General features: G+C 42.4%; 2 protein-coding genes across 3 annotated transcripts; both read left to right on the top strand.

Moving 5' to 3' along the window:
• Positions 1-3,443: 3,443 nt before the first annotated feature.
• man1a2 (mannosidase alpha class 1A member 2) lies at positions 3,444-106,712 on the top strand. Its single transcript, XM_023950575.1, has 14 exons — positions 3,444-3,728; positions 4,665-5,150; positions 28,475-28,736; positions 40,598-40,694; positions 57,915-58,033; positions 66,667-66,747; positions 79,876-79,970; positions 87,968-88,091; positions 88,246-88,339; positions 96,234-96,349; positions 96,762-96,981; positions 100,234-100,406; positions 104,024-104,139; positions 106,436-106,712. The coding sequence occupies exons 2-14, from the start codon at positions 4,837-4,839 to the stop codon at positions 106,569-106,571; spliced, it is 1,947 nt and encodes a 648-aa protein (XP_023806343.1). The 5' UTR covers positions 3,444-3,728; positions 4,665-4,836; the 3' UTR covers positions 106,572-106,712.
• A 9,559-nt stretch (positions 106,713-116,271) lies between these two features.
• fam46c (family with sequence similarity 46 member C) lies at positions 116,272-122,290 on the top strand. Of its 2 annotated transcripts, none has more exons than XM_023950734.1 (2): positions 116,272-116,392; positions 118,763-122,290. In XM_023950734.1, the coding sequence occupies exon 2, from the start codon at positions 118,785-118,787 to the stop codon at positions 119,934-119,936; it is 1,152 nt and encodes a 383-aa protein (XP_023806502.1). In that variant the 5' UTR covers positions 116,272-116,392; positions 118,763-118,784; the 3' UTR covers positions 119,937-122,290. The 2 variants fall into 2 exon arrangements, with proteins under 2 accessions (XP_023806502.1, XP_023806501.1); XM_023950733.1 differs by lacking the exon at positions 116,272-116,392 and adding an exon at positions 116,542-116,674.
• The last annotated feature ends 1,678 nt before the right edge of the window (positions 122,291-123,968 follow it).

Genomic DNA, 123,968 nt, shown 5'->3' with positions numbered 1-123,968 from the left:
AGCCTTACCGCTGTTATCTTGCTATAAGGATGATCAGTAGTGTCACCCTTATGACCAAAATGTTGTCAAAAAGTGAAGTGGAGTGAAGAGCTTTCCAGGAAAAATGGACAGTTTTTTTTTCTTTTTCCACAAAGCTGAACACAAAACCTTCATGCTTGGTATGTCATCAACAGGTCGCAGTGCTGAAAGAATATAACATTCAGCACCACTTGTATACTTTTTATGATATTTTAACACATATTTATTTTATCAGACTGTTTTTGAGTGTTTTCTCACCCTTGGCTGGGGTGTTTGGGTATTATACTGACACCCCTGCCAATAGGAGGACAGGGCAGACGGCGCCTTCTGGTTTCTCTGGATTATCTTTATTGATTGATTTATTTTCCACTGGTGTTTGTCTTTGTGTATTTTATTGTGGGGGTCTAATTTAATGTATCTTATTGTATTTTATTGCATTTGATTTTGTTTTTTATGTACAGCACCTTGAGCTGTCTTTGCTGTCATGAAAGGTGCTATATAAATAAAATTAATTTGAATTTGAATTAAGAAAAGAGAAGAATTACCAACTATTAGCTGGACTGAAAAACAACCGTCTGCATTCACTGCAGCTGTGATGTCAGTGATGGAGCAGTGACAGCTACCTTATTGTAAACACGTTGATGCAAAACATCCAAACCCTTTTCAGAGGTGAACTTGTGCCCCAAAAAGCAGTCCACCTTTGCCAACATGAGTCTGTCAAGGATTACAATTGCAGATCCAACATCTCTGAGGAGACTTGGACGCCAAAAGAAGGAATCCAGTCATTTCTTGCATTTTCGGTTGCTATTTATGAAAACACCAACATCACAGATATATTCACACACAACAACAACTGATGACATAGTGAGCTCTCTAGTTACTGTGCCAGACGATGTTGGTGTGAACTAGTCAGGTGATGTCAGTCTGGTCACTGATGGCGGCCCATCAAAGGTCAGGAAGAAGGAAGGTGTTGCCATATAATTCAGGCAGAAACCAGGAAAAGACTCTTGGACATTTCATTGTGTTTTGCACACTTGAATGACAGTAAATGTGTTTCTGCACAGGATTTGAATCCTGATATTGACACTAGGGTGAAGTTTAAGGAGAGAAAGGGAGGTTAAATTCTTATGTTCACAAACGTAATCAGGTTTAATTTAGTTAAACTTTTAATGGTTTGGACATTTATATTTTAGGCACAGTGTTTCGTTTTTTTCTGAAGCCCCTCTTGAGTTTTAGTATCGGGATTGCTTCAGTGTCAGATGTCAAATATTCAGTCTGTATAAAATTATGTAGACTAACTTTTTTTTTAGTGAAATTAATTTTATTTGAGATCCATTGGCCCCAAGTGATTAGGCTTCTATGTTGGTTGAGGTATTTTTTCCAACTGGGTAAAAAAACTAAAACAAAGCTGTCATTTTGCTTTTACGTTACTGGTCCGGCCCAGACGCGATCAGACGGGCTGAATGTGGCCCCCCAACCAAAATGAGTTTGACACCCCTGGCCTAGAACATCAGATGAGACTGAATGGTGTTACATACATCCACATGTGATGATTCCCTGCTAAACCAGCACGTAAGCACCCCCACCTCCTGTTGTGGGTGGGGGTGGGTGCAGTCCACCAACAGAAGGGACATGAATGACAGTCCAGAATATTTTCAATTCTTTCTTTAAAATCAGACGTTTCTCCAGTTATGATCTCATTCATTGATTCACGCAAAAACCAGATGCTCATAACAGAGGTTTCATGCTGTCCTTCTGTGACTGACAGATCACAAAAACACGCTGGGGGGGGGGGGGGGGGGTGTGAACATTTCCCTCTGGGAAGAAGAAATCACCTGCAGAATCAAACCTCGAAAGAACCACCATCTGCTGAGTCCAGCAAAGATGTAGAACCACCGGAACATTTGTGTAACCCTTGTTCTAGCCTTGGCACTTTAACATTGGGAGTTGGGTCATCTAGACCCACTAGACAGTGCTCTGAACCTTTTTTCTTCAATGATTTGTGATCTTCACTGGTGTCCATGGATTACATGAAATCTTTCCACCTTTATCATGGTAGGGGGAACATGTCAATGTGAGGGGGGGGGGGTCATAGGATAGCACAAGGGTTAAAGGTTTGAGGTGAAATTGACTTTAGAATGTGCAGTTTTTGCTTTAAAACCTGACATTAGTTGAGTTATGTGCACTGGTCTTGTGATTGTAAAACAAAGACTTCTCTTTTTAGGCTGCAAAGAGAATCTTGTTGAAATGGGGGTGCTAGTGATAACTGAAGGCCTTGTGCACTAATTGTCTGAAACGGTTTCATGAAGGCTGCTGTGTGTCTGCAGTGTACAGCATCTACAGTATGATGCAGACTCAGTTACTGATAGGAGCTTTCATTCGCTGTGTCAAGCAAAAGGCCTATTCATTACCGAAATAGCCTTAACCCTTGTGCTATCCTAGGCACTTTAACATTGGGAGTTGGGTCATCTGGACCCACTAGACAGTGCTCTGAACCTTTTTTCTTCAATGATTTGTGATCTTCACTGGTGTCCATGGATTACATGAAATCTTTCCACCTTTATCCACCTTTGTCATGGTAGGGAGAACACCTCAATGGAAGGGGGGGGGGTCATCTAAGATAGCACAAGGGTTAAGATGTTTGATTCTCTCCTCCAATCAAAGTTTTTTTTTCCACAAATGAAGCTATTTTATCTCAGAATAAAACTATTTCTTTCAAATCAAATGTAAGTTGGCATTTGGTCAGTCTAAAAGTGCTGGTCAATTCAGATTCAAAGCTCATTTAATTTACCTTTTGTGGAGGTTGTTTGCACCCTGGATGTGTTTTTTTTCCAAATAAAAACACATAAATCTGTATTAACAAAAAGTCACTGAGACAGCTGTTTCAAATGAGCATCTGTGGGGGATTATGTATAATCTGGGCCAAATCCCTAAATCGCAATGTCTTGAGATTTCTTTCTAAGAAAAACACATGCGAGCGTGATTCTCTTTGAAAGAAATCTTAATAGAGATTAATCACAATTGCTGCCCGTTTTAATGACTTTTGGGCTTAAAGATGTTCAATTTACTCTGATTGAGTTTGAAAAAATGTTTTTGAAATAACAAAAGCTTTAATGTGTTTTTTAAATCAGACATGATAACGTTTGTGTCATGTTTGATGTATTGACAAAACAAAATTGATGTGTGAAATTGAAACAATAATAACAAGTAAAAAAAGCAAAAATATTTTGCTATATACGCAAAAACCAAAGACAAAAATAAAAGATCGTTGATTTTACATGTTTGTTCAGAATTTTCTTGTCTTTTTTTATTAACTTTTTAAAAAATGAGTTTTTTTTTTTGTCTTCTATAGTTTTCAACTCGGTTAACGGGGGATTTAGTCAGACGGTCCCTAACTGGCGCGCACGCGCGCGCAGTTTTGGCTAGTTGATGCTGGAGCGCGGAGCAGCGAGTCTGTCAGTCCCGCTCTGCAGCAGCTCAGGGCGGCCGCTCATCAACATCCTCTCGGCGTTCGCGGAGCCGGAACGCGGTGCGACTCCGAGCCCACGGAGAGCGACACCGCTGCAGCCTCGCCCCCCGTGGGGGGAACACCTCCGTTGACATGAGGACATCTGCTGCAGCGAGTTGTTCCAGAGGGCGGAGCGGGAAGCCCGGGCGCTGTGGCTTTTCTCCCAGCGAGTGGTGATGCGGCAGCGGAGCGCCTCCGTCAGGTGATAACCTGCTAGCTGTTAGCATACGAACGAGCTAAAACCCCCAGTTCCCGAGAAAGCAGCAGGTTTTTCAGCCCGGTGTTTTTCTCACCGACGCCCGGCTGAAATGTCAGCTAAAACGGACGCAAACACGAGCATAGGATGTCTTTTTATTTTAAAACATCTCTCCGAAGCCCGTTTTTTTTCTTTAGCCAGCGTTAGCAGGGGAGGTTAGCCGCTCGTTAGCTAGCACTGTGGATCGGCTAATCAGCTCACGGAGGCTGGCACCGTCACGGACTGAAGTCTCCCCGCGTGACGGAAACGTCCCCGGTGACGAGGAGCAGCCCTGCAGACCGGAGTCACCCATGAACGGGCATCGAGCAGTGAGGGGGGCTGGTTCGCGTTCATCATCCGCACCTGGAGGATCCAAGTTACGGTTTACGGGGGGAGGACGCGCAGAAGTCCGTTAGTTTGAGGCCACGCGGGGTCCAGACGGACGTGACCGAGGAGGGTTTTTCCCGCTGTTTCTAACTTAATGTCATACGTAACATGAGACGGACCGCTATTTAATAATAAAAACCTAAATGTTCCACCTTGTCGGCATGCACGGAGCGCCCCCCCCCGTTTTCTCGGTCTCTTGATGATATTTTTTATTGATGTTTTTCTCATCATTTTAAGCATGAAGGACTATTTTTCCTGAGTGGAATAAACATATTGTGGATTGTTTGAACAAATTCCTGGGAGACAGACAGGTTTAGCGGTTCAGATCCCTCAGGATCAGGCTGTCTGACAGAGGTGATGAAGAGTATGTGAGGAAGAGCTGCAATGAAAAGGCTGCCAGACTGAAGAAGTTACAGCAGAGGAGACGATCGCTATAGACTGACAGACGGGACCTGTTCTATCCAACACGGGAGATTTTTCCTGCTTGTGATTTGGGATTTCTCTGTTTTCTTCCAGATTCATCATGACCTTTTCCATCACCGAGGGACCTCAGAGCTTTTTTCTATCTGGATTTACCATCACAGGGATGAGATAATAGTCAGCCTGTCGGTACATGTTGCTGCAGAAACCCTTGTGGCTCCCGTGAACTCACCCCGCCCCGAGTTAAGTTCATTTCATCGGTGGAACTATGACAACGCCGACTCTGCTGCCACTGTCGGGCCGCAGGATACCCACTCTGTCGCCGGGCGCCTCCTCCTTCCCCCACCACAGGGCCACTTTGAGGCTCTCGGAGAAGTTCATCCTTCTCCTCATACTCAGTGCCTTCATCACTTTATGCTTCGGGGCCTTCTTTTTCCTCCCGGACAACTCTAAACACAAGCGCTTTGACTTGGGCTTGGAGGACGTGCTCATCCCTCACATCGACTCGCCGAGGGAGGGGAAGCATTCTCCGGGACAAATGGTCATACACGGACAAGGACGGCACGACGAGAACAGACACCGGTAAGAGACACTCGATGTAGAGTTCATGACGGCAGGTCTGCATCACCGCTGATGTCCTCTGTACAGCGGGCTGAGCTCAGGTTGGATTGCCTTTTGGGTCTCCAAGGAGCATTTTTAGTTTTTTTATGTTCCTTTGCTGTTTCTAATCTACTGCTGCAGACTCAAATGGATTTTTCTCCCTTTGCACTTAAAGTGTCAGAAATGCAGATGGATGGCAAGTAGAGTAAGACATTACAGGTAGAGTTTTCCTTCATGTTTCAGTCCTATAACACCTTGTTTACCTGTTCAGTTGGTGTAGTTGGTTGTTAGAAATTGTGGAAGTTTACCTGTCAGAGAGATGGCTTTATGGCACACAGAGGTGTTCATGCTTTGAGTTTGTGTAAAGTTCCCACTTTTATTGCTGACTAGCTGCGTTTCCGTTCACTAGGAAAATTGCACAAATTGAGTTTGTGATAATAAATTTGCCTGATGGAATCGCAACATTTTCAGAAAAACTCGCATTTATTAAAAAAAACGATTTTGTGCTTGGAGGAGGTGATTTTTGAGACTGATCAAAAATGGACATATTTCCAAAAAACTGCAATGAAAACTTTTTATTGAACTAGAAGGAGACGCATTTCCAGAAGAAACTGCAGGTTGAAGGCTATTTTGCTGAATGAAAATGAAACTTAAAGAGGAATTAATGGAAAATAAATATATAAATAAATGATCAAAGTTGACCATAAATACAGTAATAACAGCACAAAAACAAAAAAGATATTTTTGTGAAAATCCCAGCGTCGGGTATCGAACCAGAGAGCTTCTGCACCAAGGATTCCCCATTTATTTCAATGGAGGCAAAAATCCTGGAATATCTTGAAAAGTTTAAGGATTTGAAGGACCAAAAGTCACAGCTGGAAAAAGCTGAAAGAGCTGAACATTTGAATAGTTGAATGGTTGAAATACATGAACAATTGTAGGAGTTAAGCAGCAAAAAATGGAGGAAGATACTAAAATAAAAAAGAAATAAAGAGAAACAGCAAAACGACGTAGCGATGAGCTGCTTGGTAGGAACTGGCGGCCTTGGTCGCTGCACAGCGGGCGCCACCAGAGGTCCCACATCTCATCAAATGTTGAGCGTGTCACATGGAATTGTTGGATCCACAGCTACTCTGGAAAATCACCAACCACCATTTCTCAAAATGACTTCATCCGTAGCCCCTCCCACCTGTAAGGAGATCGCCACTCTGTGGCCTGAAGAAGACGCCGACGTCTCCTTTGATTGATGCCTTTGATTGATGATGAAGAGCGCTAGCGCAGTGGCAGAAACGTGAATGTATCTGTTTTTAAACGATTGCTGACATCCATCGTTTTTGAATGACTTATCGTGTGACTTGGTTTGTGTTTATTAGCATAATAATGATTTAACGGAAACAGTGTAATTGCGAATTTTTTTGTGACATTTCTAGAATTTCAGTAGCTTTGCGTCCGTGTTTAATTGAAACACGGCTACTGTTGCGTTAAAATTCTCTGGACGTCTCTTTGACCTTTTTTCACATTTCCAACAACCTTTAGACTCTTATTCTTTCACTCTAAAGAAAATCGCCACATTTTAAGTTCTGAACGCATTTATGATCAATTATGAACTCTAAAGGTACTTTTGTCTTTGTTACCCAGGCGGATGGAGCTGATAGTTTCCCACCTGGTTCCTATGGAAACAAGCTGAGTTTTCCGCAGCGCTTTTGCATAGGAGTAGAGTTTTTGTTAAACGGATAATGGTGCAGTGTTGGATCATGTGGTGTTGTCTGATGGAGGCTGCATTTAACTCATTTTTAGACCTAATGGTGCGATCTGTAAACCCTCCCTGTTTAAAGGGGTGGTACCTCCTCGTTAGTGAATATTGACAATGATTGGGAATAAAGAGCACAAATTACAGGTGTCTGTTACCGGGAATGAAAAGACTGACAGGATCATTTTCTCTTTGGCTTAAAATAAGTGAAAACATGATGGATATTAACGCTGTTCCTGCTGATCACATCCTTCATTAGTGTCTGCGGGTCAGACGTGGTGATGAAGCTATTTCTCACACTGATGCATGTTATTCTGTTCATATTTGCATTCTCAAGCATCTATGCTGCCTACTTAAAATAATGTAATCATTGAAGTGAATCCATGTTTCTAAAGACCCAATGAAAATACTGTTCTTGGTATTTTTAACATGTTCTTGTAGCGTCTCATGATGGAGGACATGTCTAAAGAAAATAAGGATTAAAATTGCATTTCTGCGTATTTCTATATCCAAATCGTGGGGAATCAGAGCCGACAAAAGAAAGCAGTTTGAAAAAGCTTGTAGTTTCTATGAACAAACCACGATCAGCAGACCACAAGCTCTCTGCTCTGCTCCATTCTGATGCGTCCATTTGCAGACAAATAGATCATGTTCGTCTTTATTTTCCTCGTCTGGCATCCGGCTCAAAACTGATGTCGTCATTTACATTGCACCTCTAATGTTTGGGCTTTAAGCTAGCGGGAGAGAGGGTTGATGGGAAATCAGGCTTATTACTCCGCACCAGCAGGCCCGTCCACAACTCAGAGGTGAATTTCTGATGAACTCCTGCCACTCTTCAGAAACTATGTCCTAGAAAACGACACTGGTTTGGGGATTTTGGCTAAAAATGGCATAATCATAAATAAAAGTCCACTGAGAACACTTTAACAAATGATCAAAAGATGATTGGAGCGGAGCTTTAAAGGAAAGCTTTAGTTCTGTCAAAGTTAGCGGTCTACAGGAGCTTCAGCATGACTGCATAGTATATTGTTGTTAGCAGAACAATAGTTGTATTCTTGTGTTATCAGAGAGGTGTCAGTGTTTGAATCATGTTTACACCTTTTCTTTGCTCAGCAGCAGAAGACACCAAGTGTTTAAATCTTTGTAGAGCTGAAGTTGAAGCCCAAAACTTTTAATTTTTTCATTATTAAATAAACAGCTACTTCAGCATGTTTGTTCATTGGATTTTTGAAATGTGAAAAGACAAAAAACTATCTTTGTATTAGGGTTGGGCGATGTCCCCTAATTTGGCCGTTGACGATGTTTGCTGTCAACCATCGGGATGGACGATGACATCGTCGGGGGGGGGGGGTGTTACATTTTTCGTTCTTGTATAACTGCTATTCGTTATTTTGCTTTTTTCATTTTATCTCCCAACTAATGGTTAATCCGCGATGATCCAGTTTAAATTAGGGAAGTGACTTTAACAGAAAAAGTAACAAGCAAGATAGAAAAGAAGTGTAGTCGCTCCCGCACTTCACTAGTGAAGTGGACCGGCGGAGCGCGGACTTAAAGCTTTGTGTTTGATGGGAAGGGGGGGGGGGTACATGAGCGGTATGTTTGGGAGATTTAAGACTGCGATCCCTCCCGCAGCTCTAGGGGTACAAGCAACCGAACTCAGAACCGGGTCTAAACGTGTGTCTGAGCACAGCTCGGATCGTCAGCAGACACACAGCGGTTTGAGCATCAAAGCAGAAATGTCGCTCAGTCCTTAGAAAACATTCAAACAATCACGCGGATTTGTGTTTCCAGTCGTGTCCCGACTAAATAAAGGCTGTTATTCTTACACGTTTACTGAGCTGACATGTCAATATATATAGCCCCTCGGTGCTGTTATCGTTTTGTATTGAATTGTTACATTCAATAAAGTTTGGAAAAAAAGCCGCTCGGCGGAAGTTGTATCCCCTTCCGGTTTTCAAACTGCGCATGTGCGAATACTGCGCATGTGCGAATGATTTATTCCGACCGAAATTGTGACCTTAGTGAACGTTTTTATATCCTGAAAACATTTTTCTGGGCCCATCTACACGGTTGGATTCTAATCCGACCATTGATCCCATCAGGATATTTTGTACATGTAACCGCGGCTTATGGTGTCGACGCGCAACGTGGCGGGGGCGTGGCATCACGATGGTGGTCTCTCCATCGGGATGTCAGTCACCCATCACGATGGACGATGATATCGTCCATCGGCACAACCCTACTTTGTATTGGATTCAAGTTAAAAAGTGGAGAGCTGTTGATCAGACTTTCTATAAACTTGAAGTAGCATACCTGAAGTTTGGGTTTACTTTTTGAAAATGTATTTTTTTTCTATTCATATGTCTTATGCGTCCATAAGAAGGGCTGGTTGTTTTTATGTTTTCCTTTATGGCGGTGCTCTCACTCTGCATTTGTGCTGCTGTCTTAGTTAACCCTTGTGCTATCCCAGGCACGTTAACGATGGGAGTTGGGTCATCTAGACCCACTAGACAGTGCGCTGAACCTTTTTTCTTCAATGATTTGTGATCTTCACTGTTGTCCATGGATTACAGGAAATCTTTCCACCTTTGTCATGGTAGGGAGAACACGTCAATAGAAGGGGGGGTCATCTAAGACAGCACAAGGGTTAAGAGGTTGAACTCAAACGGTCTCTTGAAAATGAGGTGTGCTTAGAACAAAGAACACCTAGATCCTCCAGTTCTGACTGGATGCTGTTAAAAATCCCAGCATGCTCTGCTGTTTCATCAGCTTAAACTGAACGCTGCACAGGTGAAGCGACCGCGGTGGTGGACGGGTTTTTTTTCACTGGCGTGCAGACGGTGGAGGAGGAAAGGACAAAAGAAATTCTTAAAAAGGAGATCCAGTAAAAATGACTAAGTTGACACAAACGCTAACCTGCCATTTGGTGACTAACCCTCTTTTACTACAAAAGAGCAGAAAATTGTCAATTTTGGACCCTTCAAAATAAGTCTATTGCAATATACGTATTCTTCTAGAGAGAAAAAATTACATTGCGTTAAATTATTGTTTTATCACCCAGCAATAAAACGACTGGCAGTGAATGGCATGGATGACTGTGAACTCATGAATGCACCTCACCTTGTATGCCAACCGGTCAGTTTGCCTGCCTTTTGGCAGCTTAGACATGTTGAAAATTACATTTAGCTTTTTCTTTTAGTTGAGCTACAATAAACATTTACATACACTGGTCTTTATGTTCTTTACATCAGTTTGTTCCTCAAGTGTCTGTGTGTAACTTTATCAACTTCTGGCCTCTCATGAGGAATTTGGTCAGGACTACAGACATAAATGGCTTCAGTGTTGAGCTTTGAAAGCCCAATCGTACTGCTAACAGTTTAAGGCATCGTCTGGCAGTTTGTCTTTGGAGCAATAATGTGTGTTGGCTCCGTAACACGAGTAGGCAGTTTGACCTGACTTACCAACACAGCGCATTTCCTCTGGACAGTTGGACATGCTTGTTTTTCTGCAGTTTGCCGTGTTAATGGCATTGAAGGTGCTCTCTCTTAACGACATTCATTTGACTTTTAGCATCAGCGGCTGCTGCACAGACGTGCGTTTGAGTCCGTGCGTCAGAGCCAAGCTTGCTCGCCTGTTTGGGATTAGGAACATTTGCCAAGCAAGTCACTGAAAATTTTAATGTAGCGAAAAGTGGAAAGTGATGAAAAAGCCTAACCTTTTTGCTGGCCCTCTCTCTCTTAATGGATTTCAGTGCTGTGACCGGAAGTAACCCGCTGTTACCACTTACTGCCTTGCCAGGTATTGTTAAGGTTTTGTAGGTGCAAAGCTGAGCTTTTTTGCCGCCAGGCTACAAATCAGCAGCACAGGAAAGCAGATCACATTTAATGCATGGGGAAAGATCAAAGTCCACTGCTTTATCAGATTAGGTCTGATTTTGGTTGTCATTCCTGTTTGCCTGTCAGCTTCAGTCGTACATTGAGGCTGCTGCATGTGGGATTTTTGGAGGTAAAAATCTGTCAGAAATGAAGTTTGCTTAACACACAACCCACCATCGCCAGGACAGTGGGTAGTTACACGGCTGGCGATTAACCATTATCACTATTTCGGGCGGCCGTGGGTGCAGCGGTCGACCCATGATCATAAGATTGCAGGTTCGATTCCCGCCTTGCACGCCCATGAGTCTAAGTGTCCTTGGGCAAGACACTGAACCCCACCTTGCCTCTGGTGGTAGACGGGCGCCTGTGTTTGGCAGCGGAGCGGCCACTAGTGTGTGAATGTGTGTGTGTGACTGGGTGAACGGGTCTGTGACTGTAAAGCGCTTTGTCCTTGTAGGAAGAAAGGCGCTATATAAGTATACGCCATTTACCATGCCATTTACTATTTAATATAGTATGTTTGAATGGCTACTGTATTTATGTATTTTTACTGGATTGATGACAAATCATTATCATTTATATCTTTATCAGAGTCGATGTACCAGATAAACCACAAAGATTCAGAAAGAAAGAAATTGTATTTATCACTTTAAACAATGTCACATGCACGCAAAAGTTATTTTTGTCAACTTCCTGGTTAACTTCAGCAGTAAACAAAATATGAACATCACTGTTGTTATGGATCATTTCTCAAAGTCTCGATGACTGTAGTTCCCGTAGATCAATTCTTATTCTTATTCAATTTTATTTATATAGCCCAGATTCAAAACAACAGTCGTCTCAATGGGCTTCTTACCGGTAATTGTAAGGTAAACATACAGTCAAAAAGTATCATAAATACATAGAATTCCATAGGATAATACTAAAACTTTAACCACGGTAAACAGACTAACTAAACTGGGCATCCCTGCCCTTAGACCGTCCTTCACGGTAACGGAAAACTCCTAAAAAAACGGAATCCGGAAATCAACGATGGCAAGACCTACATAAACACATAGTCCTTCAATCTAAACTGACAACAGTGTTTCAAACAGGAAACAGAGTTTATAAATTGCCTTTTTTAATTTTTAGTGGAAAAACCAAACGCCTCCTTTAGATGAAGGTTTTGCAGCCGCGTTTGGCTATGGCTACTCCTCCTTGCTAGCAGACAGTCACATGACTTTATATGATTGATCACGTGATTTTCTTCATCATATTCATTAAATTAACTTATGCAAATTGTTGACTATATTTAGAACAAAATTGTTTTTTCAGATCAAATTTGAGTAATTTTTTTCTCACTTAGTTTCATTTTCAGAATAAAACCTTCACCAACACGCACTTTGAAGATTTATTTACTTCTGGTGACATTAGTATATACAGTTTGTTTACGTTATACACTTAAAATCAAACATTATTCTGTGATTTTAGTGATATTTAAAATGCCGGAAGTGTATTTCTTTATACTCTAAAGTTTGTGAATCGGCGATCTCTTACATCACAAATACTCGTATTCGATTTTTCTGGAACAGATTGCAGATACGATGATAATATTAAGATGAAGATACTTTATTGATCCCAGCTTGGGAGATTTGGTTATTGCAGCGACGGTGTACAGGCTCCATAACAAACAGACGCACACAAATCAAATCAAATCAAATGAGTTTATCTATGCCAAAAAGAGGATGTCCGATATCGGAGTATGTGATTACTCGTTACAGCCCCAATCCTCGTTTTAGCATGTGTCGTAGTTCAGAGCTACTGGGGTATCATTTGCATTTTTTTTATCTAAGAGGACACGCAAGCTTTTTTGGTTTTAGAAGAAAACCCAATGAGTCTCTCTCATGATGGTCTCGTAAAAGAAGTAGACATTCGGGGACTCTATATTTTTCAGAGTAATTGTAAAACCTTTGGTTGGATAGAACTGAAAAGATGTAATAGATTCTGTGGAAACAGGAAATTACCTCTGAGACTATTTGCTTCTTCACATCAAAAATGCAGTTAAGTGAAAAAAAATCTACTTCCCACATACAATTGTGGAACAATGCATGCAAGACCAAATATGCAAGATCAAAACTAATCTAGCTTGGAACTGTTTTAGTTTTGGAAATTCTGTGCGAGTTCTTATTGGAATTAGAGATCTTTTTAAATATTTCAGTGCAAGTAATTCAAGCTGTTGAGCAAAGCTCACATGGATCAGGGATTCCATTGAAATGTCCTCTAACCCCGAGCTCCAACAGCAAGCATGGAGTCACACGCCGCCGCTGCCGCAGCCGCTGCTGCTTGTTCAAATGGTACAACTGGAGTTTCAAACCGAACTCACCTTTACAGCTTAGGACTATAACACTTTTTTGGTTATTACGGTCTGTTTTAAGTCATCACGCTGTGTATGAAAACAGCATGTAAGAGTTCATCAGCCGACATCTGTCTGCTGCCTCCGTTACCAGAAATGATGGGCTCATTTTCAGAACGGAGAGTACAGCCCAGCAGCACTTACCTCTGATGACTGCATGCTCACACACTGATTACTGTGATTCACGTTTTTACTTCACAATCTGCTGCATAAGCTCCCACAGCTCATTTGTTACCTGCATGTTTCATTTTATAGCTCTATTTTTTTGTCATGATTGACATTATTTATCTCATTCATGCTCCACACTTTTTGAAGTGCAGTTTATGCAGAGGTTAAATTTTTGCAATCAAAGCTGAACGTTAAGCAAACACTTTGTCGGATACAGCCAGATTGTGTAGTTAGCTAAGTTCATTCACGAGGTCAGTTAATATCATTGAGGAACTTTTGTTTTGGAAGGACTCAAGGCATCATGGGTATTTTATTTTAAACCAGACCTGAAAGCCTTGATCAGAAAACCACGTTTGAATCATACTTTACAGTTCAGTTGAGTGTAATTCTACGTCTTTGAATCCATTAAAAGATACCATGGTTGAATGTAAACATATTTTCTTGTTTTCTCTGTGGGGCGGCCATGGTGCAGAGTGGTCAACCTCTGATCACAAGATCGCAGCTTCAGTTCCTGCCTTCCCCGCCCATGTACCGCCCATGTGTCCTTGGGCAAGACACTGAACCCCACATGGCTCCTAGTTGTTAACGGTTGGCACCATTGTTGGACATCAGCCCGTACTGTGTGTGAATGGGTTTGTGAATTTTAAGCACTTTGTGCCTTAAAGAAGGGTTAGGGCATTGTTGAGACATCTGTTATTGGTCCAAATTCTCCACCTTCACTGCTACATTAAAGTGTGGCAATGTTGTCTTCTTGTGTTAGGTATAGATTTAAAAATATCAATTTAAAATCACATAAACAGCTGGCTTTTAAAGAAGAAACTCTGTAAGAAACATTACAGGTAGCTATGATTCTTAAACCTTTGGACGAGCAGCCATGTCCAGTAGAAACGAAACGAATCACAGCGAGTCACACGAGTTAAGTGTCTGTTATTAGAAAGGAACATTTATGTTCAAAACCTCTTTGTCTTAGCCTTGTTTAATGAAAGCTTCAGGCAAATCCTGACTTCTTTTGACCCAAATAACCTGATCAGGCTTCCCCAGTGGTCCTTTTTTCTGCTTAGGAGATTGAAGTGATTATTTGTTGGCATAAGCCTGGATTGCAACCTCTCACCCTACAGAAGAAATGAAAGAAGGTAGAGTTCAGGACCCCCCCCCAGACAAATTCCTTGACTTACAGTGAACTTTTCAAGAAAATAATGCAAAACACACTAGCACAAGTATTACCCTGCTGTTCAGTTTCTCTCAATTCTCTTCTATTTATGTTGAGAATCACAATTTCATTTTTTTGCCATAGAATTTTTTGAAATAGAAACTGGAGAGAGTACATCAACGTAGTGAACCGTACCAATGGTACAGTTAGGGAAATGACTCAAAAAGGACACCACAGTATTTCACTACAAATAATTATTTCTCCACATAGGGGGCAAAATCAATTTGAACTGTTATGGTAAGGAGCTCCTATTTTGTTGACCTCAAAATTGCTACAGTGGGTTATGAAGGTGCCAGAGCCTAAGCCGGCTACTGTTGGGCAAAGGCTGAATACACCCTGATAAGTTACACCTAGAGACACTTTAGAGGAATCAATCAACCCATGAAGCATGTTTTCGGAGAGGAAAATCTTTTAAAATAATTATATTTCCAGACCTGCTAGCTCCTGCAGGTCGTACCCCCCACGATCAAATATTCATGACGTTTGCTTTAAGTGTAGAGACTAATTTGGCTGCAACCAGGCCTTGCATGTTTATATATCATGGTTTGCTTGACCTGGGGAATTAGACCCCTTTTAGGATGTCCAAGTAGCAGAGTATAGTTTTAGAGATGAATCCTCAAACATGGATGTTTCTCTGCATTTACGCATCGTTCACAACTGCATTTACGGCTGGATACAGGCCGTCTGCAGGGACACATGATCAAACCTGTTTGGGGTATGTCAGTGGTTCACACAAAATATCAAGGTCATCGATCGCTCTGTAAGTGACGAGGAAAATGTGAAAATGTTCATGCACACTTACATCACACTTAAGGGTGAGTCAGGGGGGATGTAGGTGAGACGCAGGTGTTATACGAAAAAGTTTTTCTTTTTTCAGAAATAAAAATCCGTTAAGTCCCTTTAAATCTATTTTTCAACTTTAAAAATTGCTTTGAATTTTTTTATTGACAATTTTTGTCTTCCATGAAGCCCTAAAAACTGTCCTGTTTGAAACTTCTCTGTATCACATTTTCTATCAAAGATTCATTATTTAATGACTATTTTAATCAAATAATGTAAATTAAAAAACGGCAGAACCTATCCTTTGGCCTGTTTTTGTTTTACATTCAGAAGGACTGTGTGTTTTTTGTTGTGTTCTGAAATTCAAGAATTTAGATTTTTTTTGTGACTATGGCCTGGATTTAGGCAAATAAATTAGTCTTAATTTTTTCACATGCAAGCAAGGTCTTACGAAGGCCCTAAAAAGTCTTAAATTCAACTTGAATAGACTTATAAGAACCCTATGTTAAAAGAACGAGACCAAATCTAGCTAAAAACGCTTTTGGTTATACATAAAAAAATGGAGGTTTGGACAAATTTACAGCTGGCATGGCAAAGGGAGAACAATGGCGTTCATCCTCAGGCTCGCCTGCAAAGCTTTTCACCAAACCACATCTCTTCCCTCCGAACACTGAAGCTGTGGTCCTGCAACACAAAGACTCCCTGCCACGAACGACAACCAGATCAGAGGCATCTCTCAACATCAAATAAAGCCCGGCTCTCAGCTCTTCAGGACTTGAATTTCAAATAAACCTTTCTGAAATTACTGGTGAAGAAATGAAATATCAGCAGTGACCGTTACCAAACGAGATCTGTCAATCAAGCCCCTGAGAACTGTCCACCAGAATGAGTTCTGTTTGGACAAATCTGTTTTCTTGTGTCAAGACATGGACTGGTGAGAGTTTCCTTTGTTTGTATGCTGGACACACTACTGGGAATAAGTATATAATACCACAGAATGTAAACTAATACTGTTGGCATGTTACGTAGCAATACAAAACTTCATTTAGTTATTTAACCTTTATTTATCCAGTCAAGACAGATTAAGAGAACATCTAATTTTCCACTGTGGTCTGACAAAAAAAGACCTTTGGAGAAAGAAGAGTAGAAAAAGTGATGCTACAGAACAAATCAGCATCGCTTGGATTTAAATTTTTAAGAAACCTTTACTTCATTTTTTTCATATCTAGAGTGACTAACAGTGATGTCTCTATGGAACTTTCTGGAGTATTAACATGAACAGCAGTAAAAGACGTTTTCTGTTGTTAAAGGCGGACTAACCAACTTCCTGAGGTGTGGAGGTGTTGGCAGGAATGAGGGGAAAGTGTTGCTTTATTGTTCTTGATATGTTTGGATTTGGGGATTTCCTGTTTTGTTCTGCACATGCTCTGCTACAGGAAACCTGATATAAACAGGACAGGTTGTCCTGGAGAGTCTGCTCTGGTAAAGACCATTGAACAGATCTTCATGCTGATGGGATCTGCATCAACCATGAGGTTTCTGGTCATGCATCCCATTCATAACACCAGCAATGGTTAGGCAATGCTAAAGAAACTAGCATACAGCAAAATACAGGAAGAACACAACATTTTAATCCCAGTTTGATGTCTTTCATGGTTTGTTTGCTTTGTACAGTTACTAGATGGAACCGTTCAAAAGGGAATTGATATAATTTTGGATTTTTTAAATCTTTTTTAGCAGGGGTATTCTTCAAATATCTGCAGGAATCTCATCTTTATTGTTCACTTGTATATTAAAAAATTAAGAAAAGGAATTGTTCTGTGGTCTTTGTGAGGAATTATAAATATTGTTTTAAACTAATATCCTTACCTTTGATCATTCCCAATCCTCACAGAAGAAAAAATGTGGCAAAGTTTGTGTTTCTACTAGTTATTCCTCATATTAGCTCATTGGAAATATGTTTTCAGCTTTACCTACATTTATAGGGTTTGTGTTTTATTGCCGGAGCACCAAACTGTACCTCAAAAGAGCGCTTTTCACTAGTGTGAAGAGCTTGTCGACTGGAATCAGTCATGCAATCTTACTGTCATGAATAAATCAGTTGTTGAACTTGTTGAGGCTCGAGCAGCAGACGGCGAGCTCTTCTCCGGTTTTGTGAGATTGCGTGTGCATGTGTTGCTACAGAAACATGGTATTGATCGTGTTCTGCCTTCCCCAGAGCCATGTTTCCTCCCCATGATGAAACCCCAAACTGAACACATCTTGGAAGCTGAGAAGTGGTAGAAAAAGCTGAGAATTGTAAAGCTGCAGATTTCTGGGTAAATTTTAGGTTGGATTCTAATCTGTGACCTTGACTGCATGTGGAAGTTAACACCGGCAGCAGATCGAACAATTACAAATCTAAGGCTCCCTTTTGCCTGATCACAGAAACAGAAATGAATGAAATGGAAACGCTGAGAACATTAGACACATGAGTTTACACAGGGTGATCTTTGTTTTGGGTATTTTAGGCAGGGAGTAGTTGCTGCACCGTTTAGCATCTTCTTCACGTTGGAGTAGGGTTGTGCCGATGGACGATATCATCGTCCATCGTGATGGGTGACTGACATCCCGATGGAGAGACCACCATCGTGATGCCACGCCCCCGCCACGTTGCGCGTCGACACCATAAGCCGCGGTTACATGTACAAAATATCCTGATGGGATCAATGGTCGGATTAGAATCCAACCGTGTAGATGGGCCCAGAAAAATGTTTTCAGAATATAAAAACGTTCACTAAGGTCACAATTTCGGTCGGAATAAATCATTCGCACATGCGCAGTATTCGCACATGCGCAGTTTGAAAACCGGAAGGGGATACAACTTCCGCCGAGCGGCTTTTTTTCCAAACTTTATTGAATGTAACAATTCAATACAAAACGATAACAGCGCCGAGCGGCTATATATATTGACATGTCAGCTCGGTAAAATACGAGATGATCTTCTAAACGTGCTTTTAATAATGTTACGGTTATTATGAAACACCTGTTCACTCATCATTTGAATTTTAATCCGTGTGGTCAGTGCTTTTTCTGAACGAAGCCAGGATTAGCAGTATGCTAACACGGGCTAACAACATTAGCTTTGGGTGGCGCTGCATCCTGTGAATAACATCAGCCTTTATTTAGTCGGGACACGACTGGAAACACAAATCCACGTCATTGTTTGAATGTTTTCTAAGGACTGAGCGACATTTCTGCTTTGATGCTCAAACCTCTGTCTGCTGACGATCCGAGCTGTGCTCAGACACACGTTTAGACCCGGTTCTGAGTTCGGTAGGTAGTACCCCTAGAGCTGCGGGACGGATCGCAGTCTTAAATCTCCCACACATACGGCTCATGTAACAAAGCACCCCCCCCCCCCTTCCCATCAAACACAAAGCTGTAATCCGCACTCCGCCGGTCCACTCCGCCAGTTAAGTGCGGGAGCGGACTACTTCTTTTCTATCTTGCTTGTTACTTTTTCTGTTAAAGTCACTTCCCTCAGTTTATACTGGATCATCGCGGATTAACCATTAGTTGGGAAATAAAATGAAAAAAGCAAAATAACGAATAGCAGTTATATAAGAACGAAAAATGCAAAAATACCCCCCCCCCCCCCCCCCCCCCCCCCCCGACGATGTCATCGTCCATCCCGATGGTTGACAGCAAACATCGTCAACGGCCGATTTAGGGGACATCGCCCAACCCTACGTTGGAGAAAAAGGCCCTTAATCAGAATCGGAATTCTTTATTGTCATTGTAAATGGGGATGCAGTGAAATTGCAGCAGCCTTATGATAGGAGATGGAGCTGAAAGTTGGAAGGGGAAGGGTTCCTGAACTGAACGCTGGCTTTGAGTTTTGTTGCTGTTGAAGTCTCCGTGGTGGCTAAGGATTCCACTGGGACCCACAGATCTGGGCCGTTTACATGGACATTAGGTGCTGTGTTGAGTCCTGCTGTCGCCTATCTTTCTAGAAATGGGCAAAAGGGCAGGACAAACTTATCTGTCAGTTGTTGGAACATGTCAGATAATTCCACCCTCAGTGCAGATATCAGCTCTGTGTTCATCCAAACAGGCCCTGATAAAACACTGAGTAGTTAGGAATATGAAAGATCATAAAATACTTTTTTCTTTGTGTTTATTTGATTCTATTAAAGACACTTTGATAAGAATGACAGTACCGCAAATTAGGCGTAGCTTCAGCTCTGTTTTGGAAAAGTCCCGCCCCTTTAACTGTCTCCACAGCATCTCTGCTCTACTATGAGTCTTCTCTGTTAAACGTCTTGAAACCACAACGAACACACATCCAAAAGTTTATATATGTTCTTGATGAAATCAGAGGTCAACAGTTTATTTGTGTTTCTTAACAGCCAAACATCCCAGAGTTTGGTCCAAGTCATCTTTCTGACTGAAACACTTTTCTAAGAACGTCTGGATTATTTTAGATGTTAAACTAAAGAAGTAAAAACAACATTTAAGAAACAGAATGAAGGTGAAGTGGCCAACAGACACAATTAATCTAAATTGAAACAATTTAATCATTTAAAAAGAAATAAAACATTTTTGTTAGTCTTCAAAGACTTCATCTCTGATTAAGACAAAAGAAAAACTAATAAAACTTCAACATGTTGCCTTTTTGTGTAGCTGCAGAAAACACAAATGTTTTTTTTGTGTAAAATTTATCAAACAAATTGTGATCATATTGTTCAAAAATTACAGTTTCCTTTGCACCAACATTGGAAAAAATATTAAAAGAATAAATGACAATTTAGAAAGAATATATTTGGTTTTTGTGAGGTTACATAAAATGCATGTTAATAAACTGGAGGGTAAAACTACCCGGGTAAAATGTCAAATAATTTACAAGCGCACGGGACATCTAAAGCGCCCACCACCCCTCTGACTTCTAGCAGTGGCGGTTATACTGAATAACTCCCCTGGCGAGACCCTCCCCAGGCAGGCGCCTCTCATTAGAGTCACCACTGAATTTTGTTCGTCCGTGTCAACTTGATACAAAATGTAACTGTATGATATGTAATATTCAATATCTACTTCAGAGAAGAAAAATCAGCTCATGGTTGCTGTTTTCAATCCTATAATTGACTCATTTCTACCTGTGACTGGTTAAATAAGGTTTTCTCAGCATAGAGTTGTATATAGAGTTGAAAATTCTATTGACTAATTGTAAAACCCAACACGATTGAAAGAATTAAAAATAAACTTCATACATGCAGGCACAAGTGAACCCATGTTAACTCAAAATCCCCATTTAACAGATGAAAGAAAATAATGAAAATGTTTAGGCTCTCAGAAATAATTAGTAAAGTACCGACTAATCTGAAGTTATTTCCCCCATTAGTATCTTATGGGGGCGGCAGCAGCATGCTGTATAACGTCGCATCTCATTCAACGTATAGGAACTAATGATACAATAAACCCTTAGTGTCACAGCAGACACACAGGTCATGACGTGCTAAGGGTTACCACTGATGGTAAAGCTAAAGCAAAGGTTTGAGAAGAAAATAAAAGCTAAAAAAAATGAACAATGATGTCAGTTGCAACATTCAGGCCTACTTCAGGTTTAGTCATCGACCACAAAAGAAAAGTTTTGGTCATCGCCCAAAAGCTTCAAGTTTGCTTTATGATGCAAGAGTTTTAAAATGTAAAAGAAGTTTCACTTTCCTTCCGTTCAGTTCATAAGTGATGTATCAGGAAAAATGATTTGGTTTTTTTGGTTGTTACCCGATCAAAGGATGATTATATCAGTGTGTCAGGCAGACACCTGTTGGACTGTCAGGTGTGGTGCAGACTCCAGTGAGAGATTCAATATTGGGGCAGTTAAACCAATATTGCCACCTCTATGCAGAACAGACCGCTGGACGCCCTCATCACACATTTGTCTTTCACTGATATGTTGTCTGCTTACAGGGAATAAAATCCTGTGTTTGAGGCATCATAACAAGTCTGTGCGTTCAGTTGCGCATGCGATGATGTGTAGATTTGATGTTACAAAATATGGTTCCTGTCAATTAAAGCCCGACCCGCTGAGACGGTTCATGAATATTTAGGAGGCGTTTCCAGGGCGATGTTGTGTAACTTGGAGGCTGTTTATTTTGGTCTCAGTTGGCGCAGCATCTGGTGTCATAATGGAATTATGAAATGGATGCTCGTGTGTTGTTTGACATATAATTAGGATAAATTGTCTTATGTGTCTGTCTTCAAGCTGAAGCTTTTTTTCCCCCCACTTCAGTTTTTTTTGTCCTCCATGACTCTTCTTGTCCCCCTCCCCAACAGGCACATCCATAAATGACTGCCTGGCCTTGGGTTAGCTGTCACGTGGCGTTCCGCCTGTCGCCTTTATAGTGGTTTGGCAGCAGGTCTTTGTTTTAATTAGTTTGATTGGCTGAACCTTTGATGGAAGCTGCCTGGTCTCGTTTACCGCTTTTCCTTCCCATGAGGACCCCCCCCCCCTTTTTTTTTTTTTTTTTGCAGTCTTGCTCTTCATGACTCTGTGGTTATGATGGATGAGGGTTGGGTGTCAAATGCTTGTGAAAATAAGAACTAAAATATATTTCAAATAATCCTTTTGGGAGCGCCCCCTGGAGGTCAGAAAGCTATAGCTGTTCCATCTTCCCACTTAACATTCAAGCTGCTTCTTTAACCTTTTAACATCAGAGCTTTAGCTTCAGTGTTGACGGTCTTCTGACTACCGTAACTCTTCAACCCTGAACACAATTTAAGTACCGGTAATTCCTGCGGATCCTTTCTGCCGATAAGAAAAGCCCCTTTTGTCCGTGTCAGAATCGGCTGATTCAGGCTGATGGCAGTAAATGGTTGGAGAGTTACAATCGGCCAAAGAGTTTGTGTTGTGTAGGTGTTGTCTGCGACGTCTCCGGTGTTAATTTAGTTCAATTCTGTTTTATTTATATAGCCCAAAATCATAAGTCGTCTCAATGGGCGTCGTACTGGTAATTGCGAAGTAAACATAAAATCATAAAATCAAAAGGATCGTGAATACACTTTATTACACTTTTTAGATTTGACTTTTTGACGTAGTAAATGGCTGTACCTTTGATTTAAAAATGAGATTTAGATGCATTCTGCCCTTCTGTCTTTCCTTCTTCTTTAGCCGTGACAATGTCTCTGAAGGCAGAGCTGACTAACTGGATATAGTACGGTACTTGTAGCACTCTCCTCACTGCCTTCATGATTGTTGAAGTCAAAGGCACCCCCACTGAAAACATTTGTCTGAATGCTCTCATTTTTATCAATGCGAGGTGAGGCATCGTCTTCTAAGTAGAATAGACTATTTCAATAAAATAAAATTGAACTTTATTTATAAAAAGTTCTTTTCATACATTGTGCAGCTCGAGGTGCTTGAAGAATGTAAATTTGGGGTGTAATGATTCATTGTAACGCTTTGATTCAATCAGCTGATGCAGGACTTGGTTTTCTGACCGTAAGTCTGACTTCCTCTGTTTAACGGAAACCTGGCAGCATCCAAACGACTTTTCACAACTTAACGATTCTACCCCCCCCCCCCCCCCCCCCCGGCTTTGTTTACAAACCTCGTTGCACGGGTCGTGGAGGAGGTCTCACGATATTACATCGCGAGAAGTGGAAAGTCCTGCCGGTTGAGATCCCCTCCTTCAGCTCCATTGAATGCCTTGCCTGCATGCTTCCTGGCCCCACCCAAACTGTTCTGGTAGGTCTGGGCGATATGGTCAAAAATAAAATCTCAGCTGGGCAATATGGTCAAAAATAAAATCTCAGATTTTATTTTTTTTTAATTCGATATCCGATTTCGTTTCGTTTCGATCCCTACACACCAAACCCTGATGAACTCGTCTCTTCTACAACAACCTTCTTTCTGATTCTCTCAACCATCTTGCTCCTGTCAAAAGTCGCCCTGTCTCCTTTTCTAAATCTGCTCCCTGGTTCACCCCTGAACTCTGTCACATGAAAGCCAAAGGTCGCCAGTTATATATTCAAATAAAATGGACTATTATTATTATTTAACCATAATATGCGATTGACCATACATTTCCTATTTTGGTTCATTTTTAAAGATCTGATCCACTGACCTAAAATGGATCCAGATCAACTTTATCCCAAACTTCCACTAGTGCAGGGGTCGGCAACCTTTTTTTCTCAAAGAGCCATTTGGGACCGCCCCTAATAAAAAAGAAAGCACCCGGAGCCACAACCTGTTTTGACATCATTATATATATTATGCATGTATATATTATTCAAAGGTGCTCATTACGTCGATCGCGATCGACCTTCAATGACATGAGTGTAGATCGCGGGTCAGAAAAGATTAAAAAAAAAAAAGTACTTCTTTAAAATCCACCAGCCAATCAAAATCCTCACTGAGAAGTACGGGACTTGATTGACATGTAGATTGGGCAATCGGACATCGTCTGAAGCATACGTCGCTGCAAATGCACATTATGTTCTTTAAAGGATGATACCGCAGCCGCGTGTGGGAGGAGCTACTGGTCCTGGTCTGATGGCTGCATGGAGCGATGGGTTTATCAATGCATGGTAGACACTGAGAATGTGGAGAGATCAGGTTTATTATTTTGAAGAGTTCTACTTGGTAATCATGTTTCCATGTTTGGGTTTATAAAATCATCCCAGAGAAAGTCTCTGCTTCAACTCCCGCAGGGAAAGCTGTGTCTCAATCTGACGCCCGTGTTTCCATCTCTGACAGAGTTTGAAGCCAAAGCCCCTCCTCCGCCTCTTTACCTGCTTTTCCTCTCTATCTGTTCACCTGTTCACATCCTCTGCAGCTGAGAGTTGGTTTCCCCCGCGCTCCTCAGTGTGTCCTACACAGAGAGCGCAAAATACGATAGTCGGGGGGCTCCAGCGCCGCACAACGGATGAAAGAGAAGGATGCAGGTTATAGCGGGGATAGAGCGGGTTAAGAAAATGAATGGAAGAAGGCGGGCCGTTGAAGAAATATTCAATATTGTACACATTTTATTTTTAGTCTGAACTATCTTTTATTTAGAAATATCTTTTATTTTATCAGTCCAGTACGAAAAAAAAACATCAACAAAAGCTGTGCTGGGTGGATTTTGGCTGGGTCTGGCGGTTTTCAGATGACTTTTGGGCTGGAAACCTGTGACTATCTGGCAACGCTGGCGCGAACTCTCAGTCTGTCATCAGTTTCTGCCCCGTGGTACGTGAAGTTCCCGGCAGAAGATCGGAATGTTTATTGAAGCCGCCCCGCGTGTCTCCTCCTGCTATCAGCTCTGCAGGTCTCGCCCGATAAATACGAGCTCATTACGAAGCTGTTTTTTACGTGGCTCGTGCTTCGTGCGGAGCCATCAGCGCCTTTGAAATGCCATGAAAAATGAAAAAAACTAAAATAACATTTAATTATTATAAAATACTCATTATTTTCCAAAGTCACAGGGAGCCACAACAGATGGATGAAAGAGCCACATGTGGCTCCGGAGCCATGGGTTGCCGACCCCTGCACTAGTGGGACTCAGAGAGTTTCCCAGATTCCTGGATTTCTTCAAGATAATCAATGAAATGTCAATGAAATATGTGTCACTTAAAGTAACTTGTACAAATCAGCAGCTTGTTCATTAAGACGGTTTTGCCCTTGAGGATGTTTGATCAAGTTAGAGATGCTGCTGCACTTGCTCCACATCCCTGAATTTGAATTTCTACCATGATGTTTAAAAGGGCGCGGCCGTCCCAACCCTCTTAGACACGGATAGTAAAGGTAAGAGCTACAGCGCTCTGGAGAAGATGTGCTAGATTAAGGCAGCGCTGCAGATCCCTGCCTTTAGTTACACTGAATTTAATACAGACGCCAGTCAGTGGTGATTTAAGACGTAGTCTTCAACAAATGTATAAATAATTTTACTTTAAGCAAAAATGTTTAGAAGAATGTTAGATAAACAATTTTTGTTTTATATTAGTCTGGCATTTTTACAAATTTTAACCTTTAACAGAATTATGATGGTTTTATTCTTCTTTCTCTTTCGGCTTTTCCCATCAGGGGTCGCCACAGCGAATCATCCTTTTCCACCTCACTCTATCATGAACATCTTCTACCCTAACATTAGCCAACTTCATGTCCTCTGTTAAGACATCCATATATCTCCTCTTTGGCCGTCCTGCCAGGCAGCTCCATCTCCAACATCCTTCTACTAGGGCTGCACGATATGAGGAAAACTCGCGATATGCGATATTGGTGATTAATATTGCGATAACGATATAATTTGCGGTATATAAACAAATAGCAAAACAACCAAAAACATCATTTCCATTTCACTGCAACAGTTTAAAAATGATACAACAACTGACCCTTGTCGACGTAGGAGGCAAACATCTAACATGAAAGGGCTCATCTGATTGATCAACAACGGAAACGGGTCCTTCCGATTGGTTAAATGCATAAAGGGATTTATTTCATTTGTTCAATATTTCAAGCTGCCGTGAGTTTGTTTTAGCACATTTAAGGAAACCATTTATTGCGATTTTCGCCGTCTTTTGCGGTATGCATATTGCACAGCTCGATGTCGCGATAACGATAAATTTGCGGTATATTGTGCAGGCCTACCTTCTACCAATATATCCACTATCCCTCCTCTGAACATGTCCAAACCATCTCAGTCTGGCTTCTCTGACTTTGTCGCTAACACAGGCTATGATGGTTTTATAAGAATCATATAAATTTTTTTAACTTTGTTTTTAATAAAAAAGACCTTAAACAACTCTATTCTACTTCTCACTTTATTTTTCTCTTTTTCACACATTTCCTTCCTTTGGTTTTCATTTATCAAACATGAATGCTCTTTCATGACAGAATCTACATCATAGCTGTCCCCATTCTTGCCTCATAGGCCTCTGTAAGGCCTTCTTGGAGATGAAGAACAGGAGGTGAAGCCAAGTGGTGAATTCAAATTGACTTTTGGTAAAAGTAATTGCTGGAACTAATTGCAGATGATGTTGTTGACATCCTCTGCTTTTCCATGTTGGGTGGATTTGTAATGAGAATGTTTTCACAGAGCAGCAGTTTTTATTTCCAACAAGGTTCCTTTGAATGTCCTTGAAAAGCGCAGCCAGTCATTTTAATCACTTGAGTGTGGCGATGAGCAGCTGTAAATACTGTTCAGCTAAGAGGAAAGAGAGCCCCTCAGTCTGCTGAGGTCTTAAGTTGTTCCAACCGGAGAAATCCAGATGACACATCATTGTGTAATCAGACTAGTTTTGTCGTTGTCCATTAGCGTTTTTCAGCTTAAAACTCACTGATGTTCATGTTGGACATCAGAAGCAGACCTCACCTTCATAACAGGAAGGTTTGAAAATCCCCAAGAGCATTAAAGTACTGCTTAATGCATAAATGCATCAGTGTACCACTTTTACATGCACACCAAATAGTTTATTGTGGGATTTATTTAGTTAGGTTTTTGATAATCTGTTTTCTTTTGTCTGATAATGGCACTTCCCCCATAACATTAGGTTAGATTAAAATGTTCTCCCCTAAAACTGTTATTGCATTTGAACGTTTCACCAAATAAATCTGATCGACAGAAACGCCTAGAATGACATTTTCTGATAATCACACTTTTAATGTTGATTTTTCCAGTATGAGTACTTGTAGTCATCTGACTTTGTGTGCTTGTAATGGTTTGTGTTGTTGACAGTCTTTGCTTGTTTTTGTTTACTTCTTTAGGTAAACTTAAGTTGTCCAAAAGCTAAAAATTCCTGGTGGACTTGAAAGCATTACTTTTACTGTCTATCTTTAATGTGAAATTTCTAATAAGCAGCTGTGCAGAACTGCAAGCTAGTTTACTGTATTAACAATTATTTAATGCTCACATTATATTTATACCATGGTCAGGGTGAACACTCAGTTTCAATTGGCTGCAGGGTTAAAAATAATTATAAAATTATATTGAGCATCTAAGAAAGAAGTTCCGGTCACACAGCCTGAATGTTCTGTATTACTACGCTGACCTTAATGCTCAACAGACTGTTTGGAACACAGGTTCATGCCATAACTTTTTACATGTTTGTTAATAGTGTTATTATTAGCTACTAAAAGACTTTGTTTGTTGATACACATTTAAAGTTCAGAGTTAATGGTGGCTATTGGTGATCTAGGAAACTTCTTGTGGACTTTGTTTCCTTGAAACAAACTTTTGCTTCATCATCTGGACTAAAACAGCCGGTAAGAGGGTGAAAGTTATTGCAACAAGCAGCTGATCTGATGCTAACATGGTTTTTACGCAATGTTAACTGCAGGAGGCCTGCAGCTGAATCTACATGCGTCTCTGCAGGCGAGTTCATTGTTTCCATCACCTACGACCTTTAGCATCTTTGGGGTTACCCTGTGGCACACAGATGTTCTTTTTTCTGATGATTTATCATAGAAGTTGTTGTTGAAGTGTAAGTACTTTCAGTTTGCATTATATGTTGTGCTTCTGCATTTAAACTGACTAAAATACAAAAAGTGAATCTCTTTAGAAATCTGCTGTGAATGCTTCATTATTTTAGGATCTCACCAAAGGAATCATTTTACATTCTTTGTTTGCTCTCCTACTGTTTAGTGAGAATTCTTTTCGGCGTTCATGTTCCCCTATTGTGTAATGCGATTCCTCTGAAGGGGCATTGTGTAGTGAAATCCACACTGGAAAAATGAAACAATATCTCAGCATGAAGGAAAAAAAACAAGCTTTCAAGAAGAGGAACACTCATACGGGAGGGTTTTTAAGGGTGCGTGTTAAACTACGATATAATCAAAAGTGATTTTTTTTTTTTTGTCTCTGTAGTGAAACCTTCAGCTTTTTTGATGTTCTCAGTAAATTTCATGTAGCTCTGAGAACAGGAGAAATGCAGAGTTTTGGTCTTTATCTCTCTATCCTTGAAAACCTTTGACCTTCTTGTTTTTTCCCATCAGCTTCTAAAAATGTCAGGCCTGTTTCACACAGAACACAATCATCAGAAAAACACATTTCTGTGTTTTTCTGATGATTCCAGGAGAGTTTTCCTGTTCTGAAGGGTCAAAAATGTGTCCTTACTCACAAATGTTTGTAACCACTGTGGCTCCAGCAATCTCTAAAACAGCACGTCTTCTTCCAGGGAGGAGGTAGCAAGCCTGCGAGATAAGATCCGTGCAGACCACGAGCGAGCGCTGCAGGAGGCAAAGGAGAAGCTGCGGAAGTCGCGTGAGGAGCTGCAGGCCGAGATTCAGACCGAGAAGACAAAAGTCATGGAGGACTTGAAGAAGAAGGACCCGGGGCCTAAGCCCCTGCCACCCGTCCCCATGCCTAAGGTGGTTGGTGTCAGTGACGGAGAGCCACCCGAGCCCGACGCCAAAGAGAAACGGGACAAGATCAGAGAGGTGAGGAAAACTACTCCACTACTTACCAAATGAGCCGATTATTAGGTTTTATTCATCTGTCCTGTGTCTGAAAAAAGGTCTGAATCAGAGATGCAGTTTCAGGCTACTGTGATCAAGTCAGTAGTTTGTACTTCCATTCCTAATGTTTGTAGACGATACTGCAGAAACCAAAAATCCAAAAGGGTATGGAAAAAAGAGGGATGAAGGTCTCCTGCTGCAAGACAGGAGTAGTGCTCAATAAAAGGAACCGAAAAGTTGCAGGGAGCATTTCGGAGTATTTGGGGTCAACAATCCATAGCAATAGAGGGAAAGTGTTAGCAGGTTGGACTGACTGGAGACAAACTGAACTCAAAAAGTGTCTAAGATGGTGAGTCAGCACTGTTCAGTGGCTATGAGGGAAAAGACTGAAGGTATAGAAGAGGAAGGAAGTAAACATCCTCAACAGGAGTGAAGAGGAAGGTGGGCATCAGAGGAACAGCACAGGTTAGACGTTTTAGAGATGAAGCCAGGGAAGCAGATGGAGATGTTTAGACACGTTCAGAGGAAGAACCAGGACCACTGCAGAGGTCTATAGATACAGTGAAGGACCTGAAGTTAGTGTAGGCCACTGGGCAGGTTGCAGAAGATGGAGCAAAAGTGGAGGTAGAAATTTTTTATTACATTGACGGCTGAAGGGAGCAGCTGAAAGATAAAGACAGGAGAATTTTGTACCTTTTTATTTTTCCTAAAGCTTGCATATGATGGCAAATCTAACTTATCATCTGATTCCCTAGAAAAGGGAAGAGATACTCGGGTTAGTGATGCGTTCTAATGTTTGTCAAATATCCATTACCCTCCATCAGATCTGCTCTCATGAAATCTTTAGAGGGCCATCCAAGAGAAGAGTTGCTAGTGCAATTTGTGCCTGGTGTGTGCCAGAATGAGGGTCAGTGTGTGCTTTACTGTACCATACATTTGAACGTTTCTCTGCCGTCGGTCGGTCTCAGTGCCAGCTCTCATTGAACTCAACAGCCAGCCAGACAGATCGTACACCAGCAGAATGCAGATGGGGCTATCTGGTCGCTCTCCCTGCAGACATCCATCCAGTTCCAGCGTTTTTCCCTTTATTTTTTTGCTCCACTCCTCCTTTTTCTCCCTGCAGCAAGTTGGCTTGCATACTGACTTCATATCCACTCTAATGAAACAACACTTGGTGTCAGAACACTTGCTGTGCATTGGTCCAAACCTGCATTTGTCTGTAACCCTCCTTACGGTCTCTTTATAATTGCCATTCTGGGGAGAAAGCCCCCCCCCCACTAAACATTAGGATTTAACTGCTGTATGAGCCACCTCAGCATGCACTCCTCTTTCTAGATTGTCTCTTGAATCAAAGATGAATGGTCTTCAGTCGGTTACACTGGAACTTGGCTCCTGTTTCTTGCTCAGGTTGCATGTTGGCATTTGGCTGCAGTTTCATGTTAAGTTTGGAGTTTGGTTCAGCATCTGTCTTCTTGGTAGCATTGTCCTTGTAAGCATAAAGGAACCAAGACCCTTATCTGTTGACGTCTTACTTCCCTTTACCTGCAGCTCTGCAGTATGAAGTGAATATTCATGCAGTTTTCCTGCTCACATGTTGGTAAAGTACATCAAAAATTGAGTTAGGATGTTTGCTAAGATGAATGAATCTTGTTAAAATTCAACCAACATGGAGTTCTGGAAATGGCTGTTGGCTGATCAATGTCCGTCCCTCGTTCTGAGAACAGATCCTTCACTTTTGATTGGAGCATTGATTGGATTATCCCATGTTTTCTGGAACAGCAAAGCATGTGGCGTATGCAGCCATTTCAGCCATGGATGCCCACACAAACTGCTCTTATTACCGGGTTTCCTGAACTCTAACAGTCAGGCTGCGAGCAGCTCGCACCTTTCACTTGAACACCACTAACAAGCCTGTTGGCCAATTCACAGTTTGCGGGGGTTAAAAGAAAAACTCTACGACTCTACTTACCCTTACTTACCCTTGCGTGTCAAGTGCTATGACTCACAACATGTCTGTATGTGTGATAATGTGCACTGAGCAGTTTGGCTTTGGTACTTCCTGCAGGCCACATGCGTTATTCATGACTGACGTCTGAATGCAGTCAGGAAAACCAAGGCCGACATGGCACTAATGTGCCTTAGGACAGTGGTCTCCAACCTTTTTCAGGCCACAGACCAGTTTAATGATGAACTATATTTTCACAGACCGGTCTGAACTCTGTGTTTAGTATTTCTAAGCTTCCAGTTCCTATAAAAATATGTTTTTCTAATTAAAATGCTACAAAAAATGTAGCTTAAAAAAACCTCCAAACATTAGTAAAAAAATGCTTTAGATGACAAAGTTGTTGATTTGTAGAAGTTGTTTCTAATTTGTAAATAATTCAATTAAACCAACATTAGAGTTTTTTTTCCATATAGACCATTCTAACACTGAGAACTCAACCCAGTCTCAGATTTATCCTATTTTCTTTGAAAATAACTTCTGATTAGCTCTATTTTAACATAAAGGAACATTTTCTGTGCTAAAGTTTAATCCTCATATTCAACCTTGCTGTAGGAAAATTCATAAATGACCTTTTTACAAGTTGACCCAAATCAGAAACAACTTCCACAAATCAGCAACTTCATTTGACTGAACCTTCATTCTTTGTAATGAAGATGAAGATCCCAACCGGAGGCTAACTTCAGCCAACTTTAAGGTGTGACGGATAAATAAAGCAAAATAGACACAACCGTCGCTAAACTGCTATTTACTAAATAGAACAATAAACATGACTCCACCGTGTCTGCATCTTTATTATCTGCGTGTGAAACATTCAGAAGTCAGTCGCTGCACATTAAGGCTTCTGCTACGTGAGAACAACTGTCCTAATAAATCCACATTTGGAGGAAAACTCCTGCTTTTGTCTGCAAACAGCAGCTTTACGTTTCTTTGAAGGATCTTCTTTGGTTTCCTCACTGAATCTTTTCTCCACAAAGAAACTTTCCAAATATGTTTTATTTGTTTATTATTTTTCATTAGCTTTTCAGCATTAGGTTACTAACTCAGCGGTTAAAGCAGCTGCTTAAAGTCACGCGATACGTCAAGACAGACAGATGTGGTGAACCGAATCTGGTACTTTTTTCAAAATAACACTTCCTTTAGTATCAGAAAATATACAAAATAGAAATAATTGATGTTGGCGTATGCATCATTTTTTTCTGTCTGTGGCCCGGTACCAAGTGACCCACAGACTGGTACCGGTCCACAGCCCGGGGATTGGGGACCCCCTTACAGCATGTTTGGTGCCATTCTGTACTGGGGAGGAGTGTCTGCCAAGGAAGACCAGAACAGAGCTGTTGGTTGGTTTAGCAGCATCAAACCTCAGAGCTTTTAGAGGTCGTCTCCTTTTGAGACCTGAACCGGCCAAGAAGGAATACTTCCTTTGAATTTAGCATGAATATTTGTGCACAAATTCCTCATTCTCTTAAGCACCAGTGACATACTTGTAGTCAGGATAACATATTGGCTGATGATCACCATGGTAACAAAGTCCTTGTGGTATCTTCTTGCTGTGGATTTTTGGTTATTTTGTTCCATAAAATGATCATGACTGAATTTTAACTTGAAAGGGGAAGGAACATGGGAGGAATACCAAATTTCCTAGTCCTGCCTGAGTTTCTGTAATACCTGTTCTCCAGGTGTTCTTTACATTATATCCGAACAAATAGATTGAGAGAATGCAGATTGGATTGGGTCACCACCACCGTACATGCAACACTGCTACCACTGCCGGGTCTTTCTCACAAACACTGCGGTCATGCTGACTTCCTCTAATTGGCAGGTGATTATTGGTAATTGCAGAGCATAGCTGGCCCAAAAGAAAAGAACAATTGCTTAGATCTCAGTCAGCTGTTTGAGCTCTGTGAAGCAGACTGCCAGTAATGTCCCCCATAGCTCAGCTGTGACTACAGAGAGAAAACGATTTCAGATTTGTGGCGCGCATTACGGCCGCTCTATGTATCCCCGCAGAGCCATGGATTGTGGCTGTTAAATCCAGATAAATCATTAGCCAAAGCAGTCCTCTTAAAGTGCAGTCTAAAAGGAGCAGCTTTCCGGATGCATTGGTCCATAAAGGCAAAGGTTTTCTTATGGAGACGCAGAATATCAACAGGGAGGATGATGAGCTTCCTCATGTTAAACCAAAGAAACGGGACTTCTTCAATTCATAAGTCTCTTAACCATAAGGGTAACAGTGTTTGACATAGGGCTTTGTGTTTTGAATGCTTATCAGGTCTAAGTGTGTGTGTGGGTGTGTGGGTGTGTGTGTGTTTGCGCACATATGTAGATGGCTCAGTTGCCTTCAGGGCAGTGCACAGCTTTCTTCATTAAAATGTCTCCTGACTTGTGCTTTGTCATTTGGTTGTTTTGTTCTGTGTTTTTTTATGTCAAGGTAATAGGGTTTTGTCATCTTATCAAAACAAGGTTTTGTCTACAGGTGGCATGTTTCAGCCGTGTGCTTATTCTAAAATGAAGCCCCTCTATCGTCTCAGAGTTTATCAGCAGGAGTCCAGAGCTTGATGGGTCACGTTTGGCTCTTCAGAACAGTTCAGATGTAGGTTTGGCTGTAGATACATTTTATGGAATGAGCTATAAAGCCATTGTGAATAGTTTAGACTTTCACATGAAAAAAGGTCTCTTACAAGCAGAAATCCCTAAAAAAACAGTTTATGTTATTGTTTCAAAGTGAGCAAAGGTGCATTTTTGTTCATGAAATTAGAATACCTGAAAGAAAATGATCAAATTAATTTCTGCTTGAAAAAAGTCCCAGAAAAATTACTTGAATGGAAAATTATTTTTTTCTTCCTCAAAGCTAATTTTATTTTTACAGTCGTATGTTAGCTTTTCCTTTAAAATTTCTTATACTCTTGCATTTTATGTCCTTTTTGGAAAAAAAAACACATCCTGTTTTAACTTCCATTATAAAACCAACAGATTTTTCATCTTTTGGTTTTATTGCATAAATATACATTCCTAAAGTTTTCGTCTTATTCTTTTTCTTTTTGAAAACATGGCTAATTCAGTTTTCATTATGCTACGATGCTACGATGCTACGATGCTATGATGCTACGATGCTACGATGCTACGATGCTACGATGCTACGATGCTCTGATGCTCTGATGCTACGATGCTACGATGCTCTGATGCTCTGATGCTACGATGCTATGATGCTACGATGCTATGATGCTATGCCAATGGGCTGTTCCGTGTGTCGCCTACATGTGATCACAGACCGGTTTAATGTCAGACTATATTTTCACTCAGGGAACTTTGAGACGTGGAGGATGAATGCATCAAAATTATTTATACAACATTTGAAAAAACTGTATTGTATAAATATAACAAGAGGAGCTTGCATAGAACTTTATTAGTTCGGTCTTTGTAACGTTACAGAGCTGAAAAAAGCCGCTCCTCCCTCATGAGAGTGCTGCATCTTTACTGTCAATTGCAAAAATCCAATACATGATCATATTTATGTTTTTTAAGGGCGGATGCAGAATTAAGAGAAGCCAGGATCCATCTTTTTACTTCCACATGCAGTTTTTTTCAGAAGAACCTAAGCTCTTCTGTGATGTTTGTAGATCCCAATGACGGTTTAGCAACTAAACTCTTCATTTGGCTCATCTAACATTTATTTCATTACAACTTAACCTCAAATTTAAATTGTACTTGTCACATACATATACATACATTGTATAATATGCATTGAAGTGTATTGCATAACTAGCTAACAGAGTACAGGCCTAAGAGCAGTGAGTATGATTAAAAAAGATAAAAGTTAGGAGAATGAGTATGAAAAAGACACTTCAATAAATATATAAGTTATTTAAGTTCACAAGAATGTAAAGTGTCCATGTGCTGCAAATTGCATAGAATGGTGTAGCTGAGGCAGAACAGTGGGATGGTGTTTGGGTGTCCAGGAAGACCGGTATTAGGTGTTCTGGTTGAAGGCCCAAATGGCCTCTTCCTCACCGTCTCTCTCTTCCCCTGTAAGGGACTGAACGGTTCCCCTGGCCTGAACAGAGAGAAGAGTCTGAAGACCTTCAGTATCCCATTAGCTCTGATGCAGCACCGCTTGTTGAAGGTGGTCTGCAGGAGCAATACATGATCATATTTATGTTTTTTAAGGGAGCTCGGTACAGATGGTGCACTCGGCTGATTTCACCACCCTCTGGAGACCTTTTCTGTCAGGATGCTTTCAACGGTGCAGGTGAAGAAGGCCTTTAACATCTTTGAGGGCAATTTGTAGTCCGTCAGGCATCTGAGATGGTGAAGACGCTGCTGGGCCGTCTTTCCCAGGGTGTTAGCATGACAGGACTATGTGACACCCTGTGGGATGTGAACACCTAGGTACTTGAAGCTGTTCACTCTCTCCACTGGGGTCTTATTGATTGTAAAGTTCTGGTAGTACCTCACCTGCTTTGCACTGAAGTTCACTATCAACTCCTATCAACTCCTTGGTGTTGCTGACGTTGAGAAGGAGATTGCTGACCTGGCACCATGCCTACAGGTTTTTAAGCTCCTGCAGGAAGGAGATCAGACCTACCACCACAGTATTGTATGCAAATTTCCCTTTATTGGTGGAGCTGGAAGTAGCCACACAGTCAAAGGGATAGACTAAGTACAGCAGGTTGACTTTGCTAGTGTTTCTAGGTTGCTGCTATGCTGGAAAGACCTCTGGAGAACTCACAATTCCCTTCAGAGTTGCCACCAGAGAGCTGTGGTTCACTTTCACGCACTCGGTGTAAGAAGTCTGCAAATGTTACTTTGGCCCAAACGCTCCAGTAAAGATTTCTCTGGGAATAAAGCAAAGTCCTTCCCTGCGTGGAAAAAAAATCAATCAGTCTGCATTGTGTTGCTTCTATAAATCTTTATAAATGTTCTTGAAGTAGCAGAACACATTTGTGTTTTGTAATCGTGCCAGCACTGCCCATCATGTCGAACCTAAATCAATGTCCCCATTGGAAGAAGAACAGACTTCATCAGCTAAGTGGCTGTTGCATTTCAGTGTGAATATCTCTGCCTCCTCCTCACTGTGCCGACTTCTAACATGAACTCAGCTTCTCTTCTGTAACTGTCATTACATTTATTCATGCAGAATTTCCGTGAACAATCCTTTCTGAGCATCAGTGCTGGAGAGAACACCTCTCCTGTTCAGGGAATTGGTTTTATTACATAAATATACATTCCTAAAGTCTTCGTCTTATTCTTTTTCTTGTTGAACATGGTAAATGGTAAATGGCGTATACTTATATATTGCTTTCTACCTTCTTACGAAGGCCCAAAGCGCTTTACAGTCACAGTCCCATTCACCCATGCACACACACACATTCACACACTGATGGCAACATTGTTGTTTATTCAACCAGTCTTGTTGGACAACATCAGAAGACACATTCAAACAGGCTGATGGACACATACTAAAAAGTAATTACATTAAGACTTGTAGGCCTGCCAAACGCCAAATACCTTTTTATGTCTCCTAAATAAATCGCTCCATGAATGAGTTTATTTTTCCACTTGGTGCGTTGGGGGTAATTTCTCTGACTTTTGGGGGGTATCCAGGTGTGACTTTGGGGTAAATGGGAAGGCTTGAGCTTGAGAGCAGTTTAAACTCTGTGTAGCCTCCTTTACTGTCTGCATTTCATGGGGAGTTTATTGCCATGAATGTCTTTATGAAAGGAATCAATTCAGATGTTGCACATCCAGCGTCCTCATGCATCTTGTGAAAGACGCTTTAAAGCAGAAGGTGGGCTCCATGGAAGGAGATGAGAAAGGTCAGGGCATTCATTTGCCTTCAGTCATCCTCACTGTAGAGCTCATTGGAGCGACACATGACATCGGCTTAAGCCTCCAAGAGGATTATTTCTTAAAATTGAATTGTAAAAACAATCAACAGTTGCGTATTTGGCTGTTTAAGTCTCATAAGGAAGCTGAGAAGACAAAAACTCTAATTCTTTTAGTCCTTTTCTTCAGCTCCTGTAAAGGTCACACTTTCTAAAACACGTCCAGCTTGGCTGGACATCAAAACACACTACTTTCTGGAATAATCTCAATATCTGAAATAAGCCTGCACAAAAAAATCGCAGATTTATCGTTATCACAATATCAAGCTGGCAGTATGCATATCGCAAAACATGATGAAAATCACAATAAATGGTTACTTTAAATGTGCTAAAACAATCTTATGGCGGCTTGAAGTATTTAGCCAATCAAATAAATCCCTTTATGCGTTTGACCAATCAGATGGAGCCCTTTTCTGTTAGATGTTTGCCTCTTATGTAGACGAGGGTCATTTGGAGTGTAATTTAAGTTATGTTGACTCTTGTTTAAATTAAACTGCAGTGAAATAGAAATGGTGTATTTGGTAGTTTTGCTATTGGTTCATCTACATGAGTTATATTGTTATCGCAATATTGATCACTAATATCGCATATCATGAGTTTTCCTCATATCGTGCATCCCTAATCTGAAATGTGATTTGTATGTCAGAATTAAGCACAATGCTGTGGGGGACACTTTCTATGTACCGAAAAAATACCGAAGATAGATGGATGGATAGAAAAATTAATCTCCCAAGGGAGAAATTCAGGTGTCAGGCATTAAAACACAAACACACACAATAACAATAACAATAAAATAATGGGTAATGAAATAGCAGTTCATATCAGGCAGATTTGTTAAACAGCAGTACCGAACCGAGATGTACCGAACCGAGGCCTATGAAATTCTGAATCGAACCGAATTGAGATTTTAGCGTATCGTTACTCCCCTATAAATCATCCATTTCCCCCTTTCTCATCTGAAGGGAAGCTCAGGGAGGAGACGGGTGGTCGTGATGCCCTCCAAACACTCTAGTTGATATAGCAGTGCCTTTTCTGGGTGGCTGCTTTATCCCAGTGTGTGCTTGAAGAATGTTGTGATTAATAGATATTTGGTGGTAAAAAGAATTAGGGTGACATTACACCGAATGCAAAAATCCAGATCCTGAACAGCGCTCTTTCTGTTCTTTTAGAAACAGATCAACACCAGACGTTGTTTAAGTGTTGCGTGTTTCTTTAGGACACATGTTCCTCAGACTGTCAGGATGTCAGGATGGAACTGGTGAATTGACTTGTCCAAGCCAGTCAAGCGAGTAACATCAGTATCTTGTATGTCGTGTTTATACATGGTGAAGGTTTCAATTAGTTTCTGCAGATGGTGTTTAAACGTCACACAAAAGAATGAAGTGTGCTCATCTGCATTTATTTTGAAGGGACTCCTGCGGTGTGCGAACAAAAGCTCTTAAGCTGTAGGTGGGAAGTAGCTGGATCCTCTGATCAGATGCAAAGATTTGTTTCATATTTATGTCATCTTTTTAAATAAAGTTCTTCATTTTTAACCTTTGGTAATAATATCCATTTGGGCAGAATGGAATGCGTCCATGTTTGTTTGGTATTTTGATAGCAAAAAAGTAGTTTTTTGATTCTGTGAAGGAAGTGATGCGTTTTGGCAGAAGGAGCCATCTTTATTGGTAACTTTTGAGTTGTGTTTGGTGGAATGACAGACATGCTAGCATGAATTATTCTGAAAATGTTCAGTACAGTGCAGTAACTTAACGTCTTAGGGCACTTTCACATGTCCTTAATCTTTATCTGGGTTTGGTTTAATTCCACACCGTCTGGAAACATTATGCTGTCACTGTTTTAGGGCTGTATTGACCAAAATAACCACACAACAAAAACGCACAAAGGAAAAGCAGGTTTTCGTGCTGGTCTTCTGGATATAAAAGTTTCTATACCCCCTCACTACATCTCTGTGGACTTTTCCCATCAGATATGTTTCCTTTTTCTATTCCTGTGGTGTTTTCATTGATCACTACTTTTCTCTCTTTTTTTTGTCTTTTGTTCAATAAATAATCTTTATTCAGTCCAACTGTAGTTAACCACACCAGTTGCAAAGGAATGTGGTCTCAGGCTTGGTTCACATCAGAGCTCAAGGGAGCATTTACAAGATATAGTAACAGAACAGTAGTGATGCTGCAGACCTGCGTGAATCAGCTTTTATGCAACGCATTACTTACTAACCTAAAGTGTTGCATGTGCGTTCTCAGCTTCAGAATCTGCTGGAATTACATTAATTGTGTAAACGGTTGAAGTGTTCCAGTAGTCGAAAAAAAGTAAACACTGAAGCTGAAGCTGTGGTGTTAAAGGGCTAGCCATTGTTTTCTGTCATTGAAGATAAAGGAGCTGATCTATTTTAGAGTCATGAATCAGTTTGAGGTGTTTAAGACACTTTTGACAGATAGAGAAGACGCATCACCAGATGCATCCTAATAGGGAAGCAAATACAGCCAAATATTGCTAAAAACAATGTTTGACTCTGGTGGGAATGAGGTTGAATAATGGCGCAATCAACAGGCATCTGCGATCTAGCGCCTACTTTGAAATATTTCCACACAGCCGGCATTTTAAAGTGCTTGACAACGATAAAACATCTGCAGTTTGCTGCTACTGTGGAACTAAATTGTCGCAAGGGGGTTCTCCGGCCAAAACCTTCACCACATCTGCGCTATTCGGACATTTAAAGGCTAAACGCCCGGAACAGCATGTGGAATACGAGAAAGAGACAGCTAAAAAGAAGGCTAGCGGTGTTAGCGGCACTCCCTCCGCGTCAGACGGGTTTGAAAAGATGAAAAAAACCGTAAGGAATCGATCTTTTGTGTGAAGGCATGGTCTTGTATAAATGAAACGCACTATTACTGCAATATTTTAAAAAATAAAGAAAAACTCAACATCCTCATTTCAAACTCTGTCACTATTCAGCCAAGAGTTTTAATTATTACTTGGCTTTGGACAAAAATGTTCAGCTCGGCGCATCTCTAACCGTAATCACTCTGCTCACATCACGATCACTTCTTACTTCAAGCGATCAGAGAACCGAGGCACTCGGAGAAGGAAGCAGATGAACAGAGAGCATAAGAGCTGACAGACGGGGCCGAATAGAGTAGCAATAGGCAGACACAGATTTACTCAACCACGTCCTCTTCACTGAGGCTGTCCGTGCTCCTGGAGTAAGCGCCATGCGTGGACGAGGTGAGGAGGAGGAGCTGCACCTTCCCTCTTTGCTCTGCAGCCCCCTCAGTGTCAGAAGCTGCACCTCTATTAATCCTCGTGTCTGACGGTTTCTTTTCCTGCTGTCAAGTGCAGAATAAAGTCTGTTTTTGACTTCTGAAGTTCTTCTGTTATGTCTTTCACATACCTGACATGTTTAGACGGACGTCTAGACGTCCGTCTAAACATGTCAGGTATGTGAAAAACAACACAATTGTCTCTGTTGTTCAGTTAAGTCGACTGATGTCCACAGATGAATAGAGCGGAGAAATGGGATGAAAAGGCAAAAAACACATCCTCAGTTTGGCAGTTTTATTGTAAAGGTTGGTTTTATTGATTTGATTCAAGTTCACAAGGCCTGACATGAAATCAAATTTGATTTATTTTAAGTTTTTCACTCATTTTGTCAGTCCAGCACAACAAGAACTGGTATAGAAAATATTTCTTCATATTTCTGATACTTGGCAGTTGACTCCATCTCTAAGTTATCATTTATAGTTCTCAGAAATAAAAGGCAGATCTTTTCATTTTCCTCCTCCACCATGGATGATCTCCACCAACAGTTCATTGACTGAGCTCCTGACTCTCCTTTGAGCAGGAAAACCTCAGCCTCAGCTTGGTGTTTTCTCTGAAACAAATGCACGGATCTGTGATGGATGCACTACAAGGAAGCTCGAGGGTTGAACAGCGTGTTTGTGTCTGTTTTCCAGATGATGAAGCATGCGTGGGACAGCTACAGGCAGTATGGCTGGGGTCACAACGAGCTCAAGCCCATCGCTAAGAAAGGACATTCCACAAACATCTTTGGTAAGTTGAACAGAGGTCGTTTGGTCGGTCGGTCACTCTGTCACTCATTCACTCACATTGTGCTTCACATGGCTGCACAACACAGTTTGTCCTGTTGAAACCGGGAACATCAACACAATTTTTTGTTTGTTTTTTTGGTGGAAGGGATGGCTTCACACACCCAATCCAAAAACTTGATCATATGAAGACGCAAGCTCTTGCTTTCCATTTTTTTGTGCCTTGTGAACTGAAACAGAGCTGATGACTGACATTGGACAGCTTCCATCACCTATGTAATTGTTCAAATTGGTTTGAGATATTAAGTTCGCCTAATGGAAACGAGTCAATTTTGAAGTTTTTGTGCTTGGAGGAGGCTGTTTTTGAGGCGTATCAAAATGGACATATTTCACAAAAAACTGCTATGGAAACACTTTTTACACGTGACCAACAACTCTGCACAGGTAGCCAGTTTGCATCAATTCTCTTAAGCTGCTGGGTTTCTGGAGACTGTCTGCTACTGTTGAGCGGAGAGACACCGCCTGGACGTGTCGCCAGCCCATAACAGGGCCCGTGGGCCTGGAGCGATCGCACTCGCCGCACCAATGGAGCTCGTTTGCTTGTTATGCTGGACATCCGGGCGGCTGGTTAGCCGACAGACAGAGAGCCGCTGTGGGATGGAGAGGCAGCCAGCTCGGGCCTCCTAAATCTCATATTTTTCTTATTTTCATCGAGACAATAATAAAGAGATCCTCCTAGTTTGATTCTTGTTTTTATTTTTGCCCTCTTGAACTAATGTGCGACAGAAAAAGGCTTTCGCACTGGAAGTGAAGCTACTGGGAGAGACTGGTGTGGATCACTCAGCCTGAAATGTGCAGGAGCTGTTTGAAGGAAACGCGTTTCCACTCTGGCGCCCTTAGGACACGGAAACAAAGCGGCAAAAGTTGTGAAAATCTGGGAGCCAAATGTCTTTGTGACTCCTTTAGGGTCAAATATTTATTTCACTGTTTCAAATGCAAATTAAAATGGAACTTTTTTCCATACGTTTTCCTGTTTGATATTCCTGGTGGTGTAAAGTAAGAGTTATTGGTAAGAGAATTGTATAACTTGACATAGTTTGACTTGATTTGAAATGCTTTATTTGATGGCGAAGGAAATCCTTTGATCAGATTAGACTTGGGCTGTATTCAGACTGGACACATTTGGTTTACTTAAAGTGAACCAGAGTTTTTTCCCCGATAATCTGGAACACATTTTCAGTCTGAATACACCAAAGCCGACCCTGGTCCGGTACCAGGAACCGCTCTCGGACACATCTTTTGAGGTGGTCTCGGTTCGTTTCTAATCAGACTGAGTTTCGGTTCTCCCTGAGATTCCTCAGTCTGCATATAGTCCCAGAACTACCGGACCGACACGGCCAGCGTGGCCGGTTCTCACGTGACATAAACAGTGGAGGAAGGAAGCAATGATGAGCTGTTGACAGTTTATTTGCTTATTTCAACAACGCTAAAAACATTTCTTACATGCTTTTCTGTCTTGTTATGCGGCGCGCGCTGCTGTGATGTCATCCTAAAAGCTACCTTGTAGTTCCTTCATATTATCTGTAAAGAAAATGTTATAACACCACAACGATGAGAGACAGCAACTCATTGAAATGTGATCGGATGAATGCAGTGAATAAAGATATCGTCATATTTCATGTGAAATTGCAGGATATGGGGGGGGGGTCAGTCGGGTGTAATAGTCCAGGTAGGTGTGGGCGTGGCCTCTCACTGCTTTGGGCCCCCATCTCCTGACCAGCTGTTTCCTCTCTGTGGGCTTTAACTCCATCTCTGCTTGTTTTTCTTCAGCCCCCGTCTCCTTACAGTGTCCATCAATCTCCCTGTTTTCAGTGGAACAGCACCCCCCCCCCCCCCCCCCCCCTCCTCTCTCTCTCTCTCCTGCGTCACACACTGAAGCAAAGTCCTCCCTGCTGTTGTCAATTTCTGGAGAAAGTGACACGTTTAGATCCTCCAGCGGCTGATGCACTGACCCCTCTCCAAACATCCGCTTTGATTTGGTCCTCTGTCTGGAGATGACCCTTCCATTCTTTGTGGTGACTGCAGCCACATCTGATGCACTGAAGCAGTAAGATGTGGACTTGGCAGCAGAATATACAATTATTGGTGGATTTTGCAGAGGCTGGACCTTAGCCAAACAGGAGAAGAGTTTATTGTGGTGAACGGGCCTCAAAGAAGCGGAATCAGTAGACCTTGACCTCACCATCTGAGGTTTCACAACTAGCCATGAAAGCGCCGGCCAGGTTGAAGCTTAATGCCACAGCAGCTACAAGCAGCCATGCTTTGGCAACCTTGGCCAGGTACTAAGATATAATGTGGGTTTGCTATAATATAATCTGCTATATTGAAGTTGTTTTGAGTCTTATGCGATTAAGTAATATGTAATATGCAAGTAATAATATAAAAAAGTAAAATGCAGTTCTCTATTGACAATTGCCTGGACTATGAAAATACATTTTGCCATTTTAATATAAAATTCACAATTCAATATGGCAGTTTAAAAATATATGTTAAATAAAAATAAACATTAAATAAAAAAACAAAATCAATTTTATTTTCAATTGTCTTAAGTTTTGATGTCATAATTCAAATGACAATGCATTTAAATTAGGACAAAACCAAAAGGCATAGTGTTAATTTTTTAAATACCGTCACATACCCCCCCCCTCCAGAGGTGTCTGCATGTCCCGGTGTCTCACCCACTTCACCCCACTTTACTCCTGCATGTTATTAGTGTTCGCTACAGCCATTCACTCACAGCATGTCTGACCAAAAGGAGCATGAACATGTTTTCTCTGGGCCTGATGCGTGGAGTACGTTTGGATATTTCCACCTGTGTGGCCCTTTTCCCTGCAGACCGTAACGCCAGTTATGACTGAGGCAGAAGATTTGGTGTCAGTGAGCAGAAAAAGTGGGTTAAGCATTACAGAGTTCACAAAGGCCGTATCCATTATTAATGAGGATTGTTTTCCTGCAGAATGTGGCTGCTTTCATCGATTGTTTACATAGGATTGAAGCAGTCGAAATGAAAGGCAGAGTCATAGATTTGACACATTCCACTTGTCAGGTTACTCTAAAGGGACGCCAGCGTGCACAGAGGTGGAGTGTGTGCATGAAAACACTGTTAACTGTTGTACACAAACACTCAAAATGTGGCCATTAATATCTACTAAATGTCATCTATACGGATGTCTTTTTATCCTGAATGTATTTTGCGCACGGAGCGCACCCTCGATTGCGCAATACCTGGATCATCGAGTGGCTTCAGATTATTCAGCTCATGCTAATAATGTCAGTCTTTCTTAACTATTGTAATAATGAAATGCAGGCAGTAAAACAGCTGCACTTTTTGAGATCATAAATAAACAATAGATCATTTGTTTATGAATGTATTGAGGTTTTTTGGGAGAATTTCTACTGTTGCACAAAATTAGGAAAATGCCAAATATTTTGGAGTAATCCCACTGATGAGTTCTGTGATTTAGTTCTTAATGTTTCATAAAACCTAAAAATGATATTCACAGTTAAAGGTTTTTAAAAAATCAAATCCTTCTGATCCGTTTCACAAAGACACACAGAGGACGTCACACACCAAGAAATGAACTTATTGCTAAAAATGATGCCAGGAGTCCAGCTGTAAAAAAAAAACGACAAAAGAGCAAAGAAAACAGAATGACTTGATTTATTTCTTATTATTAATATTTCCAGGCTTTGTTTGTTTTGAAGCATGTTCTTATTTGTATAATTTTCACTGAATATATTTTTATGGAGAGGAAAATATGATGCGTTATTTAAGGTTTAACTATTAGTAAAACTGAAGATGACAACAGCTTAGGTGAGGCTCTGAGTTCAGCTGTTTGATTAGCTGACTGTTCATAGCGGTTCATGCAGGTAAACCAGGACTTGAGTAAACCACATTGCTGCACAGCTACAGGAACATTGTCAACCCATTGTTTTCCTGTTTTCCTGTTTCTCTTTATTCTTGTATCTTCCGCCATTTTTTCGGCGCTTAACTCTTTCTACAGTTTTTCAGGTATTTCAACCATTCAACTATTCAAATGTTCGGCTCTTTCAGCTTTTTCCAGCTGTGCCTTTTGGTCCATCTGTGACGTTGCCACAAATAGCATGCTGAGCACTGTTTTATGTATTTTGTTATGAATCCCTGCAGGGGCAGAATACTTGCTTATGCTGCTAATGTACTTTATCTGGACAGAGCTTTATGTTTTGGGACTTTTATGAATGGACTTTGGTGAATGAGGAAAAGCAGCATGCCCCTTTAAGAAGAGGCGGATCTACGAGAGGGAGGCGGCCAATAACGCAAAGGCAGCGAGGGCAAACAGCTGATGCTTTAAAAAAAGAGAAAGACCGGGAGCGCGAAAGAGAAACACAACGGATGGGCCGTGTCTGAGAAACTGCGTCGAATGTCCCAGAGCCGCTCCGTTTTCATGCTCCACACACTGGATTATACTCCCCACTTCCTGGAGGGCGGATTATTGCGTGGAACTTCCTCATCATGAAATCTACACGTCATAGATCTGGAAAACGCCGGTGAGATCGAGCCTTTTTTGTTTTTGTTTGCAATGCATTGCTGGGACTGGGTTTACAAAGTCCATTAGTAGTTGGACTCTAGGATATGAACAGAGACTTGTGTGTATATATATAGATACATATGTAAAAATACGGTGGTGGTTGTATGTTTTGTCGGATGAACAGTACCCGGGCGTGGTGAATATATAATACACCTGAACAAACCTCAAGTGGGACCTCTGAGTTGTCATTCTTTGTTTGATGTTTATGTTGCACGCACCTGTTTTCCTTAATTTAAGCAGTTAATATTTTGAATTGCTTTATTGTACTCTTTTCCAAAATTAAGTTTGGAAAAGTTTGTTACAGAGTGGTGGCCAGTATGGGGACTGAACTGTGAGACATTTATTTAAATCGACAACCTCCAGTTGTTCTTGTTTTTTTGCTGGGTGTGTGTTGACTCATAAACATGGCAGATCTTGGAGAGTCTGATTGTGGTGAAGGCATGAGTGCAACTCCAGGGAGAGACCCAAATGCCTTTGTTACTTTTAGAGAACCCTTATCTGAGGTTTCATCACTGCTTAGTGAACTGTATATTGTCGACAAAGAGAAAATATGTGAATCTAATGATGATGACGAAGATGAAGCACAAACCAATGAAGTGTCATGTCCAAACAGTGAAGTTCTGGAAATAAAAGGTGCCATAGCAGGCCTTAAAGAACAAGTAAATGGTCTGGAAGAAGATTTTAGAGCGTCCCTAGAAAGCGCTGTTAACAGAGAACAAAGTCTCAGGGATTATGTAGACCGAAATATTGAGAATATGGAACTTCTTTTGAAGAACTCTTTAGATCGGTTGGAAAAGGGAGTAGTTGATTGTTTTAAGAGAAGGGATGAACTGTGGAAGAATGAGATTAGTCTTATAAAGCGAACCAGTACTCCAAGCAATCCATCTTTTTTCTCTTATCCTCCCCCACATAACATAGAAAACACGCATTCTGTTAATGTGTCTGGGATTCCTGCTCTTATGTCCAAACCTCCTGTGCGCCTTGACTTCCCAACATTTGGTGAATCCTGTAACACCCCGGATGTCTTAGCCTTTGTGGAGCAAGTGGAGAATTTTTTGTCTCTGAGGCCTTTAACCGACGCCGAACTTCTTGCCACTTTGTCAACTGTCCTGAAGAAATCTGCTAAGAGCTGGTGGATGGCTGAGAAAGTAAAAATCCATAATTGGTCTGAGTTTAAAAGGTCCTTCTTAACAGCTTTCCTTCCAACTGACTATCTAACTGAGGTGGAGGACCAGCTACGAGATAAAGTTCAGACACCTGACCAGTGCTTAAGAGATTTTGTGTATGATTATCGAGCATTGTGCTTAAAATGGAAGTCTGACATGTCTGAAGCAGAGCTAGTGAGACGCATAATGAATAATTGCAATCCTGCTCTTGTTAGCTGTTTAAGGGGAACTGTGACCACAGTGGAACAGTTGGTGAAGGTGGGATCAATGGTGGAGCGTGACTGGGCCTCAAAGAGAGATTACTGGACTAGAGTTAACAATCAGGCAACCCGGGATAAACCCAAGAAAAAACATACAAATAAAAGTAACTCATGCTCATTCAGTCATGATCTGGGGCCTCATTTATAAACGTTGCGTACGCACAAAAGAAGGCGTACGCCACTCTCTACGCAATAGTTGAGATTTATAAAAAGCAAACTTGACGGGAAAATGTGCGGTCCTTCACGCAAGCTCTGACCCAGGCGTACGCACAAAAACGGGTTAAATGAGAAACGGCGACACCGTCGGCAGATGGAAGAAACACGTGAAAGTGAAAATGACAATCCTGCCTCTCAGAAATAACATGAAGACTTCATAAAGAAAGCCTTACAATTAACAGCTACACCAACACCCGTTTGATCGATCAGCAGTAAAACAAACAAAAAAGATCAAACGAAAATTACAACAGAAATTCAAATGAACACATATTTGCAGAAAGAAAAGTGAAATATGTTCTGCAATATTGGCATGTTGTGCAATTCATCCTCATAAATAATATAGTTAACAGAACGAAATAATGTACAAAACTGATATTCCCGTCAATGTGTCCGTCTGGCGGAGCAGATAGGTGCGGGCGTGCGGACGGACGGACAGATGTACTAATTGTCCACTGGGGAAATTTGTCTTCATATTAAAACATTTCTTCATAAGCTATGGAATTATGGTATTCATGCATATGCCTTTAGTTAGTTTTATTTTTGAAAAAAACATTGTATGGCGTATGTCTCAAACATTCAGAAAGCAACAAGAAATTACATTTGCGCTGAACAATTTCCCATTTCCACATGGATTATTGCCGACATCTGTAATTTGTCAGATGTAATTAAATGGATGGAAATAGAATGCCCCATCACAATGCGTAATGACGCACAATGGCTGATCTTGCGCTCTTAATAGAAGATGTGGCAAATGGAAGAATTCGGAGTGAACGCATCTTTAGACAGCAACAAGACTTGCTGGCAAACGAGGACGAGTGGCTTATGAGCCGGTTCTGACTTCCTCCAGCCGTCCTGTTGGACATCTGCGGGCTTTTGGGCCCGGCGTTACAGAGGAGCACTCGGAGGAACCTCGCGTGTCACCCGGTGCATCTGGCGCTCCGGTCCCCCCGGCGCATGCATTTAGCGCTCCGGTCCCCCCCCCGATGGGGCGCTGTAGCCTCACAACCTCGGATGGTTGTGAGGCTACAGCATTTATGGCGTCTGCCACCGTTTGCCGCTCACGTGCCTTTTTGGCATTAGTAATGCCCACACTGTGCCCTCCAAACAACACTTTTCTCCTCTTTTCCACCTCACCAACAATAACTTCTACTTCACATTGAGTGAAGATACGTTTTTTTGATTTCCTCTCGGTGTTTGCCATGGTTTCGCAATCAATGAATATTCGTTTGTGGGCGTTTCACGGACTATTTATGGACAAATATGGGCGTGTCACGAAGCCGCAAAAAGCTGCGCTGCATTTAGAATCGGTTGTGATTTATTAAGGGAAAGATGCGTAGGATGTGCGTGCGCACGGTTTTATAAATCCGAATATTTCTTTGCGTACGCACGTCCTATGTTTCATCCGTACGCCACTTCTGACGCAAATCCTACGCAAAGTTTTATAAATGAGGCCCCAGGACTCTAGAGGAAGTCATCATATTGCCTTAGCTAAAGCTCAAACACCTCCCCTACTGGTGGTTCCGATTAGAACCAGAGAGCTTTCTGGGGAAGCTGTGCTGGATACCGGCAGTACGTACACTCTCATGCAGAAAGGTTTATGGCAGAGACTAGCAAGAACAGAAGACAATTTAAGCATTGACGATCCCTTAACTTTTGTTTTGGCAGATGGCCAATCTCACACAGCAGAGGGGAAAATAACGCTCCCATACACCTGGCATGGAACCACATGGACTATAGAGACTCACGTTATGGCCGATGCTGATTTGGCTTTCCCTTTGATTTTGGGACTGGACTTTCTTAACAAAACCAGAGTCAAAATTGATTTTGGTGAAAATACCTATGAGCTTTATTTCCGGGAGAAACGGTATAAACATGCATTTCTTCACAGAACTCCCGCTCGCCTGACGTGGACTCCCACCAACAAACCTGTTAATTTGTATGTGGCTATGGATCCTTCCTGGTTTCCCTCCATATTGCAGCACCCCATTAATTCTGAGGTTCATGGAGCCCTTCTAAAAGAGCATCCACCACAGATGCAAGCATTTTTACAGGCATGGCCCTCCGTCTGTGCAGGAAAGCCGGGACGGACTAATGTCATCGAACACTACATACACACCACTGATGAGATCCCAGTGCGATCCAGAGCGTATCGAGTATCCCCGATGAAGAGAGACATCATTGGGGAACACTTAAGGCAGATGCTCGAGGATGATGTTATCCGACCATCTCAGTCAGCCTGGGCTTCCCCAGTGGTGTTGGTCAAAAAACCTGACGGGTCCTACAGATTCTGCATAGATTATAGGAGACTTAATGCAAAAACTCCACTAGATGCGTACCCAATGCCCATAATACACGACATTCTGGAGTCGTTGCATGGTGCAAGATGTTTTAGCTCACTGGATCTTCAGTCTGGCTACTGGCAGGTGGCTATGAATCCATCCCATAGAGCTAAGACAGCTGTCATTAATCCAATGGGTCTCTATGAATTCAATGTTATGCCATTTGGTTTGAGGAATGCAGGGGCTACCTTCCAACGGCTCATGGAGACGGTGTTGGGAGACTTAAAGGGGCGCATTTGTTTTGTGTATATAGATGATATTATTGTATATTCTCCTAATGCAGAGCAGCATCTCAAAGATCTTCAGGCCATTTTTGCAAGGTTGAAAGCTGCTAACCTTACGCTGAATCTGAAAAAGTGCCACTTTTTGAAAGATCAGCTCAAGTTCTTGGGACATATTGTCTCAGGCAAAGGAGTGGAGGTGAACGAAGAGAAGACCTCAGCCGTGACAAACTATCCCATCCCTCAAAACCTCAAGGCCCTTCAACGGTTTTTGGGGTTGGTGGGCTGGTATCATAAATTTGTGCCACATTTTGCAGATCTGGCCGCCCCGTTAAACCGCCTGAAGAGGAAGGGAGTACAGTGGGTGTGGACAGAGGACTGCCAAAGGAGCTTTGACCTGCTGAAAAGGGCACTAAAAACATCTCCTGTGCTGGCACAGCCCGATCTGTCCTTGCCTTTCCAAATACAAACAGATGCCAGTGATCTGGGTTTAGGTGCTGTCCTTACCCAGCAATCTCCAGAAGGGGAGAAGGTGATTGCCTATGCCTCACGTCTACTCCAAGGGGCAGAACGGCATTACTCCACCTCCGAAAAGGAGTGTCTAGCCGTTGTCTGGGCTGTGGAAAAGTGGAGGCATTACCTGGAAGGTAGCAGGTTCAGAGTCTTTACCGACCATAGTGCCTTATCATGGGCGTTCAATACTTCCAAGACTTCGTCCAGGTTAACACGATGGACACTGCGTTTACAACAGTTTACCTTTGATGTTCACTACCGGAAAGGTTGCATGAATGTGGTTCCTGACGCCCTTTCGAGAGCCATCGAAGATGGTCCACCCTCTGTAGTGGCCTCTTATGTCCCAGTTGATGCAACCACCTGTTCCTTTGGCTTGCCTCTCTCGCTGACTGACATCGCACGTGCACAAACTAATGATCCCGAAGTCAGAGAGATGAGAAGCAAATCCGTTACCATCGGGCAGCAGAAGGGGCGCATAGGCTGGGAGATTCTACAGGACATCCTCTACCGGACCGTACCAACAAAGGGGGTAGGACTAAAATACCAGCTGGTGGTGCCCAAAGAGCAAATTAACAACTTTTTGCTTATTTCCACGACAATCCACTAGGGGCTCACCGCGGCCGACTTAAAACCCTGCTGCGGATCTTGGAGGTGGCTTGGTGGCCCTCAAGAAAAGATGTCTGGAGCCACATCAAATCATGCGCCATCTGTCAGCAGTACAAACCCGACAACCAGAAGCCGGCTGGATTCCTGCAAACCACCCAAGTGGAGGAGGCTGCTTACATGTTGGGTGTTGACTTTATGGGCCCGTTTCCTCGGAGCAGGAAAGGCAACAACTATCTCTTGGTCGTAGTGGATTATTACACCAAGTGGGTAGAGCTGTTTCCAATACGAGACAGTAAGACACCTCGTCTCTGTCAGATTCTACGAGATGAGATCTTTACTAGGTGGGGGGTACCGAAATATCTGTTATCAGACCATGGTCCGCAGTTTACCAGCCAACTCATTTCCGACCTCTGCCAGAAGTGGGGTGTCATACACAAGATGACCACCAGCTACCACCCGCAGACTAACTTGACAGAACGTGTGAATCGCACATTAAAAACAATGATGTCATCATATGTAGGAAGTCGACACGAGGAGTGGGATAAGTGGCTGTCGGAGTTTCGGTTCGCGATAAACAACACGCAGCATGAGAGCACTGGCCGGACTCCAGCTGAACTGGCATTGGGTCGATCTCTGAAGGGACCACTGGAGAGACTGATACACCAAAAGCCAGCACTGGATCCCCAACAGCCTCAGTATTCTCTACTTGAACGTCAACATCAGATAGCACAGGAGCTAAGGCAAAGAGTGGGAATGTTCAAACACAGACAAGCCAGATACTACAATACCCATCGGAGATATGCGCAGTTTCACGTGGGAGATCTGGTCTGGGTTAGAGCACATCCGCAGTCTAAGGCCTCTGATAAATTCTCCTCAAAGCTAGCGCCGCGATGGTCCGGTCCAGCTACCGTGACGAAAATTCTGGGTCCCGTGAATTATAGGCTGAAATGGCAGGAACCAGATAGACTTGATACAGTCCATGTGAGTAACATTAAACCCTATTTTGGGCAGTTGTCCCCTTCACCTCCGGCTGGGGGGGGGGGGGGGGGGGGGATCTGTGACGTTGCCACAAATAGCATGCTGAGCACTGTTTTATGTATTTTGTTATGAATCCCTGCAGGGGCAGAATACTTGCTTATGCTGCTAATGTACTTGATCTGGACAGAGCTTTATGTTTTGGGACTTTTATGAATGGACTTTGGTGAATGAGGAAAAGCAGCATGCCCCTTTAAGAAGAGGCGGATCTACGAGAGGGAGGCGGCCAATGACGCAAAGGCAGCGAGGGCAAACAGCTGATGCTTTAAAAAAAGAGAAAGACCGGGAGCGCGAAAGAGAAACACAACGGATGGGCCGTGTCTGAGAAACTGCGTCGAATGTCCCAGAGCCGCTCCGTTTTCATGCTCCACACACTGGATTATACTCCCCACTTCCTGGAGGGCGGATTATTGCGTGGAACTTCCTCATCATGAAATCTACACGTCATAGATCTGGAAAACGCCGGTGAGATCGAGCCTTTTTTGTTTTTGTTTGCAATGCATTGCTGGGACTGAGTTTACAAACTCCATTAGTAGTTGGACTCTAGGATATGAACAGAGACTTGTGTGTATATATATAGATACATATGTAAAAATACGGTGGTGGTTGTATGTTTTGTCGGATGAACAGTACCCGGGCGTGGTGAATATATAATACACCTGAACAAACCTCAAGTGGGACCTCTGAGTTGTCATTCTTTGTTTGATGTTTATGTTGCACGCACCTGTTTTCCTTAATTTAAGCAGTTAATATTTTGAATTGCTTTATTGTACTCTTTTCCAAAATTAAGTTTGGAAAAGTTTGTTACACTTCAAATCCTTGAACTTTTCAAGATATTCCGGGATTATATGAATTATATGTCCTGTCTGCTGTACCTGGTTGGTGGCATCATGGCTTGATACGTGAGCTGTGGTTCACAACTTCACTGGTTTGAAGTTTTCACAAAAATATATTATTTGTAATTGTGCTGTTTTCACTTTATTTATGGTCAACTTTGAACATTTTCTTCTTTTCTTTTCCCAATTGTTACCCTTTAACTTTCATTTTGGTTCAGCAATATAGCATTCAACCCTGCATTTTCTTTTGGAAATGCAGCTCCTTCTAGTTTATATTTCTTTTGAACGGATCTTAAAAGAGGAACTTGAAAAAAAGAGAAGCAACAAAACAAAAACCACTTTACACAAGTGACTAGGATCATAAGTGTCCCCAACAAACGATTCCAAAAGCGAGGCAGAGGAAATGAGAACTTAGCCTCTTCTACAGTTCAAAAATGCTTTTTAAAATGTTATATACACAATTTACATATACCGGTATATGATTTATTATAAGAAACTTTAACATGTTCTTAGATACTAGTCTGTTATTAAAACAATCTGCTACATTGTACAATAACAGACATTATAAAGCAAAAAAAATTGACAAATTCAATGATTTAAACACATTAAAGAGTCTAATAGAGTCCTATACATGTAATAGTTTTTTATATCCTTTTCAGCAGTAATAAACATTTATTGAAAACATTTTTAAGCCTCACTGGACTAGATTTTACTCTGTTTTACTTGCTCAAGATCTTTTGGGATAAGAAAATGTATTACGTGTTTATCTGTTTTCCGGAATACTCCCGTTATCCTGTTAGCATTTCAGTGATGGGAGGGAAACTTGAAAAGATGTCTCCTTCAGCTGAGCTGGCACATGTTTGTCCTGCGACCAGCTCAATCTGAGCCAGGCACAAGCGCCACTGGCAGCAGTTTGTGTTCAGTTTGCCTCCATTTAACAAGCCCTTCAGAAAAAAAAACCCCAAAACGTTAAGCTCCTTGTAGTCTCTACCCACTTTGTACTTTCCATTATAACCTTTGCAGAGAGGAAGACAGGCCATAATGATATCTGCTGGACTTCATCTGCCATCGTGATGCTGGGCTTCGCTTACATTTACTACCCCTGACTGTCCTCTGTTCATGGGTAGGACACGCTTAGCACTGACAGCCTGTTTGTGTACGTAGGTCAGGCATGGGTGACCTCTTTCTCACCATGGAGAGGAAATGGTAGAAACTCAATCAGTGAAGAGGTGGGAGATAGGATTTTATCAGTCATGACAGATCATGTTCCCTGATCTTACTGCTGTTATTCTTGTAGACATAATCTGGTCTTCTACAAAGTGTCATTTAAGGCCTGACCTACATTCTGTGTGGGGACCATTATTTTTTACTGGCTTCCTTGAAAGTTCAAGTCTGGAGCTTTGCGTGGTAAGATAGATGAGATGCAGCCAATTTAGCATTCGTCACCATTTTTAATAATGCAACACAGTTTGGTTGTCACACTGCAAAAATGCATTATTGTTAGTCCATAAAGCCGTTTTTTGGGGGCTATTTATTATGATTTATTTATACACTACAGCTGCATTTTTCTCTATTCCGGTTTGTAGTTATGAAACCGTAAACAAGAATATAACCAGTTAAAAGTTCAAACAAAGAAGAGCTCCTGAGAAATGCCTTTAAAATAGGTCAGCAGCTGTGTACTAGATTTTCTCGACCACAGTAGTTCTTCTGACTGCACTTCAAGAGTGATGGGAATTGTGTTTTTGGTGCTTCTAACATGTTCTTATGGCATTTTTCTGATGACAGAGGAAAGACAGAAAAAAAGAACATTTGAGCTTAAAATTACATTCCCGAGCATTTCTTTAAATTCCAATCAATGGGAATCAGGAACCATTTTTGTTGTACTGCTAATGTTAGGTTGGAGGTGTGAGGGTTGTATTCTAGCGGGAGGGAATGTAAAAAGATAGCTCCCAGTTTTGGGTGACAGGAAGGGGGCGGGGTTGCTCTGCACTAACGGCCCCACTCACAACTCGGTAGTGAATTTCAGCGGTTTCCAAATTATTATAAAAATGCTATTTTTCTAAATATTCCATGCTAATGACAGTCAGAACCTTTTTCTTGGTACTGACCATTAGAGTATATATATTAAATGTTATTGAACAAACATCCTAAACTATATAAAAACCTTCAAATGCACTGTTCCACATTATTACCCACAACAGAGTTACACCACATTTGTTGATTTTGCAGCATGTTAAATGGGTCTAAAAATAGACCCAAGATTTATACCTCACTTAGCTACTGTAGCTAACCCATTTACTTTAATGTTATCAAGCTCTTTTTCTTTGTTCTCCAGAAGAAACGGCATCAAATGGCTTTTGTGTTAAAGCAGCTCTGACAGTTTTGACTTTGGCATCAGGCCTGGAAACGAGCAGTCAGGCTGGAGTTCAGCCAGGGAAGTCATGTCGAGCAGGAGGCCCCATCAGAGCAGTAACCGTGTGGAGCTGGAAACACAGCAGATGTACAGGTCTGCCTGCAAACAAGTTAGGATCCAGTTATCAGCCAGCCAGACTGCTCTAATTTGGCCTGGGGGGTTGACTTGAATTTGCTTGGCCAAACTCTAAACAAGCTAAAGGGTCACAGCATCTCCAGCGTCACAGTTCTTCTCCGCTGTGTTGTATGTTTTGAGCCGGATATGACAGACTTTCCACGCTCACAAGGTTTAACGGGCTGGAGGCAATGCCAGGGGCCGCAAAAGTATCCTCTACCGATGAAAATTCACCCCCCATGAGGGAACTAGGCGCTGCCTACTTTTTGACAACAAACAAAAGTTTTATTTAGTACCTTACAGTTAATAGTTTGTGTATGATGGAATGATAAAGACGTTTGTGTTCATTAATGTCTGTGAGAGTTTGCCTGAGGAGAAGCGAGAACATTCGATAACAGGATTTAGGATAAACCTACTATACATACAATAGCAAAAGAAAGTTAAATAGAAAGTGTTGATGTGGAGACTCGGGTGTCGTTACACAATGACTAAGCTATGATCCTGAATCTATGCTAATGAGCCAGTGACACTTAATCGCTTCAATGTATTTTCACTGACTGGACAGCACTAGATCCAAATATAAAAATAGTTGGAGAATATATGCGTTTACCAGGAAGCTACTTCCATATGTATTCAATATAGAGCTGACGGCACCATTACTACTGAGTGACTTGAAGTTCTACCATCTGATTGTTTACATTTTAGAACTCTGCTGGGTTTGTGAGCCACACGTAGAATTGATCCAGACTAGGGTCAAGGACCTAACTCGAGAGCTCTACAGTGAGGGTATTGAGGGTGGGACAAACCGTCTCAACCGGGTTTGGTCTAGAGTAGACAACTATTGGCCACATGTGTGTGACTGGGTGAATGGGACTGTGACTGTAAAGCGCTTTGGGCCTTCGAAAAAGGGTAGAAAGCGCTATATAAGTATACGCCATTTACCATTTACGCCATGTAAAGGCCACCTGGTGATTTTTGTTTTTTTTTGGTTTTCTTTTCTTCCCCCAGTCAACATCCAGTCCAAAGGAGGGAGACTGTAACATCATATATGAAACAACCACACATTGTAGGTCACCATTTCAGTATTTATCATGATTGTGACACACTCTTTATGACTTTAATAGGCTTCTTTTCAAAATATAAATTTAAACATTAAAATTTGGAAACAATTTCATATAGAACTGCAGACCATGAAAGTCTGAGCAGTTATCTGTTGCTGTTTATAATAATAATAATAATAATGGATTGGATTTATCTGCGCTTTTCAAGACACCCAAAGCGCTTACATTGTGTCCATTATTCATTCACTCCTCATTCATACTTGGTGATGGTAGCTATGGTTGTAGCCACAGCTGCCCTGGGGCAGACTGACAGAGGCGTGGCTGCCATTTCGCGCCTACGGCCCCTCTGACCATCACCGGTATCATTCATACACATTCACACACCAGTGGAGCCACACTGGAGGCAAGGAGGGTGAAGTGTCTTGCCCAAGGACACAACGACATTTTGGCTGGTGGGAGTGGGGATCGAACCGCCAACCCTTCGATCATTGGACGACCCGCTCAACCACCTGAGCCACTGTCGTTTATGAATCTTTTTCAATGGCAGATCAGGGAAATTGTTGTTGGAAAGAATTAAAAAATGTCTGTTCAGCTGTATTTTATAATGCTTTATAATGATTATGAAACTGCTATTGATTACAGCACAGCAGGGATTTGTTGACATTTATTCACAACAATCATAGCAACTATTATTGATTAAGGAGTATTGTGTGTCGCATTTATTGACTAGTGTGTCCTGCGATAAGGTGCCGTCTCACAAACCCTACAGATAAGGCCGTGATTCTTTGCCTCATTGTCTGTGACAGGCCTCTGTCTCCTCTTTGGTGTCATATTTCTGCAGAGCCTGCAGCAAACCTGTGGGTGAAAGTGACAGACGGGAGGCGGGGCTTGTGTGCCGTAGAAGGGCTCCGCTCTGTCGGCAGTCGCTCCAATCTGCCAAGATTTGGCAGGCGGTTAAGGCATCATGCTTTCAGCTACGCCCGATGGACTGAAATGTGTTTGAGTAATACTTGCAGTTGATAATGATAGTTGTTGTATGGTGTTGGTCTCTTTAATTCAAGTCATTGATAAAATGAATGGTGGGCAGGTCCAGGAGCTGAATGGGTTCCAGGAGAATTTGACTTTAGTGTATCTTCTCTAATTTGAAGACAATCCGGCTTCATTTATTTTTAGATATTAAACACAAAGTCATTTTTTTTTTTGCAGACAGTTTGTTGCCATGGCTAATACATTTAAACACCCACTCCAATAAAGATGGTGGTGTTGGTGTTTTTAACGTGTTCAGAAGTCCCACCTGGAGTGGACATACATTTCAAGACAATTAAGAATCAAATTGTGTTTTCAGAGGATTTCTTGTTTTAAATCTTAGTGAATCAAGAGCAGACAAAAAACTGCCCTGAAAGATGATCTGAGACTGAGTTGAGTTCTCCGTGTTATAATGGTCTTCTATGAAAATAAAACTCTAATGTTGCTTCAATTGAATTATTTACAAATCAGAAACAACTTCTACAAATCAACAACTTTGTTGTCTGTAAAATAATCTATTAATGATTTTTTTAAACTAAATTTATTGTTGCGTTCCAATTTGAAAAAAAGGTTTTTCATAAACTTGAATCTTAAAAATATTAAACACAAACCTCCTCCCTGTTTAGACCGGTCTGTGAAAATATTGCCCGACAATAAACCCGTCTGTGGCCTGAAAAAGGTTGAAGACCACTGGAGACCTTTGTATTTCTTTTTTAGGATTATTATTATTATATTTTAACTTCTGAAATGTTAATCTACATTAATTGTGTGCTTCATTTGTCTTGCGCAGGTAGTTCTCAAATGGGAGCGACCATTGTAGACGCTTTAGACACGCTGTACATCATGGGCCTGCACGAGGAGTTCAAAGACGGCCAAGAGTGGATCGAGCAGAATCTGGACTTCAGTGTGGTGTGTACCCCTCCCCCCTTTTTGTCTAAGACCTTCTGTCCATTGGGTTCTGACACAAACATTCTTGCTCTTTATAATGGATCGCTCAACTGATCTTGCATCAATAATTGCTTGATTTTGGCAGAATATAAAGTCGGAGTGCCCACATGTGAAAGACAAACCATTTCAGCTTTTCATTAAACTTTTCTATATTTGACATCTCATCATTCTTCCAATAAAAAAATAAAAATACATGAAGAACCTTCTTTCTTCTGTCCCCCTCCCCCCTTTTCTGTTTACAGTACTGACTGTTTTTTGTCCCTCTTGTCCATCAATCCAGCCTTTTTCCTCATTTATTTCTCTGTTCCATTAACAGCTTTCTTTTTCTGTCAGTCACTCTACTTCTGTTGGTTTTTTTTAACCCTTGTGCTATCCTATGGGGTCCAGCTCAAGGGTTACAGTGCTCCTTGCATACTCTATGCCCCCATTTTCTGGTATTCACATTTTTATTCTCTTTCTCACATCTACCTTTAGTCTTTGTTTTTTTGGCATATTTTTTTCCCTCCAGACATAATTTTCTTTTATATTCTATTAATTTCTTCCTTTTGAGTGTTTCCCCTCAGCCTTAAAGACGTTATCGCTGTCCTTTTACTCAACTACTGTCTTTTTTCTGCTCTCATATCCTCCATCTTTTTTCAGCCAACTGTCTGTCTTGTTATAAAACTTTGTTCCTCTTGGTGTTCGGTTGGTTCACATATACTGATTTTTGCACCGGCCAAGCTGGCTCATCCATTCATCCTTCTACCCCGGGGAAACGTTTACTGCCTTTTCTTTGCAAAACCATCCCAACACACTTACTCAATGTGGCACTAGTGCCTTGTTAGTTTCCCTGTTGAGGGAGTTTTGGGGCAGCTTCCAGGTAGGCAGAAAAGATCTGACAGCGTGACCCTCAAAGGGCTAATTAACCTTAGCGTCCCGGTGGTTGCGCTGTTAAGACGAATAGATGGAGAAAGTGGGGAACAAAGGGCAAAGAAAAGAGCACAAAAGCTGCAGCAGAAATTGCTTTGGAGATTCCATCTCTCCACATTCTCTGTAAAGAGACAAAGAAGAAAGTAGTGCATACCTTTCATGGTATCCATGGCATCTATGGATGGGAACCATGGATACCATGGCTGTTTGGGCCATCTCATGCCATTCACAATATTACAGCAAACATGTTTCCAATTCATTCACACCAGTATATTTTTTTTTGTAAAAATCCTCATTCTAGACAACAGTTTTCAGCTTACTGTAAAAAACCTTTGGTTTCAACAAATTTAGATGAAACGTTTATTAATTATAGTGTTGGCTTCTGTAAAGCAATACCAGTTTAAATATTTTCCCAATTAATAATCACACAGCTGATGACAAGAACCTCAAAAAGTTTGATAGCACAACATGATATCTATTTTAAATAAATGTTCATTTAATTTAAAAAAATCTTTAACCCTGTAACCCCACAGCTTTAGCTTCATTGTTTACAATCATTGAATTATCATAACTCTTCCAATGATTACTCAATTAACATTATTTTAATAGATTTTGAAGCGGAGGAAAGCAGCTTTGCACCTATATACACCATTTTACCCGGTGTGGTCTTCTGCTGCTGTAGTCCATCTGCCTCCAGGTTGGACGTGTTGTTCTTTCGGAGATGCTCATCTGCAGACCTTAGTTGGAACCAGTGGTTCTTTGAGTTTCTGTTTTCTTTCCATCAGCTGGTACCAGTCTGACTGTTCTCCTCTGACCTCTGATACCAACAAGTCATTTCCACCCACAGAGCTGCTGCTCACTGGATATTTTCTCTTTTCAGACCGTTCTCTGTAAACCCTACAGATGGTTGTGGGTGAAAATCCCAGTAGACCAATTAACCTATGAAATCCTCAGACCAGCCCGTCTGGCAACAACAACTAAATAAACAAACAGTTAGATGGGTGTACCTAATAAAATAGCCAGTGTATTTTTATTTATTTATTTGTGATTAAAACTTATTTACGCCAACAAGGTAAAACTTAATTATTAGGCACATTTTAGTGCTATATTTTAAAGGAAATTTACTGAGATTTTTTTAGACCAGACAAGAAATATAGGACTGCACTAGTTTTAGTTTATTTTTTTCTAAACAAAAACAAGAAAATGTATGTATTCCCATTGTTTTTCTACAGTCTCTGTGACAAACTACAACATCTAGAAGAAAAAAATGTGTTTTAATTTGTGTCGCCTTATCAAAGTAGCAAACTAATCGCTGTCCCTAAAATATGGTTGACAACAAAAACAAAAAGCCCAAAAATAAGAGCACAGGCATTCCGAAAAAATGTAAATGAAAATTACAGAAACATGCTAAAAAGAAAATGAGAAACCAGAGTGTTTAGTGTGTTGCAGTGTACTCTCTTTTCCCTCTCAAGTAGAAAAATATATTTAAATTAAATTTTAAAATCAAATTCCCTGTAATTATTCTGCAGCATCACGGTATAAATATTTACAGTCCTCTAGCAAGACTTTAAATGCTGCCCATTTACTTAACACTACAATTTCCTGAATACCCACTGGAGAAGCTGGTGAAGTAAAGAAATCTTGAAATAACATATCTGAACACCATGAAAAAGTCCAGAATTTCAAAATGTTAGCCAAATGTAAATGAAGTGAGACTAGACAATGAGAAAACTTTGTGTTCTGGGCCTAAGTAATTCCTGAAAATCAACACCTCCACAAGACGCACTGGAGATGGATTACTAAATGGAGAGGGAGATATTTTAATAGTCGAAGAATCAGGGGATGTCATCATTTGTTACTTTCCATTCTGTCACAGTGTCACCTTCTGCTAGAAGCCCCTCCCACTGGATACTGAGGAGCAGCGGCTAAATAAATCTGATCTTTCATCATCCCCGTTATCCATGATGAGGTCGAGAAAACGTTTAACAGTAGCTCCTCCCACACGCGGCGGGAGCTGCAGGTTTACGCACTATTGGACAAACGTCAAGCAGCAACTTTGACGCTTGTCAAAATAAAGACGGTAACCGGGAATTGGACACGCGACAGTTCATTTAAATGCTGCATCGTGCACACGAGGAAATGGGAGGGCGAGTGGGCGTAATCCGCTAGTAATCCGTTGCTCCCCTAATTCATTTCAAACCTGAATGAAACTTTTGAAAATTATATTGAATTCCATTGTGATCTCTGATATTTTAGTTATTTATTGTTGGCGCATTTATCCTATGAAAATTAAATTTTAGTCTTTTGTGTAATTCAGCCTCTTTAGGTCAATAATGTTTCATTTTCTTGTTCAGAAATAATGTGCCTGTGTAAAAATAACATTTAATTTACACTCATTTTTAAGTTTAATACGTTAAAAAAAGTTTTTTACTTTTAGAAGTCACTTTGTTTTACGAATTAAAACAAAATACTCTCAGGTCTGCTCAATAAATCGCAAATTTATCGTTATCGCAATATCATGCAGTGCAATACGCATATAGTAAAAGATGACAAAAATTGCAATAAATGGTTACTTTAAATGTGCTAAAACAATCTTATGGCAGCCTTAAGTATTTAACGAATCCTATTGGTCAATCAAATAAATGGAGTTATTTGATTGACCAATTGGATGGAATCTTGTGATGTTAGATCGTCTCCTATGTAGACTAGTTTCATTTAGAGTTTATAATAATAATAATAATAATGGATTGGATTTATCTGCGCTTTTCAAGACACCCAAAGCGCTTACATTGTGTCCATTATTCATTCACTCCTCATTCATACTTGGTGACGGTAAGCTATGGTTGTAGCCACAGCTGCCCTGGGGCAGACTGACAGAGGCGTGGCTGCCATTTCGCGCCTACGGCCCCGCTGACCATCACCGGGATCATTCATGCGCATTCACACACCAGTGGAGCCACACTGGAGGCAAGGAGGGTGAAGTGTCTTGCCCAAGGACAAAACATTTTGGCTGGTGGGAGTGGGGATCGAACCGCCAACCCTTCGATCATTGGACGACCCGCTCAACCACCTGAGCCACTGTCGCCCTAGTTTAATTTAAGTTATGTTGACTCTTATTTGAATTAAACTGTTGCAGTGAAATGGAAGTGATGTTTTTGGTTGCTTTCCTATTTGTTCATGTATCGCATGTTGTCATTGCAATATCGCACTAATATCGCACAATGTGAGTTTTCCTCATATCGTGCAGCCCTACTCTCAGATCTTATAGACTCCCCTCTTGCCTCTTTAGTTGTCCTCTCAGTTGCCCTCACCACATCATACACACTAATAAATGATTTAATAGCTGCCATGTCAGGTTGAGGCAGTCAGTGAGTCATTTCTGGGCTCTCCAGTATGCTGGTGGGGCCCCGTACAGCAGTTTGCCCTCTGATGATGGATGAGCTGGCAGCAGGTCTGCTCTAACTGCAAGCATCAAAACTAATAGAGCCTGTTAACTATTGCATTAATAACCAGTGGAAAAGTGATGATTTGATCAGGTGGTACAGCAGTGATGTTGAAGCAGGTTTGTTCTGGTGGCACAGGGTCTCTTTGATTGCTTAAAATGCTTCACTTGGGCAGAAGCTGGAGTTTCTTGTTCAAACTTTCCCTTTTTTATTTGCAAATCCTATTTAGGTCAATGCTACTGTCATTTCTGATAATATTTACCCTGGCAAACTTTGACTTAAAAGTTGCTTTTATTTGACCAACAAGTCGCTTTTCAATTGGAACTGACACGGGTGTGACAATGTTACAAGAGATGTCATTGTGAGAGACACCATTGTTATCATATACCGTATTTTCCGGACTATAAGTCGCCCTTTTTTTCATAGTTTGGCAAGGGGTGCGACTTATACTCCGCAGCGACTTATATTAGAAATAAATTGAAATAAATACATTGTTAACCCTCCTGTTATGTTCATTTGTGAGGAACAGAGATGATGTTCCTGGGTCAATTTGATGTATGAGGTATGTTAAGTGTTAAGAGTATGTTAAGTGACTCAGAGAATCAGCAAACTTTTTTTTACAGTAAGATCTTGAAGGCTAACAACATAATATTGTATTTTCCAATGATTTCATAGATTCAGAAATGCAATAAAAATGACTACATTCTACAAATACAGGATGAAAACAGAGTATCAGTTGGCCAATGATGCTTCATGAAAAGAATAAATAAATAAGTTTGAGAAAAAATTACTGTGAAAGTATTAGATAAACAGTCTGCTATGATTGTGTCATATGAGGTTGTGAAAGTTAAAATGCGACTTATAGTCCAGTGCGACTTATCTGTGTTTTTTTCTACTTTATAATGCATTTTTGGGCTGGTGCGACTTATACTCCGGTGCGACTTATAGTCCGGAAAATACGGTATATATAAACGCCCGTCGGGTGGTTTCTCTTCCAAGCTCTGGTCCACTACCAGAGGCCTGGGAGCTTGAGGGTCCTGCAGTATCTTAGCTGTTCCTAGCACTGCGCTTTTCTGGACTGAGAGGTCTGAGATCTTTCCAGGTATCTGTTGTAGCCACTCCTCCAGCTTGGGGGTTACTGCCCCGAGTGCTCCAATTACCACAGGCACCACTGTCACCTTCACTTTCCAGGCTTTCTCCAGTTCTTCTCTGAGTCCCTGGTATTTCTCCAGTTTCTCATGTTCCTTCTTCCTGATGTTCCCATCGCTTGGCACTGCCACATCCACCCCACGGCTTTCCTCTGTTCTTTATCCACCACTACAATGTCTGGTTGGTTTGCCATTACCATCCTATCAGTCTGGATCTGGAAGTCCCACAGGATCTTTGCCCTCTCATTCTCTACCACCTTCAGAGGTGTTTCCCATTTTGACCTTGGGATTTCAAGTCCATATTCTGCACACATGTTCCTGTATATTATTCCAGCCACTTGATTGTGGCGCTCCATGTATGCTTTACCTGCCAGCATCTTACATCCTGCAGTTATGTGCTGGATTGTTTCAGGTGCCTCTTTGCACAGCCTACACCTTGGGTCTTGTCTGGTGTGGTAGATCTACACCTTGGGTCTTGTCTGGTGTGGTACATCTACACCTTGGGTCTTGTCTGGTGTGGTACATCTACACCTTGGGTCTTGTCTGGTGTGGTAGATCTACACCTTGGGTCTTGTCTGGTGTGGTAGATCTACACCTTGGGTCTTGTCTGGTGTGGTAGATCTACACCTTGGGTCTTGTCTGGTGTGGTAGATCTGAGCCTCTATTGCTCTGGTGCTCAGGGCTTGTTCCTGAGCGGCCAGGATGAGTGCTTCAGTGCTGTCCTGTAGGCCAGCCCTTTCTAGCCATTGCTAGGACTTCTTCATATCAGGTGGTGGCCATCCAGTGTTTGGCCCAATGCGTCAAACTAGCCAGGATAGCCTCTGGTGATAGTCAGGATGATTTAGAAGAGCTTGAAGGGTTTGGAATGCTGTAAAACTGTGCATAGTCCCACAAACCCCTTGAAATAATTCAGGACAATGCACTTTTTGCCTAAATCTATTTGAAAGTTGAGATACGTTTCTTTTACTGTGACACGTCTTGTATATTGTCATGTCTGTCATTTCAATACAAGGAGAAACTTGCTGGTTAAACACAAGTGACTTGCGAGGGGTTAGGAAACGTTTTCAAATAAACTGCTTCTGTGAGGTTCTTGTGTTTTCTGACAGATTTTTTTCCAGAGAGTTGGAAGATGGCTTTTTGCTGATGAAGCTTTCTTGTCACTGCTGGGATGAGGTGGTCTGACACGGTGAAGGCTGTCATGTGAGGCATGATCCGGGCCGCCTTTTCTTCTCAGTGATAGACACTTGACAGTGACGACTCCTGCCCTTTACGCTCGGCTCCTCGTCTTCAGAGATTTAAAGATGCTGCTGAATTCTAAGATGGAATCGCCTCCAATATTATTCTCTCGTTCTTATATTTGCAAAAAACTGTTTAGGTTTTTTAGACTGATTCGAAATGGAAATGAATCTACAAACTGTGTTTTAGCAAAAACTTTCATACCTGAATGTTTCCTGAAATAAACAAAAAAGATGTTTGGAAAAAAATCCTAATTCTCAATTGATGAGAATTCTGTCTGGTATAAATGTTTCCCTGTTTTTTAACTCTAAAATTGGGTCAATAAAAGATCACCAAAACTTCCATTACTTCTGAACAGCATGGAAATAAACTGAATCCTTGCGCGTCTTGTCTTTCATAATAACTTGCAACAACAACACAGCACCAGGTGAGGAACGAAGGAACATTATAAGCGATGCTCTTTTGTGTTTTTCGGTAAATCAACAAAATAAAGTCTGAGTTCTACAGAATAAAAGCTGAAGGGGGTCTTTTGTTTCCAGGAACCTTCAGACCCAAAAGGTCAGAATCCATGATGCTTCAAACGCCTCACATATCATTGGGGGGAGCAGTTCAAAGAGGGGCAAAAACCCTACAGTATCACTATAGTACAGCTGCAAAGACTTTGAAGTAGAAGAAATATTCAACAACACACATTTGCTTTTAGATCCATGTGAAAAACCTGAAGTACAGTTCTGATTAACATCAGTGATAAGTGAAGCTAGTTGGGTTTAAGAGACACGATCACAGATAAACTCACCTGTGGCGTGGGATAAACACGAGTTATGTGTCCTGAAAGCTTCAGTCACTTCCCTTTTTAAAAGATGGCTCCTCCATTTTTCCTCTCAGTTGCAGTCATGGACACTGTTCTCAGGTCGGAGAGGAAACCTGTTCCTATGACAGCCTGTGCGTCCCCCGGAGTTTGTTCATGTCAAACGAAGGTCACACACACTTCACAAAACAACATTGTCAGTGAGCAGGGTGACACTGGAGTCTCAGCGGTCAGCCTATGACGGCTCTGGTCCATGCGATGTATGCATGCTTCATGCTCCAAAGCAAACGCGCTGACAGATTCATCAAGTCATGATGTTTAGGTTTCCATGTCCTCTTATTTGTCAGATAGAAATGTTTTATGTGGGGTTGTTGCATAGCCACATGGTTGCTTTGTGGGCTGCCATTTTCAAACCTGTAGTTCATTTTTTGAAAGGGTTTGTAAGGAGCATTATGGTCATTTAAAGTGAAAATAATGTCAGCTTTACTATGAACTAGTAAAGTGTGTTTTTGTAATCCCGATTAGAACAGTTATTGGGGGGGGGGTCTATTTTATTGGTTTTAAATCATTGATTTTTTTTTTGCTTAAATGTCTCATGTTTCTTTTTATAATGCATCCAGTCTACAGTAACATTCTGTGTTAAGAGTCTTGTTGATGGGATTGATAATGCAGAACAGTAGTATCTGTATCACATGCAGGACGATTCACTTATGACACTTTTCACATCATTCAGTTATTCAGCAAAGGAAATTGAAAACGTAGTCTAGTGTAGTCAGCCCCTAGAGGCTGTACGGGGTATTGCATTGAGTGTTATCTTTTCTCATGCTTGTTTTCTGCATTTTTTATATTGATACAATTAGTGAATAAGCCTTAGTGAAAATTCTCAATTTTAACTTTTTTTTTAAATCAAGTAAATCTATAGAAAACTTTCTCTCTAACAATAACAGACAGCTTTTGGATTCTCTCTGCAATGTTTGTCGTGCTCATACAAGAAGTATCAGAGAGCTTGAAACAGAAGAAATGATTTGAGTTGCTGTTTTGTTTTCCCAGAATGCTGAGGTGTCTGTGTTTGAGGTCAACATTCGGTTCATTGGAGGACTCCTGGCTGCGTACTACCTCTCTGGACAGGAGGTGAGTTCTTGTCTTTGTCTGGTAGACGAGTGTTTTCACGACACGGAAATGACTTTAAGCAGAAAATATCAAAGAAGTCGGGTAGAAAATGATGTGAGCTGCGGATGTGAAGGACTCTTGGGTGGTCCTGTGTTCTGACTTGCAATAAAATAAAGGAAACGAGTATTAAAGTCAAAGTAATTCTTTTTATAATTTAGACCTGCATCTCCTAAATGTTTCTTTGTCCTTCATAGACCAGTTAGCAGACTGGTCCAGACCCTCCAGGCTGCTGTATTGTGAGGAGAAAACGGCACCACAGTCTTAGTTCAGGTCTTTGAGCTGGTCAGCACAGCTCAGGTGAAGCTTGAAGTGGCACATTTTCTCTAAACTATTTTCTAAAATCTTATTCCACAGTTTCCAGTTCCTTGGTTTGGGTTTCGCGGATCAGTTCGTTTTTAATTAACCTTCAGGCGTCTAAAGCCTGAGGGTTTTGGGGAAAGTAAAAAGGTTTTCTGTGAAATGTTCCCTCACTCCACCTCTGAAAGAATGAAAAGCACATGTTTTTGTAAAGCTCCAGCTTTTAAATGATTAAAGAGACATTCTTTTATTTCCTCAGGAAGTTTGGAGTTGTGCCTCATCAGAGAGTTATCAATGCATCTCTTTTAGGGCCTTGTTCCTGAAACAGAGACTGAGTCCATCTGCAGCAGGATACCTGACAGTGAGCGAGTTTCTCTCCAAGGCAATTGTGCATACATATGAGGCCGTTGTTACCTGTAGATAGAAGAGGAGACATTAAATGAAAGGTCACAGAGGACTAGATCACAGGTGATCTCCTGGGATCTGGTTTAACGAGCAGCACCTGAAGGTGCTTGAAAACTAGGTTCAGAAATGTATTTAAAAAAAGAAACTACTGAGATTGACAATGCACTCCACATTTTGTTCGTAGTTTCTTGAGCTCCAACTTCTCATAAAATATCAGCATAAGAGCTGTGAGCCCTGCAGGAATCCTACTGCTGCTCTGCAGTTACATAAGCATGTAGGTGTCTGCCATTAGAACTCATTCATCACTGATCTTCTACTCAAAGCACATTGTTCAATCCAAAAGTTTCTCACCAAACTGTTCAAAAGTGTGCGACTTGAGCGCATTCAAACTGGCAGGTTGATTCACACCAGGGTTCTTTGCTTCAGGGAGTTCCTTGGGTTTAGGAAAGCTCACCTGAACGCTGGCGCTCACCTGAACAGCGGGGACCTCAGGTCACTTGAGGGGGAGCTAAAGTGGGGAAGTAAGGGAGATGCCATAATGCTGCCATTTCCGTTAAAAAGAAAAGCAGCAAAAAACAAACAGCCCATTGTAAAATGTCTTTTTAAAAATATCTTCACAAAAAGACCACTGTGGCTGGAAAAGCTAAACAATAATGATTTTTCACTGAACATATGAGCTAAAAGAAAGTTATTTCAAACAAAAAATTATCTTTTCCATTTTTACATGAAGTGAAACTGAAAATCTTTTCATAGATTGAATGAATTTTAAATAATTTTATTACCCTCTAAAGGAAAAATCGACCTAATCTTTGCACGACGCATTTGGAGACAAAGGAGTTCATACAGCGGATCATTAACGTGACTAAATGAGGCCTTCAGTTTTAGCTCAGCATCTGTTAAAATCCATCAGATGACATGATTTGGGACAAAATGGGAAAACTTCACAGGGAACGTCAGAGCTGGAGAAAGGAGAACAAGCAGGCAGAAATACTGTAGAAGAAGAATGAGGAAGAGTAGGGCTGCAGATTAGGATGAAGGAGCTGGTGGAGGTGGTTAACAAAGGGCCAGTGATGGATGGTGTTTACTTTCTAGTCTTCAACTTTTTTAAACTCTCTCTTTTGGTTGTATCTCATTCTCCTAAAGTCCTTCTTACTTGTCCTTTTTGGGAAAGGTTGTTTTCTCTTGTTCTCCTCTCAGAGCTGGTTTTTAATTGACTGTTCTGCTTCTTTTTTTCTTGTTTTTTTAACATTTGTTTTAAATACATTTCTCTGCTTACTTTTTCTAGTTTGCTTCAAACCCTTTTCCTCTGAATCGTCTTTGTACTTAAACATTTTTCTTTTACATTCACCTCTTTTCTTTCACCAGACATTTTTTCATTCCTGATTTCTGTCTCATTACCGTTTGTTTAATAAAAAACTGCATTCCTACTTTTTTATTCAGTTTTTTATTTATTTTTTTACAACTTCTTGAGTCTTAATTTTAATAATCGTTTTTTCTATTATTCTGTCGTTACTTTTCTAATTGAAAAATTGCTTTTCTTTTGATGATAACTATCAGCCCAAAGGATATTTATTATAAATGCTTTTCTATAACCAGACATTCTTTCAGAAGGGAAAATTAAAAAATGTTGACAGGAATGAAATTGCATCAGATTGTGAATTGTGTCGAATGTGCTTAATCGTCGTCTCAGAACGATCCATTGACTCTATGTGAGCAATCCTAGTTACTAGAAGTGGACGACTAACAGATCCAACATTCCTGGGTAGAACCTCGGCGCTGAAATGTCCCTTAAGTTGCTGTGAAATGAAAGCACAGGCTGTTAGAACAACACCTCAGTGCTCTGCAGTTGCTGTATTGTTCCTGTGAACAGTCTACTATGCTCTTGTTTTGTTTTAATCTCTCCATAATGCATAGGGAAAGCACACGCAAAAAAACCCCCAATCATTTAATATTCATTCCTATACTTATTTATATGTTGCGTTGCCTGCAGGAGAGTTGCAGGAGCAACATGTTTACTGCTGTTCAACACAGAGTAAGGTCAAATCTGAATTCTCCCCCAACGGCTTCTCCCCACCCGTACAATCAGCCCTCCAAACGGAGACTTATGAAAAAATAGTGTCTTCAAATTCGGGCTACATGAATAGTCGCCGGTCAGCGATGAATTGTGTTTGTCCTCCGTGGCACAGCGTGACACTAATCACCCTACCAACGGAGGGATACACAGTCCTAAGTCGCATCAGCATAGTGGCTGTCCTCAAAGGGCCAGATATAACTTATACATGTGATTTTAGTAGGTTTAGGGGATGTCATCTGGACTTGGTTTTTAAAGTTAGAAGATGTTTCAGCTCTTATCCAAGAGGCTTTGTCAATTCTGAATTAGCTGGTCGAAGAGCTGGTATATATGCGCTCATGGGGGAGGAGTCAGACCTGAAACTGGATGGTATTGTCAACTTAGCCTCCATGGTTTCAGGTCGTTAAGAGTCCTTTGTCCTCAGCTGGGGGTTGGGGAGCCAGTGACTCCCTCCCCAAACTGGTCATCTCTTTCCAGAAACCATGGAGGCTAAGTTGACAAAACCATCCAGTTTCAGGTCTGACTCCTGAAGTGACAATTCCAGTTGCATAGAAAACATATGTTTGCTTGTTAGCATAGCATAAATCCTTTTACATTCGATTCTGTCGGGTTAGGTTATATGGACAGTCATAATGTATAGTTTTCCAATCCGATAGTTTAAGTCAATTTCCCCCTAGGTATAAATAAATATACACCAATTTTTATCTTAAGAAATGAAAAACTTTTATGCTCTCGCGGGCCACATATGGCCCGCGGGCCTTGAGTTTGACACATGTGCAATAAACAAAAAAGTTCGGACACCACTACAGCTCCAAATGCTCCTACGATTGCAGACGTAGGGAAAAGCCAGAGGGCTAGGGGGTAGAATTCTGATTTGCCTAAGAGTTGGAAAAAAATGTAGCCAAAAATTGTAGAATTTTTTTTTAAGATTCGTTCTTTTGGATGGTTGGTGAGGCACTGTGCCTGGGCCAAAATAACAGCAGAGCTCTTGGACAGTGTGGTGTTAGAGGCACATTCCCACAGCACTGCTCCATGAAAGTAGCAAATATCATTCAGATTATGCTTTAAGCCTTATGATGTAAGTGCTATGATTGTGAACCGAGAGGATAATGATTGGATATTTGACACAAACAGGCCTCCACATTAAGTATTCTGAGCTGTGTGTCCTCCAGGCGTCTACAGTCCATTTACATGGATCTTTCTTATTTGTATTAGAAAAATTTTTTCATATATTTCTTGCCCGCCTCATTAAAAAAAAGTGGAACCAATGAAATAGTTGTCTAAAAATCCCTTAAGCATTTTTCCCCTAACTGGTGGAAAACCAAAGATTTTACCTCAAGGAAGCTGAAAAAGGACAAGAAATTGAATGGGAACAAAGTAATAAATAGTTTGAAAAAGCAAAGGTCAGTGACGAGATGAGGAAGGAATGTAGAGAAATAAAAGAGCATCAAAGCTACAGCACAGTCACAAACAGATGGAGGGGTGAAAGGAGGCGTGGAGGCTGACAAAGAGGAAGCTTGTGCTGCTAGAGAGATGGATAATAATGGTTCAACGAAGGAGTGGGAAACAGAGGGAGAGACTTCAGGGCTGGAAGATGCATAGCGGGAAGCAGACATGGAGGGAAAGTTGTTCTTGAGGCCCTAAAAATGAAAACGCTTTGATCACAAGAAGACAAAGAGGAAAGTTAGAGATGGTTAAATAGCTGAAATGGACCCTCATTTTGCTGCAGTTCACCTTTCACAACTTTACAGATTTACAGATTTTGTGGTGCATTTTCCTATGCTTTTTTATCACTGCATTGTGTTCTGCATCTTGATTGGCTGCAGAGGTTTGTTAACCCCCCCCCCATCTGGACAGTATAGAATGAATTAAGTTCGCAAAGATGATATTTGTTTTCAATCTATAGTACTGGATTTCTTTTCCTATGAAGGTTTGAACAAGAGAGAAAATTGTAAAAAGGTTCATGTCTGTGTGGGAATAGTCTATAAAGTGAGTAGTGAGGAATTTTCCAGCCTCAAAACATCTAAAATTATTGTTAAAAAATAAACGATGACTTCTTTGGAGATTTTGTTTATTGCGAGTTATTTCTAGAAACCAACTCCTGCAATAAAAGAGAAAGCACTGTAATTGCTCTTTGCTATGTGCTGTCGTAAACCAGAGCTTCCTCCATCCAACGTGCAGTCTTCCTCGCCTTCATCCTTTCAGCATGTTCTCATTACATCCGTCAGTAGCCCACACTCCACTCTGTCAGCCTGTCGGATCTGGGATGGGCAGCTTTAAGCTGTGCTGCTGGCCTGCGCTGTGCAAAATCCAATGGCTGTCTGTTTGATCTCACTGGGAAGCATCCGACTGTTTGTCCCAGTAAGCACCCCCAACAAATCCTGGTCTTCACTGTATCCATGACTTACTGCCATGGCATCACAGCTCAGCAGGAAGACGGTCAGAGGCGGTCACTGAGGCTTTTGGCACAATCCAGATCATAGTTTCAAGCTGGCAAATGCTTTGCACATAGACCTGGCTGTATGTGTGAATTGCGCAAATTTCTTATCAGCCAACTCAATGCATTTATACATGTAGTCATGGTCCAGGTGACCTGCTGCAGTTAAAATAGAGCATCAGAATGGGGAAGAAAGGTGATTGAAGTGACTCTGAACGTAGCATGGTTGTTGGTTCCAGACGGGCTGGTCTGAGGATTTCAGCAACTGTTGATCTACTGGGATTTTCACCCACAGCCATCTCTAGGGTTTACAGAGAATGGTCCAAGAATAGAAAATATCCAGTGAGCAGCAGTTCTGTGGACGGAAATGCCTTGTTGATGTCAGAGGTCAGGGGAGAACAGTCAGACTGGTTCCATCTGATAGAAAGACAACAGGAACTCAAAGAACCACTGGTTCCAACAGGTCTGCAGAAGAGCATCTCTGAAAGAACAACACGTCCAACCTGGAGGCAGATGGACTACAGCAGCAGAAGACCACACCGGGTACCACTGCTGTCAGCTAAGAACAGAAAACTGAGGCTACAATTCACACAGACTCACCAAAACTTGACCATAGAAGATGGAAAAATGTTGTCTGGTCTGAAAAGCAACATGAAAGCATGGATCCATCCTGCCTTGTATCAACAGTTCAGGCTGGTGGTGATGTCATGACCACAGCGAACCATTTTCTGATGCCACTTCCAGCAGGATAAGGCTCCATGTCATCAAGCTGGAATCATCTCAGACTGGTTTCTAAAACAAGACAATGATTTCTCTTGAATCAAACGGCCTCCACAGTCACCAGAACCCAATAGAGAACCTTTGGGATGTGGTGGAACGGGAGACCAGCATCATGGATGTTCAGCAGACAAATCTGCAGCAACTGATGCTGTCATGTCAACATGGACCAAGCTCTCCTTGTTGAATCGATGCCACCAAGGACTGAGGCAGTTCTGAAGGCTAAAGGGGGTTCAACCCGGTACTAGCAATGTGGACCTAATAAAAGGGCCGGAGTGCGTATATCTACACCATTTATATATTCATACATTTATATTTATACATGCATATTTATACATATCCTGATAACTACATTGTGGATGTAATATGTGATTGCTTAATAATCAAAGTAGTCAACTGGTTTTATTTTTGAATTCAGGTTTAAAGTATTTCCTCTCAATAAAACCTGCAGGTTTTTATGTATAAAACTAGTTGATCTTCTTTACTGTGGTGACCTACAAAACAAGACCTGCCAAAACGTTTAAAACTAAAAGAGTCTCCTCTTCTCTTTGTAAATAATTCTTACACAAGTCAAAGGAAAACATGGAGACTGCAGGAATGCAAGTTTAATCAAAAGAAAAAGTAGAATTTGAATAGAAGAAGTTGCAAATATTGCATGGAGATGAACGGTGAAACTATGTGAGGAAATGGACTGTGCAGCAAAAACAGGTTACCTTAATGTGGGAAAGAATAGAACGGATCAACGGGACGCATTAAGGGAAATTAAACTGTTGAATTAACATTAAACTCCTGCAAACATCACAGCTCACAATAGAGTGGTAGTTTTTGATTGAAGCAAGTTCAGTTTTCAAATGACTTCTACAACTGTTGACTATATTTACGTAAAATCATATTGAAATCTGTTTTTAGTCTGTTGCTTTTGAGTGTTCCTGATATTTCTAATCTTTAAAATATTTTGAACAAGTTTGTTCCACCATCTTCCATCTAAAAATGTTTTTGTCTCAGTGACTGCCCTTGGATTTTGAGAATAGAGGAGTGGGACTGATGCAGTCTGTCCTACAGAGTAGTTGGAAAGAATCTTTGCGGGGCTTGAGTCTGATCTCTGTGGTGCCATTCCATTTGTGAAAACGTGGTCTCACGCTCCACAAACCAGACCCCTCCACAGTTTGAGCCCAGGCCATCCTGGCAAAAGCTCTGTGTCTTCCTGGGCTGCGACTGACTGTGACGAATCCCAAACCCACAAACAAAAGAACCTTTCAAAAATGTTTCCTTGTATCGGGGAAGTCTATCGTCCTGTTGGCATTCCTGTTGGAGTCTGGTGCCCACGTTGCTAGAATTAGATCTGCAGTTTTGCTGTGAAACTATTCCATCAATAATTAAAGGCATCATTGATTTTTAAAGAGTAATGAAAAAGCAGACATCAACTTTAAATTGTAAACCTAACAGAGCTCTAATTAATCTTTACTGACATTGTTGAAACATCAGCACCTTAAACGCTAAACCTGAATGACCTGGAGGTCGTTGGTGACTTTTTGAGGCATTCCTGCATAACTTCAGTGACTACTCAATGAAAAAAATGTAAGTTTGTCAGTTTTTATGAAGACATTCATTGAATTTCCTTTGTAGCTGTTGATAGATGCCAGGCCTCTGAGTGTTGAATTCAGTGAGCAAATTGATCAGCTGATGATGACTGTACAAAAGTGACACACACACTCCCCACACAAGCTCACACACTTAATTCCATCTCCCTTTTTGTGGCCCTCAGGGCACCGTCTTCCACGCTGCCACATTCAGCACATTTCACCGTCTACTCCCTAATCCTGTTAGGAGCCGCCAATTACTCGCCAAACGGTGGCCCAGTCCTCACAGCACAGACTGTGCGAGTCTGTCTGTGTACGAATTGTGTTTGCTTCGGGCTTTATGGGTAAACGATACTTTATTGCAAAAAAGTTACTAAAGGATCATGAAGCAAAAGGACGAGCAGGAAAGGAGGCCAGATAAGCCTCGAAATGTTTGTCCAAGAGACTTCTCAGTGAGGAGAGATTTTGCAGATCTGCAGTTTAAAATGCTGCCTGAGAATAAACTCCCAGCTTATTTTGAACCAGAACATCAGAGTCTGGACATTTATTTCTGTAAGAATGTGAGTGAAAATCTTTGGCTTTATGATCACTCACTAAAGAACAGTTTTTGGAAGAACTTAGAGATTTTGTGAGGAAAAAAATCTCTCTCAAAAGGATCCAACTTACTTCAAGACAGGCATAAAAACATTTTCTTTTTTAGTTTTTGAAATAGATTTCAGTATTGGCCACTGGCTTTTAAATTATTTTTAAGTAACATTGATTCTTAGCATTTGTGTTAGACTTATGAAGTTGTTTTTTTAGATTAAACATCTTACTATAGCTGACCTTATCTGAGAAGAGCTTTGAAAACCTGAAGCTTTTCTTTCCTCTCCATGTCATTTTACTGGTGAAGTATGCATTTTTTTATTTCATATTACATTTTTCAGAGTTCAGGCGGCACGGTGGAGTAGTGGTCAGCCCTCGTGCCTGGTTCAAATCCCAGCTGGGACTTGTAGTGGTTGATTTTATTCTTTTAGCTTCGTCATACATTCAAAAAGGCTGAACACTGAAGCAGCAGCCTTCCTGTAACAAGCTTCTATCTCAGAAGCACTTTTTCTACTAATCTTGGCTCCTTGCTGAAGTAAACATGATCCCGACAGGATAGATGTGTGTCGACCTGAAGGTTATTCTGCTGGTGTGATGTGGAGTTGTGTCAAAGAGGGAAATGATGGTCCCTGGGCTGGTTTTGTTGGGAGTGCAGAGATGCGGTTCATAAATCGGTTGTTATTGGCTGGATCAGAGAAACTGTCAGAGTTTATCATCTTCATGAGGAAGAATGCAAAATAAGGATGTGCTCCAGGAAACGGCCAGTCCTCCTTTGGATCTGACTTCTATTCAGTTCTATCAGAGAGCAAAATGATGAAATATTCTTGAAGTGTTCCTTTTAACTCGGGAAAGGTACTGCAGACACGGACGGGTGCCGGACTAATCGTGGAGGAGACACTTGGTCCACAGTGGCCAGATTTCTCTTTGATGAAGGCTGTGGGTGCAAAAGCTGGAACTTGAAGACAGAACAGAGAAGGACTCTCATAGGAGGGTTGAGGACAGCACTTTGATCAGTTCACAGCCAGAAAAAAACATCCTATTTAAAAGACTTTGTTACCTAATGGTTGAGAAACAGACAAAAATACTAGGCAGAAGAATCCTCATCGTCTGTGTTGGCAACCAGTAATCTACCCAGAGGCCATAGCTTAGAATCTTGTTGTTCCAAGGCTAATGTTTCAGTAAAACGTGCTTGTGAAAAGGAGCTGTTAAATAATGATCATACAGTTCAAGGCATGTTAATTGTTTTATATGCATATCTTCCCACTGTATTCCTCAACAGGGGGATGGTGTAATGTATTTAGAAATAATAGATAGATAGATAGATAGATAGATAGATAGATAGATAGATAGATGACTTTATTAATCCCACAATGGGGAAATATCATTTATCTGTGGCAGCAACACGACATTCAGAAATAATCTATATAATATAACATCAATAAAGGACATCACAAATTACATTATATTAGATAATTAAAAATATTACTAAAATTATTATGAAAAATTATTATCAAAAATGAGATTCTTATTAAATAAAGAAATAAATATTAAATAAATACAGGTGCAAAAGTGTAAAAAACATGCGGTCTGCAAAACATGTAAACTGTAAAAAAACATTACAAATTTTTCCAAAATACAGAAATAACTAATGAAGTTCACACCAAAAACAAACAACTGTTCAGGAACAAAAGACAATTTAAAATTGAAAAACAACAACTACAACAAAAGTAAATGAATCAATAGGGGGGACTAGTTTATATTGCGGAGCAATACACGAAGCGCCAAGTGGCACTGAGGTTGTGAGCACGCTTGTGTCAGGTCGATTAAAACAGTTGAAGGGTGTTGAAGTTCAAGATGACATCTTTTCGTCTCGTCCTTTCACAATACAAAGCATGAGGGTGGAGTCATCATGGTTTGGAGCTGTTTTTTGATCCATAAGTAGGAAAAGATAAATGAGGTCATGTGTGGTGAGGTTTGGGACAGAAATCTTCCACCTGTGAGACCATTGAGGATGAAATGAGGCTGGATCTTCCAGCAAGACAATGATCCCAAACACATCGTCCAGGTAACCGAGTGATTGCAAACCTACATGAAACCTTTGACCTCTGTCATTGACGACCAGGGTTACCTCACAGACCGCTGTCCTTTTCAAATGGGACAGAATCTGTGCATAAGATGATACTTCCTGACTGCCCAAGCAAATGATTCTGGAAAACTCTAAACAAAAAAAAAGAAGAGTAGTTTTTCTTTTTTCACTTTTTCTAAAACTAGTTCTAATGGATGTAACTGCTGATAAAATTATAAAGCTGAAAGGCGGTATTCATTGGAGCTGGATGTCAGTCTAACAGCTGGATGAATTGCTCAGTTCACAGAAAACATTTTTACATAGACATCCATGACAGAGAGTAGAATAGAACAGGATTTTTAACCACATCTACCTCTGATCACTAATATTGGCTTCATTACTAAACCCAGACAGCATTCCTGAGGACAGTTCTTTCATATGTGATATCTGTTGGTGTCTGTGTTCCTCAGTGGGTGTAGTTTTAGTCCTCGCCTCGCTTTCTTCAGCTTTTAATCCTCCTCAGGTTTTCCTCCTTCATCACACAGGCCTTTTAGGAGCCTGAGACAGCCTCTTCTCCTCATCTGCGTCTGTTTTAGTTCAGGTCTTTTCTCCACCGTTTGACCTCCATATCCTCCTTTCAGTGTCCCAAAAAGCTGCTTACGCATTCTGTGAACAGCAGCATGCGTTACAGCCCCCCAGTCTGTGCGACGGCAGGAATTTTCCAGAGATCAGGTCGCTTTAAACCTGCTTTGGCAGCCTCAGTCTGCTGGACTGCTTTCCTGTAGCTCTTCCCCGCCTGTCTGCGGTCCGGCTGCAGAAATCCCACCAGGCTTTGTTTGTAAGTTTAGGCCACGCAGAGCTCAACCTTTGAATAGGTGATCACCTTTAACTGGCTGTCAAAAGATAACTTATTTTCTGCGTGATTTGTCATCTTGTTCTAGTGTTATACCGCTTATGGTGCTTCCTCAGTAACGCCTTTTTCTTATCTTTTTTTCTTTTTTCTTTTCCAATTGACAGAAATGCCACCAGGTTTCTGCAGTTCCATGATAAATGATGCTGTTTGCTTACCTAATGACTCTGAATGCCCGATAGCAGCTTAATTATCGAGTTTTCTACTGAAGTCGCCCTCCTTGGCATTTTCCCGATTTGTTTTCTACTCTCAGCAGTTAGAACGGATTCTTACTCTACGTTGTTCAGTGATGTAAACTCTAGATGTACGTTTTTTCCTCTCTAATTCTCACCCACATCATGATGCTTCCCCTACTGTGCTTCCCTTATGTGGTGTAGTCGGTTCACTTGGCAGAACATGACCTGTACTCTGACATAATATGGACGTCTTCACCTACTGCGGTTCTCGTCTGGTATGGAATCAGGAAATGCGTACGCAGACATGCCTCAGTCTTTCTCTGCATGGTGGTCTGGTCTTAGTGGTTCCCCAACACAGCCTTGAAATTTCTCGATTATTCAATTAAACATTGGATTTTCAAACTGTTCGCCCTTCTCTTCAAAGGAAAGCAGCCATGAACTGAAACCAGTAGTAGAACAAATGCATTTAAAGGCAACGTTCTACACCAAAAGAGGGAAGTCAGTCAAAGCTATTAAAGGCCAAAAGACTTGAAGAAAACTTGTGTCCACAGTGTTTGACTGTGTTGAATATACCAGCGCTCATCCTGACCGGCGGTCATGTAAGAAACATGTTGAAGGTAAATACTGACACTTTCTCCTATTGTCTTACCGGGTCTGTTACCAGATTGCAGTTGAGTCTGTTGTTTCCATGGGATGAAGGTCCGTGATTCATTCCTGCTGCTTTTATCAGGCTGCTTCTGCGCTCATCAGCTGTCAAAATGCAGCTCATTTGCTTTTCGTCCCACTGCGCCTGTCAGCTGTGTTTTCAGAACAGCAGCTTTAATATTTACTGAGAGGACTTTGTTTCTGTTTGGAACGCAGTTTTTTAGGACATGTCGCATTTGAAGAAAGCTTTTATTTAAATAATCTACATATATATGATGTGATGGTTCTTCACTAAAGTCAGTCAATCTTTCTCCTTATTTGTGTTTATCCATAATTCCATCTCCATTCTATGTGGTTATTATGGGATGGATATTAAGTCAACCCTTTCTGTACAAGTCTACATTTTCCTGAATCAACTGAACATCTCTGGAACGTTTTCCTCTGAGAAACCAAAAACGAGGTCATCTTGTGAGACCAGGCAGACGCCATGGCGTGGCTTCAGCATGAGCGCCAGCGTGACCCCATCATCATCTGCTGCATCATTCAATTGTTGGCTGTGGTTAAATCAGTGAGAGCTAAAACAAAGACTGTGTTTCTTTCATCTGTGAAGGTAAAAAAAGATGCAGCTCTCATATCACAGCAGTATTTCATCAACACTGTAACCTGGTCTCCTTGCATTCCATGAACATTTGCTGCAGAGTTGCATCTCTCAGTTTTCATGGTGGGATGCAGAAAGACTCCACTTTGTCATGTCTGTACAAGAACATTGAGCTCTGAGTTTGTCAGAGCTTTCATCTGCCAGTGGAGAGGAAGACTTCCCATCATCTCTGACCAACAAACCCATTTCTCTGCATTGGTTTGTTCAAACAAACAGCTGGTCAACAGACTTTATGTTGTTCCTCCTTTTGTCAGCTGGAGCAGTCTGACCTCCAAGTTTGAGATTTCCATAAGACTCCTCCAACTTCCATGTTGCTGCTGCACAGACTGAAGGCACATTTTGTGTATTTTCTTGTACAAATGTGTCTTTAATACACTGTGACCATCACCTCCAAGCTTTTCTATCCTTTTGTTTAACCTTTATTTTGCATTAGTTATTCCAAGTTCTCCAGTTCTAAAGTTCCCATCCACCTTTTTTCTCCAGGTGTTCAAACTGAAAGCTGTCCAGCTCGCTGAGAAGCTCCTCCCTGCCTTCAACACCCCCACTGGGATCCCCTGGGCCATGGTCAACCTGAAGAGGTGAGTGACGCAGACATCCCTTTAACATTCTTTCTGACTAGTTTGAAAACGGACGGTTTTTCTGCTGCTTAGGATCCCGTATCACTTCCTTGTTCTGTGAATATATAAATTCTGTAAAAAATTCATTAGCAGCACATCCGGCACTACTGAAACTCGTAGATGCATCAATAAAATATTCTTTTAAATGTTAAACAGCTGGTTTATTAAGCATTTGAGGTCATCCTGAACAGATATTATTAGCCATTTAATGCGCCTCGTTTTCCTGTAAACTCCCTGACATAATCATGTTTGTCAGCAGAGTTCAATACTGCAGAAACAGCTGTAAAAGTCAGAGAGACCCCCCCCCCCCCCCCCCCCCCCCCCGAGATGCACATAATGGAGCACTAAAAACTGGTGGAATGTCCTCCCATTGATGGTGTTACAGAGATGATCTATTTGTAGAAAGGCTCCAGTGTTTATCACTTAAAGGGCTTTTTATCATGACGATACTTCCAGTTAATTTCCAAACCGTGGTTGCAGCTCTGAAGTGCAGTGATGTCAGATCGACCAGGCAAAGCATGAAAAGCTCCAGCGGAGCCCCGCTCCACCCACACGTGGTTTGACTGCTTTTGCCTGATTGCACCTCCTCTCAGAGCGGCGTGGGTGTTCAGACGGTGCTGCAGGAAGACAATAAGCACTGCTGTTTGTGTTATTCCCAAAGCGCATGCACTTTTAGTTCCACTCCATGGAATGGTTCTAACAGCAAACATTAAATCAAACCTTTTTTATAAAAACGCTCTGGTGCATTATGCAGCTCAAAGCGCTTTACATGTAAAAACCAAAAAAAATCACAAATTTTACAATAACCCCCTACCCCACCCCCCACTCTCCTCCGTTAACGTTTTCGGGGTATTTCAAAACAGTAGAGTCCGCTCAGGTCGTTGACCTTGCAGTGAGGCCTTCAACCAGCGGGGCACAACAGTCTGTTAGCGCTAGATTCCCCGAGCCGGCAGTGTCTGGTTTGGATCCACAGTTCCTCCAACTGTGACATCACCATGACTGCTTGGGCGTTGGGCAGAGGCCTTTAGGCCTGGGTCCAACGGACGGGGATCCGGACGGGGTGCACGGATCCCCGTCCGTCCACTCCCACCTTTTGTTATATACACATATTTGGTCAATGTTGCTGTCTGTGGCGGTGACATTTTTGATTTTGATTTAAAATGGTTTATTTAAAGCAATCAAATAAGAATAATACACAAAAACAACACAATCATCAGTTATACATTCATACAACGACGAATCAAACTGGAAGGAAGTGAACTTATATAATCCCACCCCTGTTCTACCGTAACCATTTCATTATATGATTTATCATTATCTGGTTCATAACTTTATCAGACAGAATTAAGAATCCTTAAATATCAATAAAGCACATGACAAAGATGAATTACTTATTATGTAAAAAATACACAAATATTTTAGAAATCAACATGGCAATTGCAGATCAGTTATTTAAAATATATGCAGATGATGTCATTCATTCATTCATAATTCATTCATGTCCCTTTCGGGTCACAGGGCTGCTGGAGCCTATCACACATATCACACACCCATTCACTCTCACACTCACATCTATGGACAATTTAGAGTTTCCAATTGACCTCTGAAGCATGTTTTTTGGACGGTGGGAGGAAGCCGGAGACCCTGGAGAGAACCCACGCATGAACGGGGAGAACATGCTAACTCCCCCCAGCTGGGACTTGAACCGGGGGCTAACCACTGCACCACCGTGCAGCAGATTATGTTAATTATAAAAATCATGTATGATTAAAAAATAATCAGTAAAATAGACATAACACTGTTTCAAAAGACTTCGTATAATAAATAGATCAAGTATCAAAAGTTACAAATATGTGCAAATTATGTTTCATTTGGAAAAAATCATGAATCAATCAAGAGGAGTAATATAATTAGAAATCATTCATTCTGACCATCTTCAATGATTGATTCAGCTTTTTTTAAATTATAATAAGGTAATGCTGTGAAACAGTGGAATTGGCTTTAGCAGGAAGTTCATGATTGAACGATTGGCATTAATGGAAATCTGCAGTTGTTGGTCACACTTGAGAATCATTTATTTGAATAGGGGGGACAGCGCATATTAATAAACATTTCTGTCAATATGCCAGAGTTAGCCAAAGGGCTATTTTTCATCTGCAGTCCCTGGGAAGATGTTAAAAATCACCCTAAAAGATCAAAGTAAAATTACATATTTACATAACATTACATATATATATTAAACAATGCATTCAATAAAATAAGCAGTTAACCTAAAATCAAATTAATGATAAAACAATCCAAAAACAGAAAAATGTAAGAACATACGTGCACATAAAAGACATGACAGTAATGAGGATCAGTGAGAGGAAATGTACTCAGTGTTGACAGCTCTGATTGTCAATGAGCCATTTCTTTAATTGTGTCTTGAATAAATGATATGTGTTTTGATTTCTGATACTAACAGGTGTGAAGTTCCACTCAGTAGCAGCTCTAACAGAAAAAGCGGTCTGACCAAAAGCGCTTTTTCTGAAGGGAATGATACAGTCTCCTCTGACTGCACTCCGAGTTCTGCTGTGATCTGCTGTCCGGATGTTAACAAACTGGTGAAGAGGAGGGGATGATAAGCCATGAAAGATTTTGTACATGAGACAGAGATTTGAAAATTTGACCATGTTGTCCCAACGCAGTAAACCATGTTTTTGTAATATTGGACAATGGTGACATATGTTGGGTTTTTTATCCAAGGTTTTAACAGTTTGTTTGTATAATGTTTGGGCAGGTTTTAAAGATGTATTGCAAGCCTGTGACCAGACAGGCAAACAGTAAGTGATATGAGAGAGGATCATAGAGTGCATGTACATTTTTGCTGACTGTGTGGACATCTGGTGGCGAATGTGTCTAAAATTACTGAGGTTGAATTTGATTCTGTTGCAGACTTTTTTTATGTGTGATTTGAAAGACAGCTTTGAATCCAAAATGACACCCAGATATTTATATTCTGATACAATCTGTAGCCTTTCTCCTGAAACAAAAACATCTGGTTCAGCAGTGAGATTATTATTGGACTTGGTGAAAAACATTGCAACAGTTTTAGATGTGTTTAGCTGCAAACAAGAATATTTCAACCAAGCTGTGATGTTAACCATGGCATTGGTGAGCTTCTCAGACACCTGAGAGGAATTACTGCCATGAGCATATATTACAGTGTCATCAGCATACATCTGCACAGAAACATCAGGACAACTGGATGGAAGGTCATTAATGTACAATGAAAATAGCAAAGGTCCCAAAATTGATCCTTGTGGAATACCAGTTGGCAGACTGAGAGCTGCAGATTTAAATGACTGGACTTTGACAAGTTGGGAGCGGTCAGTGAGGTAGGAGTCAATCCATTGCAGTGCATCAGAAGAAAAGTTAAAATTGCATAATTTTGACAGTAAGATTTTGTGATTAACAGTGTCAAAAGCCTTCCTGAGATCCAGGAAAACAGCACCTACAACCCCCCCTCGGTCCAGCAAAATCCTGATATTTTCAGTGAAAAAACAGGTAGCGGTCTCCGTGGAGTAATTGGCTCTAAAGCCAAACTGCATAGGATGGAGAGAATAGAGTGTGGTGTCGAGGTGGTTTATAATTTGTTTAGCTACCAGTTTTTCTGCAATTTTTGACACTGTCGGAAGAATGCTAATGGGTCTGTAGTTGGACATGGAATGAAGGTCTCCACTCTTAAAAATGGGAGAGACAATGGCTGGTTTCCAAGTGCTCGGGAATGTTTTTTGTGAGAGGGATAGATTGATAATTTTGGTAATGGGGCGTGTCAGTGATGAACAGAGGTCCTTGAGCATCACTGTGTCCAAGCCAAAAATGTCTTTACATCGGGATGGTTTGAGTAAATTGATGGTCTGTGATACATCGGATTCTGTGATGTTTGTGAAACTAAATGTCGGTTGGCTTGCGTCTATTGAAAGATTGTAGGTTTCCACAGGTGTGAAACAGCTCGCTATGTTGGCCACAGAATCAATGAAATAATGGTTAAATGCCTCTGCTATGACTTGAGCATTGTTTGTTAGTTGTCTGTTTATTTTAATTTCTAGAATGTTTTGTTCTTTAGGGCGATCACCTGTCATTTTTCTTATCTGGTTCCATATTATTTTAGAGTTTCCATGTGATTTTTCAATTATTGTGAGGAAGGAATCTGCTTTTGCTTTCCTTAATGATCTTACCACCTTATTTCTCAGTATGGCAAAAAGACCTCTGTCATGGGTTGATTTAGTTTTATTTGCTTTTTTTAAGGCTTGGTCTCGTTCTTTCATGAGTTTTATGATGTCAGAGTTCATCCATGGAACAGTGTTTTTGTATGGTTTCAGCTTGATTTTTTGTGTGAATTCAGTAATTGTTCTCTCAAGTGTTTTAAGGAATAGTTTGCCATAATTTTCAGTGTCAACTGATGGTAAAATATTGTCCCACTGAATTTGATTGGCTTCATCTACAAAGTTTTGATATTTATTTTTAGGTATTGTAATAATTTCTTTGACTCCAGCACAAGAATGGAAACGCTTTTTAGTGAGTTTTCTAGAGAGGAGAGTTAAATTATGGTCTGATAAACATGTTAAATGATTTTGCAATTCTTTCTGGTCTGTTGGTAAATATGAGATCAATTTGCGTCATGGTAGATTTAGTTATTCTTGTTGGGCCACGGATGACTTGTGTTAAATTAAACCTGTCAGTGATTTGCTTGAGTTTTTTTCTTGAGGATTTGTCCTCCCAGTCAATGTTGAAATCACCCATGATAATAATTTCTTTGTCACAGTTGCTTTCTTTTAACAACTTCTCAAAGTGTTCATAAAATCTGTTATCTGCAGATGGAGGTCTGTAGATAACAACAAGGATAAATGACATTTGTGGTGAAAGGGAGATTGTGAGCCCCAAACATTCCAACTGAACATGGTTTGACCATTGAATTTTGTGGCACTGCAATGTGCTTTTTATGTAAATCAAGACTCCACCCCCCTTTTTAGATCCCTCCCTGTCTTTTCTGTAGATGTTATAACCAGGAATATTCAGAGCTGCTGATGGGGAATTCTGATTGAGCCAGGATTCAGATAAACAGAGAAAGTCCAGGTTTGAGTCCAGTAACAGATGCTGTATTTGCTCACCTTTAGAAAGGAAGATTCTTATGTTCAGGTGTCCCCCTAGAATCCCCTTTGGTTTGGCTTTAGGGTCCCACACTGTCCGCGAATGATTGACAGTTTGAAACACCGCCCACTTCTTGTTCTTTGCGATCCCTGGGTTCAGCCGTTTTCTGTTTACATTCTGCGTCACTGTGGAGGTGTTGGAAGCGTGCTCCTTTAGCGTGGTGGTAGAAGTCTGGGGCTCCGTTGATCTTGCATACACCCCAGTCCCCGCCGAAACTCCGGGTCCAGTCGATGGTCGATGGAAGACGCCGCTCCGCCGGCTTGATCGAGGGCATCCAGCTAGGGCGCACCGCACACCCGCTCCGTCATGCGCACCCAGCGTGTACGGATCCACCACGGTACCAGCAAGGCTCCCCAGCGCCCAATCTGTAGCAACACCAGGTAGTAGGGCCGTAGTTGCGCGCTTCTCCGCGGGGCCTTCCCTCGGTGTGACGTGGCGCGGTCCCGGGCATGGATGTATGTCTCCAGATAGTGTCAAACAGATCGTGATGACAAGAGCATTAGTCCATTGTAGACGTGAAGTTGTCTTGATGTTTTTTCGTTTCTTATGGTAGATGGGTGGATAAACAAGAGTCATAGCTAGCAGATGCTTCCCATAGCCAATGCTTGGCTTGACATAGTTGTTTGTGTCTTCTTTGTCCATTCTACTGAAATGCATCTTTCCATGAATGGAAAGTTGTAGCTGAATCTTGTCGTCAGCATTTTTGAGGTCTAGATCGTCGGTAGATGGTATAAACTCAATAAGCAAGGTGTAAAGAAGGAGAGCTGTGACCACACCTGCAACACCTGCGGCCATCTTTCATTCCAGGTCTGGACTGAGAGGCTGATACTGAGAGTGTTTTCTCCATCAGATGACGCTTTCTCACAGTTCCAGGCTTTTGCAGTTTTCCTGAAGTGGACATAGTTCTGGGTTGCAGTTGTAGCACAGGAGTGCAGGAAGCTCCGTGTGGTGGAGCGTCCGCCATCTTCATTTGGCTTTTTTTTTTCCAATCAGCTGTCTGTTTTTATTGGTTTTACTGAGATGTCTCGGTTACAAGTGAGAGCTCGTTTATAAACCTTGTTCAGAATGCCATCAAGATTACCGTACTCCAAAAGCGTCTTGACAATATGTTTATTATTGGGAAACAGTAAAACATTTAAAAATGTGAATTATTTCATAACTCCTCCAGGTTGAAGGGTTTAACTTCTCTGAGTAGAAACAGTCTGATTTTGACAGAAAAACCCTGAAGTAGCCGCTGAGCCTGAGTGGAGATTTGCACCATCTAATGAGCGTTTAGTGCAGGGGTCGGCAACCTTTTTTACTCAAAGAGCCATTTGGGACCGCCCCTAATAAAAAAGAAAGCACCCGGAGCCACAACCTGTTTTGACATCATTATATATATTATGCATGTATATATTATTCAAAGGTGCTCATTACGTCGATCGCGATCGACCTTCAATGACATGAGTGTAGATCGCGGGCCAGAAAAGATAAAAAAAAATTAAAAAAAAGTACTTCTTTAAAATCCACCAGCCAATCAAAATCCTCACTGAGAAGTACGGGACTTGATTGACATGTTGATTGGCCAATCGGACATCGTCTGAAGCATACGTCGCTGCAAATGCACACTATGTTCTTTAAAGGATGATACCGCGGCCGCGTGTGGGAGGAGCTACTAGTTCTGGTCTGATCGCTGCATGGAGCGATGTGTTTGTCAATGCATGGTAGACACTGAGAATGTGGAGAGATCAGGATTATTATTTTGAAGAGTTCTACTTGGTAATCATGTTTCCATGTTTGGGTTTATAAAATCATCCCAGAGAAAGTCTCTGCTTCAACTCCCGCAGGGAAAGCTGTGTCTCAATCTGACGCCGTGTTTGCATCTCTCTGACAGAGTTTGAAGCCAAAGCCCCTCCCCCGCCTCTCTACCTGCTTTTCCTCTCTATCTGTTCACCTGTTCACATCCTCTGCAGCTGAGAGTGGTTTCCCCCGCGCTCCTCAGTGTGTCCTACACAGAGAGCGCAAAATACGATAGTCGGGTCGCTCCAGCGCCGCACAAGGATGAAAGAGCCGGACGCAGGTTATAGTGGGGATAGAGCGGGTTAAGCAAATGAATGGAAGAAGGTGGCCCGCTGAGGAAATATTCAATATTGTACACATTTTATTATTAGTCAGAACTATCTTTTATTTAGAAATATCTTTTATTTTATCAGTCCAGTACAGAAAAAAAACATCAACAAAAGCTGTGCTGGGCGGTTTTTGACTGGGTCTGGCGGTTTTCAGATGACTTTTCGGCTGGAAAACTGTGACTCTATCTGGCAACGCTGGCGCGAACTCTCAGTCTGTCATCAGCGAGTTGGTCTCTGCCCCGCGGTACGTCAAGTTCCCGGCAGAAGATCGGAATGTTTATTGAAGCCGCCCCGCGTGTCTCCTCCTGCTATCAGCTCTGCAGGTATCACCCGATAAATACGAGCTCATTACGAAGCTGGTTTTTACACGGCACTCGCTTCGTGCGGAGCCATCAGCGCCTTTGAAATGCCATGAAAAATGAAAAAAATAAAATTTAATTATTATAAAATACTCATTATTTTCCAAATTCACAGGGAGCCACAACAGATGGATGAAAGAGCCACATGTGGCTCCGGAGCCATGGGTTGCCGACCCCTGGTTTAGCCTTTTCTCCCCTTATTCCCACCGACCTGCTGTCCTGTGCGTTACAGAACGTTTCAGAGTGATCGTGTTGCATGCAGCTGAACTCCTGCGTGTCGGTCTTTCTTTCTTTGCAGCGGTGTTGGCCGGAACTGGGGCTGGGCATCAGCAGGAAGCAGCATTCTGGCTGAGTTTGGGACTCTGCACATGGAGTTTGTTCACCTGACCTACCTGACAGGAAACCCCGTCTACTACCAGAAGGTACTCAGTCTTTCTGTGATGCTTCTGAAATTGTGGGCTGCATCCCAAAGAACGTGAAAATGTCTGTTGAACAAGACTTTAAGGTTTTGAAATCTGTCATAAAAAATGTTTAGTGAAAACACTTCCATTAACTTAAAACCTGTAATTGTCTCAGGTGATGCACATCCGTAAACTGCTGGCCAAAATGGACCGGCCCAATGGCCTTTACCCCAACTACCTGAACCCTCGCACGGGCCGCTGGGGCCAGCGTAAGTACACCGCCGTTGAATCTGGCAGCTTCTGGGGACGAGCTGTTGACTTGTATGAAGTGTTAAAGGCAAAAAGGTCTGAGGTGTTTTTTTTAGTAAGTTGACTCAACACCATGACCCCTGACTATGGGTGTCCCGGTCCGGAAATCGGGATCGATCCCGTGGTTGACGACTCGATCAAAATCAGATGTTGTCTCCCGATCAGTATTGGACATAATTTATTCTTATCATCATCAGCGCTTTATATTTCAAGCTTATTATTCCAGATAAATACTCTACTCAAAGTCTGCATGCAGTGAACGGATAACCACAATTTATTGTGGCGCTAATTTGAGCAGGAAGCGCACAAAAACAGTTCAGCTAAGCTAAGCTAGCCAGATATTCACAGATTTGTACTTCCAATATCAATAACTCCTTTAAAAATCGGTTCAAACTGACAGCAAGTGTCTCTATGGGGTTTTCTCTAATGCAAACCGTGACTTACAAAGCAATGTGAACAGAAAAAAAGATGATATTTGTGCTTCCCTTTGTTTCTCTTTGTCTGCTGCCCACAGACAGACAGACGCTGAAGCGGGAGAAGACCCGATCCGCTTTTATTTCTCTTCTCAGAGCTAAGCAGAATTATGTGGTAATAAAACCCAAAATGTGACGCAGAATACCATATTCGCTAAAAGGAACCAAAACTATTAAATGACCTGAGCTAGTTATGAGTATTATATGTGCTACAAAAACAATTTAAAGGAAAGTCTTCCTTTATTTGTCAGAATTATTAATGGAGAAATGAATCACATGTGGAAAAATATGCTGAGTAGTTCTGAAGATACTACTACTAAAACACCAAACTTTCTCCTAATGACTAATTATCACCAGTTTTTACTAGGTGACCAGTATTTTCACTGGTTGATAGACATTTTTACTTGATTGTTGGATTTATTTCACAGAAGTGTTGCATTATAAAAGGAAAAATACTGGATTTGTTAATTAAATTTGTTTATTTTTTAGTTGAGTTACATCTAAAACATTGGGACTCGGTATCAGCAGAAACTCAAAATCAAATGGGCCCCAAAAACCCTGATCGGGACACCCTGACCTTTAACCGGCTAGTTTCTGTCAGAGTTCAGGTGTTCATGAGAGCTTCAGCTGGTCCTTTATTCCAACAGCAGCCACAGTGTGAAGGAAGGAGGGGGGGGAGTAAAATAGATGTTCTTTAATAAGAACAAATTTAATCAAAAAGAAAACGGGGGACGCCGTATTTCCTCCATATTGATGGCATCTGGCGCTCTGCCCAGGGAAACGAAGTGACATTGAGCTGCTCCACAGAAACGCCTGTTCTCTGGCAAACCCTGTTTTAAAGACACAAAGTGGTGGCCTCAAGTACATGCTTTCAATTAATATAAGAGAAATACTGTCAATATTTGGAATGTACTGTCGCTGGTACTTGTAGTAAAAAAGGAGTTTCAAACCTGTGACTCAGCAGTCCACTGTCCAGATGTACGGCTGTAGCATTTTTAAGTATTGATGAAAAGCTTCAATGAAAATGAAGGGAAAAAGTATTTTGATCAATTTTGTGGTTTTTTGGTGGCACTGCAGCTCTTTGGCATTCTAGATTTTTTTTTTTAATTTTATGGTTTATTTCAAGCTATCAAAGCAAGAATAATGCACAAAACAATACAATCATCAGTTATGCATTCATACAAAGACGTAGCAAACTTAGAATAATAAGAAATAAAATCAATTGCTTGGAAGGGAGAGAAAGGAAGTGAATTTATAGAATCCCACCCCCGTTCTACCATTTTATTACATCATTTATCATTATCCAGTTCATAACTTCTAGTAGACACAATTAAGAATCCTTAAGTATCAATAAATCGCATGACAACGATGAATAACTTTATTATGTAAAAATAAACATAACTCTATTTCAGAAAAAATAACAAAGCACATTCAGATCAGTTATTTAAAATATATGCAAATTATTTTAATTAGAAAAATCCTGACTATGATTAAAACTAATATTAATAGGACATATAGACAGAAAAAACTATTACAGAAATCTCCATGGCATATGCAGATCAAGTATCAAAAATACATGCAGATTATTTTTCTTTAGTCATAAATCAATTTTTGTGGCAAGTGAAGTGATTTCAATCTCACAAAGGACGAGATTTCCAGTTGAAACCTCAAACTCAGGTTACAGAGGTTCTCTTGATTAGATGACTCTTTATTTTTTCTATTTCCCAAAATGCTGCAAATGCATCATGAAGTTTTCCCCACATTAAACATATGTCAACTTCTGGAAAACATTATTTCACGGAAACTCAATACATTTCAGTTCTGAAAAATATTTATTTCATCAAATCAATATAAGTTTTTTACTTGCAACGAACCGTTTGGTTCTTTCTTTGGCGTAAAAGACAAAGCTTCTCCAAAGTTTCACTCTGTCCACTATAACTTTATCTAAGAGGCTAAGTGTTCCCTGGTGTTTGGCGGATGTCATGTTCTAAAAATAACCTGCGAGAGGAAAAATCCGGGAAGTAGAATTAGAATATTTTTAACCCAGACACATTTTCTGTTGTCCATCAGTACCACCGATGGGTTCTTATGGATCCTCCACTACATACTCTGTACACATTACTCAGACATTTTGACACTTTTCTCTCTTGTTTAAACTCTCAAAGTTCAAACCTTTGTAGAAAAATAAGTCTAGTATTGCCGAACGAAAACACAGATATGTTTGTGATCAGAGTTTTCTGAAAGCCTTCAATAGACATGGCATTTGTTGAATTTGCTGCATTAGGAGGTCATATGAACTGAAATTCAAAGCTATTCCATCTTCATAGGTCAACTTCCATTTGAACATAGAAGCTCTAATTTTGGAGCAGCTTCACATTTCTTACATCCATTGAACTCGTGAGTTTTTGGAGAGTTTCTGCTTGAATTTCTATGCAGGATGTCAGAATCGCCTCCCAGAGCTGCTGTTTGGTTGTGACTTGCCTCTTACCATCTTAGATTTTTTTACTTGAGCCACACCATCAGGGGAGGATGGGGGGCGCTCCGTCAGGGGAGGATGGGGGCCACACACCATCAGTTTATCTCCTTTCCTGCCCATAGCAGCCAATGATGCAGAGGTATTGCTTGCAGCCTCAGATGGTGCTTTGTCATGCATGGAGAGGATTTTATGGTTAACTTTTTGACACTTAAATATAATTTGCATCATAATGTGTAATACGCTGTACTTTCAGTTGACATTCTTATCATTACTTCATTATTTGAAGTGAAAATCTGTTGAGCTGCAGCTGATAACTGTTGACAAATGGACTGCAGGTGTTGACTGTTAACGTATTGAGTTGATATTTGCTCATTTTCCTACTCCCAAAGCGCCAAATCCATGATGAGTTTGTGGAGTTGCATTGAAAATTCTCACAAAAATTACCGAAATATCCGGATTATAAGCCGCTACTTTTATCACACGCTTTCAACCCTGCGGCATTTTCAATGATGCGGCTAATTTATGCTTTTTTTTCTTTTGGTCTTTTTTTTTTTAATGCATTTTTTCTAACGCGCTTGAGCAGAAAGGGTAAGAGTGAGACGGGGAATACGGTATATGTGTCGAGGAAGACGCAAGTTTAATGTCAATTCCTGCTTTGTGAATGAATTGCACGAACAGACCCTCATCATGGAAAATGCAAGAAGAAATGCAGATGACGCAGCCTTCAAGTTAAAAGCAGTGTGAAAAAATCCTCCATCACAAATGGGTTTGGAAAAGCCGGTCTGCTGCGTGACGGAGAGGACAGCGCGAGCTCAGGAGAGAATTTACCTCAGAGTGACACTGATGACAACGAAGAAGAGACAGAGTGTGGTGAAGAATGTCTGATGCTATTCCAATGCCACACTGAGGAGGAAGACTTCCATGGTTTCAGTGCACAGGAGGAAGATGAAGAAAGCTCTCAGTGACTTTTACGGTCATGTTTTTTAAACCAGTCCTGTTCCTACCATATTGCTGCAGTGTTACTGCCATGTCACGGGAACTGTTTGGAGAGAAAAGCTCAGGTATATTATTACAACTTTAAAGACTCTTTCTGTACCGTCTTTCTTCGTAAATATATCATGTGTTGAACCTTTGCTGCTATTACTTTTTTTTTTCTGACTGTGGTCTGAAAATGCAGTGAGATCCTCTCCTGGATCTTCCTTGGGTTGTTCACTTCCCCGTTTGGACCCTCGGAGCCTCCAGAGCGGGTTAATAAAGAATCATTCATCTTCCTCTGGGAGAAACCTTCTTTTATTACAGTTCTTTTTCACTCTGGATAACAAACATAAACACACATCCCCAACACACTTCCGCTGCACGCGCTCCCTCCTCTTTCTTCGACACGCGCACTGTTTCAGCACATACACATCCTCATTCTACAACACACGTTTCAATGTGGTTACATGCAGCTTATAGACAGGTGTGGCTTATGAATGTACAAAATGGTTTATCCTGTAACATGTGATGGGTGCGGCTTGTAATCAGGTGCGCTCTATAGTCCGGAAATTACGGTATTCAATCTCCTTAAGTGGGCCATTATTTAAAAACCGTATGTTATGTAGCCCTGTGATGGACCGGTGACCTGTCTAGGGGGGACTCCACCTTTGTCCAATAGTTGCTGGGATAGGCTCCAGCAACCCCATGATCCCAAAATGGATTGAACAGGTTGGATGGATGGATGGATGGATGGATGGATGGATGGATGGATGGACAGATGGATGGATGGAGGTTAATGCACATTTTGCACGTGTTTTGCATAAAAGCTGTACTTCAAAACAGCTAATCAGAACTAAAACAGTGTAAATGTAGCTTCTAGATATCTAATAAAAGGCTTTATATTTGTATCAAATATGATGAATACATGAATGTATTGTCTTAATTACAAAAATTAAACTATTTGTGAGTAAATTGTATATTTTTTGTTGTATTCTCTCAGGCAAAGTGCTATCATGTGGTCGTAGTTTATTGGTCATTTGCTGAACCTGCTCATAATATATATATATATATATATATATATATATATATATATATATATATATATATATATATATATATATATATATATATATATATATATATATATATATATATATTAATGTTATATGACAGATATACAGATATTATATTGATTTTCCAGTTAAATATGAGGGCACTGTGGATATTAAACTGTTTCTTAATGGGGTTTTGCCTGCCTTCAAACTGTTTCTGCAATGATCTGCTGTGGATCAGATAAGTCCATCTACGCAGGGTTTTCTCCTCCGTTCAGTGAGAGGAAATGAAAAGATGAAATCTATTTTCAAATTGAACGTGGTTTGTGTGTGTCGAGTAAGGACGTTGTCTAGTGAGTGCGCCATTTTTATTTATTCTATTCCACGACACTCCCTAAAGGACGTGGGAAATGGTAAATAGATTTTTAACTGCTGCTAGTGTCAAAATAGATTAAATCTGTTTTATTTGGTTAACTTTTCCATCAAACAAATGGAGCACTCCAGCCAACCCCATATGAATGGAGGGTCTCATAAATGGATGGTTTGGTGGCTCAGCATGCAGACTGGTGCTCTTGTAAGTGCACAGACTGAGCCAAATGCAGGCAAAAGTAAATGGACAGAAGATGGATGGAGAGTAAATTGATTGATGAACCAATGAGTACATTAACAGATGGAGAGTTTGCTGTCAGCCAGTGCGTCCTGACAAGTGCTGATGGATGCTTTGTGTGCGGCTGCAGCACCGTGTCTGAACTGTACCAGCCATTAGTTCCTGTGCGCCACATACATGTCACCAAAGAATGCCGCCGTCGCAATGGATGGAAACTTTGAGAAACTATTCCAACATGTATGCTCTATCAACTGAAGTGATAACGTTGGTTTAAAAGAGACCAAGCTGCCACCTCACATCCACCAAAGGACAACCAAGGCTGTAATACTTGCTCTGTTCACAAGTTAGGAGGCAGCATTTGCCTAAAGTGGGAATATTGGCTGGAGCTGCTGTATGTCCAGTCATTGATCCCGTGTACTTAAGACACTCTACTGGACTTAAGACCCAAGTGGATTTCCGGGGTGATCACACAACAAACGGGTCCTGTGTCCTTGAAGGTCAGAGAATGTGAGATGGACATGGTTTTCAGTTGATGCAGTGATCAACTGCATTCAGGAGTTCAGGAAGAGACTGTGACATGTGAAGAACAATCAGATTTTCAAGGACTGGACATTGAAGATGAGCAACAGGACTCTGACATCTGGGTCATCTGGGTCAGTGTGTTGGTCACACCATTCTGAAAGGACTACTAGATTATTATGTGAAAGAGTGATGTCTTCCCAGATCAATCCCTTCAAAAGTAGTTTGGTTTTAAATTTAGAGATAAAAATAGAAGCAGTCACCATCACCGTGCAAAAACGACAAATCTTAAAAGTATTACATAAAAATGTCAATAATTACAATAATAATAATAATAATTATGTGCAGAGTGATATGTACAGATATAAACATGTCATGTGCAAAAAGCATCATGGAGGTGGGGAAGTGTTGACAAGTTTACTCTGAATAAATACGTAAATAAGCAGATATACATAAGCATGTGTATATGTGTACATATGCATACATACACATAAGCACACATACACACATGCTTATGCATTTAGAGACATCCAGAAGACACCAGATTTAAAATAAGTCATCAAATCATCAAAAGGGAAAATGATCCTAGTTTAACATAAACTACATTTACATTGGTTTTGAAAAAAAATATTGGCTCGTGTAACGAAACAGTCTTTTATTTTTTGGTGTTTTTTTTCTTATAGAATCGTCCAAACCTCTTTGGAGCTCAGGCTGTACACGGTCATGTCTACACGGAGTGGCCCAAGCACCAGCCCCTCCTCCTCTGTTATTATCAGAAAGGGACATTTTCAGTCAAACTTTCTCCAATGTTCACATTTCCTTGGTAGAGTGCGAGTAAAGACGTTTACTTTGATGTGGCCTCTTCTGTGTAAAAGTACTAGCAGAGCACCCTAAGGCACAGTCAAGTCAGGAATTCCAGAGCACTCTTTTCCCCGAGTAATGCCTTGAAGGTTGTTTGTAAGGTGCATTGGTGTCTCTTGGTGCCCGTCTATCAGTATCCCCTCAGCTCCCTGCAGGCATTCACATACGGATGAGAATCTCCTTGATGATGAGACGCATAGCATCTGCTTCGATATCAGATGTGATTATGTAGAGTTAAAGAGATGGCTGCACCCAGGGGAGGGGAGATCCTGGTTCTGCCCTGTTATGTCAGTGATAAATAAACGTTTCATCCATAAAAAAAAGTGATAATTCATGTAGACGCGTGAGATAACAGTGAAAGATGAAGCCCAGAGCAGAACAGGCAACACATTTCCCCAAATTTTAAACCCAACCACCCATCTTCCTGTTTCCAGCCACACTTGCAGGAGCCAATTTGTGGTTGTTTTGCTGTGTTGTTACAAGTAAACACCTCAGGGTGTAAAAGACAGGTTGACACCTCAGAAATAGAAGAAGAGCAAGAAACAAAGCAGTACTTCCAGTTCCAATGACTTTACAGAAAGTTTACTGTTATTTTGAATAATGAAGCACTTGAAAGTGAGCCTCTTTATTCTCTGTGAGGTTAAGTGTGCGTTTCAACCTCTCCAAGTTGACCTGCAAATGAGAAAAACTGTGAAGCTGTTGCTGCATCATCAGATCAAATCAAGCTTCCAAAATGATGTAGATGTGCAGGAAAGAGATAGATTGATGCTTCTGAAGCAACAACGGAGACGTTGAGGCTGCAAAAGTTTAGAAATGAATAATTCCCTGGTTCTCTAGTGTGACTGTTGCTGGCGGCTCATCCTCCTCTCCTCGTCTGTGACTTGTCTGCAGATCACACTTCAGTTGGAGGGCTGGGCGACAGTTTTTACGAGTACCTGCTGAAGGCCTGGCTCATGTCTGACAAGACGGACACAGAAGCTCGCAAGACCTACGATGACGCCGTGGAGGTACAGTGCAGCAACAATAATCCCTGTAAACCTGGATGGTTGACGCCACCAAAGCTGAGGCTGACCGTCTGCTGGGTGTTGGCATCAGGACAGGCGTCCCATTGCTGTGGTGCTAATCATGCCGATGGTTAAGCTCTAGCCTGTGAAGGATGGTGATGATGATGTCTTTTGATGATTATGAGCGCCAGACTAATTTGAGCAGACGCTGCAGAGCAAAGGCTGAGAGATGAGACTGGCATCTCACTCGCTTGGAATAGCACTCAGTGTTAAAGGCCCCTTTACACTAGTTACCCTCATCATTCACCAGCTGCAGACAGACGCTGGAAACCCCCCCTTTATTTGATCGTAAAGAGTGTTTATCTCTGACTTAATAAACCGTTTTTCCCATTACTTTGACTCCCTCACCCTGTAGGCCATCGAGCGCCACCTTGTACGCAAGTCCAATGGCGGGCTGACTTTCATCGGCGAGTGGAAGAACGGCCACCTGGAGAGGAAGATGGGCCACCTGGCCTGCTTCGCCGGTGGCATGTTCGCACTCGGCGCCGACGGCTCGCCCGACGACAAGGCCGGACACTACCTGCAGCTCGGAGCGGAGATCGCACACACCTGCCATGAGTCCTACGACCGCACAGGTGAGCAGGCTGAGGGGTGGTGCCGGAAACAAAAGCTAAAAATAACAGACGCAGGGATTTATGTCTGCCGAACAGAGCCTGGAATGAAGTAGCTGATGAATCGTTGCCCGTTCTTATAATATCCGAGTATCCTTTGGCCTCCCGGTTAGGTCCCACCTGGTCCTCTCGGGGCGGCCTGGCGTGTGGGGACCCTGTTAGCTGAAGCGGTGGCCGGGCGTGCGGTGCTATGGGGTTGGTGGGCTGGAGGGGGTTACTGTGTAGCAAAGAATGTCTGTGTGTGTGTGTGAGAGTGCATGGGTGGGGACAGGCCTGGGGTCTACCTCGCCAGTACCCACTGGGGCTCACCCTCCCTTTTGTAGAGTGGGAAGGGCAGCAGGGGGGGGTTCAGGAGCGTGTTGGGTTAAGGGGCTGTAGAGGGTGGTGTAGTGTGGGGGGGAGGTAGGGGTGGAGCTGTGGTTGTGTTATGATTTTCTGGCTGCTTGGGTCAGACGCTGGGGCTGGCCTGCGGTGATGGGGCTCCGGCTGGGTGGTGGGTAGCTCCTGGGTCCTCTGGGCCCTGGCCTCGTCCTTGGCCCTCATCTCGGTGTCCAGCGCCCGGTGGCCCTAATGGCTGGCGCCTGTTACGGCGGAGCGCGCCTGTCCTGTGGCCTGGGGGGTCCTGATGCTGGATTGCCTATGCCTCCCGGTACCGGAGGGGCCCCGTAGGGGGGCCTCCTCTGCACCCGGCCGGGTGGGTGGGCGGGGCCCACTTGCTCGGGCTGCTTGGGTCCCGTTGCTGGGGACGCTCCTGGTCCGGGGGTCTCCCCCTCTCTCCTGGTCTGGCTGGGGAGGATCTGGTTCCCCTAATGATCACATGGCGTGCATGTAGCTCCACCCCCACGTGCATGTGCACACTGGCACACTGCTCCCCGTCTGCTTTATCCCTCCCCCTAACACACAATGGATTGATGGACAGATGTCATCTCAGTGTCAGAATTTCACGTTTGGATGTAATATTTGTCTTTCTGCAGATCTAGTATAAATGTTTCTCAGCTTAAAATCATAACCTATTCAAATTAGAAACTCGGCTCTTGTATCCACTCACTTTCTCCCCCTCCCTCTTTATTTATTTATTTCTTTTTCTTCTACCCCACACACACACACACACACACACTTTCCCCCTCTCCCTCCCCTTTAATAAAAAGAATATGTATATATACTTAAAACACAAAATGTAACAAATAAATAAAAAGACAAAGAAAACGCTCTTCAACATGAAACCTGATTGTTGTTTTTAGTTCATGCTTCAGCTGTGTCACCAAAGCGCCTTGTATGTTAAACCCACGTGGATCTGCTGTCAGCTCTAATCACAGATCATTTCTCATAGTCTGGCAGATGGAAGCTGCTCTTTTATCTCATCATTTTTGCATTTTTTCGGTCCCTGGAGCTTAACCATCGTTTCTTATTCAACAGAGACCGCTGAGATCAATAGATGTCAGTTCAGAAATACCAGAGTGCATCGTGCTCATGTGTGCGCCTGTTGTCAAGAAGTATAACGTCTCGGTGAGAAAAAGACCAGGTTGCTATGGCAACACACAAAAATGCAAGAAGAGGTGTAATGAAATGAACCAAGAGCAGAGTTTTCCAGGACTCGGCATCCGTCATGATAACCGTGATCCAAACTCATCTCTGGCTCATCAAAGGTTACTGGGTCACAATTTAACTCACATTCCACTCAGTTTTGATCAACTTTTCCGACTGAATTTCCCTAATTTGTAAAAAGTCCTTTCAATATCTCTCTGACTTATTGTTAAAACTGACTGAGAGAGACACAGACATATGAGGGATGGATGTGTGGACATCAGTCAGTGTCATACATGTGCAGAACACGCCCACACAGAACTGGACTGGACTGGACTTTTGCATGTGATCAGCAGACGTTAGTTTCTCTCCAAAGCCGTCATCTGTTGTGAATTTAGAGTTTCCCAGTCCTACGGAAGCCCCCGGAGCACACTTACTCAAAACAAAGCTTAGAGGGTATTTCCTAATAAATGCTGCTGGATTTGCCCCTCCTGCCCCCGTCATCACATCAGAGGGTTTACCCACCTGTACGTTATCACACCGAAACGCTAAGGTATTCTGCTTGAACCAGAACGGTCAATATTTACCAATCAACCAAGGAAGAAAAGAGGAAGCACTTTCTTTTTACCCTTCAAAATAAAAGCATACTTGAACTTTAAAGCAAAAACCTGAACTACATTTGTTTCAGATGATCCAGTATTGGCCTGTATTTCCATGCTCATTTATAAACGACTAACATGTTGTGATATACGTGGTTGACCAGCATCTCCTTTGGTCATTTCCTGAACAGTAATTCCAGTCGATGTTGTTAAGTTTTGTTATTCTTCGTTTGATTAATGACATTACCCTGCTTCTCACATAAGCAAATAAGTATATTTATATTTATCATTAGTCAAAACTTTGGCCTTTTTATTCAAACTGATGTGATTGAAATGAGACTCCGTTAAGGAGGGAACAGCTGAAACCACAGACTGCACACAAACTGCATGAGGAAACACTCTAACCCCAAACAAAAGACTCGGAGGAAACTTAATGCTCTCACAGTTTATCTGTGAAATATGCCATCAAAGATAAAAAGGCAGTAAAGTCAGTCAGCTTTTTATTGCTCACAAGCTCATTTGTAGAAGCACTGACCTGTAATCAGCAGCAACTGAACCATGGAGACAAACCAAGCAAAGGATCTTTCATTTCCAGTCTGGTTTAATTCCTCAATCCTCCCATCATGTCTCTGTCTGCTCCTTCCTCACCAGCTCTGCTTTTCCTTTAGTTCTGTCCCAATTCCTCCACTACTCACTGTAAAGTGTGTTCACCATCTCATAGTTCTGTCTGAATCTACAATTCCAAACCCAGAGTCTCTGCGAAAAACCAGTGCGCATCGATGCCCACGAGATCAGAGAATATAGACCACAATGCATCGCGTCAGAACAATTTTTGCCCAAAAATGTATTTTTTTAATAATTATCTTCAGAACTCGGTGAGTTACTAAATGGTCGTTGCCAAGCGCTCATATCGATGACGTCATAGTCACTGTTTAGAGAAAACCAAACAGTAGTGAGTGTGGTGTAAATCCCGGGCACTAGATAGTCCCGCACTCTAACGTTTTTTCAGTAGCTGGGGGTCAGGGTGGGAACAGAGCCTTTGTTTCAGTGTCCCTTCATGCATCATCACTGTCCCTCCTCTTCCTCCCTGCAGTGCTGAAGCTCGGCCCGGAGGCCTTCAAGTTCGACAGCGGCCTGGAGGCGGTGGCTGTGCGGCAGAACGAGAAGTATTACATCCTGCGGCCGGAGGTGATCGAGACGTACTGGTACATGTGGAGGTTCACCCACGATCCCAAATACAGGCAGTGGGGATGGGAGGCGGCACAGGTGAGGACCCCCCCAACCCCCGTCTTTGCTTCTTAGACGGTTCTTCCAGACCAGTTTGCTTAAAACTTCATGGAAAAAGTTAAATTCCTCCTTTTCTTCTTTCACCTGTGGCCCCCGGTTGGGACATGGGCCGCATACAAGAGCTCTCCAGCTGTTCCCATGTTTTCTCCGTGGTCTTGAAGCCGTCAGCAGAGGGCTTCCAGCTCTTTAGGCCCCCCCCTTTTTCTTTTTCCTTGGGGAATCCATGTCCGCGCCTGCCTTGTAGGGCTGGATGCAGGTTTCCTGAGGGCGTGGCCAATCCACCGCCATCGTCTTTTGAAGACGTCTTCTTCTACTGGTTGCTGCTCCATCTTCTCCCATAACTCAATCAAAGCTTTCTATAATATTTGTAAAGCAGTTTTCCAACTCGCGCTTCTCTTTTTAATAAAGAAGATGTAAACTCTTGAGCTTCGCATGAGCCGGGGAAACCGCTGAGCTCAGGATCCGGTTGTTCTTTCTAAATTGTGGGATTCGTCCTCCGTCCCCCTTTGGGTGGAAGCAGCACATTCTGTTGGATCCTGGCGTCGGTTGTCCAATCACGCCATTGAAACGTTTCATGAGAACGAAGCCGAAAGAAAAGCCTTCTATTGCCCTGCTCCCTGAAAGAGATGAGCTTCTATCGGGGAGTGGAAGTCGCTCCTTTATCAAAGTCCTCCGTGATCTGCTTTCTGCTCCTCTGTTGGAGACGTCCCCCCCTCTTTCCTTCCCCGTCTGAGCCAGAATAAATGAACGCAGGAGGAGCAGCTTTCAGGCCCATAGGAGGCAGGTGTGTTCATGGAAACGTTTGCAGAGACGGGAAAGAAACATTTGGCTCTGGAGGATTGGAACATGTTCGTTATGAGAGATTTGGATTCATACATTTTTTAGGATCATTTTTAAGATTTTTGTGAAGATGGAAAGATTTAAAGACAAATTCATACATTAGGCTTCTTTTTTGTTATTATTTTCAAATTAATATTCATTTATTATCTGCAGTTTGTGGTAATTATCTGCATGGATCCATTTGTTTTCTTAGTTCTTGCATTCTTCACCACTCAAACGCCTCCATTCCTTTAGTTCCTGGTCTTCTCACTCCTTTTATAATCAACTTTAGTGGCTTTTGTTGTCAAATATATATGTTTTATGAGGACTAGTTTAATGTTTGTGTCACCTTCCGGTGCAGAGTGTGACCGAAAACTTTATTTTACCAGCAGAGACTTCAAAAGCAGCTCTAAACCCCCTCCTGAACCAAAATTCACATGATCTTTTAGAAGACCATGACCCCCTCCCCTGGGCCAGCTTAGCTTAATGATTGAATTTTGGTCAGGCCCTACAAAGGCCTACCAAACCCAGAGTTCAGGAATACATACTAACATAAAGCCCCCAACATGATAAAGGAGTTGAACATGTGTGCACGTCGTGTGTCATCAGGAGACTCACTGGGATGTTTTAATAGTTGAAGGTGTTCCCCCCACCCAACCTGCAGTAGCTCGGTCCCTGTGTGTGGAGTTTCCGACACACTTTGTAATTCTGTTAACACAAATGTCCGCTCTTTCATGAAACTCCACTGAGGGCCGTGTTCGTCGTTGTCTGACATTTTTCTGGACGACAGTTGACGGCCTTGTCTGGACGCTCCTCTGTGCGTCTCTTTGGGTTTAGCGCACTCACCTGTCTGCCCGCACTGAGGAATGGAACGCTGCTTCTTTCCGGCGTGCGGGTGAAGCCGATGTTGCTGTCATGCCGGACGCCATGGCCGCTTCTCCCCCCTCACTGCCACGGACTGTTTACCTGGATGATTTATTTAGCACAGATGGCGGCGCAGAGCGTGACTGTTTCCCAAACGTCCCTTCGACGGGACGTCAGAGCGTCGTTGTGTGGAAGCTGCAGCGCTCTGACACAGTGCTGTGTGCTTCCAGCTTGTTGTGCGCTATTGTGTACATATTGTGTAGCTGCAGCTGTGGGTCGCTGCGGTGTGGATTTTCACGTCGGGTGCGGCAGCGCATGAATAATGGGAATCATGGTCCAGACTCTTCATGGAGTAAATCTGCTGACAAGCGGGAGGTCACCTGAGGACGTGATGGAGGGAAAAGATGGAGGGGGGGGTGTACCTGTGTGTGTGTGTGGGGGGGGGGGGGGGGGGCACATGTGGGAAACCTCAAGGACAAAGATAATTCTTTCCTTACATGTTCTGGCTGTGAAGTGGATGAGCGAGGCGCCGCCTCTGTTTGTATGCAGGCGCCGTTTTACGGCAACATGAAGGTCGATTAAAGTTCCAGGAGATATTTTTCTGCTCGCTCTGGTTCCACACAACGGCCCTCTGCTGGCGTTTGAATTCTCTGCAGATCCCATCATCCCGTCCCTAAGACCTCTTCTACCTTTTTACTCTGGGCTGGTGTCAATCCTGTGATGCCACATATGGAGGAACCCAGCCAATCATCTGCAACCCGACCTGATTTCTGAATAAATCAGTGGACAAACACGCTCCACATGCATAAATACAATTCAGCATGAGGCAATGCCAGATCATAGCAACCCAGCATCTGTGAAAATTGTCAACAACCTGTTTTATGTTGATTAAATCTGGCCTGTCTGGACGTTTACTCATGTGTGAAATATCCATCAGGGGTTATGGTTGAAGAGGCAGTTATATGCAGTTCAGAAAGACGAAAAGCAGCATCAAAGGTTCATTTGCGTCGGACGCTTTCTTCCTTAAAGTGCGTTAATTCTGATAATGGACACTTTATCGGCCACTAACCCGCTTATACCATGGTCACTAACAAAAGAAATAAACATTTAGTTGGTTTTTAGTTTCTGAGATACTGTCTGAATACTACATGGGTAAAAAAATGAAACAAAATTCGTTCCCACGAAATAATAATTCATGAGATAAGTTATTCCTAAACACTGATGTGAGCAATACTTGGATTTACAGCAGAGACCTTCACACTTCTGTCTGTTTATCTCATGACAATGAATGGAACACACGAAGGACGTTTAGAGATGGATTTATTGATTTTTAAAGCTCTACAGAAGCATCTGTAATCAAGTCTCCACGTCTGGGTTTATTCACGTCCCGGTACGCTCGCCGTCTGGCCGCAGAAGCCGCTACTTCCGTGTCTCTGTGACCCACATTCAATCAGGAGGGGGAAAATAAAAGCAAGAATCAAACTAGGGGATCCATTTATTATTGTCTTGATGAAAATAAGAAAAATATCAGAAGATTTAGGAGGTCTGAGCTCGCTGCTTCCCCGCACCGCAGCGGCATTACGGATGTGTCTTTTATCGACAGACCCGTTAACGGTCACTTTACATCCGGAGGCTACATGCCACATATCCCATCATGCATCTCGACCAATCAACGTGTCCCTGTAACTGAGGTGCTTTCAAATACAACGGGATAAATGACTATTATTATTTCGTGGGATCTATATATATATATATATATGGGTCACGGGCTCCGTAGAATACAATCCGTTCCTGTAATTGAAGAACTGAACCAGATTTTCTGACGTTTGTTTACCGCTCGTCCTGCTCTCTCTCTCTCCGTTTTGCCGCCACCGTCCTCACCTATGTGTCCTTTTTGTCCTCCACCCCTCCAGGCCATTGATAAGTACTGCCGGGTGAGTGGGGGCTTCTCAGGAGTGAAGGACGTGTACTCGTCCAACCCGACCTACGATGACGTCCAGCAGAGCTTCTTCCTGGCCGAGACTCTCAAGTAAGTCTTCATCTGAGGAGCAGATTTGCTGCTAAAGCCCAACGTTGGTGGTCCTCAGCATCAGAAACCGACTGCAGTCGAGTCCGATCCATCTTTTCATGAAAGACCCACTCTGGTGTTTTTGGGGTTACGTCGCTGGGAATCAGGAGCCGATGACAAAATGCTGTTTAAGTAGAGCTTCTGGTTGTTACGTTACCACCTCCAAGCTCCGCCCCTTTCGGATGCCTCCTCCTGCAGTCAAACAGATCCATGAACGTCTTTGATTTCCTCGTTTGAGCTGGAATCTGGATCTAAACTCTACAGCTGGATATCACCAGGTGGGGGGGCTGTAAGCTAGCGGGGGAGCGTAGGAAAGGGATGATGGGAAATGAGTCTTACGGTCCCGCCCACAACTCAGAGGTGAATTTCATTTTTCTGTCATGTATTTGTTTTCAAAATTTGAACAATTTAAGCATAAAAGCCAAAAGCAAAACGATAGTCACCCCCCCCCCCCCTTCCACCGCACCCTTCAACCAAGTAAGACAAAATAAATAAATAAAAAGCTACACAGGCAGTCATACCAACAAAAACGTAGACTTTAGTTTTCCTCCTTGAGAAAAGCCCAAAAAATAAAATAAAATAATTCCTCAGGTGTTTCAGTCCATTGACCAGTTTGTTAATGAGCAAGGCATTAAAGAAGACTGCTTTCAATTCAAGTTTTGTCCCTTTAAAGGTAGACCCTTTAAATCGGCAGGCGAGAGGTGAATTTGTGATGAAGTCCTGCTGCTGTTTTGTGTTGTCACGGTGTGCAGCTGCCGTCTGCTGCAGTTGGCCTCTGAGAGCAGACGGCTTCCTGATCAGCGGCTGCAGCTCATCCATTAGAGGACGGTGGGCGCCATGCAGCCGGGTTACTGTGAAGGGCAGCTGTCATGTCTGCGTGCTGCCTCATCTTCATCACCGTCTTGGCTGGGTGGAGGAAGGCGTCTGCCACATGGCTCTCTGAGGCCCTCTGCTGGCCGCCTCTCATTTACCACTTCAGATGGGTGGAACACCAGCAGAATCCGTCTTAGCCGCCCTCCTCCTCCGTGTGGAAGGCGTTTCCGTCTCACGTTGACGCCCTGCAGCTGCTGCCTGAAGCTGCCGTTTTAGACTTCTGATCGCTCCTCGTGTTTTGATGCTGAGGCTCGGGATTCCCTCCTTTCCACAGGAGTCAGCCATGTTTGTAGGCAGCTTGTTCTAGAAATGAGCAGCAGAGAAGTTTCAGGGTTTTTCATCAAATGTCCAAATGCTGTAGAATTCATCCATAAATTTCAGCTTCTCTTTAAATTAAAAACATTTTCCACATTTACTTTTTACTATTTTTTATTCTCCTGACAAACAAATCTTGACCGTTTGGATTTTCTCCGTTGCCTTTAGAGGCTGTAGCTCTGGGTCATCTCCAAAAAGCCTTTTTCCTGACGCCACGCTGTTCTCTAGTAAAGACCTGAACTGTCTTAAGGCCCGTACACACCGGGACGAATATTCGCCAGCGTTTTTCGCCACGTCTTTTGTGTTCACACCCAGGCGATTTTCGCTGACGATTAGCTGAGCGAACATGCAATTTTATTCCCTGACATTAGATGGCGCTTAATGTAAAACAGAAATACTCCTGTACACAAGGTGGCGCTGCGCAACTTTACGCTTCTTAAAGTCGCTTTTCACTCAGAAGAAGAGAGCAAGTATTTAGGCGCTTGTCAGAATAATACAAAGAAAACATGAATATTTCAAGCACCAGTTGCTCCAACTGCTGCTTGGTTCAGGGGTATTTTAGAATGTCCGTCATTATTTCTTCGCGGCAGTGTAGACGCTACTTGACGTCTATCTTCTTCGCTGGTATGTGTGCTCAGCAAGGCAGTTTTGTGTTTGAGCGCCCCCAAGTTGTGTTTTACTGTAACTTCAGAAGCTCCAGACACGTGTGCAATAGCGCCGTTCTCATTGGTTGAATTTGCGTCGGCAAAAAAAACCGAACCCGAGGCGTTTTTTTTTTTTGACGCGTGGCGTTTTTTCGCGTCGGTGTGCACACTCTCATTGGTGCCCTTTGTTTAGTCACGAGGTGTTAAACGTCGGCGAATATCGCCGGCGAAATTCGTCCCGGTGTGAACGGGCCTTTAAGGTGAACAGGCTGAACGGGTCATGTGACCTGTTCACACTAGACAAGCAGGGAGGGGCTTCTTCTTCTACTGTTAACTCCTGATGCTGCTGCCTTTTTTCAGAGTAATGGAGCTCTGATACTAGAATCTCTTCATTGACATGTCTGCCCCCCCCCCTCCCTCTGCAGGTATCTCTACCTGTTGTTTTCCAGTGACGACCTGCTGCCTCTGGAGAGCTGGGTGTTTAACACAGAAGCCCACCCCCTCCCTGTCCTCCACCTGGGAAACATCACCCTGCCTGGCAGTGAGCCTGCTCAGCGGTAGATAGACCCCCCCCCCTCCCCCCAGACTTTCTGCCGCATCACAAGACAAAGACACCCCCCCCCTCCACCAACACCAGAGACACCTTCACTGAGACTCCTCTGCGTTTGGACACGAGCCGGGGAGACGAGAGAATGGACTCTGACCCCCCCCCCCCCCCCCCCCCCCCCCCCCCCCCCCCCGGTTCTGTGACAATCTGTGAATTCTTTCAGAAGGACGCCCCCCCCCCGAAGGATGGAACCCTTCAGACTCTTGGGGAGTGGGGGCTTCATTTCCTCCCAGCAGAGATATAAAGGACTTCACAGGGTGTGTCGGTGGGAAACCTTAGGTAACGGAGACAAACCCCTCCCCTTTTTCCCTTGGACCCCCCCCCCAAAGACTTCACCCGTCAGACAGCCTAAGGCAGAGATGTGGACCACAGATGATGATGATGATGGTGGGACTGCCAGAACTTTCTGCTGCTATTCAGAAGCTGCTTTACTTTGTAAGGTTTTCTGACCCCCACCCCTCCACCCCACCCCCTCCTCTCAGAGAGATCTTCACATCATTTTCATGTCAGCTTCTGTTGATGTTCTTGTTACAACTGCCCCCCCCCCCTCCATGTTTGTGCACTTTGTATGGGAAGGCGGGGCCAAAGCACTGACAGGTGAATAAATGAGACGCCGCGTCTCCGTCCTCCTTGTGTTCAGCACCGCAGGACTTTCTCTTTCTGCTTTGATCTATTTCAGGGAGGGGGGGTTATTTACAATTACATTCGTCTCCCCACCTTCATCTGGTTGTGTTCTCATCCTCTCAGCATCTAGCTGAGGTCTGAGACGATCATTTCCAGGTCCGCTCTCCCTCTCCTGAGAGATGTGGAGGAACCAAAAGCTTCTCCGTTCCCGTCTCCATGGAGGAGCGCGAAAACGTTTTCAGGAGAAGAGCAGCTTTCAGTGACCGCCGTTCTCCCATTTCATAAACAACATAAAAATAGTCACCTAGAAGTTATTTTTACAAACTTGCAAAGCTGAGCAGAGAGAAGCTGAAGACTCATCAGTGTGTCATAAAAAGGAAGACCACTTTTAGAAATCCAAAGGGGATAAATGTGAGACGGAGAACGCTCTTCCTCTGATCCAGATCAGCGGTGAGGAACGCCGGTTCCTGACATCTCAGCTGGTTTGTGTCTCTAACTCAGAAAATAGGAACCGTTGTGTCTGTGAGATGTTTATTCTTCAGGACAAACATCGAACCTGAATCAGCTCTCTGAGTTTGCAGCAGCTGCATCAGCTGACCTTCACCGGCTCCTCTGGCTGTTCCTGCTGCTGCTCTGGCCAGAGCTGGTGAGAGGCAGAGCAGCCAGTGAAGGTTAGCTGATGCAGCTGACCTTCACCGGCTGCTCCTGCTGCTCCTGCAGCCAGAGGAGCAGCCAGAGGAGCCGCAGGAACAGCCAGAGGAACAGCCAGAGGAGCAGCAGCAGCTTCCTCAGAGCCGTGGCTCTTTTCTTGCTTCTACTGCAGATGTTTCAGCTGGATCTCCAGGCTTCCGATTTTCCTGCTGAGCCTCATAAATCTTGAATAAAAATAAAAAAAAACTTGATTTATCGTCCCTCCTTAAGTTGACAGACCTCGTGGCGTCCCCCCCCCCCCCCATCAGGTCGCAGCAGGCGGGGCGGGGCTGAATCTCTGCATGGTCCAAGCTGTCCTTTAGGAGAGACTTCACCGCTCCACCCAACCCTTTGTTTTTGATAAACCCCCCCCACCTCCACCTCTGTCTCCTTCAGTGCCCGTGTCGTCCTGAGTCTGCCCCCCCCTCCCCATCCTATGAGGAGGAAACTGAGGCGGCTCCACGAAGACTTTGAGAAGTGAAAGTTATTTGTTTTTACTGGACTAGGAAGTGAAATGAAAGTCTGTAAATATGTTAAAAACTGCGCTTTAAACTCAATAAAGATGTTGTGAAAAAGCTGAGAGCCTGTTGTCACGGCGACCATCAAGCTGCTGTCAGAAAACTGACTGACGTGAAAGCATCTCAGCTTCCTGGGCTTTTCTTTATTCAGCAAAAGCAAACGTAGCTTTGGCAGCAAAAATGAAACATTCAAGGGATTTAACTTTCTTTTTCCTCAAACGATGTGGACATAAAAATGTTTAGGGTTTTTGTTTTTTTACGTGAATCAAAGTTCGTCACAGGTTAGTTACAAACCAGCAGCTGCCGTCTCCTGGAGTAAAGGAGGGTCCTCACATGGTGGGGGCTCAAACAGAATTAAATTCATGTTCTTTGTAAGAAAAAACTTCTTTTTTTTCCTCCAAGTAAGTTTAAAATAGGAGCAGATTGAAGTGTTGCAGCTGAAAGACCCGGTGGCTTCATTCAGCCATGATGTGTGGATCATCATCATTTAGGTGAGGGGGGGGGGGGGGGGGACCGAGGGGCTTCATCCGACAGAAACACACACATAAATATATATTTATATATATAAATAAGACTTGTTGCTTCACACTTTCACATCATTTTGTCGGAATTTAAGACATTTTACAATCTTTCAACACTCAATCGTCTTCCTGAGAGAATTGTCTATTGTGGTTTCAGGTGTTTTATTGTGTATCAACAGGAAGTGCTGTTTAATTGTTGGATCAGCTGATCCTGAGATGATCTGGACTCATGCCTGGAAATTCAGAACATCTTCAGGAACGGTACAGAAATCTGAATGAAAAAGTTGAGACACAAAATCTGACTAAAGATCCACTCCAATGAAAATGATGTTTTTGGTTTTTTGTTCTTGTTGGATTTCCTGATGTTTAAAATTGTGAGTATTGCTTTATTATCATTGTGATGAATCAGAACAGACAAAAAAAACAGTTTGGAAAGCTCTCAGTTGTGACTTAAAAATGGAAATGGGCGGGGCCAAAGTCTCCCTGCTCTGCTCCATTCTGATGGATCCACCTGCAGACAAACATGAACGTCTTTGTTCTCCTGGTCTGAGCTGGAATCTGGATCGGAACTGGACGGCTGGACAGCTACGATGCTGCGGCCATTTTGGTTGCACCGCTAATAATTTTAGTGAGCGGGAGAGAATGTAAACAAAGGAATCATGGGAAATGGGCAGAGGCTTACTGCTGCCGCTCTGCAGAAACTATGTTCTAGAAAATGACACTGAATTTTTCATTTTGCCTAAAAGCAGCATCGATAATAGTTTAGAAGATGAGACTTTAACCAAATGAAGCTTAAAACGAGTCCATATAGACTCGTGAGCTTTAAAAAAAAGGATATTTTAGGACATATTTTGCTGGAATTTTCTGCCTAAATAATCATGATGTCGGTTTCCGTGTTGTGTGAAATGCCGCATCATGTGTGATTTTATTTTTTTTTGCATCCAAACCAACAACAATGGAAGGTTGTCGGCAGCAACCAGCAGCACCTGAGTGAGTCACTGCAGGATGAGCAGCTGTTTGAGCCACCAGACGCGCTTAAACCTAGACCTGGCGCTCGCCGTGTTTACTCGTACGGCATCAGAGTACATGCAAATCAATGCTGCTTGTGTGTCCCAGTATTTGTTGGACCCTGCTGCTCAGCCAGCCGTGCACGCCCTGGTCACTCTGACTCAGAGCAGCAGCAACAATAACTGCTGCTGCTGAAAACACTGCAGACACCTTCTGACCGGCTCCATGGTTCATAGTCAGGAGGCAGATGGGTCACCAACAGAAAAACAGAGGCTGTGTTCCTCCTTCACGCCGCTCTGTGGGGAGAGGCGGAGCCTCTGTCGGTGACGGTGCAGAGACCGCCTTTGCGTGAACCCAAACTACTGTCATCAGAGAACCTGACGGGACCCGTTCAGAACGCGCTGCAGATGTTCTCATGAAGACTTTTGCTCCTAAACTTTAAGTGTTTATGCAGATTTCAAAATGCGTGGATGTTTTTGGAATTTCCGTCCTGTCTAACAGTCATCTGCACATTTTTACGCAAAATCCCATTGTTTGATGTTTACAGAAGGCATTTGTAAGACGGAGCAGAAAATGGGACGTATCTCCTGATAACAAGCAACAACTCAGTTCCTCTCAGGCGTGTTACTTCTCCTTTAAGACACTCTTCTATCCTCCACTGGTCACCTGTGGTAATGTCACCTGTATTAAAGAATGACACCTGTCCACACACCTAAACAGGCAGACTGCAACCTCTCCACCATGATCAGGACCAAAGAGCTGTCCAAGGTCACCAGGGACAAGACCGTAGAGCTGAAGAATCAGGGATGATCCGGTCTACGATAAGCAGCAGCTTGTAGAGAAAACACTAACTGTTGGAGAAATGCAAGATCATCGTCCACCTGGAGGTCCATGAAAGATCCCACCTGATGAGGTCTGAATGATCTGGACCAGTGTTTTTCACCGTGATTTAGCTGCAGCTTCAGCTGTCTTAAAGTCCCGCCCCTTTAACTGTCTCCACCAATCATTCTTGGAGGCTTAATCATCCGTCATCAGTCTGACCAATCAGAGGTGGCTAAAGTCTTCACTTCCTTGTTCTGATTCTGCTCATAAAGTCTCTCAGTTCCAACAGAAATACCAGTTAAAGCTCGTCTTTAGCGGTGTAGCTTTCTACAGAATCCGGTGTCAGACCGTGGAACAAGTGAACAAAACAATGAAGCTCAGAGAAGAGAGTCTGTCTGCCATCACTACATCTCCCATGATGCATTGGGTTAAAGTGACAGCGTCTCTGCTCTACTATGGATGTTCTCTGTCTTAAACCACAACAAACACACAAACAGTTTATCAATCTTCTTGATGAAATCAGAGGTCAGAGGTCAACAGTTTAGTTCTCCTTCAAGGTTTGTGTTTCTTAACAGCCAAACATCCCAGAGTTTGGTCCAAGTCATTTTTCTGACTGAAACACTTTTCTAATAACATCTGGATTATTTTAGATGTTAAACTAAAGAAGAAGTAAAAACAACATTTAAGAAACAGAATGAAGGTGAAGTGGCCAACAGACACAATTAAACTAAATTGAAACAATTTAATCATTTAAAAAGAAATAAAACATTTTTGTTAAAGTTGTCAAAGACTTCATTTTTGATTAAGACAAAAGAAAAACTAATAAAACTTCAACATGTTGCCTTTTTGTGTCTTTTAATGTTAGTCCTTTAGTGTACATTTAATCAAACATTTTGTGATCATATTGTTCAAAAATTAGTTGCCTTTCCAACATTGAAATAAATATAAATAAATAAATCCCTATTTAGAAAGAAAATATTTGTTTTTGTGAGGTTACATAAAATTTCATTGTAACCCTTGTTCTATCCTAGGCACGTTAACATCAGGAGTTGGGTCATCTAGACCCACTAGACAGTGCTCTGAACCTTTTTTCTTCAATGATTTGTGATCTTCACTGGTGTCCATGGATTACATGAAATCTTTCCACCTTTATCCACCTTTGTCATGGTAGGGAGAACACCTCACTGGAAGGGGGGGGGGGGGGGTCATCTAAGATATCTGGAGGGGAATAATCAACTACCAGGAAAAACTGTCAAATAATTTAGTTGAAAATTATCAGACGAGGAGCAGATCCGTGGAGGATTTGGGTCATCCGACTCATTAGAGAGAGAAATATGATGGAGTTTTGATGAAAACATGTTTTAGTTTTGATTAAAAATCTATGTATATATTTAAAGCGGAACATTTGGGGAGTTTTAATTCAAAACTGGGACTTCTGTTCTCATTTTAGAGCCAATTACAGCTCAGGGGAAAGCGGGAACACGGACAAATGCTGCGTTCGTGTGGTAGAAACAAAGAAAATCTTCCACCACCACATGGACGCAGAGGAACTTTCTGCATCTTGACAGAGTTCATGTATTTGTAGTGCGCCATCTATGGGGAGACTCCAGAATTACAGAGAAGATCAAACATTACTAAGGATCATCAATCTCATTGACCCCAGTTTGGCGGGCCAGAAGCAATACTTCGGCGGGCGGCACATGGCCCCCGGGCTGTGGTTTGCCCACCCCTGGCCTAAGGTCACACAATATGAAAGCAGGCGTGGCTCTCTGATCAAACTGAGCATGCTCAGAAACAGGCAGCGGGGGGGGGGGGGGGGGGGGGGGGGGTTCGGCACGGCAGTGGAGATTTCCTGTAAGTTCTTTTCAGAGCAAAGGTAATAAAAAATGAATATTACTGAGAATATATTTACTTATGCATACTATAGCTTTTCAATTCTGTGTACATTCAATCGTTTTGAGTAGAAAAAGGAGCCCAAAAAGCAGCTGCCTTCGTGACCCTCTCAGTGACCCTCTCAGTGACCCTCTCAGTGACCCCCTCAGTGACCCCCTCAGTGACCCTCTCAGTGACCCCCGTCGTCTGTCTGTTCTGAACTTTTTCCCTGAGCTCTGCTTCAGTTGGGATTGATGTCAGAATAAAAGCCCATTGCTGTGCATTTCAGTATAAAAGCAGATCTGGGAGCCTTAGGATGAGGGGAATCCCCCTGATGATGAGCCAGTTTCCTCTTTGAGAGGCTGCTGACGTTAGGGACCCCCCCCCCCATCAGACCAAAGCACAACCACCCACTGACGGGGTTCCTCCACCCCAGCTCTCAGTGACAGAGGTGGAAACCGCTTTCTTCTGACTCTTTTGTCTGGATTCTCTTGTCTTTTTGTTATGTTTGAAAGGTCTTCATAAAAATAAAAGCTTGAACCTGATCTAGTATGTTTAACTCAGAAAAGTTCTCTGTCTGTCTTCGATTCGCTGATGCCGACTGAAACGAGTTTTCAGTCTTCCGTTCTTCATCATCTGTGTGTTTCCAACCTGCAGAATTCACAGAATGTCACCTCCTACAGGAAAAGGAAATGTGATTCAGCACAAACACGGGGGATGTTTGTGTGTCGGTGTTCTGCTGAAAGAACTGAAAAGGGTTTCCTGCAGAAATGCCAAACGAAAAATTCAGAAAATAAAATGTATGAACAACAATGAGGCCCTTCATTTGTCTGTTGATGAGCAAAACTGCCTGAACTGCTGCTTACAAAGTGGCTGGACTGACGAGAAAATCAGATCTGCTATTTTCTATCTAGACGGCTAGAAAGATGCACGCGAGGGTCATGTGACCAACCGCGCGTTCACAATCAATCCATTCGAACAGGTTCTTGTGGCGTTTTTCTCATCATGGGGAGCACATATAAAGACAGTTAGCTTAAAACTTTTAAGTCGAGAGCAGACGAAAAGAATACTGTTGGAAAATGCTTGTTGCAATGATGAAGAAGCTACAGCGGCAAACTTCCTGCTCTGCTCCATTCTGATCATCCACCTGCAGACCAACACATCCGTGGACGTCTTTGTTCTCCTCGTCTGAGAGGGAAACTGGATCAGAACTGGACGGCTCCAGCATCGCTCCCCATTTTTGTAGCACCGCTAATGATGTTGGGTTGGGGGTGTGAGGGGCTGTAAGCTAGCAGGAGAGTGTAGACGCGGGGTTGATGGGAAACGAGCGCAGGCTCACTCCACACAAACACAACTCTGAGGTGAATTTCTGAGGAACTCCTGCCGCTCTGCAGGAACTATGTCCCAGGAAACGACTCACAATTCTGGATTTTGGCTTCAAAACAGCAGCGTCATCATTAAAAGACCACTGGGAAGGACTTTAGCTCAACAATCCAGACCAACATCACTGCTGTGCGGCTGCAGTTATTTATAAATCAAAATCAAACTAAAGTTAGAAATGAACCTTTGTGGAGATGCTCTCTGTTTGACCTCATTTTAGTGTTTGTGGTTTTATACAAATCATGAAGCGAAGCCTCGGCAGGCAGAGCCAATCACAATGCTGCTTTCTTTCCCTTTGGCCCTTGTGTTATGTGGGGTCATCTGGACCCAACAACATAGCACAAGGGTTAGAGAATCAGACAAAATGTCTGCAAAATGTAAAAACCAGAATATCCTTTAAAAAATCCTAAATCAAAGCAAACTTTGCAAAGTTGAACAACTGCGATGCTTCAGATTTCTCCCAAAGTAGCCGATGGTGACCCACCTCTGCAGCTGCTTTAGCTTTGCGGTCAGTTGTGGTTGGCTTGTAGCTTGTTGTCTTTCTCAGCCACAGAGTATCTGTCTGACTCCACATTGCATCTTATCTCCTGACTTAGGTCACACTTAGAGAACTTAAGGCCAGTGATTAGTTTTGCAACAGTTTCAAAGATGAAACGTGTCTCTGCAGTTCTGGAATCACAGCTTTGTTTGTCTTGTAGCTTTAGGGATGAAGCAGAACGCAGAGATCACAGCACGCATGAGAACTGCAGCGAGGCCTTTTCCACCTAAGAAAACACTAGCATCATTAAAAGGTCTATATCATGCTATTGTTAAGCCTTATAGAGTAAAATATATACATGTATATGATAACATATCACCTTTGGAACACTGAAAACACATTTTTTATTAAATGTAAGCTTCTTTCTAACCTGGAAGTAAGAAGACTTGAACTCTGAGGCTCCGCCTTTCACTCCTTGTGAGTGCCGCCCATTTCATGACATCATCCTAGAGCCGGCCTCGGTAGCGTGTTTTGCAAAGATGGACGTGCAGACTGTGCGTAGAAAAGGAAAGAGTTTAGCCGATGACCGCCAGCTCCACTGTGAAAGTGGGTGTGTCTGTTAGCCTGGGGGCGGGGCTGCAGCGCAGACACTTCCTGGAAGGGGTGGCTCTCACTTTGTGATGTCACAATGTGAGGACCCACTGGTTTTCATGGATTGGGAATGGAACATTATAATAATCTTAAAAGATCAAATAGTTGTTCACATTACCTAACTATCTCTCTCTCTCTCTCTCTCTCTCTCTCTCTCTCTCTCTCTCTCTAGATATTCTTTTTTTTCAATTTGTTTATTTAAAGTTTTCAAAATTTGAACAATTCCAGGTATATTCTTTAATACCTTTTGCGCATGCTTGTCATGGTCCTAACCCCGACCTTTGGTCACTTGATCGAGGTAAAGGTCATCTGAGGACACCTGACGTTTTCTTTTAGGTGGACTTCCTGTTTCCCAAGAAACACTTTTAGTGTTGTTCATGTTGCGATGACAACTTATGAGGCCTAAAAGTACTAAAAAATAATGTATCATTTTATTTATTTCTGTTAAATTAAGCTGCTTGCCAAAAATGTTAAATATAAACTCTAACATCGTCTCAGGAAATCTTTTGTGGTTTTGGTCAGCATGAAATTGTTATTTGCAAAACTTCAGTTTTAATGAAAATTGTGTTTTTAACATGTTTTTGTGGTATTTTTCGCGTGATCCATAAAGAAAGTTAAGATTAAAAATTGTGTTTCTGTGTTTTTCTCTATGAGAATGTGGTGAATCAGGAGTAGATGGAAAAAATGCTTTAAGAAATTGCAGTTGTCACAGATTATACACAATTATACCACCTGCTCTGCTCCATTCTGATGCCTCCACTCACAGACAAATGGATCCATGTATGACTTTGTTTTCCTCGTCTGAGCCATGTCTTATCATTAATTAACATTAATTAACATATAGCGTACAATAGATCAAAACATGATCAAAGTGGGACTTTGAGCGGAGTAAATGAATTAAAAGGTAAATTTCATCAATAATTTTCTGGTCTCCTCGTGTCTGTCTGTGACAATCCGGTCATAAAATATATTTTTCTTTTTCTTCCACGTTTTTAAGCGGACAAAACTTATTTTCAGTGGAAGACAGTAAGTGAGAGAGAGCGCTCCGTCAGTGTGACGCTCAATGGCTCCGCCCCTGGTTACTTAGCAACGCAAAAACCTTGTCCACCAATCAGAGGCCTCTCTCGGCGCATTGGTACAGCTCGAGGCGATCCTCAATTTGTCCGCGTGTCCTGCTAGTCAGAGTGAACTCTTCGGGGATTTTAAAGAAGGTAAGTTGTTTTTGTTGTTGTTTGTTTTATTCCTGAAAAGGTTTACATCTAAACCGGAAGCCATTAAAAAGTCCTGCGGCGCGGGGACTGTGTGACGCAGCGGTGGACTCGGCCCACCGGGGGGGGTGTCGTACTTCGGCTTTATAAGGCCGGCGTGTCTCGCTCGGAGGCTGAGGTTCGAACGTGGACTGCTCGTGTCGTGCTGTGGACTATGCGGAGGCGTGTTTGCGGAGCTACAACACTTTCTGGACTTTGAATGCCCCCGAACAGCCTTCCTGTAACGTAGGTACCGCCGGTCTCCGCGCCGCGTGTTGTGTTTTAACCGCGGTCGTCAGGGAAAACTGTTGTCCGTCGGTGTCATTAGAGCTTCGGCTCGCAGCTGGGGGAGTCTCGGCTGCTCCTCCGGTCCGGAGTGTCGGCTTTCCTCCGTGGCCGTGAAGGAAGCAGGTCTGCTGCTCTGAAGTCGGGGACCGTCCGGAACATGGCGGGACGGCCCCGGTTAAAGTCCCGGCGGCTGGAATGTTTGCCGGGACGAGAACCGCCGCCGCTGGTCTGGAAAGGCGCCGCTTTGGAGCCGTTCTGGAATAAACCCAGCCTCGCCGTTCTAGAACACTCACGAGCTTTGTGCGCAGCGGGGGCGCGTGCAGGTTGCCTCGTGCCCGCTTTGTGCCGTCCTCGCGCTGAATCATGATGCCATAATCCTTCAGCGGACCGCCGCGTTCAGGTCTCCTCATCTGAACTGATGTAACGTTTTGTTTGAGATTATAATGTAATCTATTACTTTGAGGGCTGGACCCTAAACTCGCTAGTTTCTGCTTGTGTTGGAAAAGATTTTTATTTTTAAACGTTATTATGAGCGCAGTGTCGACATTAACACTGAATTAAATCATGGAAGCTTTTTTTCACCTGTAATTCAAAATAATCTGTAATTTTCAATTGACAACTGGCATGAAAATTGAATTGTCAAGTGAGAATTGCAGATTACTTTGGATAATGGGTAAAAAAAAAAACCATGAGTTAATTTGGAGTGAACACTTCCGGCGGCGTTGATTGACAGGCGTCACACTAAACTTCCTGTTTGCAGTGATGATGGCAAAGTTAAACATTGAACTCAACATTTGAAGTATTGACCCCAAAAATATGCGATTCCTGTTTTTCACATTTTAAGTAAATGAAAAACCTTTTTTAAATTTAAAGGTATCATCCATCACTGTGAAAACAAACATCCACGATGATCCTTGATGTTGTCCGTCTGCAAACAAAAGCAAAATCCTTCCTGCTGGTTTGGAAATTGATTTCTTAATCTGTAAAGTTTTTGCCCAGACTTTTCACAAAGTAACCAAGTTACTTTTTTACTTCAACTCAAATAAAACATGTAGATAACTTTTAGCTTTTGCTTGATAGTGGAACCGGTTATTAAACAAATCACTCCGATGAGACTTGTTTTGGTGTTTTTAACTTTATTTTTGTGTTTTTTTTCTGATGGAAGACGTGTATCTAAAGAAAATTGAGAATAAAACTGCAGTTTTTTATTCAAATCATCTGCAGAACACAAACTCCCTGCTCCGCTCTATCCTAGTCTTCCCGTCTAAACTTTACGTCTGGTTAGCTCTGATGTTGGTCGCCGTTTTTGTTGCACGGCTAATGTTAGGTTGGGGTTGGGGGGGGGCTGTAAACTAGTGGGAAACCGTGTAAAATAGATGAATGATGGGAAGTGGGAGCAGGCTCACTCGTTGATAACAGTCACCGCCCACAACTCAAAGATGAGTCTTTAATGAACTCCTGCTGCGGCTTTTTAGATTTTGGCTAAACATGATATAAAAAAAAAAGCTTTGAAAATGGACCAACAGATGATCAGAGTGGAACTTTACAATAATCAGGGATTTTATGGGTATAGTTGTCAGTAATGGACCCCGTTTCAGAAAATCAAGTTTACCACCTAAAGAATCTAAAATAAAAATGTGTATATAAACATGTATGTATGTAAATGAGTGTTCTGTTGGTACCTCATGAGTTCAGACAGCATTTTGGTCACAAAAAGCCCAGATTATTGACAGAAATTGAATATTTTTGTGACAACGGAGAGTGTGGCCGCCATCTTGAAAAATGGCCACCAATTTGGATTTTTTAAGTTGGGATCCTAAGATACAAATTTGATGCTTGTACCATTAAAATACAGGATTTGTATGGTATGTCAATCAAACCGGCTGCACGGTGAGCAACGTTTCCATGGAAACCTCCTCCTGAGGACCGTCTCGGGTTCTCTAGCCTCCCTAAATCTCGTCTGATGAAAGGTTTTATGGTTTTTCGGTCATTTATTTGGCTTTGGAGTTGGACTAATGCATTATTTTTCTTTTTCTCCCATCCCAGTTTATCTAAACTTGGTTAGAAGATGGAAAACTCAGAAGAATCCTGCAGCAGTTCTGCCAGTTGTCTGACCTGGGATCAGGTGATCCGGCTCAACGAAGTCCTCACCGACGTCATCCCCATCCACGGGCGGGGGAACTTCCCCACGCTGGAGGTGCAGCTGAGCGACATCTTGGCGCGCGTGCGCCGCCGCCTGGAACGGCGGGGCATCCGGGTGAAGGACGTGCGCCTGAACGGCTCCACCGCCAGCCACGTGCTGGAGCAGGACGGCAGCTGGAGCTTCAAGGACCTGGACGTCATCTTCAGGGTGGACCTGCCCAGCGAAGCAGAGTTCAAGCTCATCAAGGACGACGTCCTGGACGTTCTGTTGGACCTCCTGCCCGACTGCGTCAACAAGGAGAAGATCACGCCCATGACGCTCAAAGAGGCGTACGTCCAGAAGCTGGTCAAGGTCTACACGGAGCAGGACCGCTGGAGCCTCATCTCCCTCTGCAACAAAAACGGCCGCAACGTGGAGCTGAACTTCGTGGACTCCATACGCCGGCAGTTCGAGTTCAGCGTGGACTCCTTCCAGATCGTGCTGGACCCCATGCTGTCCTACTACCAGCACATGCAGGTGCCCCTGTCGGAGGACGTCCACCCCCTGGTAATGGGGGAGAGCGTGTACGGAGACTTCAACGCCGCGCTCAACCACCTGCGCAACAAGCTCATCGCCACCAAGCGGCCAGAGGAAATCCGCGGCGGCGGCCTGCTCAAGTACTGCAACCTGCTGGTGCGGGACTTTCGACCCGCCAACCAGGAGGAGTTCAAGGCCCTGGAGAGGTACATGTGCTCGCGCTTCTTCATCGACTTTCCCGACATCGGCGAGCAGCAGCGCAAGGTGGAGTTGTACCTGCAGATGCACTTCATCGGGGAGGAGAAGAGCAAGTACGACTACCTGCAGATCCTGCGCAAGGTGGTGAACGAGAGCACGGTGTGCCTGATGGGCCACGAGCGGCGGCAGACCCTCCACCTCCTCTCGCTGATGGCGCTGAGGGTCCTGGCCGAGCAGAGCGCCATCCCCGACGCCTCGTCCGTGACGTGCTACTACCAGCCGGCGCCGTACGTCAGGGACCACAACTTCAGCAACTACTATGTGGCCAGCCAGAATATTCCCACCTGGCTGCCGTGTAACTGAGGCGGCGGGAAATCCGGCGTTGGAGACGAAATGTAAAAAAAAAAAAGTGAGAGAAAAAAAATGAAATGGATCCCACAAAACGTAAGCGGCGATGGACGCAGCGATCCTCCAATGAAGTGGCCAAGTGTTTTTCTTTAGAATCTGGGCTCATTCCTTTGCCACAAAGGTGACGACATTAAAAAGACGGCAATAGTTTTTACTCCGTTCTTGTTTTTTTTCAGAGTTTAGTTGTTTTTCCTCCTGGAGATGTTTGTGCCTTAACCTCCAGCTTCACTCGTCCTCCAGCGGTTCTTTGAGGAAAAGCTCTGGGGCTCAGATTTCAGCTCCGTGGTGTTTAAAAAAATAAAATGTAAAAAAAGTATAAATAGAGCTGTTATCGGGGCGATTAACGGTGTAAAAACAGAAAAAAGATGAAAAGCGGGAAGCGGATGATGTCATCGGCGGTCATCGGGGGGTTCGGCGGCGGCGCTCTCTTGTGACTGTTGGACATTTTCCTGTAAGGTCGTTCCTCCTCTGACGTCGGCGTGTTTTTTTTGAAAGCGATGTGGACACCCTCCCCCCCCCCGGTTCTATCCGGTTTCCTCAGGCCTGTTCTGTCCACACCAGCTCCCGGTTCAGGTTTCAGGCTCTCTGTGTTCCTAAAGAGGTCAGCCGTGACCTCGCTGCGTCAGGCCTGCGCCTCCGCCTGACGCCCGTGAAGGGGTGGGGGGGAGGGTCGCCTCCTCCTCCCTCCTCCTCCTCCTCCCCCCTTAAAAGGAGCAGAGACCCGGTGGCCCCCGCGGCTCTGCCAGGAGCCCTGAAAGGAGATCATCCTCTGTCGCAGCTAAACTTATCCTCCTTCTCCTGGAGGAGCTGCCTTTGTGGAGGGGGGGGGGGGGGGTTGTGTGTGCAGAGGGGGGCAGGGGTCTTGTCCCTGTCAGGTGCATGCTGGGATTGTTCAGCGTCTGAACCCCTTTTTTGGTCATGGGAGGACAGATGGTGCATCTGCTTCCAGACTTAGTTTTTGATGAATGTGGAAGCCCCCCCCCCCCCCCCCCCCATGAATTTCTATTTCTAGTAGTCTATTATGGGATGTCTCGTAGCTGCTGTTACTATCATGTCTTTGCCCCCCCCCCCCCCCCGGTTCTGTGGAGGCGTTCTCGCATAAGGACCCTCCCTGGTTTCTCTGAAGGGTAGTTTTCTGCCCCCCTGCTCCTGTCACAGGCTTGTGGGGGGCAGATAACTGCTGGCGGGGGGGCTTATCTGAGTGACTCACAGCACAGAACGCTGAAGTTCACCTACAGTCTGAGTCATGGGGGGGGGGGGGGGGGGTCGGCAGCTGAACCGCCAAACGTGCCTGTTTTCTCTGCCGCCTTTTATTCATGGATTTTTATTGGTGACAGCGGGGGGGGGGGGGGGGGTCTCTCAGTATTTGGTAATTTCTGTTCAGTCCGCAGGTTCAAATCCTGCCTAACTGAGCAGGACTCGCACCTTTTGATGCCTCCAGTTTTTCTATTGGTCCTCCCACAGCAACACCTGAGCAGGTGAGCTGCAGGGCAGACGTCTGCAGAGACGGCGGCGGCGGCGCCGTAGATGCATATGAGTGGATTGCAGAGCTGAAGCCGCTTTTCTGAGCTTCAGGTGTTTAGTGCTTTGACTCTCATTGGTCACCTTTAGTCCAGCCTCGGCGCTGTGTGGCCGCCTCACCGAGTCTGACCCCCTGCCTCAGGTTGGTCACCTGTGTGCACCTGTGAGGGGGCGGGACCAGCGGTTGCAGGCGTTCAGTCAGAAGCTCACGGTTTCTGCTGTTTTTCTCCCCGAGAGCTCAGATGAGAAAACTTTACTTCCAGAGGAAGTGGGATGCTGATGCTGAAGCCCTCTTTTCCAGGGTGAACATGTCAATATGGGGGGGGGGGGGGTGAATTCTTTTTGTTACTTTTCTGCTGTAAAATGTTGGTACCTGCTCCTCTGTTGGGTGTAACTAGTTTTCTTTGTCCTTTGATGGGGGGGGGGGGGGGGGCAATGATGTGAATATCAGTGGTTTTGCTTGTCAGAGGAACAAGTCTGAACCAGAGGAATGTGATGCTGCAGACGCTCCACAGGCAGATGCATGATGGGATACCTGTGGTGTTGAGGAAAAAAACTGACAGGGAAAAAGACGTGTAGCACTTTTTTGTTTATTGCTATGGAAACACAAAGGAGCGTTATTGTCAGCTTTGTGATGTAAAGATGACTTGGAGGTTCCAGCCTGTTTAATTTTTCAGCACTTTGACCTCACTTGAGTTTTTCCCTTTTGAATGGAAATGTGTGTACATCATCAGGACGTGTGTGTTTGAAGAGGAAGATGTGAATAAAGATCATTACATGCACCTCCAGAAATCCTTTTGTTTGTCGTCGCTCACAAAAACATCCAGAAAAGAACGGGTCTAAAAAGAAAAGGTCTTCGATAAATCCAACCTTTTTAAACTTCCGGTATGAAGCGCTGCCGTCTTCCTCCTCCTGATGTAGACCAGGAGGTTGGAGGAGTCTGTTTTCTTACAGGTTTAAGCCTGAAGTGGTTAAAAGTTCAGTTTAAACTGATTTAACCCCAGAAAATCTAAAGTGTCGGGACAGAAAAATACAACAAAAAAATAAATTAAAATAAATAAATTGATCATTTAAGTTTCCTTTTCTTTTGCACGTAATATTTTAAACGTGTGGACTTTTATTTTGTAAAGGTTTGGTAACCCTAGTGCTATCCTATGCACTTTAACGTTGGGAGTTGGGTCATCTAGACCCACTTATTGATGATCCTTCATGTTTTATCAAACGTCCTTACTATGAACACACTGAATTTGGTTTAGGTGCGTTTCTCTGAAGTTCATGTGTTTTCATAGTCAGACTCTCATTCAGACACCTCGTTTTTTTTTTTTTTTTTCACCCGTTGGTGCAGATGGTACTAAGATGACGACAAACGTAACAGCTTTGAAAGTAAAAACTACAAAATGTTCTCATTTTAAATATATAGATTATTTTTAATCCAAATTAAAGGATGTTTTGGTCCAGATTCTATGGTATTTCTTTCTCCAATGAGGTGGATTACCCAACATACCCGTCTGCTCCTGCTTTGGCCCTCTTGTCCAGGTTTTGAACCCTCCAAACATTTGCCCACCCCCTCCCCTATGGTAACAGTAAAATCTCTCCAAAAACCAGACGCCTTCAGCTCTCATCTGTTTAGTCTGCTACTGCAAAAAGCAGGACTTTAAGAAAACCTGTGATCTATTGTTGTTTAGCAGGGCTAAAGTGATCTGGCTAAATCAGGATTGATAGGAGGAAACCAGATCAATGGGTGGGACATCCCTGGAACACCTCCCCAGGGAGGCGTACATGTCAGCCGCTTGTATTCTGGACCTGCTTCTTTGGGTCATGGAACGAAGATCGACCGGTAAATTTTCTCCGTCTGCAAAAATCAAATGTTTTAGCTTTCAAGTGTTATAATGTCTATTCCTCACTATAAACAACCCCAAAGTGGTGTTTTCATCCGTTCACGCACGTGTTCCTCTGAAAACCGGTGCCATGAGCACCAGCCCCTCCCAGCCCACGAAAACGGGTGTCGTCACATTGTGAGGTCACAAAGTGAGGAACAACCACCGCTGACGGCTCCGCCCCCTGGCTAACAGACACGCCCCATTTTCTCCACGGAGCTGGAGAAAGTCCAGATGTTCACTTTTGTGGGCAGAACTCTGAAACGCCGCCGAGGCAGACTCCAAGTTGAAGTTATGAAATGGGCGGAGTGAAGGGCGGAGCCTCACAGATAGTTGTCCTACTTCCAGGTGGGAAAACGAACTGCGAAAATAACCAAGTCCTCATTAAAAATGTGTTCTTTTGTGGTCCTGTTGAAATATATATTATCATGTACATAGTGGCAGAGGGGAGCGATTTGATATCGACTTAGATGTCAGAAAGTCCGATTTTCCAGCAAAAAAGAAAAGCCAAAACAAATACACAACATTTTGTCAGAAAAACGGTTGTTTATCCACTCAGTGTGACACACAAATCCTCGTTTGTGCTTGA

This window comes from Oryzias latipes, chromosome 21, assembly GCF_002234675.1.
Source record: "Oryzias latipes chromosome 21, ASM223467v1".
NCBI lineage: Eukaryota > Metazoa > Chordata > Actinopteri > Beloniformes > Adrianichthyidae > Oryzias > Oryzias latipes.
This window is presented reverse-complemented; position numbering and strand designations above follow the sequence as displayed.

Bases quoted from the DNA above. Each gene is read 5' to 3' on its own strand.
- man1a2 (XM_023950575.1), top strand. From the start codon at position 4,837: ATGACAACGCCGACTCTGCTGCCACTGTCGGGCCGCAGGATACCCACT. The intron at 28,737-40,597 runs GTGAGGAAAACT...TCTGTTTTCCAG, and splicing joins AACGGGACAAGATCAGAGAG to ATGATGAAGCATGCGTGGGA. The intron at 88,340-96,233 runs GTAAGTACACCG...ACTTGTCTGCAG, and splicing joins CACGGGCCGCTGGGGCCAGC to ATCACACTTCAGTTGGAGGG.
- fam46c (XM_023950734.1), top strand. From the start codon at position 118,785: ATGGAAAACTCAGAAGAATCCTGCAGCAGTTCTGCCAGTTGTCTGACC.